Genomic DNA, 118,424 nt, shown 5'->3' on the forward strand with positions numbered 1-118,424 from the left:
TTTGATGACGTCACAAGTAGTTCGATGACCGGGTCTCCAAAGAGCGCCTAATGCGCGTTTGGGAGTGAAAGGGTTAACTGCTGTGTTGCTTGCTAGTTGCCAGGGAAAGACCAAAAAAAAGATAGAGTTTCACATTGCAGAATTGGCCATTAGAAAAGGTAGGAAAATCAGTTCAAAAAAACTTCAATCACCGACTAAAACTTTTTCTTTATTATTTACTTTTTACTTAACTTTTATTTGCAAATGCAAATAATGATTTCAGTTAATGCCTTTGAAGATAAAACTAAAAATAGCTGATTTAAAACTAAAACTAGAAACTTGAAAAATGACAACTGTTATAAAATGAGCACAGGTAAAGTCGGCATATGTCTGACGTCACCATATGGAATATTTGGAGTCTTCAACAAACCTTCATGCTCGAGTCTTTCTGCTAATTTAGATTTTTAATAGCTATTCAGGTAGTCTAGATATGCGTTCTTTCTGCACAAAAGATCTAGAGCTAAGATGACTCATTCTAGTGCAGATTTGGAGTAAAGTTTGGCCATAGTATGCAGTGGAGGCCAGTTACTTGAATACGATACCCTATATGTGGTATGGGGTCATGATGTTGTCGCTGTTGCTACTGTTGTTTATTTAGAGGGGAGACGGAGAATGGAGATAGATCTTTGTTGCTATGGTGAGAGAGACCTTTGTTGCCATGACAGTGCAGTCTTTTATGCAACATGTGGCAGGAGTTGGGTGGGAAAAGAAAAATATCTTATTCAGTTCTCAACGCCCAGAATTTAGCGCCGATCAGTTTACTCTTTTCGAAACCCGATACACTTTGGGGATTTAGCAAGCACATTTTTTATCCACAGAGCTTTACGATTAAGCATGTTAAAATCCAAGGCTGACTAAGGCTTTGAGAACGAGATTAATTTAGGCTAACGGCAGCACTTCAGTTTCCTTGTCTTGCCGGCAGTTGGCAAAGCTTGACGCGAGCTCTAGTGAATCATTAATTGTTACGTCACCAGACAAGACTTATTTCTCGAAACCAGGCCCAATTTACAAGGCAGGAAAGGTGGTAAAGATCGGTTACTGGTATAGAGGGATTTTCACTTGAGTGTCGAAAGTAATTCCTGCTTGCTTTGGTTTCGCTTTGTAAGGCGCAGTGATCGGTTAAAAAACTCGCGCCATGCACTTACTCAACCAATCAGAAGTAAAACCAATGACCAATCGTGACTCGCTCGCACAAGCTTTTCGCGCTTCGAGTTGGCAACATGTATTTGTTTCTAGTTTTGATTGGTTCACTGGATTGTCTGTTACCTTTGTGATTGGCCATTGTGATAACTTAGCTCTGACGTAATTATCACAGGACGTGGTCATCCAAGTTTTGCTGAACTCTGTGATGTTCTGTTGGTTGGCAAGTGCACATGTTCGAACCACGCGTATCGCCCTTTTCATAATCCTTCATATCATTCGCATCAACTCTATATGTGTTAGTTTTCCTGAGCGACACTTTATAGGAACCATTGCGATGTGCCCCGGTATTCCTTTTAGAGAAGCTGCTTGTCAATCTTGAGAGACGATGTTCGAAGCGAAGTTTCTTCTCGTAAAAACCACATTGACTCAAAACTTTACGGAACTCCCTTCGAAAGTTTTGGCTGAGCAGTATGTACAAGCACGGATCTATAGCACTGTTTGTGTGTGAGATCCACAGAAGCAAAGGAAATAGATAAGAAGGCATTCTTGCGTAAAATTCGCTGTGGAAAGTAACGTAGTAGTGCATCGAGTGAGCTGGAAACCAGCAAAGTGCAAACACTGCCACTATCATAACTAAGACTTTGACTACCTTGCGCTTCGATTTTTCGACTGCCATTCTATAAGCCTGAGCGCGTGATAGCCCAGGGACTTTTCGGTGGTAGAGTCTGTAGCAAACGAGCGTGTACAAAACAGCGATGACGATAAGAGGCAGCAAATAGAGCAAGAAAAACATCAGGCTGTAATACACTTTAGAAAGAATATCAGCCTGGTTTGGATCTTGCCCAAAGTAAGATACGCAAAACCATTCTCCGTCTGGTGAGGAAATCACTTTGAAAATTGCCAAGGTGGGGCTCATGAGAATGGCGGAGCAAATCCAGATCGTGGCTGTCATGATTTTAGGTCTTCGAAACACCTGTCCGTTTAGTGGATAGAACACGGCAAAAAAGCGATCTATAGACACCACTAGTATTGTGAGAATGGAGGTAGCAATGGGAAATAGAAACAAGTACTGGGAGAGCTTGCAAGTGATGGTTCCCGCGATCCCCGCGTGCCAGCGGTGCTCGTTGTACAAGAACGCCACCGACATGGGCATAACGATGAAGGTGATTAGTAAGTTGGAGCAGGCGAGGTTAGCGATGAGCAAGTGGGTGGCCGCCTTGACGCCGCATTTCCTGCAGATAATGTACAGTCCGAGAGCATTTCCAACGAGTCCAAAGAGAAAAGAGACTGCGTATAGTGACGTCATCGTGATCTTGATATTGTCTGCCATTGATCCACCGCTTTGGAGTGCGTCATCTGGAAAGAGAAAGAGAGCCGTTAGGGGAAAGTGGACTGCGAGCTGTGCGGACTCTTTTTTAAAGATCGTACAGCAGTCCGAGCAAACATCGATAAATATGACCCGTACGAGCTAAGGTAACGCGTAGCCTAAGGGAGCTGGTCACTTCTACATGTCGCGCTTTCTCCGTTTTGAATCTTAGGTGAACCAGGAGCTGCTCACAGCCTAAGGGAAAAATGGACAGGATATATAACCTGCGATCGGAAAGCATTCCAAATAACATAATAACACATGATGAACTTACAATGTGATCTTATTAGACATAAGTTCAGCGGAAATTTTTCCGCTCTTAGTGGTGTGGCCATCGTGTTAAGCCCATTAGAGTTTCCCTCAAAACGCAAACTGAAATTGTTAAGAATCTCCTTATTCAATTGCATATATAATTCGCTTAAGGCCATCTCTTCAACTTTAAGGATGCAACGATACGATCGCTCAGTGATTGTCTTTATTCTCTTTACCAATCCGCTTGAGAAGATATAACGCGGTTGACATTCATAGTACTGAGAGATTAGATTCTAACCACCCTTGAGAGATTACTTACACTGTAAAGGGTTTAGCATTTATATGTACTTTGCTCCATTGGCACGAACAGCTTAAATTTTCCTTTCTGCAGTGAAATTTTCTTGTCGATTAACCTCTGTTGGTATAACTTAGATCCTCTCGTTTTTTCGAAAACAGAAAAACCCAATATCATTCAATATGGCGTCCGAACGTGCGAATTCGTTTTAGGGCTTAAAATGCGTTTAATTGCTTTCTCAAATGCCCTGATAATCGTGATTTTTTTTAATTTTTAGATTTGCGTTTATGAAAGTGTTTTATTGATTAAAGTGCAATGCACTTACAAGTTGTCGTGTTTGTATGATTGAACGAAGAGTTTCCTTCCAACGGCATGATGCTGGCCCGTCAAAATCGCCTGAAAGTGAGAAAAAAATCATAATTACAAGAAAGAAATGACATACTTTGGCTTAAATCGTGCTATAGGGCCGCGTGTAAAGTTAGGAAAAATCGCCACCTACAGTCGGCGGATGACAAAAAACAAAACAAAACAAAACAAAAACAAACAAAACAAACGAACAGGCAACGCCCAACTTTAAGACTCAGATAAAACTGCTGGAGCGATCTGTAGTCATAGCTTAAAATATAAAAATGTTTAAAACAGATCTAAAGATATAAAACGATACTCTAAATTTTCGATCGCCTTCTGCGGTCTTTTTCAGAGAATGATGGATTTTTGCAAGGTTCGCAGAATTCTAATAAGCTACATCGACTTTATTGTTTGTTGTCCCCCTGGGGAGCAACTAGCGATGCGTAAACCCTTGGGAAGGGCGCTCTTTCGTTTATAGTGTTTTTGTCGAGGAAGGAATGCAAGGATTCCAGAAACAGTCTTTTGTTCTTGCTGCTTACACCTGTTTCAAGAATTTCGGCGTAACATGGATGTATGTCGTGGCCGATTTCTGCATGATGTTTAATCGCGGAGTTGATATTTCCATTTGTTCCGGGCTTGTGTTCGGCTCCCCGCGATTTCCAGTTTCTTTTGCTTTCCCCAACGTATGCAAATGAGCATGTCCTGCAAGTCACTTTGTATACGATTCCTTTCAATTGATCTTTATTCGGTCGGTCCTTGGGCCTTGCGCACACATTATATAAATTTTGAAAGTATTAAAACAACAACAAAACAAAACAAACAAACAAACAAATACTCAAAACATGAACAAGTCGAACAAGGCGACGGACACTATAAAAATGGTACGCAATGCGTGCGTATGCCGAGAAAGACTCAGACCTTTCTTATACAGTGAAGTTCTAACCAGAATGTTTTCTTCAGCTGGCACTGTAAGGTACGCGTTTCAATGGAACACAGCCTGAACTAGTCGCAAGGAAACTACAATTAAGTTGCTGAGAGAACAAATAGCCGATAGAGACAAACGATAAGGCCCGGAGAAAAAGCAATTAATTTTGCTCGTGAAAAAAAGAAAGAATAGCCATAATCTACTGTATAAACGAACGTTCGTGCAAATTGAAACATTACCTTGACCTGTGGAAGTATTTATTAGACTTGATCTGATAACGTGAGAAACCGACAAGGCATAAGTTGTCTTAAATTTTGGCTTTTAGATATTTTAGCAGGACATTTTTATTTTTAAAATTAAATTACGCGATGTAATCTTGATTTTTAAGTCTCCGGCGTTTACTGTTGCGCGTTATCTCGTCAGCTTATCACAAAAATTTCTAGAAGGAACTTGACCCGTGAAAGTTTAAGATACCCTTTTAGACTGATCATCCGTATGAAGCATTCTACTTATTTTGTTAGTTTTTAGTTATGTTTATAAAACACAATGAAGAACGCCTATCTATAAACCCATCTTAGAGTTAATGTAGCCATTCTTTAGATTAACCTGATGATCTTTATCTAAATGGCAACCACAACAAAGTTGGTATCTCGATTTTTGCTGGAACAATTCCATGGCTGATCTAAGAGCAATTATTCAAGAGCCTGTTGCAAGAACCTTGCTGCACATTGCTTTGATTAACTAATAACTAGGTTGTTTTGTGCAGCCTTAAGTCCCAGAGCAGGCAATTTCGAGCCATTCTTTAGTTTCCCAAACACCAAAAAAATCTCCAGTCTTTAAGTCCAATTTTTTCAATTCTTTAAACAGCGACTGTTTGTCGATCTACAAATACAAAGTTGCTAATGCATACCGTGCCAAAGAAATTAGTACTCCTGTACTCCGTTAATGTTATAAAAACAAAATATATAACTGAAATACTTAAAAAGATTAAACAACAGTACCTCCAGTGGTGACACAGTTGTGAATCAAGCAGGAAATACGAGTTGTAAGGTCTTGTAACCGCGCTCAGTCTCTGTGGATCTTTCAGGATGCCTATACCTCATTCACGTCGCTTAGTTTGTGATGCAGAGGAAAGTGCCAGTCTGCAATTGACAAAGACAGTACATATATGTAGTTATTGTAGCCCTTACAACATCAGATCTGTAAGTGCAGTCATAGTGAATGCCAGACAATTTACTTTATGCACCAGAACTGACCGTCTTTACCTAGCATTACGCAAGCACGATTGAAAGGAAATGTGACCTGACCGTCTACCGATTCAACTTTTCTCTCAGCTTTTCGTGCCAATGTCTTAAGGACTTGCAGTGTAGTCAATGATTTATCTTGCTGAGAAGATCATTGCATCAGTTGTGAAATAAGATTTGGTTGAAGTATCATTTCCTGTGAGTCTATCCGGCTTTTCTCGGCACGACACTTTGGCCTTGGGTCAATTTATTTTTTAATTCCTTGATCAAAGTCTAATATCTCATTACAACACATCGCCAAGCAAACGGCTGACGACGAAAAAAAAGCCCTAAAACCAGGAGATATTGTTTTGATATAACACTTTTACTCACAAGACTGGCAAAGTTCGAAATTAAAAAAAAAAAATCAATTTTAATTTTTTATGACCAAATCTGCTCAATAGCTTTCATTTGAATGGTCACACGCCACGGTTTTATTCACAGACATCAAAGTTCACAGCACCACAAGAAAGGACAGTTCAATATAGCTGCATCCACAGACGTAAAAACTAAACCTTCTTGTACAACATTACTAACAGAACCACATAAAAGTACTGCTTGTTAGGTTATATTTGAGAATTTAACCACACGCTTAAAAGTAAGAATGATATGATTAGAATGCCACTTTGGCTCTGGTAGTGAAAGCAATACTAACACTGACATTTTCATAATCTTATCGAAATATATGGCAACTGCTACGATTTTTTTTTGTCGAAAGGGATAAAAAGTCAGCCATTTTTTCCCACCAGGAAACCGGAAAATTTAAGCAGTCAAGTTAAGATAAATAAAAGAACTTTTATCGTGGAATTTGAAGTGCGCGAATTTGTCGTTCCTCTTCTAGAGAATGCGATCGTTTAGAGAAGAATGAGACATCACTTATTGTAAAGCGTGATGCTGTGATGTAGTAGTGCCTCTTAAAAAGTTAAATTCATGTAGGCGTGATCAGAAAAGTAATGAAAAACGGGTCAAAACGCCGCCGACGCCATTTCATTTTCCTTAATTATCTAGCAATTCAGATTCGATGTTATTGCGGCCGTCTCTATTATAGCTTACAGCTGGGATATAATTTCCTTACGAATTGCTCAGAATTTAGTTCATTAAAAGCTCGTTAGTTTTTCAATCGCCTCATAATGACCCATGCGTTCGTCAAATTTCAGAAAGGGACTATTAGATCCTATTAGACTTTTTGGTCTTGTATTTCCGCAAAACGTCTAACAAAGACGTGAAGTGATGAAAGTGATATTGCAACCTTATCAAACTCAGTGAAAATTATATATTATTTAACAATCTATTCTTGAGTGGTTTCCCTTAAATCTTGAAACAATTAAATACTTCTGGATAGGCGTTGAGAACGTTTGACCCCAAGTGAAATTTCATGACTTTCATTATTTTTTTTACTCAGCAAATGTCATTTTATAGATTTTTTTCGTGGTTAGAATTGTCAACGTAATAAATATTCTAAGGAGAAATCAGTGAGAACTTGCTAGAAAAAAATAAAACTTCTTAAACGTGCTATGCATGTATAAATCATGTATTAATGAAAGTTTGCGTGCGGCGGGAAATACTTAAGTGACTGATGAGTAAAATATAAAAAAGTTCAATCTGTCAAGGTTTTGGCAGATTGGCGACAGGCAAAATTTGCACGGCTGAAGAGCAAAAAATTCAGGAACAATCGTTCTGTCACTGCTTTTATTATAGCTAAAACGTTGACAACCATTGATAATAAAAGTGGACAGTCACTGTCCGACATGTCTTATGGATCATATCTGCAAATTATTAATTCCGATTATAAGCCCCTCCGCTTATAGGCCCCTCCCCGGTTATAGGCCCATCTACCTGGAAACAAAAAAATACATCCGATTATAAGCCCCCCTCTTGATCTGTCGGATGACAATACTAAACAGGGCTAAATGTTGCTTTATTATGCGTGTTTAATTTAAAAACGTATTTCGATCAATTATCCCGTGGCTCGTTTCGGAACGTTTTTTTTATTCCGCTTATAAGCCCCCCCCCCCCCCCCCCGGATATAAGCCCCTCCACTTATAAGCCCACCCAAAAACCCTTACGAAGTTGTATAAGCCCAGGGCTTATAACTGGAATTTTACGGTATATTATAGTTTGAAATTCATGGTACAACAGCTTGTCGTTCCCTTTTAGCCTTGATTTGAAATTTGGCCTTAAAAGGCCAGTGGCCTTTCCAATGCCTTGACCCTTGCGACAAAGCTGTATGCCTGACAATTTTGATCGTTCTTTTATTTATGATAGAGACAAACTCTATCGATATGGCCTTGGCATATACCTCTTGGCTTCGGATTGATAAAGCTAGAGATGCTCTGAGCTGTAACCTCTAAAGATTATAGATTCATGATCAGTGATCACTGCGATATATGTGTGTGCAGTCTACTGATGTTTCTGATATGCAGACGTGATGTTCAATGAGAAAAAATATATCACATAAATATAAAGTGTGCCGAGTGACCGTATAATCGCCACAAGTTACGTAAAATGTTACGTAACAACTGCTTTAAAATTTTGTGGATTTTTTCTCTTTTTATTTTTACTTTTTCAAAGTTTATTGAACTACAGGATCTACAACAATGCAATAACTGTTACATAAAACTTTCCACCTATCGTTTTCGTGCAACTTTGCAGCAAGAAAGTAAGAGGTAAAGACGGAATCCACCAGGAAGTCGAGTATATATTTAAGTTGGACAAAAATCGAGTACCAGAATAATTTAAATCCGTATTGCGTTATTTCCTACCCTTAATAAAAGGTAAAGATGTAAATAATTATCAGTGCACGGATAACTCCAACAACAATTTCTTATCAGAGTATGAGAAAATGAATTTCAAAGTTCACAAGCTAAAGGCAAAATCTTACGTGTAGCCATTTTGTAAAATCGTCTGTAAGCGAATCAGTGGAATTCAGTGGAACTTCGAAATTTGTTTTCGATGTTTGGTGTTGTTAGAAAAGCTTTCTTCCGATACTTCATTTGAAGCAGTAACACAAAAGTTTGCATCAAGGTGTAAATAATTTTGGTGGAACAATTTCTTATCAGAGTCTGAGAAAATAAAATTCAAAGTTCACAAGCAATAGGCAAAAGTTCACGTGTAGCCATTTTGTAAAATCGTCTTTAAGCGAATCAGTGGAATTCAGTGGAACTTCGAAATTGGTTTTTAATGTTTGGTGTTGTTAGAAAAGATTTCTTTTGATAAGATATTTGATGCAGTAACACAAACGCTTGCAATAAGGTGTAAATAATTTTGGTACATAATTTTGTCCAATAACTACTTCGAAGTCCTGGCGTTTAACGATGAAGAAGGCAGTAATGGCTTAAAGTCGGTGTTTAATCTGAAAATATAGCGCCGTTAAAAAATCCTTATGCAGAGAAATTCTCCTCCAATTAAGCTGTAATGAATCCCATTTTATATTATCACTTGCCAAAAAGCCACAAACTTGATGCGCATACAAAATAGTTTTTATCGATTTTTGTAATGCAGAGAAATTCTCTTCTAATTAAGCTGTAATGTATCCTATTTTTCCGTGTCGATTATTGTGAGATGTATTAAAAACTCTGTGCGCGATGTCGGGGCTCGGTTTTCTTTTTTTCCTTTTTCCCGAACATCCGCTGTTCTGATTTGAAAGGTAGCAAATAGTGTGCGAGGCTGAACTGTATAGTAAAACTGATGCTCTGTACCTTTTTCACAACTCCGTTATGACGTCTTATTCAGTCTCGGCGGGCCCTTGATTCTGTAACTGCTTGAGTCGATGTGCTCTGTACGGGGTGATCATCTGCAAACTCTGCACGAGTCGTTGTTACTTTTAATGTTTACTGTATTGCCTTGTCAAACTGTCAATCAAATAAATTTGACTTATATATCAATTCTTGAGTGGTTTTCATCTGAATCTTGAAACACTTCATTATTTCTGAATAGGCCTTGAAAATGTTTGGAGCCCTAGTAAAAACTTCATTGAGTAAAAAAAAAAATGGAAAAACGCAATAAACATTCTAAGGAAGATACTGCCAGGTTAAAACTGCAATTTTGTAAACGTGCTTTGCATGTATAAATCATGTATAAATGAAAGCTTGCGTGCGGCAGGAAAAAGTTTAAGTGACTGGTGAGAAAATATAGAAATTTCAATCTCATTTAGCCAGATTCCGTGCGTACATTAACTTATTAAAAAGGAAATGCGGTAAAAAAGGGGGAAAAATTGGTATAATCTCTCTATCACTGCTTTTATTATAACTAAAAAAGTTGACAACCATCGATAATAATGCAAACGTTTTCAGAGACTAAACTTTCCGACATGTCTAATAAACCATATCGGCAAATATTACTGAGTTCGGGTTCGCTCTTATACTTGATTTAAAATTGGCATGATAAAAGGCCTGAGCGGTCTTTCCGATGTCTTTTCTTAAATTATTCTATAGCAGTATTTTCCCTTATCTTCCTGAGTTAGTGCTTTCTGCAAAGTCAACAGTTTACATTTTAATCTTTTGTTCTCTGCGTAATACTGCAACCATGATACACGAACGAAAGATTTTTTTTTTTTACCATAAACCATCTACCAAAAAATGGAATCTTCCTAGTCTGCTTTTGAAAAAGAACTAAAGCTTGTCGTTCATAGCATAAAAACGTAACTTAAATGTGGGGTAAAGCTAAAGTAAAGCTGACCTTTATACCAGCTTTACACTCAAGTTTAAAGGCAAATAAAGAGACTCGAGCTTCTTTACTCCAACTTTAAATCACATTTACACACGGTAGCGTAAATGTCGGTTTAACCACCAAATCCCTATTTAAATCCCTATTTTTATGCTGTGGTTCTATCCACAGAAAAAAAATCTCGTAATTTCGTATAAAGAAAGAACCAGTTTTAGAATTATATTCAGGTGGATGTCACAAATTGTTTATACGAAAAAATGCGTCTAGAAATATGCCGAGCATATTGTTAACTAACACCTCTTGTCGCTATTACAAACTCGTGTCTACCTTCGTCTGCAAGGATGAAGATAAAGGAAAATCTAAAGCATTTTGCACGAAATAAATTAACAAAACTTGTCTTAAGGTCATTCCATCGATATAAAACTGATAATATGATTCTCTCAAATTTTGCCTACTGGTTGTTTATCCTAAGAGAACTTTATTTTTGAAATAAAAAAGAGGGGTCCCGGTATTCGTTTAGGAGCAGGAAGACCTTGAATATGCCCTATAATTATGCGCAGTACGGGATGCGCAATGCAATACTAAGGAATTACCTTAATTTCTCTATGCATGTCATACTAAAACCTTATTGATTTTAACTACGCCATTATTTTAAAATGCCATAGGTCTAGGAAGAAATAGAAACTTGTAGTAGGACGTTTATAAATTCACAACAATTAACCAGTTTTTGTTTTACAATACTAGTCTTTCTACTATCTTATTGACTGAACTGTTAAATAAAAACATTTTCAACAAGTTTTCTTGTTAAACAATGAGAAGAAAACTGCAGGATTTGGTGAATAAACCTTGACACTTGTGATAAAGCGGTATGCATTATGATTAAGGTCCTTCTTTAATTCGGCTATATACAGAGACAAACTCTATCGATTTAAACTGACACATGCCTCTCTCTCCTTGTTGATAAACAAAAGTGCCAGGATATTAAAGCTGTAACCCCTGTAGATTATAGATTCAATGATCACTGAAATGTTTCTGACATTCATGACAAGCCGATGACTGTTTGCAGACGTGATGTTCAATGAAAAAAAAGGTGAATATATTATGCTGAGAAGTATCACTAAACTGCATCACCGCCATGCACTTATTACGTAACAAATGCAGTAGGTGGATTTTTTGGCTTTGTTTTGTTACGTTTTAAAAATTTTATAATCTACGCTGAACATTGAACATGCAGCCTCAGTTTTTCGTTTGATTAATCATTGCAGCAAGTGATGGGGGTGGTGGGATATTGATGTTAGCATTGAAAAAGAAAAAAACAAAATAACTTAAATTAGTTCACCGCGGAAGAGAGCATATACCAACAATTTTAAGTGAGCCCCCTGTGTACTGTATACCGCAAAAAATTTCTGGCCGACCCTGGTTAATCCAACCGTCGGGTTTTTGTCACAAAGCCGCAAGATGAAAATGCATTCGAAATGATTTGAGCCGATTTTCGATTTTTAAAATGCAGGCGAAAAGCCGTCGAAATGTTCAGATCCGCGAAATGTTTGCACTCTACTTTTCTTGTCCGTTTTTTGTTACTTGCCCCACGTAATCAGATAACTAGGGGCACCCAATGAAAAATTTTTAAAAAAGGTTTTGAAATATTGTCGTTTCGTTTTCCCATATCGTTTAGACCCTTTTAAAGGGATATTTGTGTACACTAACACAGTTTAACCTGCTCGGATTTTTTAGCTGAATATTAAAGTGACAGAAACTTTTAGTAAGATAAATCTTATTACCCGAATTTGCGAGCTGTTGTCGCCTTTCTGAAAATTGTAGCTGGCTTTTTTCCATACCCAAAATCACACATTTTTGCCTCTCCGAAAACAACATGCATTATATTTCTCATAGCAAGAAAGTTCGAGCTGACACTTCACTAAAAAAAATCTGAGGCGATAACAGGCCAGATATTAACCGCTGAATAATTCTAGGCATCCGCTGCTCTGATTTAAAAAGGTATTTTAAAATATTATCTGATCCGAAATTTTAAGTTGAGATGATAATTTGTACCTTTTTCACGCATTCAGTTATATCAATTCTCTCCGCTCTGTGTCTCTTGATTCAGCAAACTTGTTTTGTTGCCAGTGCGCTTACCCGATGCGTGGGGCGTTCATCATCTGTTTCAGTTTATATAGAATTCACAGCACTAAAAGCAACCGCCCGGTATTTTTGATGTAAACTGTATTTTAATAAGTACGCACTTACGTAACGAAGCCGCCTTGATTAAAAACAAAACAAAAAAATAGACAAGAAATGAAGGAATCTTGCTAAGAGTGTTATTCGTTCAGAATTAATTTGAATGACACGTTATTACAGCTAGCTGTAGGCCAGATTTTGTAGGATAAAAAATTCAGTGAAAGGTGTGCAGTTCAGAACACTGGTGTTTCTGATATCACTGACTGCTTTTGGTGATATTCAAAATATTATTGCATGGATATGAAGTTTACAGTATTATCGCCACTCGTTACGTAACACTTACTTTATTTTATTGACCCCAACCTCGTTATGTAACAACTGCTTTGCTTTTCGAGTCGACGGCAAGACTGATACCCTTTCTGCGAGCCTGAGACTTTCTTAGCCTTGTAAAAGAAATTGAGACTCCGAGAAGGCATCGCAAAAAAATTTGACACCACTACATCCCTTGACTAAAATTCTACGAGACGCACATTTTTTGAAGGACCATTTGCCACCCCTACTTCAAAACATCCGCTGATCTGATTTGAAAGCTACCAAAAGTATCTGCAACCGAGCTATATAGTTAAAATGACAGATCTGTATAGTATTACACGAATGTATACGGTATCATAAGTATCATCGCAACTCGTTATGTAACTCTCAATTATTGTAATTGCACTTGTTATTTACTCTGTAAAATAATAGGCCATTTCCGAGTTGCCTGTTACAAAACGAGTGTAAGTGCGAAACCATTCAAATGAAAATGAGTTTGATTTGCATGAAAATGGACCTGTAGGTAAAACTCATTTTCATATGAATGGTTTCGCACGTAGAATCGTCATGAAACAGAGGAAAATTGTAACTCGGAAATGGCCTATTGCAAAACGCCTACGTTTGTTAGGGGTTACTTTACGAAGCTAAAAAATAAAACCCATATTATTTATAGCCAGTCAGACCCTTACCTCCGATTACTACGTAACAACCGCTATTTTCAGAGAGCGTTCCATGATTTCGAAGTCGATCATTTTTAAGCCACCGTACTTCTTTTCGGCGATGATGGTCTTATTTTTTTTTATTTTAAGTGTGTTGCCATCCCAAATAAAATCAAAGATTATTTTGAAAATACTGTCTATAAGTTGCTTCGGGATCGACAGAAGGGAAGTGCTGTAAATCAGTTTGGCAAGACCCAATGTTTTTACAATGTAAATTTTGCCAATAGGTGTGATGTTCGTATTTTGTCTATGAAATTGAGCTTATTAGTTTGCTCAGATTCATATGAAAAGTGTACGCCGAGGGCGTTGATTGAGTCCTGTGGCCACTTGAAACTAAAAGGCTTTTCTTACAATTTCTCCACGACCCTAGCCACATTGCCTCAATTTTTCGTGTATTGATTTCTAAACCACTTGCATCTTTGAAAACGCTTAAGAGCTTTAGTAGCTGAGAGACTGAATCGAGATCACGTATCATATCCTCTGCATACTGTGTTGTTTTTAATCTGTTTTTGTGGCTCACCTGGTATACTGCATGCCTATGTTGCCGGAAGTCCTGCACTTGTGGCAATCCATGAGTTTTAGATTATTGCATTATTTCACTTAATAGTTATAGGAATTATTATACATTGTAGTCACCATCTGTCTTCTCATTGGCTGAGAGCCTACAGTTAATTCTGAGAATCAGCGCAACCTACAGATTAGTGAATAATCTGCTAGCAGATTATTCACTAATCTGTAGGTTGGGCGCGCAATGCATGATTTCCGAGAGGAATGTGGGACACATCTGACAGCGAAGGAAATTCGTAGTTCGTCGATTCGCTTCTTCAACCGAGCAAAACATAACCTAAATTGAAAAATTGCTGGACAATATAATTCTCGGAAAACACAAAATGACCCACAAAGATTGTGGAGGAACTATTCCACGAATACCTTGAGAGAAAAGCATTCAAAAGCAAGACGGCAAGTAGGAATTAGTAGAACGGTTGTAGTCGTTTTGTCCTTATTTTTTCCAGAAAAACAATGTATAACAAAACAATTATTAAATTTAGTTTTTGTGATATCCGGAATAATCAAGATCTCGGTTAGTGTTATCAGCCTCAGCCTTCGGCTTCGGCTGATAACACTTACCTCGACCTTGATTATTCCGGATATCACAAAAACCTCATCCAATAACTGTTTATAATCTACTGAGCACTCTATGGGTACCCAAGGTCTTCGTTTTCTTCGCAATTTTTTTTGCAAATCTTCGCTTTTTTAAGCAGATCTTTGTTTTACGGATTGGAACGGTTTGAACGTTTATTCAGTGTAATTCGAGTTTTGACAATTTTCAGTTCAGTTTGATCACGCGAATTTTGGCCAATTTCAGACCTTCGCTTCAACCTTAAGATCTTCGTTTTTTCCGCGGTAATCTTCGCGTCTTCGAATTCTTCGGAAATACCCATAGAGAGGCTCACTATTCTAGATCTGGTGGATAAAGATATTAACTATGCTCGCTGGAAAACTGCCGTGAAATGGGTTAAAGCAAGATTTACAACTCCAATTTAATCGGCATTCTTTTGATCTAATAGTTCAATCACTTTACTGAATGAAATGTCAGAGTTCGCCAGACTTTCAAAATGTTCCGTCTTACTTTCTTCAGCAAGATTAAATGTTTCAAGCATGCAACACAAGTAGTATTAATTTCACAAATATGATTTGGTTCAATTAGCAAGTTTTGAGCCGTCTTTATTCGCTTCCATTTGTGATAATCTATAACAATCTAATTATTATCATAATCACAATCTAACCAAAGATTTTGTTTGTCTTCTGCACTAAATTCGCTGCCATCTATTGGGTCGAGCAGCGGTTGTGGGCTACGAATTCCCCTTATTCAACTTTTTAACACGTGAAATTTTCATGTTACAATTTGGTATTTCTCGATTGCCAGTAAAGCATATAGTTACATTACAATTTCACGTGGCTAGTACCACATAAAGAAGTACCGGAATTACAAAAATAGGTCACCAAGGGTGACATGAGTCTAATGCCGTATGGCATAGTGATACAGATTGCGCGGTTTTCGTAAGCCGGTTAAAATTGGTTAGAGGTTTGTGTTCGGGAGTTTAATTTAAAATGCTTATAGCAAGCTAGGGGCATCGTGGATGATTATGGATGAAAACGAAACAGTCATAAATGTTATATGCTTCACAAAATTTAAAGTATGAACAGGAGTTGATGTTACTTCTTCCGTATTGTCCGTAAAAGCAGAAACGATTAAACATTTGGACAAGATTGCGTGACGATTTACAAAAAGCATGTTCATTACAACAAGGGTTGAAGAACTTCACATCGTTTTCTTTCAGATTTTTCACCATTTTGATGATGACTCTTGAAACAGATTTTGCAATAAAAGCACTTGAAATAGTGACTGTTACTCCATTGTACTGTAAGCACTTAGTGACAGATTTTCCTAAAAACGGGTGTAAATGCTCACGTCAATATAATGATGACCTTTTGAACGCTGGAAACTAGGCAATTATTATCGAGCTACCATACACAGGAGCGAAGACTGTTTATCATGATGTACAAATTTCGCGAATCATCACTTCCATATCAATGTAACCATTTTATGATTTTTCTAGCTGTAAGAAGAACTTAAGATCTCTGAGAGTCGTAAAAGCATGAAATTCGATTTCAGTGTATGGCAAAGGCCGGGACAGTGTAATACTGCAAAGCGGCCAAACAAACGCATTTTGATTTAGTCGCGTAACTTGATTTACATTTATCCATGTACATCTTTTATTTTTGAAGGTTTTTGTTTGCACTGTAAAGAAAAAATTGGTCAAAATTCGAATGACTTAAATACAAAATACGAGGTAAAGTTTTCTATTTTTTAAAACAAAATAAATATTTGGTCGCATTGTGTAAATAAACGCGAGTCGCCGTCGAAATATTTTTTCTCAAAGACGTCTTGCTTTTTAAGCAAGACGAAAACACAAGTGCTTAACTGAACTGAAAACGAAGATTATTTTCACAAAAAGCTTACAAATGTCTTAACTGGAAAATTATTACGTCCTGTTCAAGTGTTGAATAATCGTGACTTGAGAAAGAACTTTTAATTATGCGTGGGAACACGTGTCGCTGATTGGCTGTTTTTAATTGAAACTAATCGTGCGTGTCCGTACGGAGTCCGTTCTTGCAGCTGATCATTGTTTTCTACATTACAGCGAACGATTATCGATCCCGAACCATTCCCTTGGGATTGCTAACAGCTTTTTTCATATAACAAAGAGTCTAATGCGCATGCGCAAAGCGCACGCAAGCATTAGACTCAAAAACTGCTTAATTGTACACTGCGAAATTGCGCTACAGCAAATGGGTAGACCTTAAAAAACAACACGTTGATTGTCGACAGTTTTTTTCGTAGCATGAGCAGTTATTTCGTCAGTATTTCTGCAAAACAGTAGCTTGTTGCACTACTGACAAACCAGCTTATAAAGAAAGCTTTTATAATCCTGTTAATTAAAGGATAGAGTTGAAAAGCCACAATTGTGGATGTTGATCGTTTAGCAGTAACCTTCTCATAGAGCTATTTTTAGAGACACTTTCTAGATTGAGAGTATAAGTAAACTCACCCGATTCAGTGGTACAACTGAAGCTCGCAAGTGTTCACCTAAGGCCCTTCTGATAACTAAACTTCACTTGAACGATCAGTGTGGGAAGACCAGACAAGTGTTACTCCGTCTTCGATGATCTCTCGAAAATTATTTGGCATTGAATTTGGCACGCGGAACATCTAACTCGGCTCTTTTCGATGTTTTAACTTGTTGAAGTCTCTGTCATTACCCAGCATAAACAAAGCCTTAAAAAACGTGAAAGCTAATTTCTATCAAGAACTGACCTACTAGTCACTTCTTTTGTCAGCACTTCATAATCAACAGTAATTTTGACCTCTTTACGTGGTCAACTGAAGTCTCGCGCTTTAGTGTCTTTTGTATGCACGACATGATTTAAGTTCTTAACACACCAATTCGAAAGTGTAGCGTCTGCACAAAGTTAACGCGTCCGAGCTTTTGAAATAATTCGGCTTTTTTTCTCTTAAAAGTTGGCAATAGGAGACAACGCGTCATCAACTGTATAAAGTGTGATTTCAAGAATCCGGTATAAAAATTATCCGATGTCATCAGTATTCCGCAAATTTTTAATCCAGAACTTGTCAAAAGTCGAGAACAACAAATATTGAATGTCATACTGTGTAAAGAGGCCTTTGCGGGCGTCTGTCTCCGTATTCCCGGCTGTAGGTTGCTGAAGTATGAACGGTAGGGTCCAAATACTCTGTTGTGAAAATGCCTAACGAACCCCACTATCCAGCAGCGCTAATCCGGTATTATTTGCTCTTTATACTGTATTTTGAAAGAGCTTACAATGTCATTTTTCTATAAATCGAAGAAAAAATACTTGTATTACTACAGTTTTAAAAATTATTGCGCAAGTGGCCGCCCTGTTCACGGCTTTCTCAATTCCAAAATTAAAAATGGACCATTCTATAAAGCAAATGTACATGAGAAACTGCGCATTTGAACTCAGAGGATTTGAACTTTTTTGTTGAAATGATCTGACAGAAAATGAAAAAAAAAATCCTTTCCTTATCTGTTATTTTTTTTTTGGTATCAAATGAGTCTTTCGAGACATCCGAAATTAGCAATCATTTAAAAAACTGTTAAAGAAGAGAATGAATTCCTTGCTTTTATTGAATTCTAAATCAAATAAGGAAATGCCCTTCATGACTTTTCCACGGCGAAAGAGTTTTTCCACAGATAATTGAGGTAGGTAAAAGAAATGACCCTCCTTCTTTAGGGGAAACGGTGAGTTTTGTTTTTCGAAAACCTCATTCTCCCCTCAAGTCCTCCTCGGGGAACATTAAGGATCTAGCGGGAAGAAACAAACCTCACTTCACTGTTTCCCAGGAGGTCCAATCATTGAGTGTTTTATATCCCCTCGAAATTGAAAATCCGAACTTCATTTAACATCAGATATCGAGCCAGACATTCTTTTGCCCTAAGGAGTTTTAATTACTACGTGATAAGTTCTTCCTCAATCGAAGGTGTTACAATAATGATAATGATTTGAAGCAGAGAAAATGACAGGGCCAAAAGTGAAAAGCATCATGGTTTTGGAGATTTTGACTATTAATATACGAAGCAACAAAAACATCCAGGGAATCACGGTAGATGGAGAAGAGATTAAATTGGAAATTTTTGCAGATGACATGACTGCATTTTTATTAAACGATACTTCTTTGGCAAAGTTTCTTGACCTTTTAGACGACTTTGGAGAGTGTTCTGGTCTCAGAATGAATCAGGATAAATCAGAAATAATGTTACTTGGAGGATGTTCAAATTTGTTACCAGATCACCTTGTTAATCGTCTAGAAATTAAGACGTCTGTTAAAATCCTTGGAATTCATTTCACGTACGATTTATGCGCCAAACGAAAGTTAAATTGTGACGATCTGATTAAATCGATCAAAGAAAAGCTAAGAATCTGGAGGTGGAGGGACCTTACAGTTATTGGTAGGATTCAAATTGTTAAAACTTTCATTATCCCAATTCTCCTATATCGTGCAAGCATGATATGTCTAGACAAAGAATTCTTAAACGAGGCAAATAGCATTATATTCAATTTTATCTGGAAAGGAAAAGATAAAGTCAAACGTTTAGCGCTTGTTAGCGATGTCGAAGATGGCGGACTCAAAGCTCCTCATCTCGAATCCATTATTAGAACCCAAAGAATACTTGTTTGCAAGAGACTTGCAAACGAACAGACCAGCAACTGGAAAACTATTTTATTGCATTACCTTAAACCTGTTGGTGGCATATTTATCCTCTGTTGCGACTTTGATGTGAAAACTTTGCCTATCAAGCTTCCACCCTTTTATGAAGAATGTCTAAAATACTTTTCAGAATGCTCTGTATCGAATAAAGGCGTACAGAACCTATCAGCTGCTGAAATTTTAAAAACTGTTCTTTGGAATAATAAAGCTATTTGCATCAATGGCAAGTCTGTATACAATCACAAGCTAGCGAGCATCGGTATACGTAAAATAGGAGATTTAATCGCTGAAAATAATGAACTTATCACGAAACATAAGTTACGTGAATTAAATATCTCCCCATTAGATGCCTTTAGACTCACTTGTGTCATCGAAGCAATTCCAACCGAATGGCGAAGATGTCTAAAAACGTGTCAATATATTACTGCGAAGCCATTCAACCTACAAGACCAGATACAACTACATTTAAACGGACAAAATGTGCAGATCAGTAAAGCTGTATCAAAAATCATTTACAAGGAATTACGTGATAGGATCATTACTCCACCTACAGCGCAATTCAAATATAATGATCTATTCGAAAACGATGTGTTGGACTGGAAGCAGATATATAGCTTACCGCATCGAGTTGCCCTAGACACAAAACTGCGCGAATTTCAATATAAACTTTTAAACAGATGTCTCGCAACGAATGCTTTTCTTTGCAAAATCGGCATTTTGTCATCTCCAGCTTGTTCTTTATGTGGAGAAGCGGACGAATCCCTCGAACACTTGTTTGTAACTTGCCATTATTCTGTAAATTTTTGGGGGGAGGTTATTAAATGGATTAGCAGCCTTGACATTCAAATAGTCTCTCTTTGTTGTAAAGATATAATATTTGGGATAACAGTCTCGAAAGAAGAATTGTTTGTAAATCACATTTTATTAATCGCGAAAAAATATATTTATTCTTGCAGATGTAATAAGGTTAAACCTTCTTTTCTGGTGTTCCTTGCTAAAGTTAAGACTATCTACAAACTAGAAATGATGGTAGCTAAATCTGGCAACAAATGGCCAACCCATTTAAAAAAGTGGGGCAAGTTTATAAAAGTGCATCAAACTGATTGTTAATTTTTATCGCAGAGCGTTTTTTTTATACTTGCAATTTCGTCACTTGCAATTCAATATACTTATAATTCAATTGTTTTTCACAGAGCTAGTATACCAGTAACTCCCAGGTGGTACAGTGTGTGTGTGTTTGCGTGAGTGTTTTATTTACTTATTTATTTTTTTCTTTATTTATTTTTTTTGGATATCTGTGTGTTCGAATTGTAATATAAATATGTATGTTATCTTTTGTGTGCTGTAAAAAAAACCTTTGAGTATGAAATAAATATCATTAAAATACAAAAAAAAAAAAAAAAAGTGAAAAGCAATATATTTTTTGTCATATTCACTGTGACAGTGCTGTGGCGCGAAGGCAAGGTGGTTTTTATACCTTTCACGCACTTCCATACCTTACTGTGCAAGCTTTTATTGATAACGTTCGCGTGGCATGCAGCTTATACCTACTGTCTCTATAAATTCTCATTTCTTTTTGTATAAAATCTAACACAACAAGAAAAATTATATCATTGTACCTTTGGATATAGAACGCGCAAGGAAAGAGTCCTTTTAAAATATCTTGATAGCACATAAGGAAACTAGCTTATTTCATTTCCTGATAGTCTGCATAATTACATCCAAAGCTGTGCACACATGAAGAATAGATAGGGTAGAGAGCCATATAGAGCTTAGGGAAGGTACGTTTTTTATGAGGGGGGGGGGGGGGGAGGGGGGTTGCCGGGGCTTCAGAGGGGAGGGTCATCAGTAAAATTTTTACAAATTGGGGAGGGCCAAACCTGTTCTTTTCACAGGAAGGGGAGGGTTACACTTTTTTTGGGCAAGGAAAAATTTTTTAACAAGACTTGAACGGGTCTTCTTCGTTTCACAATGCTTTCATTATCCTTCAGTTCAACTGAGAAACAGACAGCCATTTTGTTTTATGTGCTTTCTCTTGCATAAATTAGTTTTCCAAATATTGAAAATAGTGCCCAGTTTTTCCCAAAGAAAGATAGATCGTTTTGTTTGGCCGGTTTTCCAGCCATCGGCGGTGGAATGGAAAATTTTTCCTCGGTCAAAAAACTGGCCATCGGTGGTAAAAGAGTTGTTCGTCAACGTTTTAGAGTACTTAATACATATTCTTGACAATGTACAGTTCTGTTGAAATAACCTAATTCTTCCTCCAGAATGCAGCAAATGCATTCTTAGAGGCCAAAATTTAAAATTTTCCCGGGGGAGCATGCCCCCCAACCCCCCTAGAAGGTTGCGCCCTAGGCGCAGAACTCCCCTCTCCGCCTACTTCAAAACTTTTGCCGCCTTCTCTGATTCTTATTGAAAACCCTGTAATAGCTGCTTTGTGCGCAGATGGAGCGACCAGAAGGCATTTAGGACACTAACACTTCCAGTTATTTTTGTTTTCAAGGAAATATTGAATAGGTGGGGGGAGGGTCACATGTTTTGGTGTAAGTGTTTGTGAAGGGTCGTGCATCAAAACATTCTAGGAAGTGGGAGGGCCATCGATTTTTTCGCAAAAAAATTCTAAAATACCCCGGCCCACCCCCCCTGATAAAAAACGTACCTTCCCTTACTGCTAAAATCGCGAAGAGCATCGTACGGAAAACGCGGGTATCCGCGGGTATCCTATCGAACAGAAATGGTGGTAAAAAGACCTTTTAATTAGATGCTTTCTTATGTGCCGATAAAAGTACATGAATACGACTTTCTGGTCTGTGCACACATGAAGAATAGATGACGTAGTCGTAAGTCACTCGTAACGTAGAGCGTCACATAGAGTTTATATTCTGAAAAATCGCGATGAACATCGTACGGCAAAATCGGGTATATGAGATATACTGTATGTTTGCAGCAAGGATCAGTTACTTATTTAACAGAAATGGCCCTATAAAGACCATTTACAGCATAAATTCAAGACGACTTAACCTAGATGCTTTCCACAGTGTTCCTAATGTGCGGCAAAAGTTCGAGTACGACTTTCTGGTCAAAGCTTGTGTACTCACCGATTTCTTCAAGCGTTAGAGACTTGATTGCTCCTGCCACTAGTATAGACTTAGGTTGCACCTGGCGTATAGCTGTAACTTTGACACTCTAACTTTACTTTTCCTTCAACTAAGCGAAGTGCTTAGATTCGGCGCTCGATGCTTATTTTTAATGCTCGATCCGGTTCTGTCACTCAAATGGCACTTCAGAGTTCAACTGATTACATTAGAACTAATTGCGGCAAGTTTTAATAATTGCGTGCTTGATTTATATCGCACAAAACCTGATTGCTTTTGTCAACAAAATGTAAATCACAATTTTGAGATTTCACATTTGCGCGTCAGAAGTAGTTACACCTTGTGCGCAAAGAATTTGTCGGCCTGTCAAACTGCAGGAACGCATTTTAAAAATGCATAATTAAACGTATATTAAAGTACTAGAAATGTGACACTCGTAGACCCTTGAGAATCTTAATAATAAACATTATAAAGAAACCTTTTTACGTCAGATCAATCTTTTCTAAGGCACAAAGAGGTTGGTTACAACTTTTTCCAAGAGAAAATATGAACAAAGGAAAATAAAATTTTTAACATATTTTTAACCTCTTCGAATCGGCCAGCAAATGACTAGAAAATCCAGCGAAATGTCTATCTGTTTTGCGTCAATAAAATTTCTATTTTTAATTTTTTTGTTTCGTTTTACACTTGATTAGTGTAGCTCCTTTGAACTCTCAATTACCCAGACCAAAATAGCCGAGCGACTCATAGATATAACAACTACACTTTGTTATTATTACATAACATCTTAAATTGAAAATGAGCCCCGAGACCTTTTTTTTTCTTTTTATCTTACACCCTGATAAGTCAGAGATTGTTCACTCTAGGGATTGTCAATTACGCAAGCCGCTAAAGCGATTCTAAATCTTGATTTTTCTTTTAAAATAAAGATTTATTCGTGTATGTCAACCTATAATTATGAAACCGATATGATATCGAGACCCTCTGTCATGATCAGCATTTCAATCAGTGTCAAATATTAAATGAAATCTTCGTTTTTGCCGGCTATCCATCATCAAAACTGAAAGATTTTCATTAGTCGGTTTGATTCTATACCTCCATTATTAATTGAAAACAAAAAATTATTTCCCCCCTGGACACGGAAAGTGTCATATGAAAAAATAGCATTTGTATCGTGATCAAATGAAATGTTAAGGTTCTTTGTCTGTTTTTTGTTTTGGATTTTTTTCCAGTTCAATTGTCAAGTTATATTTAGATACTCATTTATATTAGTGATATATTTGATATATAGTTTAACTTGTACAGAGAAGAAGTCTTTTGATAGTTCCGGGGTGGGATTAACTTGAAAAAAAGTAAAAAATAAAAATAAAATAATAATAAAAACATATAATCTAATTCAAATACAAGGCAATACAGTACAGTAGAATTAAAAGAATATTTCATTTCAGCATCGATACAAATTAGTGAAAAACTGGAACTACAAGATAATTGCATAAGTTTATCTTGGTAATTGATTTTTCATCTTTTTACCGGAAAACTGTATATTCTACTTTCTTTTTTGTTTTGGTAAACACATGCAGAAATGACCCCTATATTTTCTTGATTTGAGCTAAAAAAGCATTTTTTACTACCAGTGACTATTTTGTGTTACATTTATGGTCGAAATCTCCTCAAATACAGCCAGACATTATTTTATTTCAGTATTTTCTTGATGATAGAACATTAATATTTTGTAGGGTCAAGAAAATATTTATTTCCTGTTGGAAAGGTCCTATACGGCCTGTTTACCGTCTAATTGCAAAAACACTTTCTGGAAATGAAACTTCCGTTAATGGAATATCTTTTAGCAAATAGGGAAATACCGGGAACAAATATTGCTTTTGGAAAATCATTGCTGAAGCACTCGTAAAGTTTCCGTTTCTATTATCCAGTCAATTAACAATCAATTATTATATTGCGAGTTCAGCCGCCATTTTGATTTTCAAGCTCCCGCGCGCCCTTCATATCCAGCGGTCTTCTGCGAATCAATCGAGGGACTTGGAGCAAGTCAAAAGTGCGCAACTTGAGGGTTAATTGGAGGCTATTGAACTTTGTTAGAAATTTGCTTTAAATTTCCGACTCAACGCCTCTTCCTAAATTCATAACATGCATTTTATTACATGTAAAAGCCTGTTTATTCGCTTTTCTTGAACGATCTTTCGTGAAATCTTGAGGAAAACAACTTAAATTTTCTTATATAATAACCACCTCTTAGTAATTTTTTTTTCGAGGTTTCCCTCGATTTGGAGCTAACTTTGTACATGTTAAGAGTCACCCAATAGGCCGTAACAAAACCCTTTAAGACAGTTCCTGCCTTGCAGTGAAACACTTAAAACTCAGCATGAGCTTATAGTCCTATTTTTCTCTTATCCATTAAAAAAATGTTACCAAATAAACTGTGGCAAACTTCTTGATATGAAAGGTCACTGCTATTTTATAGCCATAACATCTTAGTTTTGAGAAGAAAATGGCTTGCTAGACTTGCTATTGCAGCTATGAATTTAGCGTTGCTAACTCAAAAATCCCAAATCTAAATCTTATAAAAGAATTTTAGTGGGAACCTGGGACGTGTCAGATACTCCACGTTTCCAGTCAGCAAAGTGTCTGTTTCACAGTGAGTTACACTAAGCATCAAAAGGAGCCAATCTTCAATCAACTTTTCATATGCTGAGATTAGACCCTTTTCAATCCTAAAGAAAATATCAGTTTTCACCCAGTACCATACATTTCTCGTGGAGGATTCTTGCACGAGCTCCAACCAAGGGGATTATGGTTTAGATTGTCACAATCCATATAAAAATTAAGATCTCTATAGAAAAAAAAGTTGCTGCATGACAAGCTTTGCCCTGCAGCATACAATTGCTTTCTCCCTTTTCAAATCATCATAAAATCTCATCAATCTTAAATTCGGAAATTGTGAGCAACTGCTAATTTCATCTATTTTCTACGTTTGTCATACCGTTTGCGTATTGCAGTCATGTAGAACTCGATAAACCTGCCCTTGAACAATGATTAGCTCAATAAAGTTCAACACATACAAACTGTTGTTCAAAAAGAATTTATTAACTTCAAACCACAACTGTGCTTGCTTGTCTATCTAAATGTGAGAATTGTTTCAATTGCATTACAAAATTCCTACTTGTTTTCTTTGTTACAAATACCAACAATAAATAGCTCAACAACAAAATATTCTACATATTAAATTACGAAATCCCCTTATTTCCTTACATATTGAAACTACAGTGCCCAATTCTATGTCCCGCCCCTCCCCTCCCATAGACTTTCCAGAAGTCCTGTCTTTATTCATCTTGGAGGAATAAGTACCAGTTGACAGCAAATTCTGGTTTGTGAGACCAGACTGAGCCTGCAGTATTCGTCTCGCAGTTGCTAAGCAACCGATCAAACCAAGATGGCGTGACCACTTTCTGAGTACAGTCAACTCTCTCTAAAACGGACACCTTCAGAACCGCCTCCAGCTGTCCGTCTTAGAGAGGTGTCTGTCTTATAGGGAGTTTAGTTACAGTAAAATGACTGAAAAACGGCAAGGACGGGACCAACACCGGGTGTCCGTCTTATAGAGGCGTCCGTCTTATGGAGGTGTCCGTTAAGAGAGAGTTGACTGTACATGTACTTTTAAGGTTTCAAAAGCCAGTTTTTAAAGGACATACCACAATACTTTAAAAAATCGATATCCTTTCCATGAGAGTGGTACTGGAATTTTCTGGAACAACACATTCACTGTAAGCAGTCACAATTACAAGTCTGTTCATTCATTAACTACACATCCAATTGATCAGTACAGCTGTCAGTCTATAAAGTAGTACCTATAAATTAGACATATTTTCGTTCTGCAAAAACAATTTGTGGAGAATATAGCCTGATCTTAAGTCAATGGAGCCACAGGCCGAGTGGGCTAAAATCAGATGATATTCTACAAAGTTGAGCAGGATGATTGTTCTATCATTCAACAAGTTGAGCAGGATGATTGTTCTATCATTCAACAAATTGTCAACTGCTTGCATTTTGAGATGAATATTATTATAAGATAAATCATAAATAGTCTATATGAAAGAAACATATCATGTTGAAACACAGGAACAAAGCGAGGAGAGAGGAGAAAGAATTCGAATGCACCCGTGGTGAGCGACCGGGCGGGGGCGCGAGGGGCGCTCTCCCGCCCCCAAGTCGCGGCCGTGGTTGAAAGCTCAATAAACTAATCTTAAAATGACTAAGATGTTGGACAAGTCGTTTTGAATGCACTTCCAAAATTTTCATGAAAATTACAAACTTCATACATCCAGGATATCTGTTTCAATGTATGTGTGGATGACAGATAACAGGACATCCCAGTGGTATAGAGGCATCATGACGATTTGTTGAATAATTGAGGCAATGACAATATTATATATTATCATTTTGTGTTAAGGCCTCAATAGAATTGAGATTAATATTAATGTTAAGTTATGCCAATAAGAAAACTTCAGCTAAAAAAGATACACAAAAAATAAGGTAACACACCTTATTGATCACACTTCTCCACACTTGTTATTTTTTACATTTGAGGACAAAACATAACTGGCAGTACATGAACTTATAAAGTAAAAAGTAAAATGTAACTAAGAAAAATTTTGTTAACAAAGATCTGCGAAAATTAAGGGAACATTACTGCCCCAGGCCACTTGTTATTTCTTTACATTTGAGGACAGAATATAGCCAGTTAAAAACGCAGTACTTTAAAAGTATTAGTAAAACATAAAAATTATGTACTTCAATAGTAAAGTAAAATAACCAGTTTACAATCAATAATCTCTGTACCAATTTTCATGTTGATACAGTGCTTTGTTTTAATGAAAGAATGCTTTGAAACTTGTGAGAGCCTTTGTTATTGGCATAAGAAGCAAGAATTTTATACAAGTTTTAAAGAAACATTTAGAGACTTCGACAGCGACAGCTAATAATACTGATGACAAAATCTGCTTGATTTTGTGATGTGTACTTTAATAGCTGCCAAATTTGTACACCAACACAGCAGATGCTGGGATTTTTATTCTTAAAAAATAGTTTTCTTAAAAAATGAGGCGACTGATAGAACAGACAAGAGCAGCAAATTACCTCTAGATACAGTACAACTACATCATAAAACTTCAGTATTTACAGCAAAAGTGCAGTCCAAAAAACAACAAACTACCTTTGGCTTCTGCGTCTTCTTAGTTTAGATGTCTAAGATCCTGTTCAGGGACAGTTATCAAGTACATGTACTAAGGTAGAAGGAGATTGTACATTGTACAATAAAATTTATGCTGATTTTCATTTTAGGGCGAGTCACATTCAGATTCTAAGGGGCTTTTGGGCCCCTTTCACACCCTCCTGTCTCTCTTTTCCTGGAGTTAACCCACCATACCCCCATGGTTTGGGATACACTGTACCATGCATGATACCTGTTACACCATAACTAGTACATTCAAAGCAACTTTCACCTTGATATTTTTAACCTAAGTGGCTAAGTCCATGCAAAATTATTAATTCTAACTTGCCATCATTCTCTCATTAGACACATGCACACCCATTTTTTGCTTCCCCATGGGTCACCTCTTTTGCATCAACTGAAAACAAAGGGCATGATCTCTAGTATCACCCCATCCCCCATTTGGACCAAACTTTGTAATCACAGTACTCTCTCCAGGTTGGATGTTCACGGAAGGGGGAAAGAAGCTGTTCACATTCTTGTCAATGACTGTTTGGAATTTTTGCACAGTAGCTTCAATGTTGCAATCTTTCTTTTTGTGATGAAGACCACTGCAAAAGCAAATTCAAAAGAGAATAATTTATTACTAGTGTACGTTGACAACTAAAATCAATGACCCACTCCCATGAAAAATAATAAAATTAATTGAATTTTTATTAAAAATAATTGCTTAAGAGGGACTGCATATGTTCTCTTGAAAACCCATCAAGCTGAAGACTCCAATTGCACACTAAAATTTTTAGAGTGTACTTTTCTAGTGTTATTGTTTTCAAGAATGAATTATCCACCTTTGCAGCCACATGGATGGTTGTTTTATTAATTTTCATTATTATGACATACCTTATTGTTAATTATTTTTCGCAGGAACTTAATTTTGCGAAAATTAAACGGGCATATTTGGCGGGACTTAATTTTCGCAATTTGGCCAAAAAATACGTTTAAAACTAAAAAAAATAAAATAGAAAGCGTTAAAAACAAATTTTCGCGGGTCTTTAATTTCGCGATTTTTTTGAAAATCGCAAAAAAATCGCGAAAATTATTTCCCCGGAAAATAAGTAACAATAAGGTAGTATGGATCTGTTATGTACATGTTTGGTGCAATAGCCATACATGACTTGTACAATAGATCTTATTTTTTTCATCAACTCACCATTCTCCAAGATGATACACCCTGGAACCCTTGAGAACAAGTGACTTAAATGGGTGCGACAAACAGGATGCACTTATTTTCATCAGTGACCAATCCCAGTTGTATTCATCATAACTCTTGCAGAAAACCTGTCAAGGTGAAAGAATTTCATAGATGTGACACACTATGGGAATTTAACATGGCAGAAATTCAACAAGATTGCCCTTAACTTGTTTTGCATTTTTATCTTTCTTACCTGTTTCTTTACTGTCTGACCTCTATTAAACGGCCACCCTCGGGACTTTGAAAAGTGGCCGCTTAATAGAGGTACAATATAAATTGTAATGGAATGGCAGTAAACATGGTTGTATTGATTCTATATAGCAAAACGTTTTTAAAAAGTGAACATATATTAAGATAAATCCAAAATTCATTGTTTCCAAAAATCAAGTGCATTTCCAGCCCATAGCTCTGAGACAGAGGGCACATAGTTGAAATGTACAGTATTTCTTCGGGTTGATAATGTACAGAAAAATATGCAAAACATCTTTGACAAGTTTCTTAAGCCTTTTTGCATTAACAGTTGTATGTGAAAAAAATTAGCTCTAGATATTTCACGGATGATATATATCTGTCAGCATTTCGCTTGGAAAGATAATTTGCTGGCCGCTTGATGGAGGTAAAAACCGTATAAATAGTACCGTGGCGACAACAAAAAGGTGGCTGCGGCCACTAAATAGAAGTGGCCGTTGAATAGAGGTACTGTATCAAATACAGCAGTTTAGTGACAAATAAATCGGAACTTTGGAAAGGGCCGCTAACGAGAGGGTGGCCGCTTAATAGGTGGCCGCTTAATAGAGGTTGCACTGTATTTTATTTTTCTGCACAATATTTACTGTAGAACAGTTCAACAAAAAACTCTTAGATGAAAATGAAAACTACGTCAGAGCCTACATGTACATCTGAACATTCATCAAATTTCAATTGGGCTTTAATTTTCTTTATGTAAACTCAGGCGACATGAAAACCATCCAAGTTACGACCATTTAAGTTGCCATGATGGCAACTAAAATTTTGGACCTGGTGACTAAATTGGAACCGAAGTTAACGTTGCCAGCCAAAATTGAGAAGAAGGAATGAAAGCCTGAGCTTAATTTAGTGACTAAATTTTGACTGGCGACCAAACTTGAGCAGTCGGTGGCCAAATGGCCACTAACGAAAAAAATAAAATTGGAGGGTTGCATGAGGTGTCCTTCTTTAAAAATGCTTTGCAATTTGGCAACCTCAACTTTTCTTGACTAGTGGCAACCAAAAGGCAGTTGCCAAAAGGTGACTTCTGTAAAACTTCAGCTTGGAGCACTGAAAGTTGTATTTAGTACATCATGAATCCTTATCCACATACCTCACTACACTCCTTTATTTTGTTCCAAGTAGTTCTGTCAAACGCCATTCCCATGTTGTGCTCATGTGATCTCCAAACTGATAGACCAGCCTGTAACAATAAAGATGACTACCGTAAAACCGGAGATAAGCCGCACCTTTTGCCTTTCGCTCGAAAGGGGGATGCGGCTTATTTATCTGCGGGAACATTCGGAAAGAAAAGGTGCCGTATTTTAGTGAACTGATGCTAGTTTATGGAAAATTATTAAATTAATATAACATAAAACTAAAGAGTACCGCATTGCTTTTGCAAGTTTGACAGCTCCTATACTGTTTGCAGTCGACAATGCCTACATTTTATACTTAACATATTGATACTTTACAGCAGTACCACACATTGCTTAATTCTCATTTTGCACTTGATGGAAAATTTCGATACCCCCAGCCGTTTATCTCCAATAGATGGCTCCCAATCTTTGCCTGTACTGTGACGTCGCGCAGTTTGACAAAAAAAACGATGGAAATTTAAACCTAAAAAGCAGAACTTAAGTTGGAGGGATAGCGCCCCTCACTTTCCACTTAGTTTTAAACTCAGGGTGCGGCTATCTGCGGGCGCCCGCGGGTTTTACGGTATTAAATTATCTTACCTAGTGGAACTGTGCTATAGCCCAATTTGACACATTCATAAATTTATCTCAAATGGTGTTGATGTTGTACACTGTTCAGTAATACTGTTCAGTTGTATCGTCATTATATCGTAGGGTTGTACAGTGTAGGGCGCAATAAAACAAAAATGTCATTTAATACGGCAGTATTTTTTGGTATTTTCAATACGGTAAGTAGTGTATTTATTGTAAGCTGGGCAAACTCCCGTAAGCGGCCATCTAAACCAAACACCTCTCCTGGCCACTTACGAGAACCATTCTCGTAAGCCGCCAGCTCCAGTTACAGACACCTTTTTTGCGTCCCAAGGGTAAGTGTCTGCTTACGAGAGATTCGACTGTAGTTAACTTACATTACATGTAGTACATAAAAATATTACTAACAATGTTACTAAACATTGTTCCTGACACTGTTACTGAACTGCTTGTAGATAATGAACCTGAAATGAGTCAACTGAGAATCTACTGAAAAGCCCAAAATAATCAAGGGCTCCCAAATTGTCTTAAAAACTTACAGTATCTTTAGCACCATTCAACTCATAGTTATCCAATGTTTTGTAAGTACCAAGGGTGATCAGATCACAGTCATCCTTACAGCCTCTGTCAATAAACACAGAAACAGGAAACAAGACTACATCAAACCACGAAAATCTTGAATTAGGTACTGTAAATACAGATTGATCAGTCAATATATGAAAGTAATTGCAAAGAACAGCTCCCGTAACCGACTGTGGGTCGTCTGTCAGCAGTTTGTTAGTCGACTCTCAGTTGTCTGTTGGCCTACAAACGACCCAAAATCAACCAACAGGTTTTGGCTGAAGCACTGGTCAACTGTTGACCAACAGTCGGCCGACAGATGGCTGACAGTCGGTGATGTGTTGGTAAGATGTTGGTAAGCTGTCAGTAAGATTTTGGCCGACAGTTGACTGACAGTCAGTTACAGGGAGTAGTTCTTTACAATAACCTAGTACATGTATAATGACAAAGTACATGTTCATGTACAGTATAATTTCTATTGAAAGGTTTTTATACTGTCAAACAAAGGGTTTCTATGAGTGAACAGTCAGCAAAGAAACAATCAGATTTCGTGCTTTGTACATGTAATAAGACATTATGACATGGGAAAAATTAAGCATGACAAGTTTTTACTGACAGGCAGTTTGAAATTCTTATGATTGCATAAGAATGTACCACCTAGAACATGTAATAAAAGATTTTATTAGTCCTCAAATGGTTCACTACATTATTGTAGCAACTGCACAAATAATAATGACCAGTATATGAAAAATCACACATAAAAAGGTGTATCACTAACCTCTTTTTGCCTTCATACAACAAGCTCAACATATGGTAGAAGTCTGGGCTAACATAGTAATCTTCTTCAAGGAACAATACTGGTCCCATGTATGATTTTGTGGCATTCAACATGTCAAATACCTTGTTTGCCTAAGGAGGTAATTATTGCAAAATTAATGTGCAAGTTTGTACAGAGGCACGGTGGCCTAATGGTTAGTGCGCTACTCTCCGGATCGAGCAGTCTGGGTTCAAGTCCTAGCCAGGCCACTGCATTGAGTTTTTGGGCAAGACATCTAACCATCTAGTGTTAGGACCTCTATGTAAACCACTTGTAGTGATGGAGCTTCCTAATAAAAGATTGTTATTATTATTAAACCTTGTAGCCCATGGTGTATAAATGGGTGCACCGGCAAATTTAATGCTGGGGGTAACCCTGCAGTGGACTAGCATCACATCCAGGAGAGAGTAGAAATATTCCTAAAAAATCTATTCTCTTCAATTCATGCTACGGAAACCGAGATAAGCTCCAGCCTGATGGGCCACTAATTAAGCTCATTATGCAGACTTAAATATAACCTTTTAAAAGAGCATATTTTAAAAATAGTTTATTACTAGGTACTAAATAAAAAAAAAATGCTTTTCTGTCTTTATTAATTATAGTAGTTTTAAATTGAGTGTCATTAAACCAAAAGAAAAGCAAACATTCAGGCCAATCACAAAGTACGCAAACAATCCAGAGATCCAATCAAAATTTGAAGCAAATATATTCACGAAGCCGGCAGAAGTGCAGCAAAAATGTGCACAGGCAAGTCATGATTGATTTTGGTTTTTCTTCTGATTGGTTGAGAAAGTGGCATGAGTTTTCTGAACAAATCACTAAGCACAGACTGTATTGAAAAACCAAAGGAAAATATGCAATTTACTTCTGACATTCAAGTGAAAGCTGCCCTACACATACTGTGGAAAGGGTCAATATTGCAAACTACCTACAGGTAGAAAACACTTCTTAAGAATCCCATATGTGGGATTGGAGGCTGACCAGTTTGTACTAAGGGATTTTAAATCCAGGTAATAAAAGTGGTCAGAATGGAGTACAAGTCATGTATTCTAATTGAATTTGTCCCATCATTGCCCTGACAACACATCTTACAGTAATAGTAATATGGTTAATGAATAGTCTTAATTTGTACTCCAATAACTCCAGATCAAATGGTTTGGGTTTGAGCCCTGGCCGGGGTCACTTTTGTGTTCTTGTGCAAGTCACTTTACTCTAATAGTGCCTTTCTACACAAAGGTGTATTTAAGTGGGTACTGGCAAAATAATGCTGGAGGGGGGGGGGGGTACCCATCCCATCTAGGGGGGAGTAGAAATATTTCTAGCCGCTTAATGCTATCGAAACCAGGATAAGCTCTGGCAGTATGGGCCACTTGGCTGGATGCTTTTTTTGTTTTTAATTGTAGGAAACCTTCTGCATATTAGGGTCACCACAGTGACTACTAAACTGTGATTGAAGATTATTAATTGAGAGCAGCCTTAGTAGTGCATCATGCTCACCTTCCACCACCAGTGATGTTTAATCATGGTAAATTTTGCTTGTCTGTAGTGACCAAACATGTCGGGTGTCTCTACATTGTTACAACCAATTTCCTTTGCTCTAAACAAAATTGACGTTTTGAAAGAAGACAACAGAAGATGTTATGGGTTCTCAAGGTGTCAATTAGGAAACATTAATTTTGGTTGACATGGCAGGTAACCCCTCACAGCCATTTTAACATAGCCATGTTAAAACCCCTTGGACGTTGGTAATAAAATTTAATTATAATAATTATAATAAGTAGTTGTTTTCATGTTCATACAGCCTAAAAAGCCATAGATATATTAGATGGAGAAATAACATGTACAATGTAGATTTTTTAACTAGCAAAATTCAAGTAAAGAGCTTAACTATCAACCAGAGCTTTCCATAAAATCCAGCACCAGCCAGAGCTTGGTGGCTATTCTGTCACGAATCACTGACTAAAATTCAGTCAGCTCCCTAAGTAATTAATATAAAGGACGGATGTTCTCAGCTATTCAAATTGCTGAAGGGTGAGCACTAGACAAGGGCATTGATCCACCAATTTTAAATCTTATTGAAAGTCCTTTAGACCTATACATGGAATATATTACACAAGAAATGGTCTAATTCAACCAAATTTTGCTCTTACAGTGTACTATTAGCAGGTACTGGTAAAAAAAAAAAAACCAGTTTATTAAACATAGTTTTGTGAGGAGATCCTTTGTTTCAAACCAATAGATTACAAAATAAATATATGACCATACTTACTTTTCTCGGCCAATATCTCTTGGACAGTCATTAGGATCTGTTCCAGGAAACTGATTTGGGTAGAGCTGATCAGAAAATGGGAAGAAGATCTGAATCACCTGTGAAGTAAATGAATACAGTTTAGCAGTCATTCCAGGAAAGTACCGGTCATGGCAGTCATACATTAATTCTTTTTACATTCTGAGAGTAAAGTGCCTTGTCCAAGAACACAACACAAGGCTCAAACCCATCTTCTAATCCAAAATTTAACACACTTTAGTAGACACTCAGCATGTTCTATTGGAAATCGGTGAATCTGATGGGTTTTTTCATTGTTTTCTATTTAAAGCAAAAATTTGGGCTCAAAGAAAATTAGGGCTCACAGTTTAATTGTTAAATAAACCAAAAGGCATAACTGTGCACCTCTCATAACCTCAGTGCTCTGGTGTTCTTGTTCTTTGCAACAGCGAGAATAAAACAATTACTGAGTTAGGCTCTTGTAGCCTGCATCCCAGCCAGATGTGTCACAAAACCTTGGTATATATAGTCTGTCTGCATAAAATTGGAGCTGAAAAGCTTGTTCCGATATCCCAAAGGCTAGCAAGGATCTGCAAGTATTCACTTCTGATTGGCTAGTTTCACATTACTGCCATTACTCTCTAATGCACTCTAACTCTCTAACACGCTTTCTTTTGCAGTCTTTCTATGTTTTTCCCCTGCAAATTGAATGTCAGATACAATGTATTTCTGAAGAAAATTTGCAAAGAATGTTCAGCGTAACAGACAATTTCTCTCCAAGTGCACAAAGCAAGCGAAGGAAACTGCTAGCAAACGAGCTAGATCGAGTGCACCTTGATTGTTAGGCAGACTTTGGTCAAAGCTGTAAAAAAAAAGGGGTTTAAAATTGATCATCTTTGAAATAAACAGGAAGTTCGCTTCAGGAATTTTTTTGGAGGTCACAATGCATTCTTGAATTGCCAACAGGCTACGGCAAATCTTTGATTTTCCTGTACCCCCGATTAATAATTACAATAATGTCTTTTAATACTTACAGTATTGGAAAATAAAACCTGTCTGCATTATAAAAAAGCTGTCCATCTCAGACTCTCGATTTAGGCAAGTACGTTGAACTGTTTTCATCCCCTCTTTGAAATAAATTTATTTTTAGCTTAGTACAAAGTAAGTCTTGTGTGACCAGTTTTGATTTTGATTTTGTCCAATGACAAAGCGCCTTTGAAAGTAATATAAACACGCCAATCAGAAGTGAATACACAGATCCTTGCAAACCTGCGGGATATCGGAACAAGCTTCTCAGCTCTGTTGTGCAGACGGACTATACCAGGGTTTAGTTCGCCTCTTGTGATTTCCAGAAAAATATGGAAAATGCATAAATTATATGTTCCTCTCATTTGAAGGTTTCCAGCTGAGTTTGTTTTTAATAACAACGATTAACAAATTACCAAACCATAAATATTAATTGGAAGACTTTACAACACGTTTCGCTAAGAAGAAGGTAAATAAATTAAATCTGTAGGGAAGTGTACAAAGCCAAGATCGCATCCCATTTTATATTTCACTTCCAATTACTGCTTTAAAATGTCTAAACAAACTTTTAAAATAAGCTTAACTCAGCGCTAAGGTTTATATTCAATTTCGGAAACAAAGCATCTTGATTCTTGAATAGAACACCTAATTTTCAATTCAATATCCAAGTTTAACAAATAGAATTATTCAACAACTGTACTCCAAGACTGCCAAGTTTCAGACCAGTGTTATTGGACAAAACAAATTAGGAAATTTTAGGAAGTATTAAGAGTTACAGTAATAGCGAAATAGGAAATGGATTATTTGAAATTCACACGTAGCAAGTGTTTGCTCAACAAATACATTTAAAAATTCCCAGCTGTTTGGATCCGAAATTAATGTTTAAGTTTACTGAGGAGGCACAAATTAAAATGCCACTTTACCTTACAAAAGTCGATGGCTTCCACGCGTCGGTTAATTTCCTCTGAATAATAGTCGTGACTTATAACGAGCAAGGCCTTCTCTATTCCTTTAGCACGACTCAACGACTTCAATAAATACGAGAAGTAATCTGCTCTATCGTGTACTTGCACAATAATAACAATTGACCCTTCTGACAAAGTCGTGCCGAATTTGTCGCCATTTCTGATGAACTCTGCTTCGTTTACCTTTCTCACGATATCTCTTAGCTTCTGTATTTCTGGCGAGACGGTTGTGTTTTTAGAAATCTTTACCGTTGGACGCCGTATTGTATGTGAACTCTCTTGCGGAATATTGTTGTTTATAATTTCCTTAATATTCGCCACAGTTTTTGTATCACCTTCCTTGGAAGTTGCCACGGCCTCTTGAGGATGAGGAGTTTGTTGTGGTTGATTTGAATAAAAACCATTATTATTAGGCGTAGAGTCAGGATGGTTGGAAGCGTCGAATGTAATCATTTCATGTAGCGTCAACACCGCAAAAATTGCACCAATTCCCAAAGTACCCAAAATAAATAGTTTTCTACTGAACAAACGTATCGTCGTCCCTCGATATTTGAAAATCATGGCTTGTATCTTTAAATGAGTAAATAGGAAATTAGGAATACTCCCCTACAACCAGGAAGAATCGTGTAACGAAGTTCTTGTTGAACCTGTCATGGCGGACTCAAAGCCGGCGAGCCAAATAATGAGAGCTAAATTTTCCTTGAAGACACGCATGACGGTCGGTTAGTCCTTTGTCTTGCTATCAAGCAAAGTCGAGTACATTTTATGCGTCCCTTATCGGCAGGTTTTTCATTACTGAAGGCTCTGCAAGCTCATTTAGGCCTTTTCCTCAGCGGGCGTGATTTTAGTACGTGTAAACTCTTCCGTGAACGGCTTCCGTTTCCCTTTCGCGCGTGTAATTTTCTTGAAACGCGACTATGGCGCCCAATCCCTCCCGGCCGTCTTTGGCCAGTGACAAACAAGATGGCGGCCAGCAGTGATGAAATTAACGAGCTTTGTGTCACCATAAAATGGAGTGGAAAAGAGTACTCTATCGAGCATTTATCCCCTTCTGAAACTGTGAAGCATCTTAAAGAGCTCATAAAAGATAAAACTGGAGTTTTACCCGAGAGACAGAAGCTTTTAGGCTTGAAATATAAAGGTACATGTAAAGCTGTTGTTTTCATGCAAGGTTTTATATACTATTAAATTGTGGGGGTGTGAGAACTAGTATTTTTATCTATGGTATAAAAAGAATGTCAAACAATAAATATGGGTGGGGTGGGTAGTTGTCGATAAAATGGCCAGGTTTTAAAGGGTTTTGTAGCATTAGAGTAAAGTTTTATATGAAGTATGCAGTACTGTCAAAATTCTCCTATGGACACCTCAATAATGCAGACACCTCCTATTAGGAACAGTTTATTTGGCCTAAAAGAGACCAAAATTCATATAAACTCCACCTCTGTTATACAGACACCTTCATAATACAACGGCGCTCTTCCCTGCCCTTTGCTATAATGGCCCTTTCTGAATTCTGATTGGCTATGAGGAGTGCAGCTTTCATGTAACACTTTTTATGGTCCCAAGGGTATATGGGGAGGGGGGGGGGGGGGTGTCTGTGTTGAGGAGGTTCCACATGCATGCATTTGCATGTATTTAGAAGGTTGGAAACACAATGTTCCTTTGAACATTTTTCTGTCTAAATGAAGGTCTACAGTGAAACCTCGACTTAACGAACAGCCAAGGGACTGGGGAAATTTGTTCGTTATATCGAGGGTTCGTTATATCGAATTTGCGGAAAAACAACCAAAATGTTTGTTATATCGAGGTATAGTTAATAATTGTTTTTAACGCTGTGACGGCGCACTACCCAGTATTTAATGCTCTGAACTGTTTGAACGCCTGTCAAAAATTACATTTGTGCTAGCCTGCGAAGGTTGCGGGACACCAATGAGAGGCGGCTGCATTCGCAGGCTACATTTGTGCTTTAACGTTTAATTTCCACGTTGGTATGGGCATATGTTGTTGAAGTTGTTTTCCTGTTAGGATTAAAGTATTTTCATCCTTGTTGAGTCTGTTTTACATTCATGTTTTGTCGCGTGGTAACTAAAATTCGTTATTTCGAGGTACATTTTACGTTTGGGCTCCCGGATTGTGTTCGTTAAAACGAGGATTTCGTTATATCGAGGTTCGTTATATCGAGGTACTGCTCCATACATTTTACTGTACATTTGGCCAGGCTGAACAAAATCGTTCGTTATACCGAGGTCTTCGTTATATAGAGGTTCGTTAAATCGAGGTTCCACTGTAGTAAGTAAATCGGATAAAAAGCTTGAATACAGTTGAACCTCTCTAATAGGGACACCATACGGACAAAGCAAAGTGTCCATATTAGATAGGTGTCTCCGTAATATAGAGGTCACCTCAATGACAACACTTTCATGACTCCACTAACGCTTGAAGTGTTCTGAGTAACTAAAATGAGACCCATACTCGTTTTGCCTATGAATTACACTGTACATAGTTTGCGTTGAAAGCACGCGAACAGAGCCTCGTCGAATTTAATTGCTCTGGAAGGGCTGTTTAGTTGATGGAATAACGAGAAAAGATGCTTTTTTCTTTGTTTTATTTCATAATAAACAATAAAATAAAAAGGATAATTGATTTCTTGAACTTAAATAAATAAATTGATAAATAAACACAGGACAGTTTGGAAACATAGGTGATTTCTGCAAATCACTTTCAAGAACTACTCTGGATCCACCCCTGATAATACTAATTGTGAGATTATGACAAGCTATTAGATCTATGCACAATTACTACTAACAGACTGTGTTACAAGCTTTTCTAAAAGCATGTAAAATTTACTTGTGATTGTTTTTTAAACTGTACCCAAAGTCATGTAACTAATATTATTACACACATTATTTGCTTTTTAAAGGTAAAAGTCCAGATGATGATGTGCGGCTTAGTGCCTTAAATTTGAAGCCAAATACAAAGATTATGATGATGGGAACGAGAGAAGAAAACTTGGTATGGCCTTGTTTCCTCTTTTTAGTAAAGCATTTAATATTTTTGGTGAAAGATGGCAAACTTGGGTAGCAAACATCCCAGTGGGTCAATGAAGAGTTTTCTGTTTTTAGCCTTGTTTCCGCTAGAGTGTTGGGATTCAGCTGATCGGGATTGGTCTTGTTGTCAGTGTTCTTGAGCAGGGCACTTTACTTTCATAGGAAGTATCTCTGCCAAGCAGTTGATTATAAATGGGGACCAGCAATTTGTGGTGAAAATGGTGATGGGAGAGGAGGGGGGGGGGGGTGGGGGAATTGGTGTACCAGCAAAGTTGGGGAAGTGGCCCATCCAGGAAGGAAGGGGGGAAGGCGAAGGTTACATTACTGACTTTTACTACTAGACTACTTCAGGATAAAGAAATTGAAGTTTTGACATCTTGGAAAGCTTTTTTTTTTTGCCTTAATTCATAGCTGGTATTTTTGGCAATTTGCAAAGACAGGCAAAGAAGTGTCTACATTCACAGGCTCCTCTGGTTATAATCCTGTTAAAACTAACCAAAACTCTTTGTTACAGTCTGTCAGTCTAGAAATTTTTTTTATTAATTTGAACAGTGAATTACGCGGTACTAATGCACTAGAATTCATGACCAGTGTTCTCCTTAGTTTTCAGCACAGCAGGTAAGAAAACGTTTTAAACCGGTAAAGAAATTCCGGTAAATCCCAGCCGTGTTCTAGTTTACCTACATGGAACAGAATGTTGTCCATGACAACTTTATTATGGCCTTGCAGACCTCTTTCGCCTGCTATACAGCTTAAGAAAAATTGCATAAAATCTTCTGTTGTTGTAAGGAGATACATTTACTGTCGCTTACATGACGTACTACTTGAAAAATCGGCGGTCCTGTTTCCTCTTTGCTACAGCTCTATTTTTCTTTGCTTCGAATACTCAGCATTCACGAGGGTGTTGTTACAAAGTTGTATTCTGAGTGCTTCTTTTAACCTGTCGTCTGGGGTTTGTTTTAAATACTTACGAACTTATGAGAAGAATTTGACATTGAAAGCTGCCTTTATCTTCACCACGCGTCAGCTACGGTCAACTAAGCAATCAACTATGATCTGCATTTTGCATGTTTTTGAAAACTGAACTATTATATATGTCTGAGTTTATCAAAACCAGGTCAAGGAAATTTTCACCGTTTTAAGCGCAAATCGCTGTAAACGCGTTTTTTTCTCGCCAGAAACTATCTCCAAACTCCATGATATAAAAACTAAAGGGAATGCAGGCGCGTAGCTGAAGTTTTTGTAAGGGTGTTCGTATTGACAGGAATATTTATTAAGGGGGGTTATTAAATACGAGCGCGAGCCTCTAGGGGGATCTGGGGGCATGTCCTCCCAGAATATTTTGAATCTAGAGGCCCGGAAATGCTATTTTCAGCATTGTGTACGTCAATATTTCAAACTCGATGGAGTGTAAAATAACAGGTATTTTTAGTCATAACAACAATATTTCCGGCGTTTTGTTAACTTGATACATTCATACATACATACCGGCTTAGTACACTAAACGTTTTACAAAAGCTTGATGTGTGCTGCAAAGGTTAAGCCCCCACCCCGGCTCCACCTTCAATGTACTAAAAGCGGCGTCAAATCGTCAATATGCACTAAATACACCATAGTTAGTACTAACTATGAATGCACGTATCACCTGGGTCCCCCGAAATTGTAATCCCCGCATTTTGTTTATTGATACTCCATTTATCAAATCCCGGACGCCTGTTAAGGAAATACTTTTTCAGCAATGGGATTATTTTGACTACATATAATACTAGGGCACTAAGATCCATTCTCCTAACAATTTAATACTTTCCCGATACATTTAGCGTTTTCGTGCAGGGTAATTTAAAAGCTGCAACTCTCAAAGTTTGTTTTCCATTCCCCCACTATTTGCTAAAAGCTGAAAATCAACAGTTTGTGTTTTCGGTCCTCCATTATTGACCTCCAAAGGGGGTTCGTTCGAACCCCTCGAACCCCCCCTCCTACGCGCCTGGAATGTCAGTCTTTTTTTCTCTTCTCCTCTCTCTTCTCTACCTTTCAGCGCTGTATTTCTTTTTTTTTCCCTTTCTTGTGGCGTTTTAAGCCAATTCGCGCAGTAACGTACTTGTTCAAGAATACTGACGTCACTTTTCTTTGACCCGGTTTTGATAAATTAAGACATATATGTAAGTAATATTTCTCACTTCTGAAATTATTTTTACCTCTTTGCCTTTGTGATTGTTTTTATTTTCAATGGACAAAGTGAAAGGACAGCAAGGATTGCTGCCGCTTCATTGTGGAATTGATTGTGGAAACTGTGCAGCAACAGATGTGCACTTGCCGCCAAGTGAGAAAGACCAGCAAAACTTGCTCTTTCTTGGATACCAGCCCTCAGAGATTCGGAAAACGAAGGGAAATAAAGAATATTGAATACTAGCACAAATTCGTAAATGAATATTGTATTTGTCGCTGTTTATTTTCAATCTGTTATTTTATATTTTCGATCATGACTACGAAGGTGAAACGAGTGGTGTTACTTTGTTATTCACCTGTTGAATTTACAAGATATTTTAGCGATTCTAGGCGGTAAAGAGTCGTGTTACAAGCGGTAAATTTTACCGGTTACCGCCTGATAAGGAGAACACTGCATGACATATGATATTTTTTCAGCAGTGTTTGAAAAGTGTTGAAAAATTGATTATTAATAAATTTATGATTTTTATGAACTCTCACATTAACTTTCAGGCTGAAGTAATTTCTCCCTCCGAAGAACTATTAAATAATCAAGTGATAAATGATTTTGATATAGAGGAAGACGAGATTGAAATAGAGAACAGGTTAGTGATCACAGCTGCTTTTAACTTTTTTTCTGCTGCCATATAATAATGCATGGTTGACAACCAAGCGCAAAAAATGATTTTATACAGCAGGGCTTGGAAACAGAAATAATTCCAACTTGTCCTCTGAACAAGCAGCTGTCAAATTTTGCTTGTCTGGGCCAGCTTTGTATCTCTCTTAGTTTGCGTTTATATGATTTAGTCGGCAAATGTTTTGCTAGTCACTTGCTCATTGCCCATAGGACAGGTTGGCATGAATACATGTAGTTACTTGCTTGGCAGAAAAATAATTTTTTACAGTGTCCTGTATGACCAGATAGGACTTGTTTTGAGTCCTGTTTGACAACCCATGCTCACAGAAAATCCATTGTTTGCCTTGTCAATCCCCCCTCCCCCTTCGCTGGTAAAAATAGAACCAAAACAACAGCAACAACAAAAGCTAAAAACAAAACAAAACAACAACAGCAACAAAAAAGTGAGGTATTCATAACTACATGTAGATGTTTTTTGGTATAAATATTATTTTTATTTTATTTGAATGTGTCTTCGCAGAGATGAGAATCTTGCCAAAATTCAAAAAAGAATAACAGACTATAAGGTAGAAGTGCGCAATCCCCCAAGAGCTGGAAAGAAACTGCTTGTACTTGATGTGGATTACACAATATTTGGTGAGTAAAGTTAAGTAATGTTACTGTATTAGAGCGGTTTTCTGTTAAGTGTGGTAAAACCAAAACCAAAGTCATTACCCTGGCCAATCACAAAGGGCACACTGTCAGACAATCCAAACTTAAGGCATGCAAATATATGTAGCCAGCCTGAAGTGTAATTATTAATTGCAAAAAAAAAATTAATGTGTGTTAGCCAGTCGCGATTGGTTTTGGTTTTACTTCTTTAAACCCTACCAATCACTAAGAGATTAGAAGTAATGCAACATTTACCTAAGTTAAAATAATTTAAAATATTATTTATTTATTTATTTATCTATCTATTTATATTTATTTATTTATTTATTTTTTCCAGGGTATTTATTTATGTATTTATATGAGGTTAAATGCGATTTAACCAAGTTAAATAAAGCAATTTAACCAAGTTAACCACAACGAGTGGGTAGTCAGCTGTCCTGGTGGTCAGCGGTTACTAGCTCTTGTCATGCTCAGTGCGTTGCGTTCTCGGACATGACGGCGTGGTGTCAGGTCTTCGTTCCATGCAGGGTTTTCAGGGATGTTTTGCGAGTTTTTCCCCTCCCTCCCTCCCTTTCCTGCTTCTTTTTATTAGTTATAAATTCATTTTTTCCACTGATTTAATCAGTGTGACGGGTGTCTGTGTTTGGGGGCTCATGGCTGTTTTGTTGGGATTGCCAGCCTTGGCAGCTTTATTCTATCTGGGGAGGGCCGGCTGACCTCAGTGGAGGCCCTCCCGGGTATCCCAGGCACCCATCCTCCATATTCACGAGGCAGTGGTTAATTATAATTTATAAATTTAAAGTCTATACTTGAAATTGCTTCCTCTAATATATTTTATAACTAGCTGCCCCTTTCAATTCATAATAATATACTTGTTGTGGTTCAATTTTACCCTTGGCATATGAATTTGGTATTTTCCCTTTGTTCTGGTGTATTATGATATTACTAATTTTGTTAATTAAATATTAATAAAACAAAACTTAATGAAAATGTCAATAATTTTGTATGGGGGGTAAAATTGAACCACAACATACCGAAATATTATTTATAATGTTCATTAATAAATGAATTAATGAATACCAAGATATAAATATTTTTTCCAGATCACAGGTCAGTTGCAGAAACTGGTTTTGAGCTTATGCGGCCATACCTGCATGATTTTCTCACAGCTTCCTATGAGCATTATGATATTGCTATATGGTGTGAGTGACTGCAAACCTTTTTTTATTATAGTATATAATTATGAAGAATTCTATAATTACAAGTGTATCCTAAATGTTTGGTTGTGTAAATACATTTATCACAGTATTGGGCATGAGTGGCTCCATTCATACCAGAATTTAATTTATTCAGCTCATGTGCTATTAACTTGTTATGTTCTTTTTTTACAATTATTTTTTTGTACAATCCATTCACAAATTAGGAAAAATTTTCAGTGTTTAATATTTTTAAGTATTAAGTGACTAATTTGGTCAAGGCTGACAAGAAAAATTTCACATTCAGTCATTCTTGGTTTTATACATGTAGTTGAGAAATAAAAAATTAATGTATGATTTACTGTTCACGTCATAATAAATGCAACATTTTTTTGACATTTTAAGCTGCCACCAGTATGAAATGGATTGAAGCAAAAATGAAAGTAAGTAATCAAAACTATAATTATTATATATTTGATGAAGTATTTGATTTTGTCAGTAGTATTTTCTATTTTATTTCATGTTAAAATTTATGCAGTTGTTATCTAGATCTCATTATCATCATCTTCATCATTGATCATCGTCATCATCATCATCATCATCATCATCATTTAATATTAAATGCTGGGAAGATTTTGTTGCATACACATTATTTATCTTGTCATCCTGTCTTTTTTGTGCACATAATATACATATCATTTCGCTCTCTTTTTATTGTTACAACTGTGAGCCAAACAGTTCTATGGTGCAAGTGAACTCGGGTATAACAGGTGTTACAGGTTACAGCTCTTAATGACAGCCCTGCAATTTTAGCTAATAAAAATTGTTTTCTATGTAGGAGCTGGGTATTCTAGACAATACAAATTACAAGATTTGCTTTTTGTTAGACAGTGGAGCAATGATTACAGTCCTGTCATCAAAATACGGTCTTATTGAGGTACACTGTGATAATAAAATCTACAGTTTACAATAATATTATAAAATTATATTTAGTGATCATGGCTGTTACCTGCTTTTAATGTATTAAAAAAAAACAGATACATTGTATGACCACATTGGGACCTGAGTATTCAATACATGTCTTTTTATTTCATGGGCTTTGATACAAATGAATATACATTTGATACTATATACATTGTTAATCATTTATAAATAAAATTTTGTACTTCAATGATAAAAGATATACTAGGAAAATAGTGCCAACACACTGCATTGCATTTTTATACCAGTTGCATCTTGGTGTAGAGTTGTGGTGCAACTTACAATACTAATGGTGTCACTGGTTAAAATTTAATTGAGCATTATACATGTACAATTATATTTGATTTATGTACTGATCAATGTATTAACTAAGTTAATCTTAGTGATGATGAAGACTTAAATCATTTTGTATTTCCTTGTAGACAAAACCACTTGGTGTCATATGGGGAAAGTTCGAGGAATACAGTAGCAAAAATACTATCATGTTTGATGATCTAAGAAGAAATTTTCTTATGAATCCCCAAAATGGTCTGAAGGTAGTGTACAGTTGCTTGTAAATGGGTACTGGTGAACTGCATGGCTGCTTACCAAAATGCTAAGGGGGGAGGGGAACCTGTGATGAACTCGGAAAACTGATCTGAGGATAAGCTTCACTGGATTACCTACTACTTACACTATATACATGGCATCAGTTGGCCTTGTATTGAGCATTATACACAAATGTGCAAAGTCTGACATTTTTGCTGATCAGAGTTTTATTTTGTCTCTAGATTAGACCTTTTCGAGAAGCCCACAAAAATAGACACAAAGATAAGGAGCTACTAAAGTTAACAAAGTATTTAAAGAAGATTGCTCAACTGGATGATTTCAGCAATTTAAACCACAAGTACTGGGAAAGGTTAGTAGTACCGTATAATGTGCTGTAATAATTATCATTTTATTAGTTAACTTTACTCAGTGGAGTGCATACAAAAAGAAATGACAACAAACTGATTTGAATTTAACATTAGTTACATTTACCCATCATGTGATGTAATATCCCAATTAATGATAAATGCAATATTTTGATAGTATCAACTTTAAAAGTATACTTCTCATATCATAAATGTATGCATCCCAAATATGCATTAAGCTTCAGATTTCCTGACAGTTGTGGCTAGCAGCATGCAAAATTGCTGTGCAGTTCAGTTGGCAAGTCATTTTAATTTTGGTAGTATCCTAGCTCCAGCATTCCAAAAAAGAGTAAAAAAATGTGCAATGATTCACATTTTTACTTTAATAACAGAGATTAAAATAACAAGAAAAGTTTTTATTTGTTCTGCGGGTAGATCAGATGAAAGGATGTTTTTTATTAAGTCTCCAAAATACTCTTAAGTAAGAGATAATGACTGTGATTGTCTATGGAGCATTGTCTATAATTGGGAATTCCAACTTTTGGGGAAAACAAAAAAATAATAAAACTGGTGATATTAATTTGCCAGTAATCACAAATTAAACTAGTTGAACAAAGTTCTGTATGCCACATACACATGACTATATTCAGACCCCTTTATTAACCCCTTTGAAGGGGCAGTATCACGAGAATCACTTCCAAAAGTCAAAGTCAAAAGTAATATTTATATTAATGGAAACTTTGAAATAATGGCCGAGCTTTGTTAAAAATGATTATAACAGTCCAGTAAAGCAACAAAAGATGTATTATCATGATCTAGAGTTATACAGGCATGAGATTTCAAAGAAAAATTGAAAACGTCTGGCAGACAATTCCAAACTCTGCCCATGTGTCATGGACAAAATGTTAAAAACTAAATACATGTTGCTCTCCTTTGAAACTTACATGTAATATCTTCACCTTGGTGTTCTCTGCGCATCTTGTGAATGATTGAATGTATTTTGGCATAATTTTAGCTCTGTTATGGCGAAAATGGATCCAAATCGCCATGATACTGCCTCTGTAAAATCATAGAGAATCCTGGAGAAGCCATGTGATTGAGGGGTCTTTAATTTTTAAAATGTTGATCTTTTATGTTATAATGACAATGTTACAATATTCTTCTTGCAGCTACAAGCCATAAAAATATTTCTCATGAATGATATGAAGATAGCGCTTCGAATTCTTAGAGGCAAACCCAAGGAACAAGAACTACTAACAGTGTCAGAGTAAAAAAAAATTCATATGCATGAGAATACGACATTATTTAATTTGTCTTTTGTAAAAGGAGCTTTGAGAAAACCCATGCTGGAACAGTATACAGTACATTATCACTGATATTTCTACAGTGGATTGGCTTACTTTGCTTTGCTCACATCACAGTTAAACTGTGTTTCTTTTTAAAGGTAGTTGTCAAAATGTTCAGGATACTTCATATAGTTAGCAAGTTGGCAACAAGTTTTTCAACAGAATTTTTAAAAAAATATTATTTTCATAGTTTAATAGAAAATCCAGCCTGCAGTATACATTTCTTAGCTCTGCATTTTCCCAACCAGGGCATGATTTTTTAAGTGAAAAATATTGCAGTTTAGCTGTGCATTGTTTAGAAAAAAAATTGTCATAATTTACTACTTTCGTGACTGCAAGCAATTCCTCTTTTCCCTTTGGGATTTTAGGGTATTAAAAAAAAAAAAAAAAAAAAAAAAAAAAAAAAAAACAGAAACAGGAGATACAGTAAGTGGCAGTATAAAAAGCTGGGAGTTCTCTTCATCTTGTAATCTTGTCAATATTAATACTAAAGAGAGACCCTTTAGAACACTTGAAAATGTTTAGTATTATATTGGTGCATCCAAATCAGCAAAATGCAAAAAAAAAATTATTATTTATTGTTATGTCCAAGCACAGCTGTTCAGAGTGAACAAAAAGCTATCCATGTCTAATAGTAAGTGTCAATAAAAAATGTTCCCTATCCACTGGGTAGCGATTTGTTCAGGGGATAACATCCATCCATCAAACAAGTGGGGCCATGCCGATGCATTAAACTTTGGTTTTAATAATTACAACCCCCTTCCCTTCCAAAGATTGCAAGCCAACAAAGACAATTAACGAACAGGATTTAAGAATTATCCATGCTACAGTATTTTGTGGAGATGTTAATTAAGGAAACAGAAATAAACCTTGAGCAATCATCACTTTTTATGTGCCAATTAGACTACGAGCAGTCCCTCTTTTATTTTAGTATGTCGAGCATGTAGTGAAAAAAGAGCGCGAGTGGAAAAATGACAATGGAAAATTGTGCCTCTCGCCCCCAGATTTAACATAGCCATTTTCCGCCTTGTGCTCTCTTTTTTTTGCTTCACGCTTTACTGACTAAGAAAAAGGAGGGACTGCTTAAAGTCTCTGTGCTACTTGATGTGAGATTTCATAAGTACAAGCCCCCGTCTTTTTTATTTATCTGGTCGTGGAAAGATGTGGCCATAAAAATGCAAAAACTGCATCACAAATCGATCAAAGTAAGTTTGAATTATCTGGACATGTAGTCTGCTTTAGGGGCATGCATTTCCAAGTGAGCAAGTTTGTGCACTGAGCGACCGTACTAAGCATGTATGGCTGACAGCTCAAAATAATAGTGGTAAAGCTGGACACTAGTCACAGGGGCAAATCGTTCCTCTCACCAGTCCAGTCGGCAAGGACACAAGAAATGGCTCGATTTTGGCTGCTCTCTCTCATCTAGTCTTTGTTTCTCCCTGAGAAGTGGGTTTTGGGGAGGGGTAGGGCATTCTTGACTCCAGAGGTCAGAAGCCCAAGCACTGGGGACGAGAATGGAGTACAGGCTCATTTTCGGGAACAACAGCAGGTCGTTGAGCCTAATGAGAAACCAACCAAGGCTAAGAAAAATGAGGGGCTACTAAGTCTATTCCTTGGCTTGCGGTGAACAGGCTTCCAAGTGGGGCAGGGTGATAAAGGAAATCAGAGAGCAAAGCGAGCCGAGCATGGCCTGGGAGGGGGTCTCGCTTTGCTTGTCATTCTTTATTTGTCCTGCCCCACTTGGGAATCCATTCCTTTGCACCTGATCCATTACAGTTAAACAAGATTTTGTAAAAGCTTGCCATTTTTAAATCCCCAGACAACACTAAGTGTTACATGTAACATGAATACCGGTTATTGTCACTGAAATCGGACTACCAGTTTTTCACAACCACCGATAAGTGAGCCAATGCTAAAATATCTTGCAAGAAAGTTATTGCAAAAATAATTTCAGGGTTCCACAATAACTGTAGGGCTTGCAGTTCGCTCGAACCTTTGCTTAACTACAAGGGTTTTGCACGTCTTTAGCATTTAACTACCCCATAAATTTGGTGTTTGCCATTGTTACTGTCAGTTGTCGGAAACATTATCAAACGGTAATATCGTGTCAAGATTGCGTGTTTGAGCGCGTACCCGCTGAACTTTCCCCAAGTTCCATAGATCGTCCCGTAAATCCAGTCTTATAGCCTTGATTTCTCTCAAAGATAGTCTGTGGTATTCCTTCCTTGTATTTTAAACTCTGCACCTTTGTTGGGTCTTCCAGTGCATCAACCTGCCGCAAAGTGCGTTCCTCAAGAGTGCTGGGTTTTTCTTTGGCCCATTTATCGCTCTTTCTTATTCGAGTTTCGACGAAATAACCCACAGTTCCCACGGCCACTGCAAACGGCAGAACGATGTAAGGAGCATAAGCTCGTGCTGCGCCCATTATTAAAGGCCAAACCATGATATATAGAGAGGAAAACTTCCCTCACCAAGATTGAAGTTTGCAACTCGTGGAGTTCGCGAACGTAAAATGGCGGAAGGTCTAGGAGGAGGCATGGAGATGACTAGTGTCCAGTCGTACTCGATTTCGAGGGGGGCCTGGTGGAAAATGTTAAAATCAAAATGGCGGATGACTGGTTGTTTTTCAATATTTGATAATTCTGTACTACGATTTCTGTTTATTTTGCTGTTAAAGCATGTTTCGAACGAAGCTATTTACACCTAAAAACCTTGTGCTGTTTTCTCTTCTCCTCACTTTTCTTGGATTAATGTGGATGGCGAATCAATGTGGAAAAGGTAAGCTGACGTGTAATCTTAAGATTAAGACTAGTAATACGTGACTCGCAGGGCCTCGCGAAGCTCTGGGTTGGGGAGGGGGGGGGGGGGTATTATAAATAAGGAGTGGAATATTTGAAGTTGAACATTAATTGAATTGTACATATTCAATTTTCCACAGTAGTCAGAAAGATATATTTGTTAGAAATTTTATTTCAACGGGCATGGCCGCGACACCCTCGTTCCCAGGGTCTACTCCGCTTTAAAGATGGTGGCTTTTTCTGGTTCGCAAAGAGGTATAAAGCGTTGGGAAGCGCAGGCTATTTTCAACGACAAATTATTGGATAGTCGCATTTTGGACATTTATTTGATGGCATAAAAAAAAAAGAAGAACGAACAGCAGAAGGATTCGAAGCCTCCGCCCGTGCGCCCCTGATGGCGATGAAAGGTTTATTAGCGTTGAGGGAGTATTATGTGGAAATCAATGTTATTTTAATCCGAAAAGAAAAACGATAAAAATGAAAGGCTCAGGATTCGAACCCACAAAAAAAAAAAAGAAAAAAAAAAAGAAAAAAAAACCCTAGCCGGTTTCGAACCCCCGACCTCAGGTCCGAAGATCTGATTTCAAGTTCGACGCCTTACCATTAGGCCACCAGCGCGCGGCGGCCGTGTGACGTCATTTCCGCCACACACCAAGCTCACAAATATATATAGAAATATATATGACCGTAAACTCCACACGAGATTTCATCCTGCCTGATCCCTTTGAGGGACAAAATTATACACCCCGCTACGCTCGGCCTTCGGCCTCGCTTCGCGAGGAATTATATTCTGAGCTTATATAGGACCGATTTCAAGTTGGACTACTGTGGTTCTCAATTAAAGGAAAAGATATTATTGTTTATGAATGACTTATGTGATGTATAAACGAGGAGAAAAATGGGTTAATCCTGCTTTTTGCTCTAGTAACTTACACGTGTCTTACATGTACTGTGTTTGGTTACGTTCTGTAATTTTGTTCGAAAACCGTTTTTATCAATAATTCTATTCACGCGGCATTGTTTTAAATAACCACAAAAAATCATCTCGAATATCCAAAATGCACTAAGGGGAGCGGGACATGGGGGTTGAACCTCCCGCCTCCTGTGCCTTTTACTCCTTTCTGCCACCCCTTTCCATAGCCATTCTCTCCTCTTTGTACCACATACCATGTATCACAGGTTTTGGAAGGGGATGAGAACCAGGTACATGTATAAAATGGGAAGTTGAAAGCTTACTGGGGGAGGAGGCAGTCAGGAGATGGGCAGTGGCAGATCTAAGGGGGGAGGGGGCAGGATGGACTCCTCAGTTTTGGGAGTACACACACACAACCCCCTTCCCCCTCCCCTTAGTTCAAGGTCGGGATATGCCACTGATGGGGCAGGAAACAGGGTGTAAAATGGTGGCAACTCTATTGGGGACAGGAGAAGTGAGGGTGGGAAGGAGGGTGGCAGGAACCTGAAGAAGTAGGAAAAATGTTTTGCAACATTGTGTAATATTTTTCAATAGAAAAAGCACAAAGAGGTGGAAACCACCAAGGGAGGGCAGGAACCACTGAAGAAAAAGGTATGGGAAGCAGGAAGTGAAGACCCCCTAAACTCCCACCATCCCAACATTACATGTACCGGTATTCTTGTAGTTGTCATTCACAGAAACTCTTTTCACCTTTATTCTTGGAACTTCAAAATTTAGAGGAAATCCACCAAACTGGTTTACAAATGTAAAAATATTAATGAATATTAATAATACTCATCTAATCTCCATGTGTATTATCCAGCATATTATCCTGCCCATCACCCTAGGGTCTGCCCTGTTGGTAGCTAACACTGTACATGACAGGGCTGTAGGCAGGATTTTGCATAGGTGGGTGCGAGCACTGGAGGCATGAGCATCTCAGGAGGTTCAGGGGGATTCTCCCCCAGGAAATTTTGAAAAATCAAGCTGTTGATGTCCACATTTCCTGCATTCTGAGAATCATTATTTTTAACCCTCACTTCCTGTGGGAAGGAGGGGGTGCAGATGCAACCATTGCAACCACCCTAGTCCTGCATGATGATGTTTGAATTGATCAAGTTGACAGATGGTCTCATTTTTATCATGCGTTTGGTAAATTAATATGCTTCCCATTTGTCTTTTAGACTCAGTCACCTTGAGTGATGTGATGGAAAAAGTTGACCTTGTCCAGCAAAGACTAGCAAAGAGGGAGCTTACTTTGCAGGAAAAGGAAGAGGAAATCAACAAGAAACTCAAGATCTTAGGAATAACTAAATTTGACAGTGTCTACAAGGGGGGCTTTGAAGAAGTGCCAACAATTTATGTTATTACTCCCACTTACAAAAGACTTACACAAAAAGCAGACTTGACAAGACTGTCACAAACGTTTTTACATGTTCCAAAACTTCACTGGATACTTGTTGAAGACTCGGAAGAGAAAACAGATCTTGTGATCCGTTTCTTGGAGAACTGTGGCATAAGTTACACTCACCTTGCAGTTAGAACACCAAAGCAACTTATTACTAAAGAAGGTGATCCTAGATGGTTAAAAGCAAGAGGTGTTGAACAGCGAAATTTGGGCCTTAAATGGATCAAGCAAAATTTTAGACATGATATGAAAGGTGTTGTTTATTTTGGAGATGATGACAACACCTATGATTTGAGAATATTTGAACAGGTAAGCTAGTCAGTAAGTTTATTACAACTATCTTGCTAAAATGTACATTGTTGTAAGTGTTTGAAAACAGGGCTAATGTATTTGTTAAGCTTAAATTCCATCCATTTTTTGCTAGTACAAAGTGACTGGAAATACAAAATGTAGAACCTTCTATTCTGTACCGGGTAATTTAAATCCACACATGCATTTGACTGCAAAAGAGACGTCTGCTGTCACAGTTGTATTTAGAGAGCATACACCGTAACACGTAACTGAGTGTCAAGTGAGCAAAAGGTGCAAAATGCCCTCTTATAATATGGACTGCACTTGCACGTATAGCGCGTTACTGACATGCCCTAAGAAGAGAATCCTACTAGAAATACCATTCATTGTCTCACTCCTTACCCTCTTTAAGACCTGAGTTTCAATCTGTATACCACACTCAAACTAATCAGTCCTTCGTTTGTTAGAAATTCACGTCTGCACTTGCTCAACCATTTCTGCCTGAAAATGCATGTTTTTTTTTCTTTTTGTTGCGTGTACATGACTCTAGAATCATTTTACATTAAGTAGTGTACAACAATATCCCCTCCACTCGACATAACAATGTTAAAAAAAACTCAATAATTCATAAAAAGAAAATACAAATTAAAGAAATTAATGTTTAATGAGTGTCTTTATACATTATCTGATAAAGACACGGCTAAACTTTACGTCCAATTTTCTAAGCCAAAATAACCCCAAATCTAAATATTAGTGAAAGAAGGAGTTGATCTACATCAGAAGATTTTTAAGCTGTTCAACAAATTCGCAGTTCGTGTTTTATCAAGTCTAAAACACTCGGCTGCGCCTCGTGTTTTAAACTTGATAAAACACTGCTGCTCATTTATTAAACATTACTTAATGCTGGTATTGTTAACCTTAAGACAGTAACAATACATTTTTGCAACCTGCTGTAGATGCGCTACACAAAGAAAGTATCTGTCTGGCCAGTCGGTTTGGTTGGAGGTTTAAAATGGGAAGGACCAGTCTGCAAAGATGGCTCCGTGGTCAAGTTTTACACCGTTTGGGAGCCTAATCGTCCCATGCCTGTAGACATGGCAGGGTTTGCAATAAATGCCAAACTGTTCATTGATAATCCAGAAGTAGAAATGGACCCGTTGGCACGTAGAGGCTTTCTGGAGTCCTCCGTTGTTGGAAGACTGGCCAAGAGGGAAGAGTTTGAACCACTGGCGAATAACTGTAAACAGGTACATCGAAGTTTAATGGCTTAGTTAGGGCTGCTTATCAGTTAGACCTTACATGTGTTTGTGGCTAATAAATTATTGGGTAGCCATGACTGCCAGGCAGAGAATAAGTCGGTATGTGCCGCATTAAATTTATGACAATTCTGGCTTCTCGTTTTACCCAGTTTTGACCACGACATCCATCAGCCAAGTCTTGCAAAACTTCTTTAAAATACTGGGCGCTTCATCCCTTGCAGGATGACAGATGCACCTTTTTTCAGAGGTCTTCTTACTTGGATCGATGTGAAATTTACTCCGGCTACTGGTCTTAAATTGAAGTTTGGCAAAATTCACTTTTAAATGAAATCGATATTGCCATGACATTGATTTACTGAAAACCTCAAAACCAATAAAAACAAAATAATTTGCGCGATTCAGATTTCATGTAGAAACGCCAATAGCAACATGTTAAGCTGTGTTATTCCCTTGTTTGTTTTAACACAGATTCTCGTGTGGCACACACAAACAGCCGATCCTAAAATGAAGCAAGAAGATAAACTGAAGAAACTTGGACGTGAATCAGACCCGTCTATGGAAGTCTAAAAGCCAATCCGACTTTTGAACCGCTCCGTCTACTTGTCTATGCGGGTTTTGCTGTCAAAGCTTTATTGGCTACACAAGCGTTCACCAGTTTGCCTTGTTTAAGCATTATCCCATATTAGTTCGAGTTTAATTGAAAGCATAAACACACACAAAATACAATCCCATGATCCGCTATGGATAAGGGTTGACGTTCACTTGAAAACGAAAGTGGTTTGAACTCACTTGCCCACCCGACGGGGTGGAATAGTTTATTCAGACGAGCTGCAACGGACTTGCCTACCATTTAGTTTTTATTCTGAAACATTCCATAGCCTGTAATCCTTCCCCTTTCTCTGACAAATAGCGATTGCTCGAAACGTTGCTTACAATGCACAAAAAGCTGGCCAGATGAATTAGCCTGTGTCTACCGTATCCAATGCTTTGCAGATACGCAGATAAGCAGGTCGATTTAAAATCAATTGATCCAAATGGATCGAAAATGGATCGCTTATAGTGAGATCACGTTCTACCCAAGCCTAAAAAGTTTGGTCCACCTATAATTATCTTCTTCCTCATACGCTAATGCCACCGCCAAAGGTGCACCCATGTTCATTTAACGCCGTTCATATAAAACGGCGTATATTTGGGAAGTAGAATCAATAACAGTTATTTAACGGTACAGGGAACATGTAATGGTACCAATTGAAAACAAATTTATCTGCTAGCAAATCTTAAGCAGATATTTAAAAATTAAGTTATTTAATTAGAAACTTTTTAAATAATCCAGCCGCAGCGCGCAACTTCGCTATGTTTGAGACACTTGATGTTAATAAATTCAATATCGTCAATTTCTGGGTTTGTCCTTTCCGATGTCTGTCATATTTGGCATGGGAAAACGGTAAATATATATGTGTTGGCGCCCTGTGCTATTTTCCTTGAAGGTATCATGATGAGATTAACAAGTAGAGTTGCTTTACAACTTCAGGTTGTTTTAGAATTGTTTTTATTTTAATTCCATAAAATAATGAAATGGAAATTAACTCATTAAAACCATTTTTGATGGAAGTAAAATAAAATATAGTAAAATAGTAAGATTAAGATATAGAAAATTGGGAAACCTTATACTCTCTCGGGATAGAAGTGTAGGTTGCATCTTTTACAATACTTTTAAAATACCGTCATTTATTATCAAAAGGAGAGATGACAAGATTAATCAACTAAGGGCAATAGTTCCTCGCGAAGCGAGGCCGAAGGCCGAGCGTAGCGGGGTGTATAATTTTGTCCCTCAAAGGGCTCAGGCGGGATGAAATCTCGTGTGGAGTTTACGGTCATATTTGTGAGCTTGGTGTCTGGCGGAAATGACGTCACACGGCCGCGCGCTGGTGGCCTAATGGTGTGACGCGCTGGCTTGAAATCAGATCTTCGGGACTGAGGGCAGGGGTTCGAATCTGGCTAGGTTTTTTTTCTTTTCTACTATTATTTTTTTTTGTGGGTTCGAATCCTGAGCCTTTCATTTTTATCGTTTTTCTTTTCGGATTAAAATAACACTGATTTCCACATAATACTCCCTCAACGCCTATTCAGGCTATAAACTGCTGGTGTTGAAAACTGTTCATTGTCTGCTGTATTTTGTCGAAGTCTCTGTAATCGGGCAGTTCATTGTTGTTGAGTTTCTGTTTGTATTCTGTCTGCTGTATTTTGTCGAAGTCTCTGTAATCGTGCAGTTCGTTGTCGTTCAGTTTCTGTTTCTATTCTGTCTGCTCTATTTTGTCCGTTACTAGGCAACAATAACCCAGAGCTTCGCGAGGCCCTGCGAGTCACGTATTACTAGTAAGAAGATATTCTCAGAACTAACATTAAAAGAAAGGCTTGACCATGGGTAAGGAGAAATAATATCCCAAACTTGGGATTGAAAGTGCTTGATAGAAGATGAGAAATGAGAGTGAAAAAGTAATTTTTTTTAAAGGGAAAATTACCTTGCAGCATGCACACTGAAACAATGAACCATCAATTTGTTCTACCTCAATTTTATTCTCTTGTTTATTCGGGCTATATCTATTATTTAAAATTTACAAATCGCGACGCAATAATATCGATAGAAGATCCCAGGAAGTTTCTTCAATGCGTTTCCTTCATCCTCGGAGACCCAGGGGCAGTTAGTGGGGGCGACGTGCAGCTTATCGGGACAACGGGATTTTCGGGCGAAAGTTTACAACATAGAGCGTAACAGCCCCTGGGCACTTTGTCTTACCGAACCAGTTCCAGAAGCGTTTGAACTCCTTCCTCCTGATTGGCCACCAAAATATTTTTGTGGCCAATCAGCGACGAGGACCGGCCAGGAGACTCTGATGTCTTCTTACACGAAGTTGTTTTCCTCATTCGCCCAAAAATTCCGTTGTCCCGATAAGCTGCCCGTCGCCCCCACTAACTGCCCCTGGGTCTCTGAGGATGCGTTTTCTTGGGATCGCCGTTTACAGTTTAAAGTTACACTTGAAATCATCTTAGAATGAGGAACTTAAAACAAGAGTCTCCATGCTCTTCATTGAACATCGTGTTACTTGATCAGCCGCGTGTGTGTTTGTGCGGGTGTTCCGCTATCCGGGACTTGGACTTTAGTACAGCTATCTGTGGTACCACCGTGTGACTGCCGTGTGGTGCAAACGCCCCGTGCTCCTGTGCTGGAGTGTGGTATGGCACATCTTGATCAGAAAAGGTTGAATTCACTGAAAAACAACAACAACAACAAACAGACGTTGGGAGTGGAAAGCTTTAGCAATTGCAAACGGAATAAGGCGATTCATTCTTAATACGCCGATTTTTCTCCTACATTTGTTGTGGCAGCCGGTTCGTTTGATCTGGCTAAGCCGCCCTGTATCAAGGGAAGGCTAAACCCAATCTCCCTTTCCTTATGGATCCGAAAACAACTCAATTGTTTTCTATTATTCGCCAGAAAGGCAACATTTTCGATGGTTCTATTTAGAGTTTTGATGTATATTTACAAGACGCTTGGTTCATAAAGTAATGTGAAGTGAAGTGAAGTGAAGTTCAAGTGTCGATGTATACGGCACCACTGTGCCAATCGAGGACACTGTAAAATTCAAAATATGTCGCAAATCGAACAAAAACTGGTGGGAGGCAGACCAGTTGGCTATGTACAAAACGTGGACGGGAGCTTTAAACACAATCCAGCTTGTGGCATGGCGGGGAATTTGAACACGGGACATCCGGATCACAAATCCGACGCCCGAACCACTAATTCATGTAAACGTTGGCTCCGTATACAGTCATTTAAGTGATTAATCAAATGGGTCTCCCGCGTTATTAACCGCTTGTATGATTATATACCGACTGATTGGACTCCACTCAGCCATATTACAATAATAAGTTACCTCTGCACGCGTCGTCCCTTATGCTGGTGTATAAATCGTTGAGCCGATTGAAGTCCGAAGTGAGCGCGTACTTTATTTCCGGTTTAGAAGCAATCTCTTGGAGTTGCGTTATGTCGTAGTTTCGTCCAATTCCGATAGCAAACACGGTGATGTTGGCATCGCTTAGTACCTTGGCTGGTTTGATAACGTCGTCAGTTGATTTGCCGTCTGTCATGACAATAAGGACCTTCGGAACGCCTTGACGACCTGTTTTGTCGAATAGCTCTGTCTTGACGAAAGTTAACGCTTTTCCTGTCAGGGTCCCTCCCTTGAGGTAGGTCGCATTGTCAATGGCGTCCATCATTTGCTCTGCGTCATAGAACTGCTTTAATGTAAAGATGGTCTTGAGCTGAAAATGGATTGTGAAGAAAAGTACCCATTAGTGTTCTGAACATTATCTTACATCTCTCAGTGATGTTTTTCTTTCTAATTAAACTTCGAATCGAAAATAATTTGTGTACAACAACGATTTTAGAGAAACCGAAAATTGCGCGTGGAAAGCTTCTGGCACCCATGGTATAACTTGACTGTGTTGTACGCAGTTTGCCGTTTCTTTTTGATTTATACAATTGACTCTTGTGTTTGCAATTTTCAGTTCAATCAAAAGGGTTTATAAAATCAGAGCTTTTCTGACTCTTTTCACACAGGCTAGAGTCTTGTCACAAAGGCTACAATTGAATCTCATTGTGAGAACGATAACGCGAGTCTGTATTTCACTAAAATCCGTTTTTAAAATAGCAGGCCCAACCGGGTTTGTCATTTAAACAAACAATAATAATCTTTTGAATGCACATATCAGAAACAACCGAATACCACTTACAGTTACAAAGAATGCGAAGAATGTTTAGAAGCCCCGATGCTCTTGCGTCAAGTTTTGATACGTGACACGAGGCAAAAAACCTGGGCTAGAATTAAATTGGAAACAAAATATTTGCTAACAGACAGCCTCCCCCCGCCTTGCAAAATCCTGTATCCACCCCTGTTGTTTTAAATAAGAGTTTCAACGACAGTGTCGCTGAGTGATATTTATGTCGGAAGTAAAATGAGGAATACCACAAACCTTGGAAGAAAACACGACCAATCCAGCGTGGGTAAATGTCTCCGAAATAAACGAGCCGTTAACTGCAGTTTTAATGAAGTCAAGACACTTTTTGTAGTTTCCCTTGCCAGCTTTCTCGATGCTTCCCGAACTGTCTACCAAAAATCCAATGTCTATCTTGGCCTTGCATTCTAGATATTGACAAAGCAATATAGTAGCTAGATTGTCATATTCTTCACTTCAAGGGCTTGAAAAAGTCTGAACACCTTATTTAACATAGGATTCAAAAGGAAAAGCCACCATGCGCGTTTCATTATAAAGACAATTTCAAGTCAAATGTTCTGACGTAGCTTGGAAGCAACGTTGATCATATACAAAATATAGTTAAACTGTGTGCATCTAAACAGCTATGCTATTTGCTTTGCTTCTGTGTTTACCGAGCTCGAGCTCTGTAATTGGTTTCTAACCGCCTGCCACATGTCCCTGCCAATCAAAATGAACTTGCTTTTTAACCAATGAGTTGCAGAAACAATTTAACCAATCGGTGACTTCCCTTGCGCATGCCCTTATTTACACGTTCTTCAAGTGAGTCTGACCAGTATTTAGTCATTCTCGACTCCAGAGCGCTGAAAAAAGACATGAGCTCTGGGGTTGAGAATGGTATTTTGTATGTGTGTGTGTTTTTAAGGTGGCTCGTAAAGGTTTAAGACGGAATCCGCCAAATGTACCAAATGTATTTACATCTTATTGCAAACTTCTGTGTTACTGTTTCAAATATTTTTATCAAAAGAAATAATTTTCTAACAACACCAAACACTTTGGAATTCCTTTTTTCAGGCTCTGATAAGAAATAGTTGTTGGTGTTATCACGGATAATTACATCTTATGCTTTTAAAAAGGGTGTAGAAAAAAACGCAATAGGAGTAACATTATTCTGGTACTCGATTTTTGTTCAACTAAAATTAATATTACTCGATTTCCTGATGGATTCCGTCTATAATGTTATAGGACATAGCAAATCCTCGTCGCTTCTTAGTCAGATCTTAATAAAACATTCTTGCCGTTAGGGAATTGATGAGGAAATCTTATTACATGACAATTTTCTCATCTGCAGCTAACTGTACTCGGTAATAAAGAAGCTACGTCACGGACAACACGTTTTGAAAAAAAAAAAAGGCAAATGTTTCCAAATGTTTCTTTTGTAATCCGTCTTTATCTTCTTCTGTCGAAACCAACCTTGTTTATTTTGGGCTTTTTATTCCTCTGCTGGTGTTTTTCTATATAAGAAAACTATTTTTGAGATGAAGTAAGAAGAAAAATGACTTGAAATACCGTGGAATAGCTCCTTTAAGATCCGTGTAGAAGAAGTCTGGATCGGTATCGCCATTAAAAAGAATAAAAAAAAGTGGAGAGACCTATTTTTTTTTGTTCTTAGTTCGTTTAAATGCACTTACTACAAAATCCACAAGTGAGAGCGCAGTACTTCTGCATTCCATAAGGGTACAAGGTGCAAAAATCGTTCAGTCGATAAGTTTTGCAGAAAGGTTCATACTCTTTGTTATCCCGGCAGGTTTCATCTGAAACGGTATTAGAAAGAACAAATAAAAGAAATATATCAAACATTTCAAAACAAAGGCTCACAAAGTAAAGGTATCAAACGTTTAAAATTTCATTATCTATAACTACACCACAAAGAAACGTTTAATATTTCTGGCCATTATAATATAAAAATGAGGAAAAATATCGCTGATTTTTAATTTAAAATAGCAGTTTATAATCAACTTTCCATTTGTCTATTATTGTTCCCGCGAACCACGTCATGATCAATTTGCATATTCATTTCACGAGTCTGATACAATAATATTCGCGTCTGATCCGTATGGGTAATTACAAATGGCTTGCCATGGTAAATACCCACACAGACCTGCCGCTCATATTGTAGCTATCACTTATAATAAAAGTGTTTTAATTTATTAAGGTAACGTACTAGCCACAACTTGTCTTGTAATTCCAGCTTGCGTACCTGTGAAGAACGATAAGCTAAATTTAAAACACTTTCAAAAGAAAGTCACCTCGTTTATTATAGGTGAGGTCATTGTAACACTTTTAACACTAGTAAGAACGAGTTGTTTGTTATGTTCAAATTGTCTGTTTCTTGAAACAGAGGTAAATAAACACTCTTGCAATTCACCGTAAATTAATGGTATATCGGGGTTGATCGGGGGCTTTGTTGTAGGTTTACTACAGAGAAAGGAGGGGAAATACCTAAAACAAATTTGGCATCGATAGAACTGAAATTGTTTGGAACTATTCGGTGAATAAACGTTCTTACGTGAGGAGTCCAGGCTCTGATGTACCGCCTTTTGTAAGTCAGGGTTTATTTGCACGGATTTCCAGTTCTCGTTCGATGTCACATCGCTTTTCCTTACAGTACCCGAATCAGCTATGTTCCAGTTACTTGTGTTAGCGTCTAGAAAAACACAGAATAAATAAAGAATTAAAAAAACCCGAAGACCTCTGGTATTAACAAGCCACAACCAAGAGCTGAGAGAGTTGTAGTTTCAAACAATGCATGGGAGAAAATAAGAAATGAGAACATCTAGCAATAGTGCTTATTTGAAATTTAATCATAAGTCGTTTCTACTTTTACAAGTTAAAAAATTCTCACCTTTAAGGAAGACTGTTAGAATATAAAGGACAAGACTTCCAACGTAGATGAAAGTTGTCATTTTGGAAAATCTGTAGTGGGATGAAAATCAACATTCGATTAATTGCAATGCAACGATATATCTTCAGTAACAGAAACTCGACGTTCGACGCTGTGAAGCGTTTGGAGAAGATCATAAAATTAATAAAACAGTGTATATGTATTACAGTTTTTTGTTTTGATCAAAAGAAAACAATGTAGTGAATTAGTAGTCGATTTACAGGCTGTATATAAGGATCATAACACAAATAATAAACAGGCTAATCACCCGATTGTATATGTATGTGAATGTCATAATAAAGCCATATGTTGTTAGTGTTATTTTTCACGTGTTTCAGATAACAATATAATTAAGAAACAATTATTTAACACCGTTCTCAGTCAAGTCTACACTGTGTTGTAAGATTCAAATTTCTTGTTAGTAGTACAACTCCGATCAAAGCCCAATCTTAGAATGTGATACTTAAGTGTTAAAGATAATCAAGAAACTCAATTAACTAACCAAAAAAACGAACGCTGCTTCATCGACACAACAAGGAAGAGCTTCTTATTGTTACAGGATATAGTTTGCTTGAGACACCTGATAAATAATTATAGGTTACAGAGGCGTTGTTTTACGTGTGGTGTATTCACACACTGGCAATAAGTCACAGGTCCTGGTTAAAATCACTTACCGGTGTTTTTCTTTATAGAGAGGAATCTTTGAGGGACTTTGAGTGATTTACTGACATTTGGCGAAAACACTTAGAGGGTTAGGAGAGAATAAATGGTTGCGATTGGAGAAGAAAGGGGGGTGGGGAGGGGAGAACCAGGTGGACAATCCTTAAATCGATCAATTTTTTCTAGGAAGCGATAAGCATACAAAAGACTTATATTTTATCTTGTCCATGTTCGAAAGCCGACCAGGTTTGAAGAAGTATTACGGTTTTAATTCTTTTGCTTTTTACTGACAATTTAAAGGGACTATGTTACGGGGATTTTGCAGATGTTTGGACTAAACTGTTCTGATAAAAGAGATAGGCAACTTTACCCATGAAAAACATTATCTTTGAACATTAAACTGAAGATATAACAGTTATTTGAGAATAGAAATCAAAGGCGCGCAGAAACAACTTGAAGACGTTGGCTAACGTTTTCAAATTGCAATGCCTTTCCATCCGAGGCATCCGTAACCAAACGCGCTTTTTAACAGTTTTAGTGCTCTAAAATGGCAATTGTTAATAAAAATGAACCATTATTTTTAAGTTTCCTACGACACAAAAATATACTTTGGCTGGTCAAAAATCTGTTAAACTCTGTAACATAGTCCTTTTAAAGGTGCCGCAGTAAAGTTTCCGCTAAGCCAAAGTCATTTACTTAAGTCTTAATATCTTTTAATACAACAATATCAAGATACAAACTACATGTGAACACTTCTCTCATAGACACGCTTAGTCCTTGTTTTAAACAGACAAGCGGTAGTGCCATTTAATGGAAAATAGACTTTGCTTTGTAAATAACACCCAACGATATTTTAAACATAGAAGCTGCACTAAAAATGTGCTAGAATAAGTTTATTTTCATGTCTTTTTTTAAAACGGCAACTTTTGAATCAGTCCAGTAATTGAGTAACATTTCAATAGTTGATTAAAAAAGACACAAAATGGAAGGGCTGACGTTTAGCGAGCGCTAGCTCTTCGTCGGAGCAAAGTGGAGGATTGTGGGTTGTGTGTGTGGGTTTATATTCCGTAGTACCGTATTTTCTCGATTAAACGCCGGGTCTCCAAGCTGTATTTAAAAATAAACCCCTTTAACAATTATTAAAGATTTAATATGCTTTAAAAATAATGTCTACATATAAAGCTGTCAAACATAATGAATGAAAATCATTTCTTAGAAATATAGGGCTTAAACAAACTCCTGGAATCAAAATAAAAAAAAAAACGCCGGGGACGTTTAATCGAGAAAATACGATATGTCGGTTATGTTATTGGAGTAAGCCATAGCAACGAATGTTGCATAAAAAAATATAAATTGGGAAGCGTTCGTTGATTCCATGGAGAGCCAAGGTCCCGATTTGAAAGATAAATTAAGTAACATTTTTAGATATAATATCTCATGCCATGGCACCCAAAAGTATTTGCGTAGCCAGGTAGCGTTGAGAGTCTGAATTACCCTTAATATTTTTTCCCGGTTTTTTTTTTTTTCTTAAGCGTTTAAACATATTTTTACGGGTGAGTCTCAAAAGCATCATAATGATATGGGAAAACCTCATTTGCATTTACTTTCAACACACTTAATTAATATACACGACTACAAAAAAATCAAAAGCATTTTTTGATTTTTCAAGAAATTTGTTTTAAGATTATAACCAAATTTTGATCGAAAAGATCGACCACAAGTCTCCTATAGCTCAGTGATTAAGCATCCGAACTACCAATCGGGAGGGTAGGTTCTACTCCCGCTGGCAGCAATCTGAATGTCGATCTGTCTCCGAGCATGCCTGTGTTTATTCTCGTCCCCATAGCCCGGCCTTTCGTTTCTCATTTTCTCGTGCCAAGCCGGCTAAGAGAAACGAAAGGGCTATGGGGACGAGACTGATGGCCTGGTCATTTACTGAAATCATCATCTTTCAGATTGTATTTTGTGTATCATGCTACGCACTCTCACCGCTTTAACCAGCAAAACAGACACTATTTACTTTTTTTATATTTTAATTAACTGTATAAGGAAAAACGTATATTTTTGGTCACAGTAGTCACGAAAGCTCCCGAGCAAACGCAAAGAAACTAACTTTGATCGAGGTGTTTTTGAAAGATAAAGAAGTAGATAGTTGCTTTGCCAGTTAGTGTACTTTTGAATAAGCCTGAAGCTTATTTTCTCAAGTCTTCCTGCACCGTAATCAGATCAATAATTTATGATATGTTTAATCATTCCTATATTAAAAAGTGATATCCTAGTGTCAATCACTTTCCATGTAAGCCTTTGTTCATGACAAAATTATTTTTAGTTCAAGTGCAAAACGCATTTTTTTAACTCAATGTGAAAAGGACTATGTCCTGGTCGCTAAAAGCAATTTTTATGCTGTTTTGGTTCGAAAAAAAAAAACGTTTGACCAAAAAAGAATTACTAGAATATGCACTTTGTAATTGTTTTCGTCGCAAAGGAATTTTTATAATTCATGAATTGTGTGATATGTGATATTTCATAAATCTACCAAATTTCCATGTTTGTGTATAAGTCTTTGGTCTGGCCTTTTGTTCTTCGATGCAATTTTGCTCCAATTAGGAAAATGAGTTCTCAAAATTAACTTTTTCAGCTTTAAAGGAGTGTGTTTACACTTGGTATGGATATAATTGACAATATACGTATCGCGGCAACTCTTTAATGTTCTCACCAAGGGTAGATAAAAGAAGCTAGACTGTGACGTCAGCAACCATCAATAAACATATTGAAAATTAATAAAGATAAGATGTTCTACATGACACGAGCATGGGACAAAGAAAAATTCTGAGTCCCCGACGGGAATCGGACCCATGGCCTCCCAGATACCGGTTGGGCGCTCTAACCAACTGAGCTACGAGAGACTAGTTGTGAGCTGGGCCATTTTACTAGGTTGATATGTGACACGCGTCCTGCATATCGTAATATCACTAATATTCTAGACGTGCTTGAAATTATTTGACTGGCTAAATATCGCTTGCTATCTCACTTTAATTTTTCAAGTCAAGAAGTCGGATATTACTTATCACGACCGATTGACGTCAAACTTGTTGTGTGGGAATATCTGCTTCCTTTTTTTAATTATACAAGACTTACGTTAACTGACAATTTGCCTATGGAAAGTGATTGCGGTGTTCGGTCATTTTGAAGAGCCGCTCTTTTAAACAAGATCTTAAAGCCAAATCTCAATTTTAAAGGTACGTATTAATACTGCTTCTGTGTAGCGATTTATGAAATATCGGCTACATGAGATTGTTTTACCGTACATGTAGGCATGTAACATGACACGCAAAGTCATTTTGCTACATCCTAAATTTCTCTAGACTTGAAGAATAAAACATTTATGAAGTATCGGCTACACGAGATTGTTTTACCGTACATGTAGGCCTGTAACATGACACGCAAAGTCATTTTGCTACATCCTAAATTTCTCTAGACTTGAAGAAAAAAAACTCAAAATAATAGCTAAGGTAGAGGTTTTGTAACAAAACAATGTCCCGAGTAAGACTGGAAGCAATTTTGTTCATGCTCAATCGCATGCAACAAATATCAAATGCGAAATCTCATTCTGTAAAAACTGAATTTGTTCGTTTTTGCAGTCCATTTTATTTGCGTTTGAAAGCCAAGTTGTTATAAAGAACGATTTAGTTTTTAAAACCTTTTTTCCCAAACAAACTTAAAAAATTCAAATATCAGGTGTTAAAGTAAATTTTGTGTAAGTGTTTGAAATTTGGTGATTTGAAATTAGGATTATTGTAGGAAGATTTTTCTTTCACTTTAAGCTCGATCACATAGCTATCGATATGGCAAACATCCTTTGACCTGTAAGGAACGGAAAAGTATAATGAATTTATTTCTACGTCGAACCTTAGCCTAAACTTTTGAAGTATCACTGTAAGCTAATAAATCGACGATAGAAACGACTGTTACGTATGCTCGGGCGCAGTAGTGCTTTTAGGGTTGTCAAAATTTAAGTTGACCAGAATTATATCTTTTAAAAGTCCGATCTCAGGATGCGTCGGCAAAGTCTAGGGTCCAATTAAGGAAGAAAGACTTACTGTTTACTTAGCGATTGACAGGATTAATGCCATTGACAAGATTTTCCTCGCCCACTACCTCTCGGAACGAGTTAATTCATTGGTTCTTAAAACAATAGGTAACAGGTGACAACAATGCCCCGAGCCCTGAATAACAATAGAGGTAGTGTTTACAGCGGGCGAATGAAAATAGAGGTTCCAGAGAGGTAGTGTCAGATTTTCAGGTGGTCATTTAGATTGAGCTATTTGCATACATATATATGTTTGCAAATATAGGTGCTGAAGGACAGTCGAGTGTCAAAATGTCCGTGTAAAAAGAGATCGAAAGATTGGGAATTAATCAAACATTGCAACCGTCCAAGTAACAAGAATATATTTGTTATATTATTAGTCAGTTTTCCAGTGAAATCAGGCAATCTCTTCGTCCCCAAGTAAGTACATGCAATTTCCGCTTTTCTTCGGCCGTTTTAATCTTACACGGTTTATTTTAGTATCGTGCAATTCTTAAACACAGCCCTCGACTTTCTGTTCGTGGGAAGTCCTGTAAGTTTTTAATGTAGGCGGAAGCCGGTTGTGATCCTAGCTGGTACAGGCAAGTGTCGGTTATAACATCCGTGTATTGAATGTTTTACCGGCGTTCAGAAAATTGAACAAGGTTTCCTGCTGTTTCTTGAGTCATATTGGTGTAGTATTTTTGTTTCATAAAAACAACACTTTCTTTCTTCTCCTGCTGCCCCCTCTTTTTTTGGGTCCCCCCCTCCTTAGCCAAGCATGCACTGTAAGGGTACGGTGGCGTGATAGGTTGTGTAATTTATCTAGCTAGGCAGTTTGAGATTTTTTTTTCTCTGGCTCAAGGACATTACCAGCCCCCAAGTAAGGTAGATCTGTCTGGTGTACGTTTGTCTGTAACTGTCATTGGGTTGAAACACGGTTTTTGAATTTATTTATGATAACCAACGGGGTTAATATACAAGAAAACCAAGCCTGGCAAATAACATTTTGCTATGGGGTGATTACAAACTGTTATTAAGAGAAATATCTTCTGGCGTACAGAATTTCTTTCAAACTGTTGGAAGCCTCAAAATAATAGTTTTCTAATGAGAGAGGTAATAATATTCCGAACATAAACAAAAATCTTAACGTCTATGGAAGATCTAAGCTGATAGCAGACGTCAGACGTAAGAAAAAAATGCAAACAAGCTCAGTGTCCGGTTTCCCATTGACAACATACGTGCTCGTAGTTAATAATAAAGCACGTTCTTCTATAAGAACTGAAAATAATAACTGATATTTTTTAAACAGAAAGGGTGTAGTTGTTGTCCATATTTGACAATAAAACACTATTTGTTTGTGCTGCTAGGTTTAATGAAAGTTCTACCATCAGATTTTGATTTTACCTTTTAAAGATGCTTATTTGTACAACGTTTCCAAGCATAAGCTTGCAATGACTTTGTATTTTTTTTCAACAGAATGCAAAAAATCACCAACATTTTTAGTTAAGTAAGACTGCATGTATGTTTATTTCTTCATACGTATATTAGAGTAAGTTATAATCTTCTCCCAATTTAAACATGCTTTTAGAATGTTATAAAGAGGCCAATTTAATGTTACCCCAAGGGGAAAAACAAATCACTTTCATTTTTAACTTCGACCACTTAAATAGGAATATGGTCCTTATATAGACTCTTTAATGACATTGTGTATCATGGTTTTGATTTATGGTGTCGATAAGGCGTCTTCATAAAATTGATCAGATCAGATCTTTAGCTATTGGAGTACCATATAAGAAGCATTTTAAATGCAAATTTTGTTGACGAATTGTAATCCGGTTTAAACATCTGTTTTCCTGGTTTTATTCTAAGTAAGTCGGGAACAATTCTAGTGTTAGTCAAAACGTCCCTCTCCAGAAGCAAGACTGAGACGGACAAGAAGGTAAGAAATCATTCTGTAGAGATAAAATTTGCGGGGATGTCTTTCTTATGAGCGTTGTTGCAAACCGTTTTTGCATTAGTAAATGAGTGCTTTAGTTGTTTACAACTTAGCTAGACCTCTTGCTGAGACATGATATAAGAAAGGACGTCTAGAAAAGTAAACTTTGATTTAAGCTGTAAGCATAAGCCTTAGTTTATCATAAAAATTAATACGTTCAATTTCTTTTTTTCTTTTAATACCACTTGTGTTCGTGTGACTCAAAATTAGTAGATATATTATATATTTCGCGACGAGATCTGCCTCTGACTCTGACGCGAGAGTGATAAAAGCGTCGACGTTACTCAGAAACCGGCCATTTTTGTTACAAGATTTTCCGAACTTTTTCGAGTGACTGATAAGTAATGTAACTGAATCGGATTCGTATTGCTGTCGAGCCTAAACGCAAGTGAGTCGGCATGCCAGAAGCCAAACTTGACCTTGGTCTGTGAAGATAATCAAACTTTTCTTGGAATGTTGGAGTTCATATCGAGCATGCCTGGGTCAAAAGATTTGTATGAGCTAAATACTCAGGAGACCAGTTTACCATTTGGTAATATACCCATTTACTTGCTTGGCTACCTTTGGCTCACATTTTCCTAGAGAATAATATTGGCATTAATTGTGAGAAAAAAGCCATAGTTTACCTTGCAGCTGGCATTTTAAAACGCGGAGGAAAATTATTGAGAGGAAGTTCTAAGAAACTATTCTTTCTTCAACTTTAATTTGTTAATATCTGATCAAAACGAGTCATTTTGTTTACAAAAGGAAGTTGAAATTAAGTGTTCAGAATAGGAAACAAATTTTTAACTTTGCGTAATTGTCGATCGAGAAGAGTTTTAATAAAGACCTATGAGCGAACAAGCGTTGAATTTTTTACCACCATTGGTATATCGTATGTTTTACTGAAAGAATTTGTTCTTGCATCAAAGACAACAATAGTACAGCAAATTTTATCTGACCTTCTCACTTCCTCTATTCTTGTAATTTGATTAGTAAGAATTATTATGAATTGACATCGAGTGGAGAATTTGTTGTTGATCACTAGTATATTGGAGTGATCTCTCAGCTGCCTTTCGGTTAAGTCGTTTCCAGTATTTATTGTGGGCATTATATACTATCGACCTCCATTCGTCAGTTGCAAGAGAAAAGAAAAATTTAACAGCAAAGTTTCTGTTTTTAAACTCGATAAAAAATGTATGACCATTCCAAAAATTATCCGCTTTTGTCATGCAACCCAATTACACCCATGCAAATAATAATTAATTATTGGATGAGATTTTTTTGATATCCAGAATAATAAAGTCTCTGAGGTAAGAAATATCAGTTCCGCATTTTGACAACTAAATCAAGGCGCACGACATTATCCCACCGCAATAAATAACACGATGGCGGAATGAATTTCAAATCGACGTGAATTACGCACGAGAGAATAAGTTCCAATGCAGATTTGAGCAGTGTAAAAGGTATCATGCAAGGTGTCGATAGAGCAGTTTTCAATTGAGTATCGTAAAACCAAAACCAAAGTAATTACTCTGGCCAATCACAAAAGACACAGACAATCCAGTGAACCAATTAAAACGCGAAGCAAATACATGTAGCCGGTGCGAAGCGCGGGAAAACGTGCGCGAGCGAGTCGCGATTGGTTTTGGTTTTACTCCTGATTGGCTGAAAAAGTGGCACGAGATTTTAAGCCAATCACTAAGCGTAGTAATGCAAAACCAAAGCAAACGCAATTTTCTTTCCCAAGTGAAAACTGCTCTAACATTATGAGGAAAACAGCGATTAAAGTAATCGTCAAAAGGCCTTCCGAATGACTGCAGTGAGAACAAGGTTAAAGCGAATAAGGAAAAGGTGCCGCAAGTTACAACGAAGTGGCACAGTAATTTTTTTTATTTGAAGTCAATTTCACCTAGCATTTGTTTTAATGCAGATTTGAGCAAATTAAGATCGAAGTATCAAAGTACCGCGGATAATATTAAGGGGAAAAAAGCGTTCAAAGCTATCGTCAAATGGCCTTAACAATATAATGGCAAAGAGCGAGCGAACGAGGGAAAGATACCGCAAATTATAGCATGGACGTGAAAGAATTTTCTGATTTGCGTAAAAAGACTTTTTTTCATGCACATTTAAACAAAATAGAAAGTTTCACGATGCCGATTGTTTACTAACTGTTCCCTTGATTTCTTAGAAATGTTTCATTTTATCCTGTGACCCGATTAAAAATTCAATTTCTCCCTATCTTATCCTATTTTCAAGAACGTTTCCGGAAATGTTCATGTTAATAGTAAAGGTAATTTCTTGCTCCCTTAAAATAATCCAGGAATATACCAGTTGTTCCCATGAAACAAATGACCATGTTCCCTTGTTCCCAAAATCCCTGGGTGGCTGTAAGTTAAACCCAGAATGGGGAATACATACATACATAGCTTTTTGTTAATAGTACACTAACAAAACATATAACTATTAATGAAAAAGAAATATAAAAAGAGAATTAAAAATATAAGAGGTCAGAATCCTTGGAATTAATCAAGCAGGCCTCTTTCTCAAACTGGATTATGTCTATAGATCTAGAGACACGTTTAAGACTTGCTTTGAAAAGCTGTAACGAGGCAGCGTTTTATTTTTGGGATGTATAGGCAATAGGGCCCCGATATCCCACGCTATTTCTTCCAAGTTAACTATTGTAACGTATTAGAGAAAAGTCATTAGAGTGCCTTAATGTATAATTATTATCGTCGTACGTCCCAGGGGGTACTCCGGGATCAAAGTGACGGGGATGATCGAATGGAGGCAAAACCAGGACCCAAAAAATCCTAAGTCTCCCGACATTACCCAAAAAAATCCCTGGACCAAAAAAAACGCCCAAAAAAATCCCTATCAAATTACCCCTTAATTGCCAAGGCCGCGCCAAGGTTTAGTTTGATTTTAATACCCAAAAAAAACCCCTATTTAAATCAAGTCACCCAAAAAATACCTGCCAAATTCTCCTACCCAAAAAAATCCCGGAATCGAAAATTTCGACCCCAAAAAAATCCTTCGCACATCCCCGTCACTTGGATCCCGGAGTACCCCCCCTGGGCGTAACGTGTTCCAAGCAGGGATGTTAGTTGATCAGGTAGAGAGTGATTGTACACCTGGTACATAATGGAAGCAAGCCGCTTCGCTTGTAAATAGCGAGTATGAATCTGATCCCATATAGTTTCTTCGTCGGCTGGAGTATCAGGGCGCCCTGGTTGTAATACACGAAGCTGTAGTCAACTTTTAGCACAGAGGTTCGGCGTTTTAAAGACATCCCTCCCTTCAGAGTCGGTACGTTTTGCACAACTCGTAATGACCGTCCTGAGCCCTCTTTTCCTGTAAGTTGGTTCAGCTAATTTATTTATTCCTTCGTTCGTTTGTTCATTCGTCTGTCTGTCTGTTTATTTATTTTGTTTTTATTTATTTATTTATTTATTTATTTATTTATTTATTTATTTATTTAATTTATCCACCGTCCGCCATTTGGAGCCATCCGTCCTCAAAGGCCGTTTTTCAAACTCCATTTCATGACCGGAGAAACGAAGCGGTCTTTGCATCCGGAAAACGCTGCAGCTACCATAAACCATCGGAATTGAAGAATTCACAGAATTTATGATTAAAATTTGACCCATAGAAGGGGCTTTATGAAAAAAACTGTTTCCGGTTATGTAAGTTCAGCGAACCTTTTGAGTTTCCAACATTTCATTATTTTGTAAAAACAAATCAATATTGAGACATTTGAAAATATCTGTGATAATAAGGCCCCGTCCACACTGACCCGGGTAAATTTGAAAACGCATCTTTCTCCGGTTAGGCCAACCGTCCACACTGAAACGGCGTTTTCGGTCACCGAAAACGGAGCTTTTCAAAAACGCTCACCAATGAGCGTTTGGACTTGGAGCGTGAAATAGTGTATTTTTATATTTTATTGTAAATAATTTTAGAAGGCCACTGGTTTGTTAGTATTTTTCATTGTAACTTTTACTTTTACTTACTTACAGTAGCTATTCAATCCTAAAAAAAATAAAACATTTAACTTTATTTTACTGACGCCAAAAAACTCGTTTTCCCATTAACAGCTTTTCGTATTTCGTTAACTTGGATATTGAATTGAAAATTAGGTGTTCGATTCAAGAATCAAGATGTTTTGTTTCCGAAATTGAATATAAACCTTAGCTCGGAGTTAAGCTTATTTTTGTAATTTAAGTTTGTTTTGACGAAGATCTGCTTGCTGTTCTTGAAACAAATCTTGTTGCTTTTAATTCGTAGCAAATGGCAGCCCCTTTCTTCCTTTATTATTACGAATTCAATCAGTGATTAATTGATCTTTCCTGGAAAAAATCAAAGTTATAAACTTACATTCCGGTATCCCTAGTGTTAAACTGCAATAGCTCGCAACTTTCAACGCGAGACATCGCAGGCACTGACAACAATTTTCTACAAACATAGAACGAATTTACGTAAAATAACTAAGGGACAGTTTTCTTACTCCAGAATATGGTACTCATGATTGGGTAAATTGTCACCGATAAATCAACTGGCTGAGAATCAAAGTCGGCCTTGGGAAAAATAATACGTTGCATAAACCTGTCACGTGACCTTGTAAATCATAAAAAAATGGTCTGGAACGAAATAGATGACAAATTTGTAGGACTGCCAACTTTGATTTATAAATATAATAAATTTTTTTCTTAAAAATGCAATAAGAAATTGACCCCCTACAAAGAAAGAAAAATCATCCTCTTCATCTGAGATATGTTTTGACAGTATTTTATTATTTACTGGGGGGTAATTTGCAGTTTTGTGGGTTGGCCCACTTTAATTTGTTCCTAAGTCCCTCACTGTTTGGTTTTCTTCAGTTAATGTACGTAAGAGTAAATTTTTTGATGTGATGGCTGGTAGAACTAGACTTATTCTATTCAGTTGGGGCGTTTTTATTCTAGTGCTTTGAAGTATGCTTTGGAGTAAATTTAATGTAATTGCTTCCAGTTCAAAGTGATAATACGAGTAACGCAAAAAAAAAAAATTCTTCGTTAAAATTCAAATCGGAAGTTGTCACTGTGGGAGCTTTAACACACTCCATGTCAGTTGCTTGGTTTAATAAACGCCATTTTACATAATTCTGAGAGGGCAAGCTAAGTACTTTTTGGAAAAGAAATAATTTACACCATAATGCAAGATTAACAAGCTAATAATGATTGGAGTTAGTAGCACTTTAATTAATTGGGTTTATAGCTTGAGGACTCAAACGACAAGAAAGTACCACATACGTAAAGTACCCATGAATGCATTTTTAATCTCAGAGAGAGTTTCATTGCCTTTCTCCATCTTGGCATAAAAGTCAAAACCGGCTAAAATATAAGAACACAAAGCAAAACCCAAACTTAATATGAAACCCAGAACTAAGGCCAAGTAAAAAATCACAAATGTTTCTCGTTCCAGTTTCTATAAAAAAAGAAAGATGGCGGGCGTTTTATTTGTTATTTGTAATTTTCTCCATCGTCAAATTCTCCAGAAGCGAACTTGCAAAATAAATCCTGCAAAGTAATTGACCTATCCAGTACGGACTTAGTGTGCCGAGGCTTTAAAATTTTGGCCTGAGTTCGTATTAAAACGAAGACAAAAGCCATGTCTTGCAGAATTTTTGGGCCCCAAAAAATGAAGCGGGCGGGGACGAGAAAAATTATTTTTTTTTCTACTTGGCTCAAAATACAAAAAATATTTTTAGCAACTTTAAAAGGTCCATGAATCGTATAACACTTTATTTGGCTTTAACCTACGTACAAATTCCGCAAAAAAATTATCAAGGAAACATAAAGTAATTATCTATTAAGCTGAGTAGTTTGGGAACGTGACCTTAATAAGTCCTTTTTATTCCGTTGTTTTTGTTTAGTTCGAAACTTGTTTACTTACGAAGATATGTCAAACACTAAAGTAAAATTATTATCACGAAATCGAACGCCTCGCATTTCTTTCTTTTACCAATTTTCTCGATGCTGGACAACTCGATGAAATACTCGACAAAGTGTTTCGTCACGAAATTCAAACCCCTTAATTTTTTTTTTTTTTAGCTTTCTTCTAAAAAAAAAATATCATGAAGAACATCTCTTGCAGTGAAACGCTACACCCTTAATCCCTCGGACATAATTTCAAGTTAAAATTAATTAAAAGTCCGTCACTCTTAGCTTTGGTTATTTTATTAAAGCAATTAAACCCTTAAAATTGACTTTTGCAGTGACGGACATAAAAGTAAAGACTCTTAAAGATATATTTTACTGCCCTTTTTGTCATTAGCAGCGGGCTTATTTCTGTCTCAAATGATTGATTAACGCTAATTTAAAAGGAGCTTTTCCGTAGCTGTAATTAATCAAGGAGACATGGGGACGTCAAATCAATATCCTGTTTTGGCCATTACGCTTTTCACCTCGTCTTATACAAAGATGAATGTATTTGATTTATTATTTTTTCATTAGCAAATATGTATATACAAAAATATATTTTGTCTTCTAATAAGACTTTAATGAAGCAGCCCGGTCGTTATAAGTTAGTGTGAAAAGGATCAAATTACAAGAAAGATCACAAAGAAGGTCTCCCACAACGTGCCAAATAGCTTTTTATGGTTTTTATGCAGATTTATCACACGGTTTTTGAAAAGCTTTTAACACACCTGGTATAGAAAAGTAAGTTCAATTCTTTTTGTTGCCTTCTCGATTTTAGCAATTTTAATTTTTACTTTGCAATTTATTGAATTGTTTTTGGCGCCTTTCAAGGCAATTTCAACGCATTGAGGATAAAATTGCTATTCAATTTCATCGCTGAACTTTCACCAACTACAAAAACAAAATGCGGCATCTCGCTCGTTTTTCAGTAACTACAAACTCGATTTATTACGCTTGTGACACATTCGTTGGCTAAAGGGGAAACGTTTAAGATCTGCGGTTGCCTTTCGTTCCTGTTTCATTCCCGATATGGCTCACCTAATTTAAACAACGACCGAAATTTTCCAGTAAATTAGGCAGCTTGAAATTAGAAACCTACTTGAGTACAAAATTATAACTTTACGAGCAGTGCGTAGGAACTTCTGAATTTTCTGCTACGTGCCTTGATTTTCTTGCCACGGCCGTCTTTTTCACTTGTATTATTTGCGAAGTGGAGAAGAAAATTGACAATTTTTACCATTAAATTTTGTTATTTTTTAAAGTTAGAATGGGTTCAGTCAGTTCCCAGTTTGTTTTCGTGTGAATATGCTTTTATAAATAGGGTGAGTGGGGCTACAATGTAATGTGTTAATGGTTTAATAAATAGCGTTAAAGGAGCTACAATGGCTCACAATTATTATTTGGGGAATTCGGTTACATATGCTGATCATGATCTACTCGATCTTAACAACGACGAACCGTCTCATAAACGACTACGAAGAAAAAAAAAGATCTTCACAAGGAAAAACTAGAAAACCATAACGGAGTGTTCGGTGTTAAAAGTGGGAAAGATTAAAACAGTTCTCCTTTAGTGTAGAGTAGATTTAAGTCATAGAGAAAGGAGAATTTGTACAGGGCGCGGAAATTTACTTTATGTGTTTTTTTAGCTGGAAATTAAGCATTAAACGAATATTAAGATTTGACTTAGAACTGTGTGCTTCAAGGTATGGGATTATCTGCCCGAATATCCGCGAAAATGGGCTAGCTAGCCTGTCCATTTTTCTGTGTAATAAGTGTATATAAAAGCCAAAAAAAGTCGACAAGTAATCCGAAATTTACATTACAATCGGCAGGAAACTAATAACTTATTACAACGAGAACAAAAGTAATATATCTAATCCAAACAAAATGAAACTGTAATCGCGTTACCTCGGTTGCAGTATATGACAAGACCATAGTTTTGTTTCATGAGTTTGAACAGATAGAAATTACTTTATGCACAAAATATTGCATTACCAAATGGTCTCTGTTTTGCTTTTTGTCATTTTCGTCCATTTAGTTTAATTAAAAACTTGTATGTAGTTTTGAGTTACATCCTGCCGGGGAAATGAAATTATCTTCTTGTTGCTCATTGTCGGGCCTTTATTAGCTGCATATGTAATCAAAAACCATTTTTTTATTAGTTTAATTAATTAGCGTGAAAGTCCGTTTCGGTCTTCTTTCAAAAATCGAAAAACCCTGGCGGAACAACGATTTACTCGCACACGTCTCGATGCTCTCTTTAAATCTTTCTCCTAAGTGGAAACGAAAGACGTTTTATCACTGAGCTTCAATTTTCCTGTTTCCGATTTCCAAAGCAATTTGCCCATTTCGCGTAAAAAATGTTTGTCTAAAAGGCCATTTCGTGCTTTCTTGCTACCAGTCTGTCATGTTTGACTACTCTCAGTGATTGACACTGGCGCCAGTTTAATATCTAAAAAGTCGCAAACTACTGCGACTGTCATCACTCGAGCTGAAAGCCAACGTTAATTAGTGATATTGCTTATACAAAGAAGGCTGGCTCGGATGCATAAAGTGTCTGAAACCTACGCCTTTGACGTAGGTCGCTCGCTGTGATGTAACAAATTGTGACGAATCTGAACATAAAACCAACCTTGATTCAAATTTTCGACAAACAGGTCGAGGAGACCTTCGATTCGATTCGGCTTCTCCATCATTTGGTAAGAATAACTTCCTGCGTGCTTTCACCTATAAATGTTTTTTTTTTCCTCTGTCTTCTATTGTTATTTTCTTCGTAATTTTGAAAATTTAAGAGCGGCTTTTTATTTTATTTTATTTTTTTTACTGCAGTTTATATATCTGATTGAAACAAAAACCAATACAAAAAAAACTGTTCCTTCATTTTCTTATCAACGTTTTATAAGACTTATCTTTAACATGTAAAGTCTCCAAAATTGGCATAATGTTCAGCAGATGGCCATGGCGAGACTTTTTAATAGAGTTGGCTTCACAGCTACCCATGGTTATAGGTCAGCTTAGTTATAGATGTATATGTTACATTATAAACAGATGAAGTTCCTTCACAGATATCCAAAACATTGAATTCAAATGAATATTTTATGGTAGGAAATTTGTTTCTTAAAAATAAATAGTCTGGTACTAATGGCCAAAGTTGCAATCTACTTTAATTTGGCGTCCAGAAAAACGTCAGTTTTTCACTTGCAAAATAGAACATTGGATGTGAAGAAAACTAATTCTATGCTTTTTATTTTCGCTACTTTACGTAGTAGTCATAGTTGTTCCCCCTTTTCACGGTTAAAAAAAACTGGTTACGCGTTTTGATACATAAAAAATAACTAACGTTAATTTTGTGATAAACATTTTACCAATTACTAGGGATTAGTCTTCAACGTATGATTTTTTTTCTCTGTTTGCTATAAATGTAATTCCATGGAAGAAATAATATTTTTCCTGGTTTGCTGATTGTCAGTTGAGAACACGAAGTTACATGTTCTGATAGCAGATAAGCCGTCTCATCTATTTCTCGGCCACAAATGCTGTAGCCTGATTCTCAGACGGTCCACGCTCAGAAACAGGCTACCAATCATTATGTTTGTTTAAGCAGCATATCATTATCACGAAACACTTTTTTGTCGGGCTCTACAATATCCATTTTTACTCTCAGGTGGACAGCCTTGTATGGCAAGCTGTCGACACGTCACAAAGTCACTTGCCAGGCCTAAAACCACAAAATTTTTCTTCCTTATCCAGCGAACTACACTTTGACAGAAAATCTTCACAGCGACGTATATACGTAATTTTCGCCCAAAGCGGCTTTGTTACGAAGTTTGTTTTAGAACATAAACTTTGCGACAGTTAATTGCTTTTTTGTAATGTAAACACCTTTAGAAAGGCAAAGTACGATTTGGCCACTTTACCTTTCATTTGAAAGCAAATAGCACCACATTTCCATTGTATTAGTTTCACAAACAATCCAACAAGAGGCTTCCACAGAGATCACGTGCACAAGTAGTAAAGTTAAGCTGTTTTTTTTTTACAGAGACTCCATTATTAGTTTCAAATTATAGGTGGACTTTTATGGTGAAACGTAGTAAGATTGGGAAAAGGGGAATATGAAGCGAGTGCTATTCAATCTCTTCCTCTTCAGAGATAGTCCACGGAAAAAATAGCGCTGAACTTTGGGTTTTCTTTCTTTTTTTTCTTCTTTTCGTATTTTGTCCTGCATGTTGTTCTAAGACTGAAAGATGGCTACTTATACAAAAAAAATAAATAAAGGTGGTTCCGTCCTTGTTTGATATCATAACATTCCTTTCCATTTAAGATAAAGCAAGAATACCGTAAATTGAACTGCTCGTAGAGTTAGGGACAGCGTCTATTGGAATTAACACGGGAGAAATAGGTAAGGATGAAATGGATAGATAATGAAATGGTTAAGTCACTGATCCGCTGCAATTTGATGAACAGGGTGAGAGGCTATAATAGACGGACCTGAAAGACTAGATTGTGGCCTTTTACTTCAACTGGAAAGTAGATGAAACAAGCTCTAAGGTGATATAAAGTGCTGGAAATTAACTCTGAGCGTAGCCCAAGAATGAAATCGGAATACACTCGAGGCAAAAAAAAATATTTGACCTCAGTGAGATTCAAACCCATGTTCTCCGCATAAAAGATCACCGTAGCTCTACCGAGTGAGCTACGAGGCCAGACTGCAGCTGGCAGTCACGGGTAATTAAATTCCTACAAGAAAGATATTTAGGGTATAATTGCGAATGCAATATTGCCATAACAGTCCCCCAATGTCTTTTTGGAGTGTCGCTTCTTTTGTGGATGGTCTTTCTTTGACGGGGGAGGGTCGGTACTTCCAGGATTTGTTTAATGATAACCGTTAGTCTCGGACTGTGTTGCTACAGTTCTTGAAATATCTAGTATAGTTTGTGAAAGCTTCAAACAAACAAAACCCTCGCTATAACAAGTAATAATAACGAAATGTACACAATTTTATTTTATTTATAGGCATGAATTCCACCAACGCCACCACAGTTCGAGACCCTTACTCAATCATGACAAAGATTGGCATAGTCTCCGCGTACGTCGTCATCTTTACAATAGCGCTATTTGGCAATTCCATTGGATTGTATGTGGTTTGTGGCAAAGCAACGTCAAGGCGAATAACCAATCTGTTGATCAAGAACTTGGCAGTCGCCGACCTTATTTTTACTGTCGCTGTTATGCCATATTCGGTGATGTTTATGTTTTTTGAGCCGAACCAGTGGTTTGGAGGAGTCGTGGGTACGATTATGTGTAAAGCGGTATTTTACGCTATCCCCGTGTCTGTTGCTGCGTCTGTGACAACCATGGTAGTTATCTCCTTGGATCGATTTTGCGCCGTCTACTTCCCACTGAATCAGACATTGTTTCACAAGCATAGGACGGTCACATCCATCATATGGCTGTTTTCTTTAATCTCCATGACTCCTTACTTATTCCTCTACCAAATTTTTAAGGAAGGAGATCATTATTTTTGCTACCAGGTTTGGCCATGGGCCGATGATGAGCAGGAAACATTTCTTGCGCTGAGAACATTCCACGTAATCTTGTTCGCCCTCTTTTACCCTCTTCCGCTCTTGATAATTACTTTGGTTAACTCTCTCGTTGGCCGTCGTTTGTGGCTTCACAGGACGCCGGGAAGCACATACGCTGTGAACAGGACTGCAGTTGAAGCCTCAAGACGGAAAGTTGTCAAGATGCTGGTCGTCCTTGTCATTGTGTTCGCGCTGTGTTGGTTGCCGACACATCTGTTTCACTATTTCATATGGTTCCAACCAATCGTCTTGGACAAAATCCCCCTTGTAGTGCAGCATTTGATGTTATGGGTGTCGCATGCAAATAGTGCCATTAATCCTCTGATGTACATCGCTCTGAACAGAAATTTTCGCTACTCCTTTCTGGACGCAGCAGTTTCGCTGTTCACGTTTCCAGTCCATGCAGTAGGCGTTTGCATGACTTACTTCTCTGGCGAAAAATCGCGCGAGGAGCATCTCACAAATAACCACCCCGTTAGACCAAGACAGCACAGCGCTTTTCGTGTGGCACCCACTGTAGGAGGTGATGGGCACAATGCAAGGCGGAGCCACGAAACAAAACTGTAGGGACATAGCGCGCGGTGACGAAAACGTGACGAAGATAAAGCCGTCGTTAAGCTAAATGACTTTTCTTTCCTCGAATGTGACCTGCTAATTGCCGGGAACCACGATTTACTATAGTTACTATGCATGTTAAAACGAGAATTAAGTTTTAATGTTGTGACTTTGTGCTCATCAATCAAAATTACGTGAAAGATAATAAAACGGACAAAAGTGAAATGGCCGTGGGTCCTCGATTCGATGGCCCCTGAAAGACAACTAAGTCGTATTGTTTCATGGCTATTTTTGTAACACAGCGTTTTCTCTAAATAAAAAAAGAGGTTGTCGCCTTTCAACATATGGCAGACATGCAATAACAATCAATAAAAGTGGAGTACTGGTTAGTGAATTGATATAGTCTTAAAAGATATCCTCAAAAACGTTTCATCTTTAAGTTCCCTAATTAACTTCTTCAAGGATGAGATCTTGCTTAAAATTAATTATTCACTATACATTTTGTGCCACTGACACCTTGACCATAGTCAACCTAATTACGCCACCATAGTTGATCTTAACGTATCCGAAGACAAACTGGTTGTAAATATATCAACCAAGTAAAATGGCCCAGCTCACAACGAGTCTCTTGTAGCTCAGTTGGTTGGAGCGCCCAACCGGTATCTGGAAGGCCATGGGTTCGTTTCCCGTCGGGGACTCAGAATTTTTCTTTGTCCCATGCTGGTGTCATGTTGAATACTTCATCTTCATTATTTATTACCGAGCTTAAAATTTACCATCTTTATTATTTACTGGTTGTAAATATGTAGCTATAAAACAGGAAGAAGGTGATTTAACCTATCTCGTTGAGATATGAAGCTAAGTGCATGACCACTATAAACACATATTTATTTATTTATTATTTATTTTTTTTAACCTATCACCATGACCTGATTAAAAAAAATATTTAGATGAGTTGAAGAAGAAGCACAACATTGACGTTATAGCTTTGATAAGTCATTTAATTATTTTTTTTCTGGAATAACTCTGAATTACACTAAAGGCGATGTTAAACTTCTTAGGATTGCATGTGAATGCTAACATATACTCGTCACTGATAAATTGGCGTCATTATTTGGCGATATTATTTCTATGTTATTTATTTGCAAGTGGCATGTATGGATGTTTCTATATGGCTTCGACAGAACGAGTGTGCCCATGACAAATATTTAGTCCAAGCACAGAATTTCCAAAATTCACATCACAATCTCGGTAACATCGCACTTGGATCAAACTGGCTGCCCCACAACCGCGATTTATCCCGGATTCAATAACACGAAGCAAGTAGGAGCATTGCTTTCTCTGGGCGAGATGCTCGTTCAATGCCAGTTTAAAGAGTCTCTCCGCCAAGCGGAATACCTCAGAAATGATAAAATGGAACGATCACAGATACACCAAAGCGCCAGCGACAACGACAGTTAAACGTGCCGCAGTCAGCCAAGATCAGTCATGAGTGAAAGATAGTCCTGAAATCAGCCAGGCACGCAGCCTCCTGGCACGTCAGAAGAAGAGCGCATCCAGAGGCGTGAGTGCGCCGGAACAGAGGAGAAGAGGCCGCCCCACCCAGCGGTAGGGGATTGGCAGAGTCATGACATGCCACCACCACACAGTCCCGCCTGAAGACCACCAACAGCCACCCTCGGAGAGAGTCCGCGGATCTTTTAGAATGTACTTGTGATCTCTAGATTTTTGTATAGCTTTGTGTACTCGTATTCGTCTGGACTGCGTGTAAAGTTTATAATAAACGATATTTCTTCTTCTACCCTTACCCACCCGGCCACAGTATTTTGGCAGGTTGCCCTGACAGATATTCGACAGTACTCCTGGAGATTGGCACTGTATTCACCGCGGTCAAACGTCTCAGGCAGGTTTTCTTTCCATTTCACCGTTTTTTGTTCAAATTGAAGTGTTATTAAGAGCAAGGATAGATAAAAATAATTGCCGAGTGAAAGCATAATCCCATTCCCTCAGGTAAACCAGTGTTTGTACTTTTTAAATGTTTCGCATCCGAACCAAAGGTGCTTTGACAAATGGCGCCGACAAGTCCGCATATCGCTATTTTCAAACGCGTAGAACTTTTTTAGTTAAGCTCCAAAAAACTTAATAAACCCTTAGGATACCGGTTATGTATCGAACTTTGAACTGTGAAAATTAAAACCTTATCTTTGCAGTACTTTTCTTATTTTTTGCATATTTCTGTCGTTTGACCGCGGTGGAGGCACTGTAAGAGTTAACGTTGACTTCTAGTGTTACCCAACGAGTCCATTGGGCGTCACCATAACGTAGCGCAGAATAAATGGGACTTCAGTTGTTGATATAAACTTAGCACCATTAAAAAAGTAAATGCAACTCGAGGATTAATGTTTAAAACACTCTTTTTATTTCTGTCAACAAGTAAAACCAAAAGAAAATCAAAGCTAATAAAACGAGCACACAAAATTCTGATGAGCAAATACCTCTCTGGAATGGTTAACTAATGTTATCTGGTACAAATAAGTTACAAAGCTTTTACTTTTGACACTAAGAGCCCATGATTGAGGTTGATTCTCGCAATAATATATCTCGAACAGTAATTTCATAATTTACTCAGTAATGAAATCTAGACCTGAACATTAAATAACCTTATGTTGCAATCCACCAAACATAAAAAGATGGCGACTGGTACAATTCTTATCGGATGGAAACCCCCCAAAACGCTTATTAAAGCGTACATAAAAGCTCTGAAAACTTCAACCTCGCATACACAATGTTGTTAGTATACGGGGAAACATTTCGCAAAAATATGGCTTCCTATGTGCCTATTGGCTGTGTTAGATTCGCAACGTGTTGTGGTAACATGTACAGCCGCCATCTTTTTCCTTATGGTTTAATGGTTTATGGTATCTGTGTTTCATGTTTCACCTTCATATGGATAAAAACAGGAATTTAAACATAACATATAATGCACGTACAGCTTCTGAATCAATCATTCACATTTACAAAAACCCCTTTGGATATACCTAAAGATAACGTCTCTTCTATAACAATATACACAATTCTATCGATAATTGGTGAATGATATCTTTCTATCTGAATCTGGAAATATTGTGTTATCTTCAACTTTGGAGGGAATCAATACCATCAAAATCATGTGACAGTTGTCACAGTTGACTAATCAAATATGGTGGCTAAAATATACTTTATACTTTATACTAATCCTTAGCCTTTTATGTACAAACTTTGACAGGAAAGGCTACCCTATCATAGAACTTTGATAGAAACTGATACTTCTTTCTCAGTAGGGATTCTAAACTTTTCGCTTGAATAACTGACCTCGTTCCCAATATAACTACTTGAAAAAAGCTAAGTGAAGCAACCATTCAATGTGTCTAGATATTTTATAAGGCCCTTTTGAAAACTTTTAGCACAGTTTTCCCATACCTCCAGCATGAAAAACTCTGTACCCCTTTCGGAAGTGGTCTCCCCTTATAGTGCACTATAAGGCCGGGAGCCTCCCCCGGGTCAACAACAGCAAGTAGTATGAAGAACACAGATCACTGATTTGAACTTTAATAAAATACAATAAATCAAACTTAATTATCTTAAATATTGATGCCAGTTTATTCTTAATTTCTGCAAGTCCTGTAGCGTGGTGCCACATGTAGATTCAAAAGTTAAACGCACTCAGATCCTTTTGCAGTTGCAATTTTGTTTTCTTATGAGTTTTTTTTTTGTTTCACTTGCACTTATGTCTGATATATTGTAAAAATTATCCTTTTCAAAACTTTAAATCTCGGACCTACATCTGCAACCTTTTCTTTGCTATCACTGTAGGTGTTTACGATACCTACTGTATTTTAGCAAGCTCATAGGAGCGTGAGAAAAACAAACAAACAAACAACAAACAAAACAACAACAACAACAAATAAACAATGACGAGTGAAAGTATACAGCCACTACACAAACTGGGGTGTGTAATCTATTATCAAACAGCAACGTTTCACGTGCGCATTTGCAGGGGATTAGATAATTGAAAATAATGCCAACCTGTTAAACGGTCTCTTACAGTATACGTTTTTTAAATTTTTTATACTTCACTTGCTGAAGTTGGATAATATATTTTCTGTGTCTAGTGTTTCATTAGCCACAAAATCTGACATAAGACGAAGACATCTAAGTTAACAGACGTTTAAAATCAGTCAGACGCTCAGTGCGTCCTTGCTTAACAAAAGAGGCATCAAAGATTCGCGTAAAAAATGCATCCTCATGTCAAAGAAATAATTGATGTAAATATGTCAGGAGGATACTTTACCCTATCTTACTTTAGAAAAGCTACTCTACCCAAATTGAGTGTTTCTTCTTTAAGGTGTTAGCATTTTTAGCTTGTATATAACCTTTTAAATCAGCTTTGGGGATTTTCTGACATTTTTGATTGAAACCCAAGATGGCGGATCCAAGATGGCAGGTTTCAAAGTTGATGACGTCATTCTAATTATTACTTAATTACTACTGAACTGAATAAACCAGTATTGCGTGCTTTACATACCATACGAGTTTCATTTGCATTATAAAGCATAAATACTTTTAAAAAATACGGGGAAGGAGGAGGGGAGGGATTTTTGCTTCCCCCATAAACTCACGAGCTCAAAAAGCGCCCAGGCAGAATTGGATTTAGCTTCTCAAAATCGGAGTCATTATGGGCGCTTAAACATGATTTCCATAGCAAATAAATGCCACGAAGAGGGATGCAAGTCCCTGGAAGTTTAAACATACAACAGCGAAATTGTGAAAATCCTCGATCAAAGCATCTTTCTCTCTGCTGGAAGTTCTATTTTTAACTCTTTGTGTTGGCCTTCTGGCTAACAAAGAAAAATGCTAGTTTTATATTTTAATTACCACAAGCGATAAGTTTGTATATCATTGTATATCCGTTCTGTGGGACTATGCCGCTAATACTTACACGGTTAATAGACGGAATTGCTGCTAACTGCCACAAGCGCTGTTGTCGATGATGCATTTCTTCTTCGACAGGCCATGTTTTGGCAGTTTGGTTGGCAAAAACGCAAGAATAGTTTAATTCCAAGTAATCTTGAAGCATGTCCTCTTTCCAACTAACGATAGTCAATGTGATATTACTATGCCTTGTAAAATCCGTGTAATATCTTTAGTAATGTACTACATCTAGCTGTTGCTCGAAAAAACGTCCACTTGGAGTCGTCTGGGCAGTTTTGCCTATGGTCCTTCCCCGCTTTGAGGAAAACCAGTTTCGAAATTTTGGTTGGCAACTGCAACATCTTAAGCAAAGGCAACAGGCAAGCGTAGAAGCCAGTTCCCTGCGAAAGCTGCCATTAAGGATGACATAAAGACACGGATTAATAGCGCTGTTTGCATGCGCTAACCAGAAGAAAACGAAGTAAATTTCCAGCGATACTTTGTCATGATGTTCAGGTCGCACAAACCCGAAGTAATGATTGACGTACGTCGGGAACCAGCAAAGCGCAAAAACCACGACAAGGATGACCAGTTGACGGACAACTTTGCGCTTAGACATTTCAGCCGCGACGCGATTCCTAACTGTTCGGTTTCCTGGGATAATACGACGCCATAATTTACGGCAGATGAGGAAGTAAACGATAGCCATTATGAAAAGGGGAAACACGTACAGTATGATGAACACACAGATGTGGAAGATCTTAAGTACGCGATAAGTTTCTTTAAAGGTTGGATCATTTGGATCCTCCCATGGCCAAACCTGTACACATTCGTGCACATTTCGACCTGCATCTGACCGAACTTGATAAATGAGAGGGTATGGGATCATCAACGAAAGGGTTAAAATCCAAATGATTGCTGACAGGACTCTTGGCTTTCGGAATAACTTCTCTCTCATGGGATAGAAAACGGCGTAAAATCTGTCGATCGAAATGATCAACATTGTTAGAACAGTCGCTGCTATGGAAACGGGCATGACGTAGAACAAGGCTTTGCACGTGATAGTTCCCATTGTTCCTCCAAACCAAACGACGTCACGGTAAAGATAACCCACTGAAAACGGCATAGCTGTGACAGTCAATAGCAGATCTGCAAAGGCCATGTTGGCGATGAATAGGTTTGTGACACTTGTGGCCGAAGACTTCTTTAATACCACAAACAAGCCAAAAGAGTTGCCGAGTAGTGCAATGATGAAAATTGCTGCGTATGCTGACACCAGGCCAATTTTGAAATCTGATGGGAGTGGAACACCAAACTGTGCAACGTTGGAGTTTGGGTCATGAGTGACGTTTGTTCCTAAAAAGGAGAGATGACAAAGATCAGTATTTCCCTTACCAAGGGATGCGTCCCCAGTTTCCTCCCGGCCAGATTCCTTGTTCCCAGACTCCTGCTAGAGAGTTGCCTGAGGAGGAGGCTACATTTTTACAACGTAAATACTTCTGAATGGAGACGCCATTTAAATCAAAACCGATAAGGAAAATGAATCTGAAGGAAACCATGTGTCGCTGTTGATGTGCCACTAATAATATCGGAATTTATTTTTTTATTGTAATTCTTTGTTTTATATTATTCACACGCAAAATTATACTAAAAAATATGTTAGTATTAAAGCAAATGACCGAAATTCAGAAAAAAATATTTCTCTCTAGGAAATGAGAGAATTTATTCTAAAAACACTGTTACCATTTGCTCCTGTTGCGTCAGTGTTGTTGGTCATGTTTACAGAAGTTGGCATCTCTTAGATCCTGAATAATTGAGATAGAAAGTGAACAGATGAACAGAATAAAACATATAAAATTTCCTCGAAATGCTAGTGTTTTTTAGAATTATTGAAATGAATCCGAATTTTCGTCAACAACACGGCCAAATCTAATTTTTAATGTTTTACTTGTCATAAAAGAGAAAATTAGTGTTCCTTGGCTTGTTTCCGCAAATAAATGAGAGTCGCCTGTAGTTTTCGAAATTCACTGAAAAAAGTCCAGTCTTAAGTATTTAAGCGGTTAAAATCACTTAACTGGAATTTGATTTATAAGATAATGCCAATTTAACCGGGATCAATGACGGAAAAAATCAGAGATGTTGCTAAAACTGGTTGCAAAAATCAAACTATGATTTTCGGTTGTTTAAATAATACAGCTGAAAATATTGCAAGTTAAGATCGAGCCTGCCCACTGCCAACCCGTGGAAAATCTACTTTAAATCTACTTTCGTATATAACTTCATTTGCAATCAAGAATATCGATCGTTTAGTGAGATTTAACTACCCAAAAACTTTCTGCTGTTTTATCGTATGGTTGAAGACCCCGAAAAGATTAAATTGTGCAATGTCTTAAAAATACACCTTCATATACGACCTTCAAAATATAACAAAACTCTAAATGACGTTAAAAATTAATTCATACCTCTTCTTCTCTCTCTTTTTATTCTTCCAAATCCTCAAGTCTGTCGAAGTAAAAAAAATCTGCAGGTCTACGTGACTAGTGTTATTACCAAGACGTCTAATACCTTTAACTGGAGAAATTAAAACCACCGCACTTAAAGACCGTTTTTTATTTGTACTAGGCGGCTTGAAATGTGTGGCTGTATGTCACCTGTCGAGAGAATCTAATTATTTAAGTGTATTTTTGCGTCAGTAACGATGAGCCCTTTAAATAATGAAACGTTTTGTTCCTTGGCAAATTCACCACAACACTTTAGTGTTTTATCCAGATCGAATTAGTCCGGCAAGATAGTACTGATGTCAATTCAAAATTATAAGGAAATTTTAAATCATTGCAGGATTACTGTTTGAAGATCTATAGTAAAAAAAACCTACGCCCATCCTCTGTGCTAATATTTGTATAAACCAGATTAGCATAGTTTAAGTCGGCTGAAATCCGGTATTAAAAAAGGAAACTGGCACTCGTAGGAAATAAAACATCGAGTCACGCCGGTTAAGCATTTTCGGAAGCAATAATCTTAATCTTTATTGTCCGGTCGCCAGTTCTATCCCAGATGAAAAATTTTACTGCTTTTTAGCGATCTGCAAAAGTTCGATTTAGACCGGGATAAGATGCACTTTAATTACCTTGTATAAACACAGGAAGGAGCATTAAAGTGGCTGAACCCATTTCCTGTGTTAATATTTGCTAAGAGAAAAAAATCTTCAAAAGGATTGTTAACCCTCAGTTTTGTCGAAATATTGATAACAATGAATCGAGCTGTAGTATTCATTTCTGAAACATGATATGTAAAATGTAAACAATACAGTAGAGCCCCGATTTTTCGAGCTCTCGCTTTCTCGAAACTCCCGATTTCTTGAACCAATTTTCGTTTCCCTTGGATAGCACGTCTCTGTAATTTTACCGCCGATTTCTCAAACCAATTTTCGTTTCCTTTGGATGGTACGTCTCAGTAGTTTTTCTCCCAATTTCTCGAGCCTCTCGATTTCTCAAAGCAAATTTCATTTCCCCTCAGAGCGGAGGTTCGATCGAGAAGTCGGGATTCTACTGTAGCTTAATTGAGGAATTGTCTAAGGATAAAAAATGATAACAAATCTTAATAATGAGGAAGCCTACATCACAAAGATTACAGAAGGGTTCTCAATTAAGATAATAAAAAATTCAAATGATCTACGGATCTTTATTAATAGCCATTAGCTTACTAATGTTAAAAGAGATTGTCCTGAGAGTCTCGATGTAGCCTCGAATGAATCGTCAAGTTTAAAGAAAGAAGCAGAACAGACCATGAAAAAATTAACTGACCCGAATAAAACTCGCAACCTAGCGTAGAGAACTAAAAGATTAAATTTTACTATAGGTGTCGGAACGGTGATTCCAGTGTGTCCTTTTTGCGCGATTTAAAAGCTTATTTTTAACGCTAAGAAAAAATTCATCTGTTCGGATACGCTAGCTGAACTTTCAAACTTTAGAAAATTTTAGGGAACGAATATTATTACAAAATTTACCAGCCGCTGTTACCTTTTCAAAAATCGTAGCTGGCCTTTTTCATACCCCAAACGACATTTTTATCTCTTCGAAAACAACAAATCGCGAAAGATTGAGCTAAAAACTCCTTTCTAATTCGAAAATCGTAGACGATTTTAGGTCTTCCAGAGAGGATAAGACCTCTCTTGGGTCTTCCTAACAGATATCCACCGAAACGGCCCGTCTGAATACTGGTCTTTGTGATAGTAGTTTCTACTCTCAAATTTGTGTCGCAACGAAAGTGTATATCTTGCAGCTTTAAGATAGTATTTTTTTATAATGTCTTGGGCCTTTTAAGCTACAGACCTACAAGAAACGCATTTGTTAGGACACGTGGTCGTACTTTTTTCAGTTATTTTTAGTTTATCGCCCAAGTTTTTTTACGATCTGTCTCCGTGACTAAATAATCCCACGGCAAATTTGAACCACTTTTAACCTTAAAAGTAAAGTATGCAATTACAGTGTGTGCATGTCATATAGTATGTTGATAATATTTTATTTAAAAGAAAGTGGCAATTTTTCAGTGTCCCGCATCCTTTTTGCGATAAAAAGCAATATTTACTTAAAGGAATTTGTTGTCCTTTTTAATCTATTCTTTTATCTTGACCCAAACTTTATCTGTCCTACGTGTAGAGAATCCTAATGCGCCGTGATATGTGCAATAATTTACATCAACTTTATGATGGATGGTCCGAGTGTCATTCATGAAACGAATTGAAAAATTGTTATTTGACTGAACAATTTCCAAACAGTTCAGATTTAATAGTGAAAAATGGCAAATGAACGTTAATTTAGAAAAACAAAACGTTTTAAGAATTTCTTTAAATTGGGACGCCTTATAGACCCTATGCAAATATGGCGGCTGTTAATTTTCGGCTCCCAGAAGAATAATTTGTCAACAAAAATAAATTACTTTAACTTAAAGATGAAGTCAAAGTAAATCAGTGTATAAAGTTTCAAGGCTATACTTTTATCTTATGGGAAGTTACAGGGACATTTATATTACCAAAAACATGAAAGCGAGGCTAGGCAGGCCAGGTTGACTTTCTCCATACAAATCTCTTAAATTTGAATGAGTCATAACTTTGCAGCCATTTAACCCAAAACACTGAAACTTCTCAGAATAGCATAATATTTCAGGGATATTTAAGTGCCACAACAAGCATTTGAAGAAACTTGACCAAACAACAGAAACGAATGACAACCATTTTTGCATAGGGCCTATAAATATTAATCTATTGTCGATATCTCGGCGACTTCGTGACTGGCCACAATAAGCCTGCCTGATCACGCTTCATCTGCAGATTTTGGGTTTTCACCAGCAGCGTAAGCAGGCGCATAAACGTAGGCACAATGAGCATCAGAATTGTGAGGACGGCAGAGACCTAGAGTAACATAAGCATAAGCACATGCAAAAGCATATGAAGAACGAATGCAATCATTCTGTTAATGCTCCCTTCACTAGAAATCATTGTAGCATATAGCCTGAAAATAAGGTAGCGATTTCGATTGGTCTGTACTTAAACGTTCCCATAATGATGTGTTAAAAATACTCAGTTTCATCAACCAGACGCGCCTCTAGGGAATCATGAAAGTTGCATTCAACGAAAAACGTCCGAGTACCTTGGCAAAGTTAAATAAACAAATGCCATGATTTCCCGCAGACACGTCTTGTGACCGGGAGAAACTGGGCATTGTGTAAATTTAGGCGCGGACTGAATTTATTGGATCGCTTGCGTAGAAAATACACTTTCTCAGTTATTTCCTGTGAAAAAAAAACTCCAATTACAGCTTTTGCATTGGCTGTCCCTATGCTTATGTTGTGGGTATTCCTAGTGAGGACAACATAAGAAGACCCGAATAAGTGCATTTGTTCTTCGATTAGACGATTCTTATGCCTGTCTTGCCCTTATGTGACCCTCACACACTATCCATAGGTTTTTGGGATGCATATAGGGCTTTTAGAGAACGCGCGTAGGGAAGCCTTAGTAAAACTCAGAGCAACAAGTTACATGTACGACTCACGGTTTGCGCTTGTAAGCAGTTGCTGGCGCTAGAGCTCTTGCACATCTAAACGATAGCTGCTTGGCACATCCCTCTGTAACAGACCTGGTGAAACCCGACCTGGTGGATTATTTTGGCCTCCATGGTAGAATTTTTACCTCCCTGACCCCTGCTGTTTTTTTTTTTAAATCCTGGTCAATTTTATTTCTCCCTGGTGTAGAATTAGGTTTTCCTAGTAAGGCGTGTTCCCCTGCAAGAGAAATTCCCGAGTTTGGAATTCCATCCCGCATGAAAATGATGGTGAATTTACCGAAAATTTGTGACAGAATTTGTCGACTCAGAACGATAGAAATGGCGTTACAGAGCTTCCAGATTTCTTTTTTTCTTGGGGGGTTTGCATGACCCCAAACCCCTCTAGCGGGCCGCCGGGGGCTCGCTCACTTCATCTGATTGGAAATTTATCCCATTTTTTTATGCTTAAAAGGTTAGACAGTCTGCAAATGTGATCGCAGAGTTTCTGATAACGGACAAAGACTTTTAAGTTAAAATTAAAATTTGGAGAATATTGCTTCTAAAAATGGCTTTGTCTGGCAATTTACCTCAGTTGAGTGCCCCCTTTCCCCTGGCCGCCCGCACCGCAATACGTTTTTCTACAAATAGTACGGCCGCAAAGGAGCTTTGGAAGTGTAGTTAGTTGACGCAAATGATAGTGATATTGAAACGCCTTTCAGATAGCACTTCGATCAGTTTGTAAAAGAGAGACGACAGGAAGCAAGCCAGTTATTGATTAGCAATTTTTTATTAGGAGTGCATCTTTCTTATACTGAACAAACCTTTAATTATGCTTTATGTTATTCCGCCAAATGAACTATTGTTCACAAAAATGGTGCGAAAGACCAGTTAAATGATATTTATGCTGGCTGCCATCTTATATATAAAGAATAAGAATTCCGGACCTAACTATAGATAGATAGATAATCTAACCAAAGAGAACTTTCGTTCACAAAAATGGTGCAAAAGACCAGTTAAATGGTATTTATGCTAGCCGGTATGTTATATAGAGACTAAAAATTCCTAACTATAATCTCGCCAAATGAACCATCGTTTACAAAAATGGCTCAAAAGACCAGTTAACTGGTATCTATGCTGGCTGCTATCTCATAAAAGAATTCTTTACTATAATCTCGCCAAAGATGTACTCTCGTTCACAAAAATGGTGCAAAAGACCAGTTTAATAAATGGTATTGATGCCGGCTGGTATCTTACATATAGAGACTAAAAATTCCTAACTATAATCTCGCTAATGAACTTTCGTTCACAAAAATGATGTAATAGAAATATTAAATTGTTTATATGTACCAGCATTCATCTTTTATATACAGATTAAGAATTCCTGATTATTTATAACCCCTGCAAATGAACTTTCGCTCACAAATGCCCGACATGGTGCAAGCCACCAGTTTTAAATAATTCATTAGTCATAACATTAGGATTATGTCCGAAATTTCATGTTCCAAGAGCTAGACAGTAAGTTCTTAAGAAATCCTTTAACTGAAGCTAATTTGTATCCTACCTACTGCAGGTCCGAATCATGACTTTTTAATATAATATTTAAATGTATTTACATTGCAATTTACTTGCTTAAATCTGACTCGTCCCCAGTCTTCTTCATATAGCACACGCTGTATGAAGACGATTGAGAACGAGTCAGCGCTTTATGTTTAATTTAAATCCAAGTGGAATAAGCATGATAACGTGATATGCTTAAAATTCACCATTAAGACTTGTTTACGCGAACCATCCTCAAACCTCCGCTACTTTCATGCAGTTTCTACGCGGGTGTTCTTTTCATCTTTTCTGCTAGACATGTTGAAATTTTACGTTTTTTTTAATGCATTTACATAAAACAAGACATTATATAATGATACGCTACTTACAATTTTTTAAAAAAAAGTAAATACATTGACGATTACAGTGAGTACATTCAGACATAATTACTACTAGTGCTTTTTTTTTACAGTGTTTTTTTCCTTTCTCTTGTTATTAGATAATAAAACCTTACTGGTAACAAAGTTAGTTCATGATTAAATTTACAAGTTTGCACTTCGAACGCGAGGCTTGGTGGTGAAACTTATTAGTCCGGCAAAAACATGCATCAGGGCTATCAACTAGTAAAATCGCTACCCTTTTATATGGATTGCAAACGGACTAAAAAAGAGGCATCTTTCGGGCGGAGCCTCCCCGTATTGTGCCTCCCCGCACCATAATGAGTATATTTTTCATTACTGTGAAAGCTAAAACATAGTTTATTTTAAATTTCTCTAGTGGGCTGTGAAAATGCAATGCGTTTGTTATGCAGCAGACGAGCTTAGCTGTGTGTCTCTAATACCAATTTTTTTAGCGGGTATAAATGCCTCTAAACCTCCCCTGGAGTTCATCTGAAACCGCGCGTGTTGCTCGTCTTGGAAAAACCATATTTGGACAATTTTGTTGGCAACTGAAAAGACTTTGACAAGGACAAGATGCAAGGGTGGAAGCTAGCCCTGTCCGAAAATTATCATTCATAAGAATATAAAGGCACGGGTTTATTGCGCTGTTTGCATGCGCTAACCAGGCGAAGAACAATTGAACTTCAAGCGGTAGCTTGTCCGTCTGACCAGGTCGTACGTACCAAAAGTAGTGATTAACATAATTTGGGAACCAGCACAGCGCAAATACAACGACAATGGCGACCAACAGTCGCACAATTTTGCGTTTGAATTTTTCAGCCGCTGCGCGATTACTATCTGTTACGTTTCCGGGGATTTTGCGGAGCCACAGTTTACGACAAATTAAGAAGTAAATGACAATAGTTATAGCAAGGGGCAATGCGTACAGTATGACGAAAACAGTGCTGTGAAAAATCTTGAGTACTTGGTAAGTTTCCTGAAAGGTTGGATCATTTGGATCCTCCCAGGGCCACTTTTGAACACAGCCATGCATGTTTAGACCTGGAAAAAACCGAACTCGAAATAAGATAGGATATGGCAGCATTAACAGAAAAGACGGAATCCAAATAATCGCTGACAAGATTCTCGGGCTTCGAAATAACTTTTCTCTTAGGGGATAGAGTACGGCGTAAAACCTATCGATAGATATGATCAACATGGTTAGAACAGTCGCCGCTATTGAGACTGGGATGACTTAGAACAAAGCCTTGCATGTTATGTTACCCAGTGTTCCCCCAATCCAAATGTTGAAACGGTAGAAATAAGCAACTTGGAACGGCATTACTGTGACAGTTAAAAGCAGGTCTGCAACAGCCATGTTGGCGATGAATAGGTTTGTGACGCTGGGAGAAGAAGATTTCTTGAACACCACGAACAAGCCGAGGGTGTTTCCCAGCAGAGCGATGATGAAAATCACTGCATATGCAGACGTCATGCCAATTTTGATATTTGTTGGAAACGTTGTAAAGGTGAGCTGTAGAGCGGAGACATTAGGGTGATTTCTTCCTACAAAGATCGAATGAACGAAATACAAAAATCAATAACTGGTCACCTGTGAGTTTCCAAACTTTTTCAATGCAAAAATGAAGAGAAGATCCTCGCAGTTATGAACACAACTTAAGCAGTTGCGAAAATTAAACTCAGCTCGAACCCTGACCTCTGCGATACCGGTGCAGCGCTCTAACCAATTGAGCTAACAAGCCTACTGGGAGCTGGGCATTCCGTATCCTGGTCAAACTTCCTCCTGGTCTAACTTCTCAAGCAAAAATACCGTTATGATTCACTTAATCGTCCTGTTTCCAATAAGCGTCCTCTCCGAATATGTTTTTTTTTGTTAGTAAGCACTTCTATTCTAATAAGCGCCCCGGGCTATACTTATACCCTAGTCCTTATTATGCACGTGCCCCTATACCAATCAGCACCGCTAAAAATGTTCTGTTCCAATTAAAACAGAGTCCAACGAGATCGTCTAAATATTCCAAAAATTCAAAGGAACTGCTCTTCTTGTCGACTGTTATTTTCATGTGAGAGCACGCTGAACTCATTCAAACGAAAGATCAATCCCCTTTCGTTTTATAAATCCAGGATTATGTCAGAAACTTAACCCTCGGACGTACAAGAGAAAACGATTTACCCTACAGTACTTAAACTTTCAGTAGCTGTTCATTCATCCTTTGCCGAAATTTTGATATGTCAACCATGTGTCCATGATATTTGACGTTGCTGTCGTTGCTGTCACGTTGTTGTCATAAATACAGGCAGGTCTTGCCAAAAATCGTCATTTTTAACATTTTTCTTTATTTTTCCAGTTTTTTTAAACAGAATTGCACGATTTGTTTATTTTAACCTTCATAAGCATTCTGACTTGATTTTGCATCAATTTCCGTTATTTTGTGACTTTCTAAGAAAATGTTGAAATCCAAGATGGCGGATCCAAGATGGCGGCTCTAATGACGTCACGTGACGGCATATGACGTCACAGACAATTAAAATTATGCCATCTTGTAGAGTAAGCTACGGGCTTTCTTCTGAGAGCAAAATAATTTCGCTACGCCTTAATATAACGAAAACTCCGGTGAGGGTTAAGATAAAGCAAGCGCGCTGCAGGTGCAAAATCGAATTATGGCGGTAAATTTAAAAGATAAAACATATTTCGAGACATAGGTTGCACCAGACGAAAAAAAATGTATATTATTCCATTTTATGGAAAACTGGGTTAGAATTCCTGCAACTAAAAGTCGTTGTGATCAGAATTTTCGATAGCAAAGTGTTACTCTTTGATTGCAAGGTTAAGGGTGACAAACGTCTCTGATCACTACTACTACCTCCAACCAAATAACCAATACATTTCTTATTTGTCTAAAATATATGAAGAATTTGGTAAATGAATGTAAAAATAAACTCTTGAATTTCTAGTAGTGATGGGCGACTAAATTCTTAGACATTAAAATAAATGTGTAGCATTCGGGCATCGGTATAGACATTGAGCTTAAAGCTAAATGGTTTAATTGCAATAACAGCATTACCATTCGGTCCTGTTCCAACAGTCTCATTGGTCATGTTTAAAAGCGCTGCCATCTATAAGACCCTGCAAAAGAATCATATTGAAAGTGAAAAATATATTAATTTAAATAAGGAAAGGAAAGTGATATTTAGATTTCTTGTAATTACAAATTACGAATAATCAGTAATCGGTTTACATGTACTCTCACAGGAACCAAATGTCGTTGGTTAAATATCTTATTCAAACTTTCTAAAATAATGTTTTAGATTTTTTTTTATCTCTTTTTAATAAAACACTTGACAAAATTAGTGATTAGTGAGTTCTGATTGGCATAAAGAAATGGAATTGATTGGTACAAATTCTAACGATTCACTGATTTATCATCGTCGATTCCTTTTTTCCTCGTGGGGAATGGAAGTGAATTAGCACGAAGAAACTCAAGGACATCCGACGGTCATCTGAGGTATTGCGAAGATGCCTGAACAAGTTCAGTCGATACCTTACGCAGATAGCCAAATATCATTGGAAGATTCCCGATGATTTTTGTAGAATACCCAAAATTTCTTAATTTTTTCAACATATCGTAAGGTTTAAGAATACTTTCAGAAATCCTCCGAAGATATTTGGAGGCAAAAGGGCACTGCTCCTTGCCTAAGTGAACAATCGGATGTATAGCCAAAGGCCGTAAATAGTTACAGTACTGAAGGTTACGTTAAGAAAATATTTGAAAAGAACACTTCTTATGATTAGCAAATAGACTAATGGTAGATCTATCAGTGACGAGCATAAACGAGATAAAAGGTTCATGAAGTAAATGTTCAAAGGTTAAACTAGATTTTTAATCAGATAACTAAAGCAATGAGAATATTACATTCTGAAAAAACCATGAATCTTTCGCATGAAAAGCAAATTTTCCTTCGTGAACAATACATCTTTTTTGTACTGGAGATCAATAGCGAAAGATAACTATATTTACTCAATAGGTCGACATATAGGTAACGCGTAAAATATTGTAAATCGATCACCATTTGCCATTGAGTTACGACGCGAGGTTTATATTCTAAAATAATGACGTTTTGCTGAGTTCCAAAGAAATGTCTTGGTTTTCCGCTGCGTTGTCGCTGAGTCAGGTGAAGGAATAAGTTCCCTGTACCTCTCTCATCTCGAAAACGAGTAGAAGCTGCCAAGCCAGTGGCTCTTCTGAGCTATTCTTCTCGTCTCGCAATGTAATCAAAGGCCCTTTGGGCTGTCTAGTGTCACTCTCTTTTCAATATGTGTAATTTGCGATTTCAGTGTTAAAATCACGAGGTATAGCCTCGTTTTGGTGCTAAGCTTGTTTTCGTTCTATAATTTCATAAAATGATTGTTCGTTTATAATTCTTTTTGATGTATTGATGTCTTATTTCTTTAGTTTTTGTAAAGTTCTCAGGCTCAAAGGCTAGTTTTCTACCAGGTAGTTTTGTTTTGTCTTAAACTCAACTTGACAGTTTCAATTCGCTAAGGGTGCAAAGGAATTATAAAGAAGGGTCATTCCAAATTAGGAAGAATGTGGTATATGCTGAAAAGTAAACAGATCAATGTAAGACATTGACTTTGATCAGTAGTAAAGAGTATTCTGGTCTCGAATTGCCACTATTCGTTATCGTCGCTATTCAGGACTATTCGTCACTATTCGCAACTATTCGTTAGTATTTGCAACTATTTGTCACTATTTGTTACTATTCGTCACTATCCAACTACTATTCGCTACTATTGGCCATTATTCACGACTTATCACATACTATTCGCGACTTTTCGGGAGTATTCGTACTATTCGCGACTATTCGCTATTCGGTTTTTCCAGACATCTATTTAGACCAAGCCGCCATTCAACGCAGGAGAGGGGACTGCTCAGAAGCTTTTAAGTCAGAGAAGCGTGTACTCGACATCAGACTGAGGCTGTTTGGAGCAGGGGTTATACAACATTCACTAGGCGACTACATCTCCGTTCTTGAGCCCAAGAAGCATATCAGACGGAAACTGTTTGGTGAAGAACATCCAGAGACTGCTGACAGTTATCTTTCAATGGGGGCTACACATTTCTCCCGACAAACTGTTTGTAAACGGCAAATTCTGGCCTCCCGGCAAACGTCTAGATGCAGCTGACGAAGCAGATGAGTAACTGTGTTTAATAATTATACCTCGTACCTTACTTTCTTTATATATAAATCTCTATGCTACAGGTGGCGGGCGGCTTAGCTGTCCGACAATACTTACTCGATCCGATTTTCACCATTCGGACCCGCTAGTCGCTTAACCCAAACTGATTAGGATTTTTTATTGTTTTGTTTATGCTTTATTTGTTGGTTATTTGCCTAATCTCACGCGCTTTAGTATGTTTATGTGTAATTTTTTGTGTTTTTTCGTGCCACCAACGTGCTTTTCGTATTATTACAACACTTTTTTGTCGACTCCAGTATGCACAGATATACAAAGTACTTCGCCAAAATATTTCTAGATATTTAGTATACAATTTCTACTTTCAAAGCTTAAAAATACGATTTCTGAGCAGTATGCAAAACAATGTCGTATGTGTTCTGTTCATAACGCTTTTATTGTCAAATAATCAAATAGTGCAGATATCGATTATATCACCTTTTATTTCAACACAATATAGATAACAATAAAATCACGGTAGCTTCTCTCAATGTAAGGGGGGCTTGGGAATAACGCTAAAAGAAGAGAAACTTTTAATTGGCTCAGATCTAAAAAATATTCGATCTACATGCTGCAAGAAGTACATTGTTCGCAAGAAAATTCACACCTATGGGCTACTGAATGGGGATACAAAAGCCTTTTCAGCTCCTTCTCCAGCAAAAAAGCTGGTGTAAGCATTCTTTTTAATAACAACTTCGATCTTCAAATCAAAAAAACCTATACCGATGATTCAGGACGCCTTATCTTGTGTGACTTAAAAACAAATGGAAAAAGCATAACCCTAGCAAACATTTACGCCCCAAACGATGATGATCCTGCTTTCTTTAAAAATCTCTTTGATCACCTTCAAGATTTCGAAGGAGAAGAAATAATCATTGGAGGCGATTTCAATCTCGTTCTTGATGTAGAGAAAGATAAAAAAGGGGGCCTGCCCAAAACACATCACAACGCGCAAAAAACCATTCATGAGATATGCGATAACTTCGATCTTGTTGATGCCTGGAGAATATTGAACCCCGAAGAAAGAAGGTATACTTGGCGACAAACACAGCCTTCTGTCCACTGTAGATTAGACTTCTTCTTAACAAGTCAAAGTTTTCTGTGCAGCATTATCTCTGCAAACATTCTACCGGGCTTTAAGACAGACCACTCAATGATCACATTAAATATATCTCTTCACTCAAATCCAAGAGGGCCTGGTTTTTGGAAACTCAACACATCACTTCTGGCCGATAAGGACTACATTGATTTGATAAGGTTAACTATCCGTGAAACACAGAATGAATACGAAAACGATGAGTCCATAAACCCTGCGCTTCTTTGGGATATGATTAAACTTAAAACTCGGGAAAAATCCCTTAGCTTCGCTGCCGCCAAAAAGCGCAAAACTTTGAATAAACATCATGAGCTAGAAGAAAAAATTGCCTTACTAGAAAAAGAACTGGAACAGCCGGCTGCCGTCAGCGAAACGCAAAAAACAAATAAAACACAACAACTTGAGTTATTCAAAAGCGAACTAGAAGAGATAATCAAAGTGCGTACCCAAGGGGCAATCTTGAGATGTAAAATTAAATGGTACAATGAAGGTGAAAAAAACACTAAATATTTTCTCAACCTTGAGAAAAGACACTTCAAACTGAGTACAATAAGCCAGCTTAAAATCACTGATCAAGAATTTGTCACATCCGACAGAGAAATCCTTGCTGAATGTGAAACCTTTTATAAAGAGCTCTACACATCCCAGAAAAATGTGATACCACGCGAAAGCGCTTTTTTCCAATCTGAAAATGACACGGTTCTGGACCACAATGAGGCAATGAGCTGCGAAGGTCATTTAACAGAACAAGAGTGTCTAAAAGCGCTAAAAAGCATGGATCGGGACAAAAGCCCTGGAACTGACGGACTCCCAGCTGAGTTTTACAAAACTTTTTGGAAAGACGTGTCTCCCCTTCTGATAAGTGCTCTCAACTATTCATATGATGAAGGAAGTCTTTCGATCACACAAAGACGCGGAATCATTAAACTCATACCAAAAAAAGATGCAGAACCACATTTAATTAAGAATTGGCGACCACTGTCTCTCCTTAACTGCGACTACAAAATAGCCGCAAAAGCTATCGCAAATCGAATAAAATCGGTTATCCAAAAACTTATCAACAACGACCAGACGGGTTTCCTAAAGGGTCGATTTATTGGAGAAAACATAAGATTGATAGATAACATCATTAACCATGCTTCCCAAAAAAATATCCCAGGGCTATTGCTTTTTATAGATTTTGAAAAGGCCTTCGACTCGCTTGAATGGTCTTTTATTGAGCGCACGCTCCAGTATTTTGGGTTTGGCCCTTCTCTGATAAGCTGGTTTCAAACATTTTACAATAACATCGAAAGCTGTGTCTTAAACAATGGCTGGGGGAGCTGTTTTTTCCGAATACAAAGGGGCGTTAGGCAAGGTTGCCCTCTTTCGCCTTATCTATTTATATTATCTGCTGAAATCTTAGCTAAAGCAATCAGATCGAACAAGAGCATAAAAGGAATACATGTAAACAACTGAGAAATCAAAATAAGCCAGTACGCAGACGACACAACCTTCATTCTGAACGGCACTAGGGAGTCATTATCCGCCACACTTAGGACGATCGAAACTTTTGGAAGTATGTCTGGTCTCAGACTTAACAGCAAAAAGACCGAAGCTCTATGGATTGGATCAATGGTGGGAAATAAGGAAAAACTTTTTCCTGAGAAGAACTTTAAATGGCCAGAAAAGAAAGTTAAGGCCCTCGGCGTCTGGCTTTCTACTGATCCTAGCATCACATTAAACATAAATTATAGGGAAAAAACGGAAAAAATTAGAAACATTTTAAGCAATTGGAAATATCGCCGGCTAACGTTACTCGGCAAAATCCAAGTAATCAAAAGTCTAGCAGCATCTCAACTTACGTACATTCTAGCCCCTTTGGCGACAAATCATAAAATCATCAAAGAAGTAAACGATCTCTTCTACAGCTTCCTTTGGGACAATAAGGGTGATAAGAGTAAGCGAAGTGTCATGATAAACGACTATAAAAACGGAGGTTTAAAAATGGTTGACATTGTTTCTTTTACCAAATCGCTCAAGACTGTTTGGATTAAAAAATATCTTGACGACTCTAACCGCGGAAAATGGAAAGAATTTTTTGAACTTGAACTTGGGAAGTATGGCGGCAAACTAATCTTCAGATGCAACTTACATAAACGTGACATTTCAAAGTCGATATCGGTCCAAGACCCTTTTCTACAAGAAATTTTAGAAATATGGTCAGAGGCTAACTTTGATGACAAAATCAAAACCGAGCAGCAATTTCTGGAACAACACATATGGCATAATTCACTAATTAGAATCGAAAACAGACCGGTTTTCTACAAACATCTTTTCCTACATGGAATTACTAAGGTAGGCCAGTTAATGACGGACTCGCGCAGTTTTCTCCCTCTTGCAGATCTTATCAGCACTTACAATATACGAATACAACCTATAAAGTATCTAGGCCTTATTTCTGCCCTTCGGCACCATTTCAACTCTAACTGTCTTGGCAAAGAACCTTGTAGCATAGAAAATCCCGATACCTTTTCCGAGACTTTTATTAAGAACGATAAAGCGAACAGAGTTGTATACCAGAAGCTCCTCTCTTCCAAAAGAACCGCACCTTTAAGATGCCAAGAGAAATGGAACGACAGTATTAAATCTGATGAAAGATGTTCTGCTGACTGGACTAGTGCCTATTGTCTGGCAGCTAGTTGCACAAAAAGCACAAAACTCGTAAACTTCCAATTCAGATTTCTTCATCGTATTCTACCAACGAACCTTTTCCTAACAAAAATTGATTAAAGCAGGACCCAAACTGCTCTTTTTGTACCAACCATCCCGAAAACCTGATCCACCTGTTCTGGAACTGTACAATAGTAGCAACCTTTTGGGAAACTTTGACTGAAAAACTTAAACAGGTCAACCTAATAACGATAGACTATCCAAAACACGCCGCCATATATCTGGGTCTGAGACCAGACACCATCAAGTTTTTACTTCAATTAAATTTCTGCTTTCTTCTGGCAAGACATTATATATGGAGCTGCAGAGTCAACAAGAAGATCCCGGTTTTAACAACTTTTCTTGTGTCCCTTAAATCGCAGTTTCATGTAGAGTCCAACAACCTAGATACTACCTCTAAGAAATGGAATCTTTTACTTCCACTTCTCGACATTACGTAGTCTTTTTTGCCAAAAAAAAAGAAAAAAAAAAAAAAAAAACTCCCTCGTATATTAACCTTCTTTAAGCGAACCAAGGCCAAAGTGCATTTGAGAGATAAATATACTTTTTTTGTTTTATATTACTTATCTAGGATATCTTTCTGCACCAATTATCATCAATTATTATCAACTATTAACTATAAATAACATTTAGGATTAAATATTAATTATTAGTAACTGCTGTTAATCAAACTGAACTATATGAAGTAGCTATCGCGTATAATATTTGTTAAAAAATAATAATAATGAACTGATGTAATAATAGGCAAAAGGAAACCTTTTTAGGCAGAGGAGTCGCCCTTTGATTTATTTATTTAATTTTTCTTTTTTTGTATGTTGTTAATGTAAGTAATTTTTTACGTAGTTTCTTTTCGTGTAATAAGTGTTATTGTTTTTGTGAATGAATAAAAAAAAAAAAAAAAAAAAAAAAGTATTCGTGGTGGTATTTCAAGCAATGGCCGAAAATCTTCATTTTCAGTGCTTCATGTGACCGTCTTTCTTATGCAATTCTATTGGAACTGAAGTAAACATTAGGCAGAATACACGTAATAGCCTTTTTTCAAAAAGGCCCAGACTATAAGTTTCAAACTGGCAGGTTTTGCTGGCTGGATTTGGAGAAAAAATAAGCTTTAATATTCGTGGTGGTAGCTCAACACAAGGGCCGAAAATCTTCATTGTAAGTGCTTCAAGTGACACTTTCTTATTCGATTCTTTTGGACCTGGAGTGAACATTAGGCTAAACTCGCGTGATGGAATTTTTCCAAAAAGTCCCATACTGCACCATTCAAGTTTCAAACTGGCAGGTTTTGCTGGATCTGGGGAGAAAATTAGCTTTAGTATACGTTTTGGTATTTCAACGGAAGGGTCAAAATTCTTCAATTTTCAGTGCCTCATGTGACACTTTCTTATTCGATACTTTTTTACCTGGGGTGAACATAAGGCTGAATCCACGTGATGGCATTTTTCCAATAAGACCCAAACTGTACGTTACAAGATTTAAACTGACAGGTTTTGCCCGATCTGGAGATAAAATAAGCTTTAATATTCGTGGTGGTATTTCATCCCAAGGGCCGGATTGATGGTTTAAAGACTTCATAACTCGGCGTGATAGTTTTTAACTACAAAGAATGGCATAGAAAGCAATCCCAGAAAGGTAATCGAGATGATCAGATCGTTCATGGGAAGTGCTAGTCTTCTCTGTTGCCGTTATTCCGGGTCGTAACGCAACGCTGTCTCAGTGCGGAGTAGCGTTGCGTGACGTCCCAAATAGTAAGGCCGCGAAGGAGCTTTGGAAGTGCAGTCGGTGCACGCAAATGACAGTGATATTTAAGTGCTTTTCAAAAAGCACTTCATTTTATACGAGAGAAGACAGGAGGCAAGCCAGTTATCGATTATCAGTTACATTCTTACATTCTGATACAAACCGTTAAATACTTTATGTAATTTCGCCAAATGAACTTTTGTTCACAAAAATGGTGCAAAAGACCAATAAAATGGTATTTATGTTGGCTGCCATTTTTAAAAAAAAGGCTAAAAAATCCTAACTATAATCTCGCCAAATGAACGTTTGTTCACAAAATGGTGCAAAAGGCCAATTAAATGGTATTTATGCTGCTGCTATCTTATATATAGAGACTAAGAATTCCTAATTGTAATCTCGCCAAATGAACTTTCGTTCACACAAATGGTGCAGAAAACCAATAAAATGGTATTTATGTTAGCTGCTATCTTATATATAAGGACTAAAAAATCCTAACTATAATCTCGCCAAATAAACTTTCATTTACAAAAATGGTGCAAAAGACCAATTAAATGGTATTTACGTTGGCTGCTATCTTATACAGAGGGACAAAAGGAATCCTAACTATAATCTCGCCAAATGAACTTTTGTTCACAAGAATGGTGCAAGTCACTAATTAAATTATATGTTTATATGTACCAACATCCATCTTATATATACAGATTAAGAATTTCTCACTATAACCGATTTCTTCAAATGAACTTTAGTTCACAAAAATAGTGCAAGCCAACAATTAACGCTTATTTCATGACATAAAGATCATTGTTCATTATTTTCATGTTCATTGAGGTAGTAAGTTCTTTAGAAATCCTTTCACTGAAGCATTTGTATCCTGCCTATTGCAGGTCTAATCATGACTTCTAAAGATGATAGCTCCTGTCCCATCACAACTAATAGAATCTTCGTAAACTACAGTACTATTAAAATATTTGTGTACATAAAGGCTTACAATTTTAAGCTCATAGACATCAGGAAACAGTACAAACTACTGTACTTGGGCAGGACCAATCATACTTTAGAAGCTGATATCTCATGCTTCCTATCCTCATCTGTAGCTATCGACTCTATCAGGGGTAATACTAGCGACATAAATTAATAATAAAAATAATAATAATAATAATAATAATAATAATAATAATAATAATAATAATAATAATAATAATAATAATAACAGTTCTTAGCACGCACTTTACAAACGTCTCAGTGCGTTTACATTTGAAATTTAAAAGTAGAAATATAAAAACCCGATTTAAATTACAATCAGATAAAAATACGCTAAGGATAACCTAATTTAATTACAATTGATAAAAAATAAAAATAAAAATGACAATAAAAACATGGCGAACTTGTTAAAAATATATTGACCTAAATAAATATGTCTTTAAAAGTGTTTTAAAAGTGGAGACTGAAGGGGCATTCTTTACTGTTGTTGGTAGTGTGTTCCAAAGTCTCGGCGCAGCAATGGAAAACTGGTGATTCTTAGGCCAACACATTGTGCTCTTGAAGTTCACTAGATAAGTTGTGTACCTTCAAACCCGGAGGGCCTTCCATTTGAAAGGAACTGGGATGCTCGTCGGACACTTTGAATTAACCCCCTAAAGGAGACTAATCTGGGCGTCGTTTAAGCTGTTTTCACTTCTAAATGAGACCATTTTTTAGACTTGATCGGTCTAGAACAGCATATATAGACTGATGGTGCTTCGCGTGCGACAGTGACTGATCACGAGACCTTGAAAAGATTGACGCTCTGTCTTGAACACCCCAAATGAGACACAGATCTGTAAGATGCACCCCGTAGCTAGACGACGTGCAATCCCGTCAAATGGGTCCTAACATATTATCAAGAACGTCAATGCGACTGCAACATATCTTCGCTATTTCGCTATCAGCCTTCCTTCGTATTTTAAGAGGGGCTGTGTTGTATAATACTTCTAGTCAAACGTCACTGTTCAAACAAAAATGAAATCAAAGAACGAGTTTGTAGCCCAGCGGGGGCGGAGATACATGTACTAAAAATATTTCATAGGGGGAGGCTAGGCTCCACCCCAAGGTCCAAACCCTTACTCTCTACCTTTTGTTTACTTCAACTAGTTAAATGCCTACCCTTTTATATGCAAACAGTCTGAAAAAGATGTACCTTTCGGGCGGACATTTCGTATTGTCCACTGTAGAGAGTACCCCCCGGAGGTTTCTAGCCAGTAATATCTCTCATTACTGTCAATGATAATAAAAAATTTAATTGAAATTTCTCTGGTGGGCTTTTCGCCTGTGGAAATGCAATACGTTTGTCATGCAGGAGATGAGCTTCGATGTGTCTCTCTTATACCCTTTCTTCACTGGGTGTAAATGACTTTAAACCTCCCCTGGAGATCATCTGAAACTGTGCGTGCTGTTCGTCTTGGAAAAACAATATTTGGACAATTTGGTTGGCAACTGAAAAGACTTTGACAAGGACAACATGCAAGGGTAGAAGCTAGTTCTCTGCGAAAATTATCATTCATAAGAATATAAAGGCACGGGTTTATCGCGCTGTTTGCATGCCCTAACCAGCTGAAGAACAATTGAACTTCAAGTGGTTGCTGTTGCTGTCGTATGTACCAAAAGTATTGATTAACATATGTTGGGAACCAACACAGCGCAAATACAACAACAATGATGACTAACAGTCGCACAACTTTGCGTTTGAATTTTTCAGCCGCTGCGCGATTACTATCTGTTACGTTTCCGGGGATTTTGCGGAGCCACAGTTTACGACAAATTAAGAAGTAAATGGTAATAGTTATAGCAAGGGGTAATGCATAAATTATGACGAAAACAGTGCTGTGGAAGATCTTGAGTACCCGATAAGTTTCCTGAAAGGTTGGATCGTTCGGATCTTCCCAGGGCCAAACTTGTAGACATATATATTCGTTAATACTTGGAAAAAATTGAACTTGAAATAAAATAGGATATGGCACCATTAACGCAAAAGACAGAATCCAAATGATCGCTGACAAGATTCTCGGCCTTCGGAATAACTTTTCCCTCAGCGGATAAAATACGGCGTAAAACCTATCAATCGATATGATCAACATTGTTAGAACAGTCGCCGCTATTGAGACTGGGATGATATAAAATAAAGCCTTGCATGTTATGTTACCCAATGTTCCCCCAATCCAAATGTTCAAACGGTAGAAATAAGCAACTTGGAACGGCATCACTGTGAGAGTTAAAATCAGGTCTGCAACAGCCATGTTGGCGATGAATAGGTTTGTGACACTGGGAGAAGAAGATTTCTTGAACACCACGAACAAGCCGAGGGTGTTGCCCAGCAGAGCGATGATAAAAATCACTGCATATGCAGACGTCATGCCAATCTTGATATCTGTTGGAAAGGTGAACAGCTGTAGAGCGGTTACATTTGTGCGATGAGTAATATTTGTTCCTACAAAGAATGAGAATCTGCTCACTGGGAGTTTGTAAACTTTTTCAAACAGTCAATGTACTGTAAGAGAGTGAGGCCATTCCCTATCCTGGTCAACAATTGTATTTCCTGACTTCTCAAGCAAAAATACGGTTATGGTTCGATTTAACGTCCTGTTTCCAATAAGCGTCCTCTCATTTGAATGTGTTTTTGCTAAAAGCACTTCTATTCTAATAACCTCCCCGGGCTATACCAATACCCTAGCTCCTATTATGCACGTGCCCCTAAACCAATCAGCACCACTGAAAATGTATTGTTTCAATTAAAACAGAGTACAATGAGATCGTCTACATATTCCAAATTTTCAAAGGAACTGCTTTTTTAAGTGTGTCGACTGTTATTTTTTATGTGAGGGCGCACTGAACTCCTTCAAACGAAAGATCCATCTTCCGTTTCATACATCCAGATGTTTAAGTCAGAAAAGAAATAAGTGCCCGTCCCTAATAATCGCTCTTTCTACAATAAGAGCACTCCCTTGAAAATAAAGCAAGCGCGCTTCAGGTGCAATATTGAATTATGACGGAAAATTAAAAAGATGAATATGATAAATTTCGAGACAGAAGTTGCACTAAACGAAAAGAAATGTATATTATTCCAGTTGTTGGAATACTGTGCTAGAAATCCTGCAACTAACATTAGATGTGATCAGAATTTTCGATATAAACTGCCACTCTTTGATTACAGGGTTAAGGGTGACAAACGTCACTCTCTGACCATGTTCTCTACTGCCTCCAATCAAACGACCAATACATTTTTTATTTGTCTAAATAATGTGAATAATTTGGGAAGGGAATTTCGTAATAATTCTTTATTTTCTGGAGAGATAGGCGACCGAATTCTCAGAGCTAACGTTAAAACAAATGTGTAGCATTCGGGCATCGGTATGGACATATTGAGCTTGAATTGAAACTAAATGGTTTAATTGTAATAACAGCATTACCATTCGGTCCTGTTGCTACAGTTTCATTCCTCGTGTTTAAAAGCGCTGCCATCTATATGACCCTGCAAAATAATCATATTGAAAGTGAGAAGAATGTAAAAATATATTAATTCGTATGAGGAAAAGAAAAATGATAATAAGATTTTTTGTAATTACAAATCACTAATAATCGGTAAACGGTTTACGAGGGTCGGAAAGGGGGTCGTTTACATGCACTCTCACAGAGACCAGAAATTGTCGGGTAAATATCTTATTCAAACTTTTTAAAATATTGCTTTATATTTTTTATCTCCTTTTAATACAACACTTGACATATTAAGTGATTAGTGAGTTCTGATTGGCATAAAGAAATGCAATTTCACGAAACACAGTGCAGAAAAAAAAGTAATTCATTGCAGAAGAAAAATAAATTTGATCGGTGCGAATTAAAACGATTCGTGGACAATGGAAGTCAGCACGAAGAAAGTCAAGGACATGCCGACGGTCTTTTGAGGTATCGCGAAGATGGCTGAAGTTCAGTCAATGTCTTCCGCAGATGGCCGAATATCCTGATTGGAAGACTCCCGAAGATTTTCGAGAAATGCCCAAACACTTTTGAACATCTTCCAACATTTCGTAAGATTTGCGAATACAAGTACTTTCGGAAATCCTCCGAAGATATTTGGGAGGAAAGGGGGAACTCCTCATTGCCTAAGTGACCAATCGTAGTTATAGTAAGGGGCAATGAGTACAGTATGACAAAAACAGTGCTGTGAATGATCGTGAGTACGCAGTAAGTTTTCTTAAAGGATGGATCATTTGGATCCTCCCAGGGCTAAACCTGTGAACAGACATGCGCATTAAGACCGGGATTAAATTGAACTTGAAATAAGATAGGATGTGGCAGATTCTCGTCCTTCGGAATAATTTTTCTCTCGTGGGATAGAATACAGCGTAAAACCTGTCGATCAATATAATCAACAATGGTACAATAGTCGTCGCCATTCTGGGATGACATAAAACACAGCCCCAGTGCATGTTCAATACCCAATGTTCGACCAAAGCAAATGTTCAAATGTTCTGTCTTTTCTCCGACTCTAGGCAAAATGAAACTGTTTGTTATATAAAATGTCTTAGGCCTAGTTCAGACATCGTGTTTCTGCCGTGCCGAACTAAATCGCGATTAGGTTTGACTGTAGCACGACAGAAGCACGACACATTAGAACTGAAGCTACGTAACAATTAGTCAGCGGTGATCCAACAAAAATGGCGCCGTTTTTCAAATTGCAGCAAAACGCCTACTTTTAAAATCATTGCAAGACTCAAGAAAAAGACGCAAAGAAAAGCAACAGAAAAAACTTTTCTTTTTGCAAGTACGGCGAATGTTTTTTTTTTTTGCCCGACTAGTTTCCAAAAACTTGCTTATTTCAGATTCAGCCCGCCAGCTTCTTCTTCGCCCTGCTCCCTGTCATTAGTGTCATCTACTTCGTTGAATGAAACATCATCGACGTGCTTTTTAGCAGAGAAAATTTCGTATTTCTTTGGCTGGCCGTCATGTTTTTGCCGTCTGGCCATCCTCTTCCCCAGGGCCACGCGTATTTTTTTTAAATGACATGACGTAGTGGCCCTGGTAACGGTAAAAAATATGATTTTTTTGATTGGCTGATAGAAACTGCATGCGTAATTAGGTAAAAGAATGAAACGCTTCTACGCAATTTTCGTTATACTTCCGGTCATCTAAACAATTGAAGATGTAGCGGGCAAGTTTGAAAATGTTACCGGAAAAAGACCGAATATATAACACTGGGAGTTTGTTGGAATAACGTATTCACGAAGCAGACCTTTTTTTATGAACAAATGACAAGTACATCTTTTGTAAGGTGTAACTCGGTTGTACTTTTTATTGCATACAAAATATTGCAAACATTTGCACTATCAACTTAATGGAGTTCATGAATACATGTAGACTTTGAAATTCAATGTGATATTTCTTACCGCCGCTCAATAGAATGATACCTCATCGCTCAGCCGCTTTTTTAGCTCTGAATTTTCTACAATACCTCCGCATGGCCATAAATAAATTTCACCAGTATCATCAACCGTCGGAATCCGATGATATCCTCGACTCCGTGTTTAAACACTGACTCCAATTCCTCTGGATTCTAACTTTTCTATCTGCCGTCTTCCTGTTCCATTCCTTGTTTCTTGATGTCCTCCGACAATTGTAGCAAGGATTGTACAGCTCTTTCGAACGCCAAACTCAAATGTCGTACGTATCTTCTTTCAAATTCGCTTTCTTCTCGTCTCAGTCAGCCCCAGCCTTCCCCTTTCTTTTACTGAGCAGGCGCAGACGAACATTTATGCAGAGGGCATGCGCTACCGGATGTCGTGGATTTTACGACATCCGGTAGTCAGTGTTACCAGAGCCCTTCGTTTCGCCGACCACGTGACCAAAAGAAACGGAGGCTCTGGGAACGAGAATGCCGTCTGGCAAGAATAAAATTCAATGCGCATGCGCATACTTAACCCTATTCAGACCGGGGGGGTGGGGCTTTTGAGGCCCGCTCTGACTTTGAACGCTTATAACTTTTTTAAGATTCAACCAAACGCTGCCAAACTTTCGGACTATTTCTAAAATTTATCAGGCAATAATTTGGTAGGGTTAGATTATGTGTCAGGAACTTGCCATCACCATGGCAACGGCATTTTGACAGGCATGTTTTCCCAAATTTGTAATTTTCGTGTTTCTTTTAATGAAAATTAACTTCAATGCAATTATTTTTACCACTTTACGGTTTTTAAGCACATCTTTATTGATTTTGTGCACTTTCCAGTAATTTTGGGCGGTTTTCTAGCATTTTGGAAAAAATTTTGAAATCCAAGATGGCGGATCCAAGATGGCGGCTGTTTTAACATCATGATGTATTTGTCACGTGATCTGACGTCATCACCCCACGTGACGTATACCAAAAGAAAGATGTTCGGACATGCTATACATCCTATAAGTTTCGCTGTGATTGCTTAAATATTCTGGAAGTTAGATAGCCCCCTCCCCCCCCCCCGGTCTGAGAAGGTCAAAAAATGCCCGGTCTGAATAGGGTTAACATCGTTCCTAGGGTCTTCTCCGTTTTCAAAATGGCAGCTGAAAACGGAGAAGACCCTGGGGACGAGGTTGTGCGCATACTCCGTAAAGGAGAATTATTCTTGGGTCTCCTCGTAACTCCTCGCGGGAACGTAATCCCGCCAAAATACATTAATATAATTTATGAATTTGGTTTGGTGCGGCAAAAGCACGACGTTTGAACCGCTGCCGTGCCAGAGTCGTGCGGCACGACATGCCGTGTCGAACTAAATTGCTTTGCCGAACTCAATTCAAAAGTTTGATTCAGACGCCGTGCTTCTGCCGTGCTTTTGTCGAACTTAATTACTCCCAGGCGGATGCGAAACAACGAACTAAAAATTGTTAGATTTAATTCAAAACACGCAATATGCTTTAGATGTCATTCGCGGCAATGAATAGAGGACGTTTTTTTAATTAAGATCTCATTTAAAAGCTGTCGAATTATTAAAAACAAAGACGCTGCAGCTTCTTAGCAGGTTCGAAACAAAGCGACTCAACTCTAATTAAATATTTATTCAAAGTAGATAGCTAAAACTTTCGATTTTAAAAGCCAGCTGCTTCTTTTTAATTTACTAGCTGTCCTCCTCCGTCTTCCCACAAGAAAAGCCATGACACGAAATTCATCTGGTAGATCAGAGAAGTTGTTGTAGAAATAACAACAACAAAAAGCATTTTATTACGTAGGAGACTGTAGTTGCAGCAATTGCAGCATGCAAAGAACTGAAAATTCAGATTCTACCCGGCTACGAATACGAATAATTTTGATCGATTAGTTTCTTTGGAGAAATTTGTACAAAATATTTTTTCTGCCAAGTAGACACCTTTCTCCGTTATGTTTGGCTGGTTTAACTTCAACAAAGGTGGCTTGCAAAATCCAAGTATGTGCTACATTTGAGGCCCTGTTAGGGTAAATTCCGACAAGCGATACGGCGTTTAAACAGCGACATGGAAGAAATAAAATGGCGACGAACGACAAGACTTTTATTGAAATAGCGATAGCGAAGGAAAGAATTAAATAAGAGTACTACGGCGAATCTCTCGGTTTCTTAAATGTTCGAAGGCGAACCTGACGTATTCATGCTTTTAGGTCCCGCAGAAAAGTGGATAAATACAAACAGTCAAAAATTTTCTTTGCTTGTCCTACTCACTAGTATTTCGCTATAAAGGGTACAAAGTGACAGATCCTTATTCGTTATGACTGTGGCTGATCAAGAAGTTATAAATTCAATAAAATAGTTGAAAAGAACAAACTCAGGCTAAGCTAATGAGGGTTTGCATTAGAGCGGGAGAGCGGGAATGTTGCTGTTATAATCACTGAGCTGGCAACCAACTAACGTACTTCATCCTGATAAAGCATAGCAAAGTATAAGGAAATACGACAAGTAAGCCCAAATGTCATTTCAGCCGAGCGAGATGAAACCCACCTTTAGAAAATTGACAGTGAACGCTTAAAACAGCGGACAGCAGGTCCAAAAATAATCGCCCGTCGAGGTCGAGAAGTCGGTGGAGAAATGTTTTGCGATCGAGAATTTTTGATCAGTTGAGAACACGTCGTTTTTGAATTAATCTGCCAAAGAATTAAATTATATTAATTTTAACGGCTCTCTTAAAATGCACGAAAAACCTCTGCTCTGTGTACTTAGTTCAGAGTCACGTCGTTTTTTAGTTGGTCAAAAAAATTAAAACACCTTTTCTTACTGCGATATTAAAGTGCCCGAAAAACTACTGCTTAGAGTCGAGTCGTTTTTTAATTGGTCGAAAAATTTAAAAACACCGTTAAGTTTTTAATGCGAAATTTAAAGTGCCCGAGAAACTTCTGCATTGTGTACCTAATTTAGTCACGTCGTTGTTAGTTGGTCGAGACATTAAAAACATTAACTGCCTTTTTAAAATACCGGAGAAAGTTCTGCTCTGTGTACCGAGGTTACTCACGTCTATTGTGTTCTAAAGTTAGAACGTCGTGTTTTTATCTGTTAAATAATTAAATTAATCTAAACGGCTCTTTCAAAATGCACGAGAAACTCCTGCTCCGTTTATTTTGTTCATACTAGTCACGTCGTTTTTTAATTGGTCGAAAACTCCTGCTCGTTTTTAATTGGTCGAGATATTAAAAAAAAGAACTGCCTTATTAAAATACAGAGGCACCCAGCAGACCGTTTCGGTTTAAATTCGGGTAATAGTATTTCGGTACCTAAAATTTTTTTGCTCAGCTAGCGTGTCCGAAAAGATACACATTTCTAAGCGTTTATAATTAACAATAAGGCTTTAAATCGCAAAAAAGGACACACAACGTAAAAGCGATGTTCAGACACCTATAGTAAAATTTTCTCGTTGGGTGCCCCTGAAAATACCATAGAAACTCCTGCTCTGTGTTCCTAGGTTACTCACGCATTTTTTTAAATTGGCTGAGAAATTAAAATATCTGAGAAACTTATGCTCTGTTACTCGCGTCCGTCTTTAGACGAAATGGCGAAACTACGACAGCGACATGCGGACCATTCTTAGTTGCGACATGACAAGCTTTGAAATTGAGACGGGAGACATGTATACCTACCCTAACAGGGCCTTACATTTGGTCTCGACGCGTATGCCATCGCGAATTTGATAAAGAAGAAGATTCATTATAATAAGAATTTACCTAACAAGCCATTCTAAAGCTTACCACCTAGCTAAATTGTTTTCTCGATACAACCAAAGACTTCAGGTATTTTGCTTGCTGTTACAGTCGTACAAAGCTTCTAGATTTGTTTTACTTTTTTATTCAAAGCACAAGTGCACATGAACGTTTAGAGGAGCTAAACTGGTGCCAGCTAGTTAACAAATGGAACAAATTAAACCCCCCAATGATGAACACACCACCGATCACTCTTCACTTATGATTTGTAACCCTAGTTTTTATTTTATAATAGAAAACCTCACTTGGTTGAAAAACTCCTACCTTCGCCTGAAGAAGATATTCTTCTGGATGTAAGTTTAAAACTTCACCGGTGGCGAGTGGTTGGTAGATGTAGTTAGTGGACTCAGTGAACAGCTGTGGTTGTGCTTGTTGTCGAATAGTTTGCTATATAAGACAAACGCAATAATATTATGAACATGTTTTAATGACGTAGATATGATGTCAGACAAGCACGTTTCGGATTACCCTGGGTACCAGAGGTTTTTTCTCGCGCGGTTTTTTGGTCTCTGCCAAGTATACTCAACTATCGTATTTTCTGTATTCCTGTCATGTCCTGTACGGATCTAAAATTTGCTTACGCGTAACATTCGCCCTTAAAAATAATGTATTTGGGTAAACCTCCCAAATTTTTGAAACGCAAACTTTTTCGCGAGAACAACTCCCCGCTTGTTACCCCAGAAAATAGGCCTGCCTTTAGGAGAAATATAAGTCCTGGTTGTATTTTCAACTTTTTACGGTATGTCTTTGACAAAGCGGCCAACATCCGGTTTAGTGCCAGTTATTTGGCGGAACAGCGTTATAATGATAACTTCCCCAAGTCTCATTATGATTCCGTATATAGTCTTCAAACCACAGTTACTGGTGATTTGAGTTTTTTTTTAATCATAAACATGTTTTCCTCTTTTCTTAATTTGCGCCTTTAATTTGTGACCGCATTTCGTTTTTTTTTTAACTTTTTCTGATGTTAAAAACTTTCATCATTCAAAACGCACAATTATAGGTGCAGTAGTAAAGCTGCGAATCACCACAGTCTTCAAAATTAAGATGAAATATATTTGTCAGATGTCATTCAAAACCCACAATAAAGGGTGCAGCAACAAAGCTGCGAAACAGCGCAACCTTTCAGATGTCATTCACAATGCTTAATGTTTAATTTAAGATCTGTTGCTAAAAAGCTGGCAGATTATTTTTAAGATCTTAGCCGAAACAACGCAACTGGAAGTTAACAAATAAAATATATTCGAATTAGTCGAGTCGTCAAAGAAAGAAATAAAAAAACCTCGAATTTTTGCCTTTTCACTTTTCTCGATTGCAACCATACTATAGTTTCTTTTCGTTTTCGTTTTTTTATAGGCCATTGTGCACAGTTAATAAAACACACCGGTACCATAGCAGAGCGGTCCGTGCGCAGATGATCAAATTCATAAAAAAGTATTTTGTAGCAGCTCTGCACAATTATTTGTCGAAGATACGGTGAAGTGAACATTGATGATTATTTACCGATATCAAATCGAGGTAAATATTTACCAATGTTGACTTCAACTGTTTGTGTAATTTTCAGAGGTGAATATCAAGAACTACAAAATAACAAAGCAAAACACGAATCAACACAAGCAAGTGGTTGCTTGCGAATGAGTAAACCGTAGTCTAAAACATTGATTACGTATCGCTGTGTAAACTTCAATTGGGATGGTAAAACGAGCAAAAGAAACAATATGACGGAGAAATTTATCTACGGTACTTTCATTTGATCGTTTTTTTGTTTTTTTCATGCGCAGTTTTTTTTTTTTTCATGAGCATCTAGAAATGAGTAGCTCCGATCCAGCCGGTATTGAAGAGAAATAAAGTTCTGATCTGACACAGCTTGTCGTCGCTGGGGATCTCCTAAACCACTATATTTAAGAATTCTAAATGCCTTGGGTACCATTTCTTGAAAACAGCTTTGGCCCAGATTCAGGGGCGAATGTCAAGAACTACAAAATAACGAACCAAAACATGAATCAGCACAAGCAAAAGTGGTTGCTTGCGAATGAGTAAACCGTAGTCTGAAACATCGACTGCGAATCGCTCGCTGTGTAAACTTCAATTGGGGTGGTAAAACGAGCAAAACAAACAATATGACGGAGAAATTTACCTACGGTACTTTCGTTTGATCGTTTTTTTTTTCATGAGCAGTTGTACTTATCATCTAGAAATGAATAGCTCCGGTCCAGCCGGTATTGAAGAGAAATAAAGTTCTGATCTGACACAGTTTGTCGTCGCTGGGGATCTCCTAAATCACTATATTTACGATTTTTAAATGCCTTGGGTACCATTTTTAGGCGGTGACAGACGCCTATATGTTGTGGCCCGTGGACGGGCAATGTTACAATTACTCCAACCGAGTGGCACTGGGAACTAGGCATATGGGTCACGTGTGTTATTGTTTCCTTCATTTCTTTGGGATCCGCCATCTTGGGTTGTGGTGATTTTGCTGTTTGGTGAGAAGAGAAGCCTCGACTTGTAGTTTTGTACGTAGCTGTTATATTTTTGCACTCACTTACAAACTCTTTCAGAACTTGTCGTGCATACATACAAAATCGACTTACTCGCAAACGCGACAGGTCAAGGGTCTACATTATATTTGGTTTAACGCTTTTACGTGTTGGTGAGTGCTATTTTTGGTCGGACCCTTGTCTGTCAGTTGAACTGATTGAGCACTATTGAGCAATTTGAGCACTTAATGAGCATTGTCAGAATTGTCAGAATTGAAATAACTGTGAACTGAAATATTGGCGATCTTGGTGACTTTGAGCTTGAAGTAAAGACGAGAGGTGTAGAAAAAGCTTTTATCACCTTCGTGAAAACTGCTGAGACTGCAAAGATTGAAAAGGTGAGCCATCTGAAGTTTTTGTTTGCTTGACCATACATTATTACCGTAGATCATGGTGTCTTTAATACAATATAGAGCGGTTGTGGGGCTACATAACATTTACTTAAAGGCCAAAGAATATTCAGATCGTATGAGAGGGAAATTCTGGTCTACGCTATTGTTTATGTTTTACATGGAAGCGATATATCTTCCTACATTAAAAAGAGTAATCCGCTCGTGGCAAATGACTTATTATGCAAGACTTTGGTTTACCCAAATGTGTTTGTATCGTTGCTATATTCCACTGTTGATTCGACTTGCCAATGATGTGGAAACGAATCCTGGGCCTTTGTTCGCTGTAGATTCGTCCAAAACTGTCACAGCTGACTATCATCAAGGTGATGTTGCACTGTTTGGAAGAAATGCTGGAAACCAATGCGTAGCGATGTGCCTAACTGCAGTTGTTTACAATTGTAAAAATAATGCATTGTGGTCAAGAGATCAGCTGAATGAAGTATTGATTCAAGGCAATGTGCTTTATTCTCATATTAGTAAGTCAGTAGGGAAAGACAGACTGTTGCTATCTGAGATTCCTTCTGCATTGTCCATAAATGACGAAAACTTTTCCATTAGTTTTAGTAGCAGTTTTGCTGGTGATTTACACATGTCTGATACTAGAGACTATTTTGTACCACTGCAACATGCATTAATGATTTTAATAAAAGATTATGATGCCTTTTTGTTGACTATTGAAATCAATACAGTTGCCATTTTTATTGACAACAAAGGTCATTACAGAATTTTTGATTCCCATTCACGAGACATTAATGGTAATCTTGCTGAAAATGGAACAGCAATACTATTGGAGTTTACCAGTATAGAGGAAATAGTGCAGTACCTTCAACACTTTTACAGAGAAAAGAATGTAATCCCTTATGAAGTTTTGGGTATTA

General features: G+C 37.5%; 7 protein-coding genes across 20 annotated transcripts; 3 read left to right on the forward strand and 4 right to left on the reverse strand.

The window, feature by feature from the left end:
* Positions 1 to 194: 194 nt before the first annotated feature.
* LOC144643386 (kappa-type opioid receptor-like) lies at positions 195 to 5,834 on the reverse strand. Of its 2 annotated transcripts, XM_078502603.1 has the most exons (4): positions 5,634 to 5,834; positions 5,370 to 5,510; positions 3,421 to 3,491; positions 195 to 2,538 (listed from the first exon to the last, which is right to left on the reverse strand). In XM_078502603.1, the coding sequence occupies exons 3-4, from the start codon at positions 3,467 to 3,469 to the stop codon at positions 1,349 to 1,351; spliced, it is 1,239 nt and encodes a 412-aa protein (XP_078358729.1). In that variant the 5' UTR covers positions 3,470 to 3,491; positions 5,370 to 5,510; positions 5,634 to 5,834; the 3' UTR covers positions 195 to 1,348. The 2 variants fall into 2 exon arrangements, with proteins under 2 accessions (XP_078358729.1, XP_078358728.1); XM_078502602.1 differs by having other exon boundaries at positions 5,370 to 5,834.
* A 20,836-nt stretch (positions 5,835 to 26,670) lies between these two features.
* Positions 26,671 to 37,376, reverse strand: LOC144643396 (alpha-1,6-mannosyl-glycoprotein 2-beta-N-acetylglucosaminyltransferase-like). The gene is made up of 8 exons (XM_078502621.1): positions 36,457 to 37,376; positions 34,511 to 34,608; positions 33,739 to 33,838; positions 32,203 to 32,333; positions 31,403 to 31,487; positions 30,248 to 30,337; positions 28,867 to 28,994; positions 26,671 to 28,267 (listed from the first exon to the last, which is right to left on the reverse strand). Exons 1-8 carry the CDS (start codon positions 37,057 to 37,059, stop codon positions 28,057 to 28,059), a joined length of 1,446 nt encoding a protein of 481 aa, XP_078358747.1. The 5' UTR covers positions 37,060 to 37,376; the 3' UTR covers positions 26,671 to 28,056.
* Positions 37,377 to 37,444: 68 nt separating this feature from the next.
* On the forward strand, positions 37,445 to 48,115 carry LOC144643399 (ubiquitin-like domain-containing CTD phosphatase 1). Its single transcript, XM_078502626.1, has 10 exons — positions 37,445 to 37,639; positions 39,419 to 39,510; positions 42,264 to 42,355; positions 42,908 to 43,023; positions 44,142 to 44,240; positions 44,640 to 44,677; positions 45,073 to 45,171; positions 45,638 to 45,751; positions 45,986 to 46,113; positions 47,278 to 48,115. Exons 1-10 carry the CDS (start codon positions 37,462 to 37,464, stop codon positions 47,288 to 47,290), a joined length of 969 nt encoding a protein of 322 aa, XP_078358752.1. The 5' UTR covers positions 37,445 to 37,461; the 3' UTR covers positions 47,291 to 48,115.
* Positions 48,116 to 49,814: 1,699 nt separating this feature from the next.
* On the forward strand, positions 49,815 to 55,556 carry LOC144643398 (galactosylgalactosylxylosylprotein 3-beta-glucuronosyltransferase 3-like). 2 transcript variants are annotated; one of them, XM_078502624.1, is made up of 5 exons: positions 49,815 to 50,232; positions 51,760 to 51,816; positions 52,389 to 52,921; positions 53,860 to 54,150; positions 54,631 to 55,556. In XM_078502624.1, exons 1-5 carry the CDS (start codon positions 50,133 to 50,135, stop codon positions 54,727 to 54,729), a joined length of 1,080 nt encoding a protein of 359 aa, XP_078358750.1. In that variant the 5' UTR covers positions 49,815 to 50,132; the 3' UTR covers positions 54,730 to 55,556. The 2 variants fall into 2 exon arrangements, with proteins under 2 accessions (XP_078358750.1, XP_078358751.1); XM_078502625.1 differs by lacking the exon at positions 51,760 to 51,816 and having other exon boundaries at positions 49,817 to 50,232.
* Positions 50,560 to 114,957, reverse strand: LOC144643397 (orexin receptor type 2-like). Of its 3 annotated transcripts, none has more exons than XR_013568901.1 (3): positions 87,380 to 87,570; positions 85,604 to 86,992; positions 50,560 to 51,042 (listed from the first exon to the last, which is right to left on the reverse strand). XR_013568901.1 is itself a non-coding variant. In XM_078502623.1 (3 exons), exons 2-3 carry the CDS (start codon positions 87,429 to 87,431, stop codon positions 85,869 to 85,871), a joined length of 1,176 nt encoding a protein of 391 aa, XP_078358749.1. In that variant the 5' UTR covers positions 87,432 to 87,441; positions 114,882 to 114,957; the 3' UTR covers positions 82,817 to 85,868. The 3 variants fall into 3 exon arrangements, 2 of the variants coding, with proteins under 2 accessions (XP_078358749.1, XP_078358748.1); XM_078502623.1 differs by lacking the exon at positions 50,560 to 51,042 and adding an exon at positions 114,882 to 114,957 and having other exon boundaries at positions 82,817 to 86,992; positions 87,380 to 87,441; XM_078502622.1 differs by lacking the exon at positions 50,560 to 51,042 and adding an exon at positions 88,099 to 88,257 and having other exon boundaries at positions 82,817 to 86,992; positions 87,380 to 87,441.
* LOC144643395 (matrilin-1-like) lies at positions 57,163 to 62,460 on the reverse strand. The gene is made up of 8 exons (XM_078502620.1): positions 62,385 to 62,460; positions 61,844 to 61,914; positions 61,508 to 61,645; positions 61,163 to 61,198; positions 60,630 to 60,752; positions 59,197 to 59,366; positions 58,098 to 58,485; positions 57,163 to 57,431 (listed from the first exon to the last, which is right to left on the reverse strand). Exons 2-8 carry the CDS (start codon positions 61,902 to 61,904, stop codon positions 57,271 to 57,273), a joined length of 1,077 nt encoding a protein of 358 aa, XP_078358746.1. The 5' UTR covers positions 61,905 to 61,914; positions 62,385 to 62,460; the 3' UTR covers positions 57,163 to 57,270.
* LOC144643393 (tachykinin-like peptides receptor 86C) lies at positions 66,924 to 81,071 on the forward strand. Of its 10 annotated transcripts, none has more exons than XM_078502614.1 (3): positions 66,925 to 67,052; positions 78,871 to 78,948; positions 79,563 to 81,071. In XM_078502614.1, exon 3 carries the CDS (start codon positions 79,565 to 79,567, stop codon positions 80,696 to 80,698), a length of 1,134 nt encoding a protein of 377 aa, XP_078358740.1. In that variant the 5' UTR covers positions 66,925 to 67,052; positions 78,871 to 78,948; positions 79,563 to 79,564; the 3' UTR covers positions 80,699 to 81,071. The 10 variants fall into 10 exon arrangements, with proteins under 10 accessions (XP_078358736.1, XP_078358740.1, XP_078358741.1 ...); XM_078502615.1 differs by lacking the exon at positions 66,925 to 67,052 and adding an exon at positions 68,535 to 68,553; XM_078502616.1 differs by lacking the exons at positions 66,925 to 67,052; positions 78,871 to 78,948 and adding exons at positions 74,390 to 75,290; positions 79,014 to 79,097.
* Positions 114,958 to 118,424: the final 3,467 nt, after the last annotated feature.

Source organism: Oculina patagonica, chromosome 2 (genome assembly GCF_052425735.1).
Source record: "Oculina patagonica isolate OP01 chromosome 2, crgOcupat, whole genome shotgun sequence".
In the NCBI taxonomy this organism is placed as follows: domain Eukaryota; kingdom Metazoa; phylum Cnidaria; class Anthozoa; order Scleractinia; family Oculinidae; genus Oculina; species Oculina patagonica.

Excerpts from the sequence above, each read along its gene's own strand:
- LOC144643386 (XM_078502603.1), bottom strand. The coding sequence starts at position 3,469 with ATGCCGTTGGAAGGAAACTCTTCGTTCAATCATACAAACACGACAACT. Across the intron at positions 2,539-3,420 it reads TCATACAAACACGACAACTT|ATGACGCACTCCAAAGCGGT; the intron begins GTAAGTGCATTG and ends TTCTCTTTCCAG.
- LOC144643396 (XM_078502621.1), bottom strand. The coding sequence starts at position 37,059 with ATGATTTTCAAATATCGAGGGACGACGATACGTTTGTTCAGTAGAAAA. Across the intron at positions 34,609-36,456 it reads AAGCCATCGACTTTTGTAAG|GTGATTCAGATCTTCTTCCC; the intron begins GTAAAGTGGCAT and ends TTTACTTCACAG. Across the intron at positions 32,334-33,738 it reads AACATCACTGGTGGTGGAAG|GCAAACAAGGTATTTGACAT; the intron begins GTGAGCATGATG and ends TTACCTCCTTAG.
- LOC144643399 (XM_078502626.1), top strand. The coding sequence starts at position 37,462 with ATGGCGGCCAGCAGTGATGAAATTAACGAGCTTTGTGTCACCATAAAA. Across the intron at positions 44,678-45,072 it reads GGATTGAAGCAAAAATGAAA|GAGCTGGGTATTCTAGACAA; the intron begins GTAAGTAATCAA and ends TTTTCTATGTAG. Across the intron at positions 45,752-45,985 it reads ATCCCCAAAATGGTCTGAAG|ATTAGACCTTTTCGAGAAGC; the intron begins GTAGTGTACAGT and ends TTTTGTCTCTAG.
- LOC144643398 (XM_078502624.1), top strand. The coding sequence starts at position 50,133 with ATGTTTCGAACGAAGCTATTTACACCTAAAAACCTTGTGCTGTTTTCT. Across the intron at positions 50,233-51,759 it reads GGCGAATCAATGTGGAAAAG|AAAAAGCACAAAGAGGTGGA; the intron begins GTAAGCTGACGT and ends ATTTTTCAATAG. Across the intron at positions 52,922-53,859 it reads ATTTGAGAATATTTGAACAG|ATGCGCTACACAAAGAAAGT; the intron begins GTAAGCTAGTCA and ends AACCTGCTGTAG.
- LOC144643395 (XM_078502620.1), bottom strand. The coding sequence starts at position 61,904 with ATGACAACTTTCATCTACGTTGGAAGTCTTGTCCTTTATATTCTAACA. Across the intron at positions 58,486-59,196 it reads TGGTCGTGTTTTCTTCCAAG|CTCAAGACCATCTTTACATT; the intron begins GTTTGTGGTATT and ends ATCCATTTTCAG. Across the intron at positions 57,432-58,097 it reads AAGGGACGACGCGTGCAGAG|TGAATTCAACCTTTTCTGAT; the intron begins GTAACTTATTAT and ends GTTGTTTTTCAG.
- LOC144643393 (XM_078502610.1), top strand. The coding sequence starts at position 79,565 with ATGAATTCCACCAACGCCACCACAGTTCGAGACCCTTACTCAATCATG.
- LOC144643397 (XM_078502623.1), bottom strand. The coding sequence starts at position 87,431 with ATGCCAACTTCTGTAAACATGACCAACAACACTGACGCAACAGGAGCA. Across the intron at positions 86,993-87,379 it reads TGACGCAACAGGAGCAAATG|GAACAAACGTCACTCATGAC; the intron begins GTAACAGTGTTT and ends TCTCCTTTTTAG.